Source organism: Nyctereutes procyonoides, unplaced genomic scaffold (assembly GCF_905146905.1).
Source record: "Nyctereutes procyonoides isolate TBG_1078 unplaced genomic scaffold, NYPRO_anot_genome, whole genome shotgun sequence".
NCBI lineage: Eukaryota > Metazoa > Chordata > Mammalia > Carnivora > Canidae > Nyctereutes > Nyctereutes procyonoides.
In genome coordinates this window covers 17,695,300-17,839,478 of record NW_026575141.1, presented here as the reverse complement: position 1 = coordinate 17,839,478, position 144,179 = coordinate 17,695,300, and the positions used below count along the sequence as shown (strand labels likewise).

General features: G+C 37.2%; 2 protein-coding genes and 1 non-coding gene across 6 annotated transcripts; 1 reads left to right on the top strand and 2 right to left on the bottom strand.

Annotated features, from left to right (window-relative positions):
- Window positions 1-28,454: 28,454 nt before the first annotated feature.
- LOC129498311 (U6 spliceosomal RNA) lies at window positions 28,455-28,559 on the bottom strand. The gene has a single exon (XR_008662101.1). It is a non-coding gene; the product is annotated as a U6 spliceosomal RNA (small nuclear RNA).
- A 24,421-nt stretch (window positions 28,560-52,980) lies between these two features.
- On the bottom strand, window positions 52,981-65,473 carry PEG10 (paternally expressed 10). The gene is given in 3 exon segments (XM_055307603.1): window positions 52,981-58,247; window positions 58,250-59,454; window positions 65,290-65,473. Coding segments are annotated over 3 exon segments (2,382 nt in total). The 5' UTR covers window positions 65,295-65,473; the 3' UTR covers window positions 52,981-57,075.
- A 310-nt stretch (window positions 65,474-65,783) lies between these two features.
- Window positions 65,784-140,608, top strand: SGCE (sarcoglycan epsilon). Of its 4 annotated transcripts, XM_055307632.1 has the most exons (13): window positions 65,784-65,919; window positions 81,481-81,588; window positions 93,456-93,578; window positions 101,362-101,519; window positions 107,548-107,620; window positions 112,462-112,660; window positions 122,582-122,744; window positions 125,357-125,568; window positions 126,494-126,520; window positions 127,250-127,438; window positions 137,452-137,495; window positions 138,371-138,405; window positions 140,322-140,608. In XM_055307632.1, the coding sequence occupies exons 1-13, from the start codon at window positions 65,811-65,813 to the stop codon at window positions 140,370-140,372; spliced, it is 1,491 nt and encodes a 496-aa protein (XP_055163607.1). In that variant the 5' UTR covers window positions 65,784-65,810; the 3' UTR covers window positions 140,373-140,608. The 4 variants fall into 4 exon arrangements, with proteins under 4 accessions (XP_055163607.1, XP_055163604.1, XP_055163605.1 ...); XM_055307629.1 differs by lacking the exon at window positions 81,481-81,588; XM_055307630.1 differs by lacking the exons at window positions 81,481-81,588; window positions 126,494-126,520.
- Window positions 140,609-144,179: the final 3,571 nt, after the last annotated feature.

Here is a 144,179-nt window from a genome sequence, read left to right as displayed (position 1 = left end):
AAGTGATCCAAACTAATGTCACGTGGCTCCTTCTATCACGCACTGACAATGACACAATATCACTTCTGTGACATTTCCTCAAAAATGTATAACCCGCATATCATCATGAGAAAAGATCAAAGTCACACTGAGACACATTTTGCAAAATAACTGCGCATACCTCTTCAAATTTTCAAGTCAAGAAAGATATAGAAAGACAGGAAATCTTTCAGACTAAAGAAAAACCAGAGATGTGATAACTAAAGCAATGCTATAAAGAACATTATTGAGGCATAGATAAATATGATAAGACTATGGTTCAACAACAGTGTATCAAAGTCTAACTTCCCAATTTTAACTACCCAGTGGTTACAAGAAAATATCCTGGTTCTTAGGAAATGCACATACATAATATTCTCTAATATTTGAGAAAATAAACATCTTTAACTTATTCCCAAGGTATTTCAGAAAAAAATAGTATAATGTAGAATAGCAGTAGAAAAACATATTTGATATACATTTCACATATCATATACTAATACAAAATAATACAGATAATGGGCAAAATGTCAACCGTTGGTGAATTTGGGTCATGGGTATATGGAAGTTTCCTGGCCAACTCATCAACTTTTGTACAAGTTTGAAATTAAGTATTTTTTTTAATTTAAATATGTTAAAATGAAATTCTACCAAAAAAGTTGTAAAAAGTGCTGATTAATGAAAAGAGAGATAAATACAATAACCTCTACATACTCTAAAAAAATAATAGAAGGTAAACACAAATAAACAAATTTAAGAATGAGAAAGTAGACATGGACATAAGAGTATACTAAAAGGTGAAAAGAAAATACTAGCACAACTCTATTGCTAACTTTGAAAACAATTCTCTGAAAATTATAGACAAAATACTAAGTAACAACAAAAATTGTACTCTTGAAGAATACTAAATGGCATGAGAAATATTTGTGATATATACATTTAAAAATACAGAACAGTTTGCAAATAGATTGACTCTGGCATTACAAAAATAGATATAAAATCAGAATTAGAATAATACATAAAAGACAATCTGACAAGAGATTATATAAATTGATTATGGGTATCTTCCTTTGGGGGACACTTTTGCATTTTCCAAAAGTTAGGAAATACTGTGTGTTACTTTTTCAAAAACTACAAAATTTTATGAAATATCTATGAAAACACACATTAGAAAAACATGTGCGATGGCTCTGGAAACTAAGGATTAGAATTTATCATATATCAGAATCTTGGAAGGATTTATACTAATTACAAGCAGATGTTAAAGTTTAAACAAGTCTAATCATAGCCAATGAATGCTTGACCTTTTGCCCTGGAACAATGCAATAGGGAATGGACCCAGTCCTCTGACAGGAAGAGGGTCAATAATACGGAAATTGGCTGGACACCATCTTCTCATTGCAGATATTTTCTAAGGGAGGAAATTCTCCCTGTACCTACCTCCTCATTAGCTCATTCTTTCTACATTTATTGAGAATATCTAAGAGACCTTGAAAATGATCAGAGTGGAAATTTTGCCTCCATAGCTCTGCTTTGTAACAAACTCTGTCAAAGACTAGCAATCCCAGCATCAGAAAAAGCAGAGTGACTTCAAGATGGGGACATAGGTTGCTCCTAACTTTGCTCCCTGTCACATTGAACAATTACTCAAGAACAAGATACCATTGAGAGAATCCTAGGACTTGGGGGTGAAGGTGAAGCACTCCTCTTGCATCTCAGAGACCAAGACAACCTGTATTAGAAGCGTAAGAAAAGTGACAAGACACTGACCACACTGTCCTTCCCCGAAACCAAAGCTGCGTTATGTAGAGAGGTCTCCCCTGAGCCTCCAGTTCCTCCAGTGTGAAAAGATAACCCAGGGGATAAATCAGCTTTCCAGCATTGTGGGATATTTTGTGGGAGCCTCCTCTCTGCTCTTGCACCATGGGATCAAAGGAGAATCAGCGGGGCTCAACCACAGGGAATCTGGCTATGACAAAGAAGAGGGGAAGAGCTTGGAACAATCAGCATATGTATCTTAACCGATTCATACCTGCAGTGCCCAAGTAGTAACCTTAACCAGCAGCTTGGTCATCCACAGAGCAAAGTCAGGAGCACACTCTGACCAGGGAACTTGGGTGGGTACAGATCTGCCAGATTCAGATCCTCAAAGAGGTTTACTGGTCTTAAAATCCAGTTTGGACACACCCAGGGAAGGAGCTGAATCATAGCCCCTCCTTCTGTAGAGAGTGTCTTCTGGTCCCATCTGAGGAAAAGGGCTGGTGACAACTCTGGAAGCTGTGTAGCCCAGTGGTGCTCAAGCCAATTAGTGGAGCACAACTGATTGCCCCCAAAGTAAAGTCCCCAGTACCAGGCATGGAATATTCTCGTGTCACGCAAAGGCTTGGTATTAATTCATTGCTGAAGACTGAAGATAGCTCCCAGTCCCTTCCAAGCAGACAGCCAGTTTGAGAGTAGCCTAGAGCAGCTCCTTTTCCTCCCACCCAGGCAAGGAGCTGAATCATAGCCCCACCCATGTGAAGCATATCTTCCAGCCCCATCTGACAAAGAGGGCTGGCAATAACTCCTGGAAGCTGTGTGGCCCAGGGGCACTCAAGCCAAGAAGTGGGTGGGCAAAGCCAGTAGTTTGCAGAACAATGCTGGTGGCCCTGTTTGGTCCAGGAACTTGGAGAGCAGGTTGGCTTCAGTTAAGACAACAAACAGAGAGCTTTACTGGTTTTAGACCTGCATCTCCCTCTGTACCCAGGCAGAAAATCTAATTCATAGCCCTACTCATACTGAATATAGCCTTCAGCCTGTCTGACCAGGGAAGCTAACCAGAGCACTGGAGCAGCTGCATAGCCCATTCAATAGTCTTATGTGTAGTTGCACTTTGACAGAGCACAACTTGTGGCTTCCCTTGTCTGTAGAGCAAGACTGGTGGCTTACCAGGGAATTCAGTGACTACTCTGGCCTGATTTGGACCCCTAAACAATAATTTGTACAGGCTTCTGGGTCCTGTCCTGCTGCCTACTAGGGCAGAGAAGCTAATCCATAGCTCCTTCTACTACTGAATATCATACGCAGTCCCAACTAATCCCACTAGTAAACCTGATGAGAGAATTCAGGCAATTGTGAGGCCCATCGTACAGCCTCACTTGGGTAGAAAACCAAGCTACTTGTCCTATCCAACTATTCTCAGCCAGTGGCACACACACTCTCCATCCTCAGAGCTTGAACAGCTACCTCACTCCAAAATAGGCCATAATAGAAGGGCCCATCTGCCCAAGGACATTACCAGTGGACATAACCAGAAACCCAAATTGAACTGAATGGTGAAGAACTATCTCTATCAAAGCAAACCTATAAAGTCTGGAAAAGGAGCCTGATTTCTCAAATGAGCATATACTAATGTAAGAAATCAATGATCACAAAAAATGAAGTAGATATGATATAACCAATGGAAACTAATAAAGCTCCAATAACTGGCCTTAAAGAAATGAAGACCTATGAATTGTCAGACAAAGAATTGAGAATAACTCTCTTATGGAAGTTTAATGAACTACAACCACCATCCCCTCACCCCCAACAAACAAACAAACAAACAAAACCCCCAAAACCCACAGAGAGATAACTAAACAAAATTAGGAAAACAATGCATGAACAAAATGAGAAGTTCAACAAGGAAAGAACAACCATTAAACAGAAACAAATCCTAGGGTTGAAAAGTGCAACTGACCTGCAGAATTCAATAGAGTTTCAGAAGCAGACTCAACCACGCAGAAGAAAGAATAAGTGACCCGGAAGATAAGACATTGGAAATTACCTGGTCAGAGGGGCAAAGTAAATAAATATACAAATAAAATAAACAAACACATAAATAATGAAAAAGAGTAAAGTAAGTCTATGGGAATTACGAAACACAGAGAAAAAAGCAATATGCACATTATGGGAATTCTAGACAGAGGAGAGAAAGAGAAATAAGCAGAAAATATTATTTAAAGCAGTAACAGCTTAAAACTTCCCAAACCTGAGAAGGGAAATGGACATGCAGATCAACAAGGCCCAATGAATTCCAAATATATTGAACATGAATAAGGCCACAATGAGACACATTATAATTGTCAAAAGTCAAAGACAAAAAAAGAATTTTCATAGCAGCTAGATTTCTCAACAGAAACCTTTCAGGCCAAGAGAGAATGGGATTACATATTCAAAATATTGAAAGAAAATAACTATCAACCAATATTTCTATAGCTGGAGAACCCATTCTTCAGAAATGATGTAGGGATAAGGACTTTCTTGGACAAACAAAAGCTAAGGGAGTTTATTACTACCAGGCCTGCCTTATAAAAAGTCCCAAAAGTAGTTCTTTGAGTGGTATTAGAAGAACATTAAGTGATATTGTAAAAGTATTAAAAGGTAGTATAAACCTCAAATCATGGTAAATATATAGTTAATTTCTGCAATTGGTGACAGTAGTGTATAATTCACTGACAACTATAGTTTGAAAGTTAAAAAGAAATGGTAAAGAGAGAAAAAGAGGTCATTATATAATGATAAAGGAGTCAATACATCAAAAAGATATATTTTAAATATTTATGTGCCCAACAATGGAGCACCTAAATATATAAAGTAAGACCAGAGCTAAAACAGAGCTAGGTAAGAACAGAGCCAAAACAAGAAATAAATAATATAAGTAATACAATAATAACTAGAGAATTTAGTATCCCACCTTCAATAATGAATAAATCATCCAGGCAGAGAATCAGTAAAGAAACAGTGGGTTTGAATAACACTATAGACTAAACGGACAAAGACGTATACAGAACACTCTATCCAACAAAAATAGTATACACCTTCTCCTCAAGCACACATGGAAGATTTTCTAGGATAGAGCATATATGTTAGGCCACAAAATAAGTGTAAGCAAATTCAAGAAGATTGACACCGGGGCAGCCCCGGTGGCCCAGCGGTTTAGCGCCCCCTTCGGCCCGGGCTGTGGTCCTGGAGACCCAGGATCGAGTCCCACACGGGGCTCCCTGCATGGAGCCTGCTTCTTCCTCTGCCTGTGTCTCTGCCTCTCTCTATATATCTATCTGTGTCTGTAATGAATAAATAAAAATCTTAAAAAAAAAAGATTGACATCATATCTGCCCATAATGGCTTAAAACTAGAAATGAGAATAGAATAAGAATAGAATAAGAAAAGAACTAGAAAATTCACAAACACATAGAAATTAAACATTTCCTTGAACAACTAATGGAGGGTAGTCAAAGGTACAAATTTCTGGGTATAAGATAAATAAATACTATGGATAGAGTGTACAACATGATAGCTATCATTATCATCGCTGTGTAATATATAGAAAAGTTCCTAAAAGAGTAAATCCTAAGAATTCTTATCATGAGGAGAAAATAGTTTTCCTATTTTCTTTTTTTCCTTTTTCCTTTTTTATTTCTTTTCATTTTATCTGAATGAGAAGATGGATGTTAGTTGAATCCATAGTGGTAATAATTTCACAATATATGTGAATCAAACCATCATGCTGTATATACCTTAAATTTGTACAGTGATATATGTCAATTATTTCTCAATAAAACTGGAAAAGAAATTAAAGTTAGAGAAATTAGTCAAAAGCTAAAAAAGTACAGAGAATGATAGGAGAGTCAAGGCAGAACAATACAGTAATTATTTCATTTTGGCAGATCAATAGAGAAACTTAGAGGTTTAAATATGATTGACTAAAACATTAAAATGAGCTATGTAATAGAATAATTTACCAAGGAAAAGAACTTTTAAAAAGATTAGTGTAAGAAACACATGGGAAGGGAAAACAAGTCTATAACATAATAAACTAAGGAGTAAATATAAAATAAGTTGAATAAAACAAAATCAACCTGAATGATTTGGTTAAATTCCTCCATTAAAAGATATACTTTCAGATTTTTTTTTTTAAGATTTTATTTACTTATTCGTGAGAGACACACAGAGATGCAGACACATAGGCAGAGGGAGAAGCAGGCTCCCTGTGGGGAGCCCTATGTAGAACTCGATCCCAGGACTCCCGGGTCACCACCTGAGGCGAAGGCAGACGCTCAACCACTGAGCCACCCAGGTGCCCCTTAGATTGGTTTAACAAAGAAAATCTAGCTATATACTGACTACCAGAAACAAAAAAAAAATGATGAAAATAGAGACAGAGAAAGATCCATTAGGCAAAGATGAATAAAAAAATCAGACGGTAGGGGGAGCCTAGCTGGCTCAGTCAGTGGAGCTTGTGACTCTTGACCTCCAGGTCATGAGTTTGAGCCCCATGTTGGGTGTCAGCCTACTTAAAAAAAAATAAAATAAGATAAAAAAATTTTTAAAAATTAGATGATTATATTAATATCAGATGTAGTAAAAGTAAAAGGTACTGACAGCCCGGGTGGCTCAGCGGTTTAGTGCAGTCTTTGGCCCAGGGCCTAATCGAAGATTGAGTTCCACATCGGGCTCCCTGAATGGAGCCTGCTTCTCCCTCTGCTTGTGTCTCTGCCTCTCTCTCTGTGTGTGTTTCTCATGAATAAATAAATAAAATCTTAAAAAAAGGTACTTAACAAAAATGATATTTATAATGAAAAACAATATAATAGAAATTGATATGACATAACTAATATATTTACCAAATAAGTATATAGAAATTTGGAACAGAACAATCACCAACATATGTATATGGATATTTTTTATATTTATGATATTTTTTATCTAGCTATCTCTATCACTATACATATTTATTTCATTACATTCATAGACAATTGTAAAATATCATCTGAAATTGGGTAGATAAAAAGGTTAGAAAACTTTTAAAGGAAGGAAGTAATGTGCTTTTAATAAAATGTGAAAAAACCAAAATCAGTAACAAAGAAATAGTATAAACTTAATTGCTTTATAATTGAAAACAGGCTTTAATATAGTCTCGAGAAGAAATATAAACTTTAAAATGAAGTGTAAGATCTTTAAGAGATTCATGGCAAACATAACATAATAGATAAAAACCTAAAAGAACACACAGCTAAAATTCTACTTGAATAAGTGCCTCAAGGAAGTTCTTGAAATTCATCTTGAAAACAGAAAAGATCAAGAAAGAAAACTAAAGTAACAACCAAAGTCAGCAAACTCCAGCCTATGGATCAAATCTGGCTTGCTGCCTGTTTTGTAAATAGTTTCATTGGAACATAGCCACATTTATTTCTTTATGTATTCCCTCTGATTGCTTTATGCAACTGTGCCAGAACAGAGTAGTTGAAACAGAGGCCATAATGATCGCAAAATCTAAAATATCCACTACCTAGTCCTTGCTGTAAAAAAATCTGTTGATCCTAAAATAGACCATAAAAAAATAGCAAGATAATGATAGTTAAAAAAAAAAAAACCACGGATGTAAAGCAAATAAGCAATTAATTAAATGAATGATATCCTGGAAAAATCTGTTGATCCTAAAATAGACCATAAAGAAATAGCAAGATAATGATAGTTTAAAAAAGAAAAACTGACGTAAAGCAAATAAATCAATTAACGAAATGAATAATACTCAGTAGAGTCATCTTTAGATAGATTGGTCAGGGAAAGCTAGTCTGAGGAGATAAAGAGGTCTGTAGGAGGAGACTATGCTCAGCCATGTGAAGGACTAGGGAGACAGCATTATTTTTATTTTTTTATTTTTTTATTCATGAAAGAGAGAGAGTGAGAGAGGCAGAGACATAGGCAGAGAGAGAGAATCAGACTCCTCGCAGAGAGCCTGATGTGGGACTCGATCCCCAGACCTGGGATCACGCCCTGAGCCAAGGTAGATGCTCAACTGCTGATCCACCCAGGCATCCTGAGAGAGAGCATTATTGACAAAGATAACGTATGTAAGAAAGGCTAATGATCTCAGGAAATAGAAGGTAGGCTGGGGGGATGGAATACTGATAAGCAAGGGCCAAGGTAAGAACCAGATCTTGAAAAGCAGGGGAAGAAGATGGGATTTTACTCAGAGAGCAGTAGACCTTGTAGTGGAAAGACAATTATCATTAGGTGATCTATTAATGTAATGTTTATAAATGCAAAAAACCAAAAATATGTGGTGATATTAATTGATATATTTTTTAATTTGGTAAAATTCATCAGCCTTTCTTGCTTACAACTCTAACCAAAAGAAACAGAAAGTAATTCCTTAAAGACAGTCGTTCTCAGAAAACAACACCACCACAAATCATACAAAATAGAAAAATGCTGAAGACATTGCCACTGAAGCCAGAAAAAAGACAGGAGTATCTGCCATCACCACTATTCAGTTTTTTTTCTAAAGATTCTAGTTAATGCAAAAAGTACAAGGAATAAGGACCACTGTTGAAAGAAGAGAATTATTATTATTTATTTATAGTGATTATGAATCTATGCCTAGAAAATCTAAGAAACTCAACTTTGAAAACTATTTTAGCTAGTTTGAGAATTTAATAAATGGCTAACAATAAATATATACAAATTAATAGTTTTATACTAAAAATCACAGCTAGAAGTTAAAATAGAAAAATGTCCTGCATCCATGATAGTGAAAAATTCTGTAATATATAGAAATACATTTAACAAGAAACATAAGATTTTGTCAAAAAGAACTTCTGAGAAAATGGTAAATACCATAAAACAAATCTGATTAGATAGAAAGACATCATTTTCCAGGATGAGAAGACTTCACGTCCAGTTCCCAGAATAATATATACATTGAATGTAATGCCAATTGAAATCCCCAAAAAACTTAACTTTGGCGCTCAATAAAATCATTCTCAAGCTAGCGTAAAAGAATAAACACATGAAACTTGCCAAGAAGTTTGTGGAAATGAGTAGTGTTGCAGAAGTTGTACTACTAGATATGAAAGGTTTCCTGGAGCTGCTTGCTTAAGTGGTAGGATACTAGTATAGTAGATATAGATCCACAGATCAAATAGATGAAGAGAGTCTACAAACTTATCCATGTATATATTGAATCCTAAAGAGAGAGATTGTGGAGAGTGGGGAGAGAGATGTAGCATTAAAAGTTAGTGGAAGAAAGAATATATTACTCAATAATTATGTCAGTGCAGCCGGTTAAATGCATGGATGACGCAGACATGTACATATACACAAAAATGCTAGAAAAATAAGAAAATGAGCAAAAACCTACAGGCAGCTAGAAGAGAAAACAAAAGTGACTACTAAGAATATAAAAAGTTGCTCAGTCTGAGAGTTTATTGAGTCTCTTGGAGTATAGATTTGTGTCTTCCTTAAATTGGGAAAACTTCAGCCATTATTTCTTGAAATATTGAGTATTTTTTGAGTATTCTTCTTGCCTCCCCCTCTCCTCTTCTTCTAAGATACTCATTTTATGTTTGTTGATATGCTTGACGGTGACCCACAATTCTCTTAAACTCTGTTCCTTATTCTTCATCCTTTTTTTTCCTTCTGTTCGTGAGATGGCATAAATTCATTTGACTTATCTTCAAATTCTCTTGTTCTTTCTTTTCTCTACTCCAATCTGCTATTCAATCCCTCCTGAGATTTTTCGTTTCAGTTATTGTATTTTTTGGCTTCAAATATTCCACTTGGTCCCTTTTTATAATTTTATCTCTTTGCTGGCATTCTCAATTTAATGAAATATTATTTTCCTGCTATCCTTTCCTGCTTTGTCCATGGTTTCCTTTTGCCCTTTGAGCACGTGTAAGACCACCTATTGAGGTCTTTGTTAACTCAAGTAGGACATTTGTGCTTCCTCAGGGACAGCTTTTGTCCATTTTGGTTTTTCGTCCTGGGAAAGAGCCAGAGCCTTTTCTTTCTTTGTATGCCTCGTAATCTTTTCTGGAAAACTGGATATTTTGAATATGTTGATGTGATAACTCTGGAAATTAAATTCTCCTCTTTCTTCTGTTTTGCTCTTCTGGCTTGCTTGAGGTTCTAGCTGCTTTTGTGATTTTTCTGAACTGTTTTTGTAAGGACTGTATTCTTTGGTATGTCTGACTCCACAGTTTCTGTTCCTTCAGCTTAATTGTTTGCTAATTGCTTGACAGGAATTCCCCCAAACTTCTAGACCCAAAAAGAAGAGAAAAGAAAGAAAAGAGGCAAGAAAAAGAAGAAAACAGTACTCTCCAGGTCTGGAGGGTGGCATGGTGTTGGGGTACTCTGTTGCTTTAGCCAGTCTGTTCACAGCTCAATTAGCGTTCACTTCCTGCTTTCATTGAATGGAAAGATCAGCCACAGCTGAAAAGTCATGGTCTTTTTAGTTCTTTTCTGAGCAGGCATCCCACCCTGGGCATGTGAGTGGTTTTCTAGAATCCTCATTATAGGCAGAAGCTTTGCAAAGCCCTGAGTCCCCAAAGATTCTCACTCTCCAAGTTGTTATCCCCTCTTTCTGTGTGTCCATCCTTTGTCCCAATTACTCTTTGTTGGCCCAGCTGACAGAAGCTCATTCTTCTGACTTTCCTTTTTTTAAAAGAACATCCTCCATGTAGCTGCTTCTCCACCTAAAGAGTTCCAAGTCAGGTGAAACAAAGGCTAGCCCCTTGTATCTGTCCTTTGGGAAACCCACAGGCAGGTCAAAAAGAAAAACAGTTCCTAGAACAAGATCTGTTTGGTTCACTCTGGAACTGCATTCCCACATCTCCCTTGTGCTGGAGAGAGAGATAGGGCAAGGCTAAGTTAATGTCACAAAATTTTCTTACCCTGTATCTGTGGCCTTTCTCCTGTTTGCCACAAACCTTTGATTATCTTCCAGAGTTCCTATGAGGTTGATTCTGAAATTTCTTGCCAGGATTTTGTTGTTCTTTGGGAGACACAGGCACGTGGAGGTTAATACTTCACCATTCTCACTGACATCCATTTGTCTTAAATTTCTTCTTTAATGGAAGGGTTGAAGAAATATTTTTCCCCTTTACAATACCAAAGTGCAGTGAAGGTTGCATTAAAAGTCGTAATTACAGACCAAATTTACCATAAATTATGTCAAAAATTTTTGTCTGTTTCAATGGAAACTTAGTCATTTATATCATATCCTTCCAGGTTATGAGATCCTAGTTCTGATCACTGTCTTTGAGCTATTTTACATCTCTTTCTATGTTTAGGTAACAGATAAATACATGAGTAGTGGTTTGTCTGGTAATGACTTTAATTGATGTCTCCTACTTTCTGAAAAAAATAGTTCTGCCTCCATTGTGATTCTCTTCAATATTCCTTTACTCCATATAATTTTCCTATTATTTAGCTTTTTCTGTGAACTGCTTATAACATCTGTTTGGTTCTGTCATATGGAAGTAATAAAAAATTCTTTAACATGTGCTTATTTTTATATTTGTACAAGTGTCATGATTTTCCCTTTTGCTGAAAATTATTTAATAATTACAAATGCAAATATTTTAAACACAAACGTTTGCAGATAAGATTTGGTATCACAATATCATATTATTTTATCTCAGGAATGCAGGGTTGATTCAACTTTAGGATAGCTATTATTATAAATTATCATATAATATTTAAAGGAAAAATGTATCCTTCCTTTAAGAGCTTAATTTTTAATAAAGTCTATTATTCAAAAAGGTGAAATTATGTCTCATGAAAATATCAAATGAACTTATGCCAAAGATTTAATTCAACTCATAGTTAATGAGGGAATCAGTAAGATGTTAAAACTTGTTCAGAGAGCATTTAAGGAGCCAGGGATCTAGAGGTAATTTAATGAAAGAATATTAGTATTAGATTCCTGGTTTATATTTTATAGGACAATAAATGATACAGCAAGAAGTTATTTACATCTCTACTGGACTAAAGTCTACATGTTAATTTCTGTCCCTACAGAGTTACAATATACTGAGGCAATAGGATGTTAATTAGAGCTGCAAGCCAACACTGTGCTTAAAGAATACACTCTACTCACTTTTGCTTACTTCTGATTCTGGGATAATTTTCCATCATATTGGTGGAGATACGTTAAATTTCTTGCAGGCCTAGCTGGTGTTTAACTGAGTGTAATTTTGACATTTCTATAATACCATGTGACTGCAAAATGTGTTCCCCAAGCTTCTTTTCTTACCAGCAACCCTCTAAATAGACCAGCTAGTGGAGATACCTGGGAGGTCACTGGTAATTTACTATTCAGGATCCACATCCATGGTTATAGGGTTAGTTTTCAGAGGTGTTTTGGAGAGTGGGACAACCATTTCCTGGTTTTATTAAAGAGAGATAGGCAAGCATGAATGAGTTAGCTTGACTCCAAAAACCACTGAATTTGAGATCTCCATTTTTGGATAAACTCAGTCACATGCATCTTTGGGCACATATATATGGATTATGTGTCTATGTATATATATTAACATATATATATGCATTAACATATATTTTTTAGAATAAGACAAACTGGTATTTTTTTTAATTTTTTTTTATTTATTCATGATAGTCACACACACAGAGAGAGAGAGAGAGAGAGAGGCAGAGACACAGGCAGAGGGAGAAGCAGGCTCCATGCACTCGGAGCCCGATGTGGGACTCGATCCCAGGTCCCCAGGATCGCGCCCTGGGCCAAAGGCAGACGCCAAACCGCTGCGCCACCCAGGGATCCCCAAACTGGTATTTTTACTCAGATGTATTGTCTCTGGTGTTTGAGATCAAGTAGCATAACCGTTAAAATGGCTCTGGGTATGACAGATGGTGCTCATGAACTTTTCATAGCTAGAAACCAAAATTTTTCAAATGGGAAAATTCTGAATGTAGGGTATGGAATGAACAAAGACAACTCAAATAAGAATAGACAGGAGTTGCTTACTCACTTTGCTATATCAAGGCAGTCAGTCTCCATCACTTGTATTTGGCAGAGACTCAAAGGTAGACAGGAGAGTATAAAAGATTTATGGTGGAAAAAAGGGCTAACTAGAAATGGGGCATTTCATGTGATTGGTTTGAGGGAAATTATTTAGCTTTCTCTAGTTGACTTAGAACTTAGGGCAAAAATCAGGGAAGCCGGCAGTCATTGACTGAGTTCTGATCCTTCTGGGCTAATTGAGGCAGATGTCGCGGGTCAGAGTTGGATTACACTTACAGTTTGGCCATTGTCAGTTGGATATTTGGCCTCCCAGCCTCCCTTCCTGTCAACCTTTGGTAATTTTCTCACTTGTGAGAGGTTGACCAATTGAGGGATGGCTAGAGATCTAGATCTTCACCAACTAGGGATTGTTCAGTCACCTCTATGGTCAACTGTACCAAAAGATCTTCAATTCATGAAGAGATATTAGACTTCTCAGAAAGATTTGGCACCAAATGTCTGCAATATCCAGTTAAACTTACAAATCCCCTCCATTGTCTTTTTAAATGGGTATAGGATGTGTTTGGAATGTCTTTTGTCTATTAGGAGAGAGTGTTTTTCCTTTTTTAATTAGACCATACTCTGAATAATGAGGTGTTTTTTTTTTATAATTGTAACATCTTTTGAAAGTTTATGCCTCTTTTTTGTTATGCCTGAGAGCAAGTGAGCTTTTCCACAGGCTTCCTTTTTCTCTGAATAAAGTATGACATCATCTATATTTTGTAGCATAACTTAATTGCAAAGGAAATTTACATCTTATAAACCTTGAGCAAGGACCTGTTCCTATAGTTTCAGGGTTTCTCTGTTTCCATAATTCAATTATGGATATACACACATACTGCTTTTTTTAAATGCAGGCTGAAACTTTGTCATTCAACACCAGGGACCCCATCCTGCCTGCCCTTCTGGGATGTTTCAGGAGAGAAGATGTTCCTGGACTCCAGCTGCAGGTCTCTGCCCACCTCTAAGAGGCACAGGCTGGGACTGGTAGAGGAGTGGGTAGTACTTGGAGTCGCCGACCATAGCCTTGAACCCTTCTTCAGTGGCGATGAGGAACACTTCCAAGGGCTGTCCGTGCTAGAAGGAAATGCCTAAGCCACACTCCTCTCAGCCCCAGGTGCCCTGCTCCAGGGTATTGAACAACCACCATGAATTGGTCCAGGTGGAGACTAAAATGCAGGGCAGCCTCAACATTCTGCTCCTCACGCAGAATAGGTTCACATGGAACCCACCAAGCTTTGTTCAGGACAACATGACAAACTCTCATCACAATGCCCACTAGGATGCCCTTGGGCAGCGAGGTCTTGTTGGGCACATTAGAGCTCCCTGCTTTGGCTGGACAGTGAGATAGACAATGGTGGTGTCCATTCAATTTTTTTTAATATTTTATTTATTTATTCATGAGAGACACAGAGAGAAAGGCAGAGACATAGGCAGAGAAAGAAGCAGGATCCCTGCAAGGAGCCTGATGTGGGACTCGATCCCAAACCCTGGGATCAGGTACTGAGCCAAAGGCAGATGCTCAACCACTGAGCCTCCCATGCGTCCCCGTCCATTCAATTTTTTAAAAGAAACACTTCAGGCTTGGCTTTAGGAGAACTTAACCTCGTTTTGGAGCCTTTTTCTGACTCTTAGGTTTATTGTCAAAAAAGAGATTTTGTAAGTTTCTTTCTGAGTTGATCCAACCAACGTTTGCTATCCAGAATTTAGTGTCTAAGGTACTGTTCAACATGTAGGTGTACATATAAGCCAGGTAACCCTGGGTTCAATGTGCCCGAAAGCCATCAGTCTTGTTGGGGTTTAGGGAAATCTTGGACTCTGGGAAGAAGGGGAAAAAGTCCATAGAGGGCAGAACCAGAATCAGAGGATAAGAGGAAAAGAAAGAGCTGGCTATAAGCAGGCAACTGGAGGACAAAGAGGGAGAGGATTTACTAGGGAAATGGGTCCAGTTTGTTTTTGCTTAAATTTGTTACATTGCTCCTTGCTTTTGGTCAAGGACTCTTCCAGTAAAATTTTTATTCAGAATTTCATTTAGGTCTGTGCATACCAATCAAAACATGCTGCTTGTTAGACCTGAGAAACCATACTCCGTCTCTTTTCTCCGGTGCCTTTCAAATGGTGTTGTTCACATCAGATGTTCCCCAGCATAGCCAATGAAGGCCCATTATGCCGTTTTGAAAGATATATGCAAGAGTTAGGGCTGCAATGAGAGAATATGTAATAAGATATTCCCGAAAGGAGGTTTTGGCTTAGAGGACTCCATAAGAGCTGGCAGTGGTCAATAGAGACGTGATGTTCCTGCATGAAACATTTCAGGTCTCTAACCTGAAGGTTGACCTTTAACTGTAGAGCCACTAACCTGTACCCCCAATCCTCTGCCCTATCCCCAACCCTGCAGGATAAAACCAGAGGAAACACTCTGGATCAAAGGCAAGCTTATAAGACCAAAAGTCAAGACAGAAGGGGAAATTCCTGGGTTTTGGTGACCCTCTACAAACTTTGTCCAAATGGACACTTGTCCAGTAAGAACAGGAAATTCATGATTCTGTGAGGTCAGCTGGAGCAATAGGCTTATAGGGTCTGGGCCTATATTTTCCCCTGTGATTCTCCTTCTTACAACAAACACTTCTGAGCAGTACAACCCAAAGCAGAAGCATAAAACACAGCAAAATGGATGCAAAAAAGTGATCTGATTCCACTAAGAATGCTCAACAAATGGAAACCAATAACAAAGTCTATCAAGGAGAGGATAAATAGCCAGGGAACTCAATACAAAGACAGCTGATTTCAGAACCAGTGCTGACTTACCATGTGGGTCAATTCTTCACGGGCCAAGAGCAGCAAGTTAGCAGGGGCTTCCATGAATAATGCAACTGGTGAAAGGCTGGGGTCCATGGCAATAGGCAGTGCATATCACACCTAGCTGGGGCTCCCAGTAAAACTATGGAAATAAATGATACCGCCCAAATAAGAATTTTGAAAGACTATACTTATTCAGAGCTTGCTGTGGGTGGGGTTGGGAGGTGGGGGTCAGCCACCATTGCTTGCTTTTGGCAGAGACTCCAAAGCAAGGAAGCTTATAACTGAAGGGGGGAAAAGGGAGGCGGTAGGCCTCAGCTAGACTCTGATGAGAGGTTGTTGGCATGGGAAAGTGAGAAGGACTAGTTAGAAGTGGGGCATCAGACATGATTGATTTGGGAAATGTACCTGGCTTTCTCTGGATGGTCTTGAGTTGGAAGCTGGGCAATCATTTAGAGGAAGCTGGCAATCCCTGACCAAGTCCTCATCATTTGGGGCTAATTGCCGCGGAGGTTGTGAGCAGAGTTGTATTGTCATATATGGTCTGACATTGACCATTTGTATGTTCAGTCTCTCAAGGAGAGCAGTGATTTTTTTTTATTTAATCTGAAACATCTTCATTGAACTGATTAGTTGGAGTAGGTCTTACGCTTCATCAGAGGTAAAACTTCGGATGGATTTCTCTAGTCCCTGTTCAACATGTTCCATGGGACCATTGGTCTGGGGATTTCTTTGGAGACACTTTCATTTTTATAGCCTATTTCTGGTTCTCATTTCCTTTCCTCTCATCCTGCTGTGTGACCTAGTGCCCTGAAGCCAACATATGGCTACAGCATGTTGCCCTCGTCTTGCCCGCCCAGAAGTGCTCCATTATTCCAAAAAGGCTGTTAGAAAGTCTTTGAAGTCCAAGGCTTTTCCTTTTGTTATTCTTTTAAATTGTCAATAATACGAACACAGTCATCTACACACAGAGGGTGATCAATAAGTGATTCTGAGTCATTTAAAAATGTGCCTCTGATTCACCAAAGCCCAGAGCTCAGAGAGAAACTGGCTCATTAAAATGGTATCACACCAGGTCATCCTTATTATCTTCCCCCCAAATTATTAAATGTACATGTTACTGAGCAGGGTGCTTTGCAGATTACTTAAAAAGCAAAGGAAATCTATTTTTGACTGTGAGAAAATCTTTGAGAACCGGAGACGTAGTCAGTTTCAAACTGCTTTTGCACCTGAGCAGAATTCTAAGTTACTCTGTCCCGGGGAGGAAGAGAGAATTAGCTTGCTCATTATCAAGGCTCCTGGTAGTCTTGGCCCTACAGGTTTAGGTTGACCCTGTAACTCACAAATTGCCTGCTGGTGAGGCAGTTAATGAATAAAGAACTGAGTAAAGGCTCTGAGGTTAAAAATTATCGAGAAGAGTTCGATATGGTTCAAATAGGAAGACAAATACTCCACATCTACATTTTTAGCCGTGGTTCTCTGCAATTGTTGAATGCAGTTCTATTTCTATTCTATAGGATATCTGACTTGCTCACACTTTGTCGGTGGCAGTTAACGACTAGTTGCTACCCAGCTCTGTTCTTTACAGTAAATATTATATCAGCATGAAAGTGAGCTTTTTTTTTCTGAATGAATTTTCGGTGCCCTCAAGAACAGCTTTTCTGTGTGGAAAAGGCCATTGAGAGGTTTACTTAGGTTTCTTTTTAAATGACTATTTTATTCACTTGATTCTTTCTTAAGCTTTTAATTTACCTGGTACCCTGAATTCTTTTTTAAAGTTTAGCAAATTAAAAGAAAAAGTTTAGTAAATTTTTATAATTGCTTTTAAGGGGGATTTTATTTATTTTTTATTTTTTAAAGATTTTTTTTTATTGGAGTTCAATTTGCCAACATATAGTATAACACCCAGTGCTCATCCCATCAAGTGCCCCCTCCTCAGTGCCCGTCACCCAGTCATCCCCACCCCCCACCCACCTCCCTTTCCACCACCTCAAGGGGGATTTTAGAAATTTGTTAAATTCCCTTAAACATCTCAACTTGTTAACTTTCCTTTTATGTTTATTTATTTATTTTATATGTATATTTTTATTGGAATTCGATTTGCCAACATATAGTATATAACACCCAGTGCTCATCCCGTCAAGTGCCCCCCTCAGTGCCTGTCACCCAGTCACCCCCTCTCCCCACCCACCTCCCCTTCCACTATCCCTTGTTCATTTCCCAGAGTTAAGAGTCTCTTATGTTTTGTCACCCTCTGATATTTCCCACTCATTTTCTCTCCTTTCGCCTTTAATCCCTTTCACTATTTTTTATATTCCCCGTATGAGTGAAACCATATAATGATTGTCCTTCTCTGATTGACTTACTTTACTCAGCATAATACCCTCCAGTTCCATCCACGTCGAAGCAAATGGTGGGTATTTGTCATTTCTGACAGCTGAGTAATATTCCATTGTATATATAGACCACATCTTCTTTATCCTTTTATGTTTAATATTTCACATTAAAATGTTTAATTTTCTTTTTGACAATACAATCATCTAACTTAAACAATCTTCTTGACTACTTAACTCTGATGGTCTCATAAACTAAACTTATAAATACATTATCATAAAATTTTCAAGAATGTACATAAATTTAGTAAGAATTGAATTTAACATCACAAACCTAAATCGACTACCCAGATATATTTTAGGAAATGGAATCACAAGGCTGATAAGCAAACATTATGATAAACTATAGCTTATCATAGTAGCAAATATGCAGGATTACTTAACACAAAATATTAACACCATGGATTTTAGTTTCTTAAGATTTTTATACATACTTCTTATTCTTCCTGGGTGAAAAGATGCTTCATCAGTGAAGAGATACTTATGTCATACCAAAAAATTTTTGGAAATGCTTTCTGAATAAGATGAAGTTCTAGAATGATTCTTTCTCAACCTCTTTTGTTCTTTTTTATTGCAGTAGAAAACGTATGACATAAAATTTACCATCTTCACCATTTCCACACGTACATTACAGAAGTGTTAAGTTTACTCACATTGTCATGCAACCAATCTCTGCACCTTTTTCATTTTGAAAAAGTTAAAACACTGTGTCCATTAAACAATTCCCCATTCCTCCTCTTCCCCAACCACTGCCAACCACAATTCTATTTTCTCTTGCAATGGATTTGACTGCTTTAGATGCTTCATATAAGCAGCATAGTATACAGTGTTTGTCTTTGTGTGACTGGCTTATTTCACTTAGCATAATGTCCTCAGGGTTCATCCATAGTGTAATGTGTGTCAGCATTTCCTTCCTTTTTCAGACAGAATTATTCTAAAATAATTCTTAATGACAACAGTGACAGACTTAGTCTTAGTTATAACCACTATATCTTTAAAGGAGGATGGAGAAGAGTTTCACAGGGTTCATGTCCATGAATTTAAGTCACAAATAAGTCACAGATTTCCTAATATAGATGTAAGTTGCTGATTCTGTCCTCAGTTAAGATCTTTCCACTTGGATGCTTCTTGGATTTTAATACCCTGAACTTTCTCTCTCAAAATAATATTTTAGGCTGGTTTTTATGTGGGGGAAAATATATATGTATGTCCCCAAATCTCAGTGCAATATATTTATATTTTTATTAAAATGATGAGGGGGAAAAAGCCTTGCGTTGAGATCCAAATACAATTGACAGAATGACAGGGTCCACGTAAAAGCCTTGACAAGTGTAACATAATGCCAATAAAAGAGATGTGACTCTCAGGATGTCCATGGTGTAAAGAGAGGCATTGCGGGCATTACTGAATATGATACCACATTTAATTATAATAACTACAATCCTAATAATAGAATCTGTTACTCATATGCATTCTTTCCTGTATTTTAAGAAATTGATTGGAGGCATTGAGTTGATGGCTAACATATTAAAGGTTTTCAATTTAAATAATTGGGCATAGGTTTCTGTTAACAATTGCGTATTTAAGTGCTGATTGTCAGGGACAGTTTACTGACATGGCTCAGGATGTGCCTGAGCTTGTCTTCTAAAAGTGTGCAGACCTGCTAGGATGGTTGTCCCTCGCTTTATAATATCAGTTGGATTTTCATTTCTTTGTCTGCTAAGGTATTTAAATATCTTCCTGTCCACCTTTGAAAATTTTTGACCTGACCATATCTTGCGTTCTTTTCATGTTCTATCTTCTAGGACTATAGTTTTCATAAATATTAAAGGATTTTTATAAAATAAACTTTGAAAGCCAGGCATCCCCACAGCTTTGTCTGGTTTCTGTACTTTTGACTTTTAAGATCTTTCTACTGACACTTAAGACATGCAGTATGATCATTTTCTATATAGATCTGTATTGCACACCTATGTCTGCCTCTTAATCTGGTTTATTAAACTAAAAAGTTCTTTTTGGATGGGTTATAGAAAAGTTTTAATATTTACTGAGTCATGTTTTAATAAATGTAAGTAGTGAAATGTGTATATAAGGTTCCAATTCAAACTGCTTCACTGAATTACAATTGATAAACACATTTTTGCTTTAGTCCAAAACTATGGAATAGGTCCTATTATGAAGTAACTGGACTGATTGTGTCATCTGTAATCTTATTTTTTAATTTACCAGGCATGTTACAAGCAAAATGTCCAAACTGTTTGCTTTACAAAAGGGTCCTAAGGGCAAGCTGCTAATTTTTCTAAGCCTTAATTTTTATGGAAATAACTGCAAAATATTAAAGTCAGAAGAAATTGTTACTAGCCTTAGAAGTTTGGTGAATTTTTGCTGGTTACAAATGGGAGCAGGTTAAGGAAGGATAGGCCAGTGTACTCAGGAAGCCTGAAAAAATCTGAGATCCAAACCCTGGTGAAACTTCTTTTGACTTTAATGTATTAACAACCAGTATCACTTTTGCCAGAAAATTGAAACAGAAATATTACCAGATCAATGAAAGATAACACTATTCTAAATAAAGGATATGTTCTAAGGAAACAGAAGAAAATTATTCTTCTGAAAAATATTAACTGATTTTTATGTGGGAAATTATCTTAAGGCAGTGATGCCTAGCGGAATACCCCTGGGCAAGCTATAGCAGAGGTCACAGAACAGAAAGGTTCGGAGAACTCTGACTCCTGTGCCATCGTGACACAACTGTTTGTTCCAGAGAACTCTGGTCCAAGGAGATAAGACTATAAATCAGTAAATTTTACTATTTGTTCGGGGAATTTATGCAAACCAATTTTGTCTAGGCAAATACTTGTCTTATACTTGGATAAACAACTCTCCTATTAGAACAGTAGGTAGCTGGCTTGGGCAAACAGCTTGCTTACCCTTCAACAGTTTACTCATTAAAACACCTTGCCGTGTCCACCAATACTAAATTATTGTGTCAAAACTGTCACAATCAGTTACCTGCCATGAAAGAATTGCTTTAAATCTCATATACCCAGCCACCTAAACCCTGCATATCCTGTTTGTTGAAATCTCCCTTCTGAGACACTGCTGAGACTTTGAAGGTGGTACTCTCCCTTATTACAGCAAGTCTAATAAACTTAGCTTTGCTTGTTCAACATGCTTTTCTGATGTTCTTTTGGGGAATTGATATTCACATTCCTGGAGACAATGAGAAGATCTGATGGAGAGTCCTGACATGACCCATGGCCCTCAGCTCTAAAATGACATATACCCTTGAGACTTGAATTTCACGTTCAGGGTTCTCTCCCGCTGTAGTGGTCAGGTAGGTCCTGCAATGGTGCTCTAGTCCAACGGATTTATGTGTAGTCCTCTCTAAAATGGTTTGTGTCCTGGGAATGAGGATTCCTCTTAGGAATCCTTTGGTTATCTGGTCAGATTTGAAAACTCTTATATCTGGAGGGAAAGCTGGTTTGTTATCAATAACACAATGTCTTAGTTCTTCTTTTATTTCTTTTTTTGTCCTTGACACTTTTTGTTGTGAGTCCATACGAGAAGGTTTGGATGGGAAAAGATGAACATAGCTTCAATAGTCTATCTCTCGATCCACCCCAGAGGGCTGACAGGTTCAGAAGGTCCCCAAAAAACCAGCATCCTTATTGGACCCATTTTGCTGTGGGCCACTTATTTAAGCCTAGTAAGACCTTTCTTCAGTCTTGCCTTATTTCTCTGATAATTACTTAATTTAGTTTCTTTTGCTTGGAGCCTGAAGTCTCACAGCTGTGAGACTGGCTCATCAGCCAGATTCTTACAAGTGATGCAAGAATCTTGGGGTCTTCCTTCTTTCACACCCTGGGCCACACCTGTGCTGCTTTCACACTTCACTTTAGGTGCATATTTCTCTAACTGGCCTAATTTCACCAAGGAGAATTTAGAGATGCTCTGGCCACTTTGGGATATTTCTGACATGGACCAGATAAGTCATTTAAGGGACAATTTAGAACAAATAAGAAGAAAACCTTGGGAGGAGATTCTCTGACTTGTTTGTTTAAATGAGAAATCACCTTTCATCTTAAGAGATTACCTTCTCTGAATTTCCTATTTTGGTTATTAGTAAGTATAAAATTTTTAATAGTATGGTTTGATGGACTCACTAGAGACCCTAGTTATTGTTTCAATAAGCTGTAATGCTTTTTCTCTGGTGTGTAAATGCATAAAAATAGGGTTTCTTTCATCCAACTCTTCTCTTTCTGTGTAGAGTTTAGGTCATTAGTCTTTTACAATGAAATTTTATAACTGCTTTAAGCTGGCTTCCTCTTGCTTCTTTCCCTCTTCCTTTCCTTTTATTTTTTTTTACCTTTGGAAATAAACGTGTTCATGCACATGCTTTGTCATTATGTATAAATTCTAGGAATAAGTAGAGTCGATATAAAGTGAAGACTTTCCCAAAAGGGGGAGGGTAGGGGAAATATTAGATTGTTTGTCCTTCTTTTGTATTTTTTCTCTTGCCAAGAGTGAAACTCAGAAAAAAAGTAAACTGTGAATTCAAGTTATAGACATGGTTCCTGGCTAGAAAGGAAAATTCAACACTGGAAACTTTTGGCAAAACTCCAGTCTTTAAATTTTTTGATACTTTAGTACAGAGATTTATTTATATTTGAAAAATCAGGAAAAGATATTCTTTTTAAATAGACAGTTCTTTGGACAAACTAGAGTAATTGTAGTTTAAAATCAACATTGTCTTCTTACTAATTTTATCAACATGTAAAAATCTTTAGCAAAATATTTTAGTTAGTACAAGATGAGTTTAATTTTCATCATTTAAATATTTAAGGTTTCTTACATTACTTCCATGGATCCAGTAAGTACTCTTTGTCTCCACACATTTTTTTAGGATTAAAAAAATAAATAAAACTATGTTTAAATGAAAAGGTAGTGATAGATATCTTTTTTTTTTTGATAGATATCTTTTGAAAGAGCTTAATCTTTTAAATTGTTATTTTCTGGCTCAAAATGTCAATAGTGCCAAAGTGGAGAAATGATGAATCTAGACTTATTTGTCTAAGATTTTACCTTGATAATGTGGATTTGGATTCTTCTATAAAAGTACTTCTGAACCAAGTTCCTCTTGAAAGAATTTTTTTAAGACTGACATATAAAATATTAAAATTTAATTTCTTTAATTTCTAGAAATTCTGGGACTATTAGATATATTGTATTATTGTAACTTATTAACTTGTATAAACCAATCAGGACGGAGCTCTTTTCTTCTGTAAGACTTTACAATCTAATTTAATACCCTCTAGACATGAAAAAACTTGAAATAACCCGCAAAAAAGCTAAAGACTTTCTTCAATCTCAAAAACACAGAAAGAGCTTGTAGCTTTAGGTCTATAATCTCAGGTAAAAGTAAACACAGAACATGAAAACTCCACAGTTCAGATATCAAAAGGCTAGTCTCCTTTCCAATGAACAGAAAAATGTTTTCTTAGTTGATGAGTTCACAAACAGTCAAACAGAAAAACAAGTCAGATTCTCTGTTGTCTCTTACCTGACAAAGAATAGATCTCCCTTGCAGGTTGTTAAATGGCAAGACCATACAGATTACCAGTCATTGTTGCAATCAACTAGGAAACATTTATTGGCTACACACAAATTAAATTCATGTACACACAAGGTGCTCAACTGACTGCACAGTCAAGACAGCCTACTACACCATTCCTCCTTGCTCTTGGTTCCAGAAAGCAACCAACAGACTTGACCAAGCACCAAAAATATAATAAAACTCAAGAAGGGGAGAAAAGAAAGAAGAAAGAAGAAAGAAAGAAAAAGAAGAAAGAAAGAAAGAAAGAAAGAAAGAAAGAAAGAAAGAAAGAAAGAAAGAAAAAACAACTTGTAGAAACTGTAAGTCAAGTCAACAAAGATAAGTTTCCACAGTTGATTGGGAAACCCAACAGGAGTCAAGAAAAAACATGCCTGGGCTTAACAGCTCATTGAGTTAACTTCTTGGACAATGCCATTCTATTGAATCTAGCAGATATGTCCCTTTGGTATTTCAGTGGATGACCTACCAACGTGTTAAAATACAATGTTCAAAGAATTGAAACACAGTTCTCATATGAATATAGAATGAACACAAGTCAAATATTTTATTCATTTTTAAATTTTATTCTGTTTTTTTGAAGTAATCTCCACACTCAACGTGGAGTTCGAACTCATGACCCTGTGATTAAGAGTCATGTGGTTTACCCACTGAGCCAGCCAAGTACCCCTTTTATCCAATTTTTTAAATTATAAAGTACCTGACAAGAACTATGAGAGTTTTGATATTTTACTCTATTTGAAAGCAAAAAAGTTACCTGCAGTGGATTCAGGGATGCTAGAAGAAGACATAAGACACCTGGGTAAAAACCAAACAGAAATTTATTACTTACGGCTTCGCAAGCAGCATGAGCATAAGCATATTTGATGCCAGTTCTTCAAACCACAATTTCTGTACAGTGATATGAAAAAGGACAGATAATACCTGCACATGTAGTGGGATTGGATTCTAGGAGAGAAACTCTGAGCTTAGGTAATATGCATTAAGCATGCCTGACCCCCCGGCTCAGGAGGGAGACCTATCTCTACCTTCTGAGACTGTAAGTAAAATTGTGCTTTTGCCTAGAAGCAAATAGATGTATCTTCCAAGGCTGTTTGCTGTATAAACATTCTTGGAAAGATAATTCACAGCAAAGGCAGTTAGTTACCTCTACACAGATATGTAAGAGACCCAGAGAATTGTCTCCTAACATTAGCAATTAGCAATTGTTGAAGCTAATTCAAAAAACATTTTGAGAAACAATCTATTTATAGGCACTTGAGTAAAGTAGTGTTAGAATAAAATTGCGAGGCTAGATTTAAACAGGTTAATTCACAGTAAGAAACAAAAAATACAATACAGTTTTGGAAGTCAAGTTTTCTATCATGCAGATATCTTCGTGATAAGATAAGATAATATGAATTTCACAGTGTCAGGGCTCTAATCATATAGTAAAAAAGAATAATTAAACACAGATAAGAGTGCCAGGTTAATTTTATTAAGGAATTAAATAATCCTCATTTTTAAATTAAATAATCATCCAGTAGAACATTGAAAATATATCTGTACTCTCTTGGCTTTATTTCCAAATTTTGGATAATTTTTCATAAACTATGAACATAATATAATTTGATGTCTTTGCATGGATACTGAGAATATACTTACTTTCATACTATATTGTATATACTTTATATATACTATATATACTATACTTCTTTGCACAGTAAACATCTTTGCATCCTTCAAAATCTTACCTAAAGCTGTTAGCAAAGACTAATGTCCATAGCTGTCATGGTAATAATATTCAGAGTAAAATAGAAGATTATCTAGAACTTCAAGATACCCAATTTTCTTTGGTAGGTTTGCTCATATCCCAGAAGACAAACAGCATGTCTCCTATCCAGGGATTTATCAACTGTATGAATATTTTCACTTTCTAAATTTTTTTTGCTTTATAAATTTTCTCTATTGTTGGTCATTTTCAATTTCATTTATTTCTGTTCTCACCTTTCCTGTTTCTTTTGTTTGATTTGCTTTGGATTTAATTTTTGTTTTAAGGCTTCTGAGGTAGAAACTTAGATCAATATTGTCAGATGTTTCTGCATGTCTAATATAAACATTTAGAATGATAAATTCCCCTCTACACATTGCTCTCATTGTATCTTACATATTTTGTTACTTTCGTTTTTTTCTTTTTTTTTAGAGTAGGCTACGTGCCCAGAGTGGAGCCCAACACAGGGTTGAACTCAAGCTCTGAGACCAAGACCTGAGCTGAGATCAAGAGTTGGACACGTAACTGACTGAGCCACCCAAGTGCCCCATACATCTTGCATATTTTGATATGAAGTCTTTTCATTATGATTTAGTGCAAAATATTTTAGGTTTTTATTGTGATTTCTTCTCTGATCCAGGGTTTATTTGGAAGTAGAATTTCCAAATACTCAGAGAGTTCCTAGATATTTCTTATTAGTATATCCTGCCTTTAATCAACCTTGTTGAGGTGAAATTTTTGTACCAAAAACTGCACTCAATTAAAGTATACAATTTGATGAGTTTTAACAGATATACAACTCTCATGATATCACTGCGAATCAAGATACTGAATTTTTCAACCAACCCTCAAATTTCCTCATGCTCCTTTGCAATTTATTACCTCCCTGCAATAGATGGGTAAAATGATTTAAAAGGTCTATTACGTAGACAACAATTAAAAAAAAACTTAGTGTAGCATATTAATATCATATCACGTAGACCTCAAAACAAGGAAATATTACCCAGGATAAAGAAAGATAAATGGTGATCATCCAAATTAAACATGGAAACATCTAACAGACCATACTATGGGTCATACAAGAAACCTCAAAAATTTAAGAAAAAATGAAATCATACAAAATGGAAGAGAAATACAATCTCTGACAATCAGAAGAAGTAGCCTAGCATGTTTTCTGAGGAAAAACAGATTTGTTGTAAAGCTCAGTTTGTTCCAGAATAGTAAAGAACATAATGAAGGATAAAACTAGAATGTGTATAGCAAGTTATAGTAAGATTTGAGGAAAGTGAATTTACTTTGCCATGCTTTGTAATATCTGAGACTTAAAGAAAACAGACAAAATATGTTAAAATTTTGACAAAATTTACTTTATTTTCATGTGTTTATTTATAAAGATATGTTATATTTTTTACTAAATTAATGCAATACTAGAATTTTATTTTCTTCCTGTGAAAATACAAATTGACCTTGGAATATTTGGTCTGCTTTTAACAAGAGTAATAAAAGATTATTCTTTACCTTTTGTGTAATCTGAAAATTTAGCAAAAATTCTGTATGTCACTCGAATAATTTCTTAATTTGTATTCTCCTTATTATATTCTTGAGAACTTCAAAAAAGAACATTTTTTTCAGAACAGCTAAAGTTCCTGACAATTTTGTGACCTTCTTCTGTTTTTATTATATATTCTTGTCACTTTGATTTATGTGTAAAAAGCTTTAACTTGTCATTGCTCGCAGGTAATTGTGCTCCTGTCTCAATCAAATGACCAAATCTTTTCTTATAATTCTTTATTTTGCTTCCTTGAGATCAGGTCCTAAATTCAAGAATATAAAATCTTTAGGATGCCTTTTTAATTTTTTTTTATTGTGGTGAAATATACAAAACATAAAATGTACCATCATAACCATTTTTAAGTGTGCAGTTCTGTAGCATTAAGCACAGTAAGTACTTTGACATTGTGCAGCCATCACCACCATCCATCTCTGGAACTTTTTCATCTTCCCCACCTGAAACTGTATATTCATCAAACAATATCTCCTCATTCCTCCCTCCCCTGCAGCTCCTGACAACCAACCACAATTCTATTCTCTGTCTTAATGAATTTGACTACCTTAAATAGTTCATGTAAGTGGAATTATGTAGCAGTTGTCATATTGTGACTGGTTTATCTCACAATGTCTTCAAGGTTCATCCATGTGGAGCATGTGTCAGAATTTTCTTGCTTTTTAAGACTAAATAATATTCCACCTTATATACATTCCATGTTTTGTTTATCCTTCTCATCCTTCAATAGACACATGTGGATTGCTTTCACTAATGCTATGAACATCAGTATACAAATACCTTTTCAAGACCATGCTTTGAAGTCTTTAGGGTGTATACTGAGAAGTGGAATTGCTGGATCATATGGTATTTCTATGTTTATTTATTTATTTAGGAATCACCATACCACTCTTCATAGTGGCTGCATCATTTTATATTTGCTCTAGGAACATCAAGTGTTCCACTTTCTCCACATCCTTGCCAATACTTGTTACTTTCTGTTTTTTGAAAACAACTATACTAATAGTTGTGAAATGATATCTCATTGTAGTTTTAATTTGCCTTTTTCTCCAATGATTAGTGATTAGTGTCTTGTGCTTTTTGGACATTTGTATATTTTCTTTAGAGAATTGTCAATCCAATTCCTTTGCCCACTTTTAAATCTGGATGTTTTCTCTGTTGAATAGGAGTTCTTTACGTATTTCCATGTATTAAGCCCTAATTAGATATATGATCTACAAATATTTCCTCCCATTTCATGGGTTTCCTTTTCACTCTGCTGACAGTGTGTTTTGATGCACAAAAGTTTTAAATTTTGAATAGTCCAATTTAGTTTTTATTTTGTTGTCCACACTTTTGTTATCATATCCAAGAAACCATTGTGCCAAACCCAGTGCCATGAAGCTTTTTCCATATGTTTTCTTTTAAGAGTTTTGGTTCACTTTAACTTAATCTCTTGTATATGGTATAATGTTAGACTCCAACTTCATTCTTTGTATGTGAATATTTGCTGAAAAAATATGGAACACTTTACAAAATTGTATGCTTTACTTGTGCAGAAGCCATGCTTTCTTCTCTTATCATTCCAAATTTGGTACACGTGCTGCCAAAACAACCACTAGATGTCTTTTTAAACTAAAATTAAAATTATCTTTGGAATTTCTTGGAAAGCCCCTGGAAAATCACAATGATTTATACATTTACTTTATAAAAAGAGAGTTGCCAGAAAGATTTTAGGCTTCCCTGATATAATCTATATTTCTGAATTAGCTTGTCACTATTATAAGAAATTCATGGGGGAAATTGTCAAATGATAGGATAATTTTATACGATAAAATGTTATTCACATAAAATTTTCTGAGATTGTGCATTATATGAAACAAATTGATAGGCCCAATAGATTTGTTAATGCTTTCATTGTCCATGATATAGTCTTATCTGTGAAAAAAATTTTGATAAAATCCTTATGAAAGAATTATATATTATAGTGTAATGGAAAAGTTTACTGTCTTCAATTTTGATATTGTTCATTACTATAATAATCTTATCATTTAGTTATACCAAGAAGCAGGCAGTTCTGATTCTTTGATGGTTATAATTAAAAACTATTCTTCACCAGATCCAGGAGCTATATATATTCTTAAATAGTTCTTCAAGAGAAAGACTTCAAAAACTTAATTTGTAATCCATGTAATGAGAAAACAACTTGTAATCCATATATTGTGATATAATTACTATACCCCAAAGAAATTACTTTATTTGTGGAAAGATCTTCAGAAATAACCTGAAGACACCATTTTGCCTCATCAATGGAAAAAATAATTTTTAAACAAACCAGTTCAGTTCTTAAAGAATATGTTAAAATTGCAAGCTCATGAGAGGTGTTTTTGCTCTTTTTGATATATAATATGTAGTTACACACTAATAAATAATTTAACATATGTAATATATGTTAAAGAACATATATTCAGTTCCAAAATAAACATATTTCATTTTAAATATTATTCTTGACAAAGTAGGCTTTGTCTTGTATAATTCAAAGAAAATTAAACACTTCTGTTTTCTTACTGAATAAGGAGTCTAAAGTTATCTGTATATATTTTAAAAATTATTAGATATTAAAATTTAAAATATTTTAACATTTAAATTTTATTCTTTGCTGATATGCTAATATAAAATGTTTTCACTTAAGTTCACTTTATTGTATATCATACAAAAACGGGCAAAACAAATTTTTAAAATGTGGAGAGTTCATAAGTAAAAGATTAGAAAATGTTGGGCTGTGTAATTATGTACTAGTTTATAGATAAGTTTCTTAATGAAAACTAATAATAGGTCTATGTTAGTTAAAACATATTTTGCAATAACTTGATAAAAAGGGAAAAAATTTTAATAGATATATACATAAATTCTAATTGTGTTTAGGCATTCATAAGAATCATCTGTGTTAAAGCACCATTTAAAAATATTGAAGCTGCTCAATTTAAAATTTTTACTGAATTTTTTAATTTGGTTTTTACTAAATTTTAAAACTGTTTTGAGAGAATACTTTGCCATTTTATCCATTTTATAAGGTGGCTAGATAAAATGGACATTTTATTTATTTTTTTAAAAATGGACATTTTAAACAATGCTTACATAGTAACAATTTAACAGTTAAAAATGGAAACATATATAGCCTTTGTAGTTTCAACTTAAATAGGGAGGGGATAAATCCTCTTTCCTTTTCTCTAGTCTGGTTCTCGCAAATTCAAATATTTTGCTAATGGCAAATTTAATACTCCTGAGGCTTTCAAGAATCCTAAACCCTCCTATTCTTTATGACACTTATGCAAGTACTAGGAAGGCTTCTGAACCTTTCAAAGATTATTATCTTTAATCATTTTGTGTGCAAAGAAACCTCAGGAAACAGAGTAGTTTGAGAATACTTTCAATACCACCTTAGGTAATTGTTGGGTATACCTTCACCTTCAGAACTTATTTGTGGAAATCTCTTTATTACTTGTCCCTGCATGTGACTTCTAAATTCCATACAGTAGTCTGAGGTGTCATCCTGAATTTTAAGGATTTACATAAGGCATTTTTTTCCTCTTAAATTCATATATTCAGATTATGTGTGGGATTTCTGGCCTACAGTTTATGCAGCTTATGGTGCCACAAGAATATACAAGAGTGGACACTAAAGTTGGTACCTACCAGAGGAAATACTTAAAAAATAAGAACAACAACAAAACAACTTTTGGACAAAAGACATTTTTGAGAAGTATTCTTTGGAGGAAGAGGAATTTAAGGCATTTTTTTTTTTAAATTTGTGTTTAAATTCCAGTTTGTTAACGTGCAGTGTAATATTAGTTTCAGGTGTACAATATAGTGATCCCACACTTCCATACAATATCCGCTACTCATCACAAGTGCACACCTTAATCCCCATCACCTGTTTCAGGCTCTGAATAGCAAAGAACATTTTGCATATTGATGATGTCCCCTTCTCCATCCCCTACTACCACCAGGCAAACCTAACCTGTTATTGAGCCTAAGATATAAGAAACAACTGAATTGATTACTGTTGATTCTAATACCCCAATAGTATAAGCTCTAGATGATGAACAACAACTTGGTGTTACCTAGCCATGCCTAATGAAATGGAAGAGAAGGAAAAAGAAATATAATTAGGCATCAAACCACTACAAAGCCAGCTGCATTTTGAGTGCAAGAACAATTATATTATTGTGCATATTATACTAAAATATCTTATCAGAAAAAGAATTATCAATGAAACCATATTTCAGAAGCATTTTTGAAATCAGCCTTTTTGTAGTGCTAGTATCTCCTGCTATTTCCAGTGCAACTGTTCCCATCATTGACAACAACTATTATAATCCTGATCCCAAATCTGGGTGTTCACGCATTTATTCAGCAAACATTTATGTATCAGTTAGACTGCTGCTAGAGTGCACTGATGAGATGATAAGGGTCCTGATCAGCAAAAGAAATAGAAACGACAGGTTTAAAATATAATTGAGGTAGAATGTATAGTATATGGAGACTGACTGGAAGAAATATGAAATGGGAATTTGAGATTTTCAAAGAGCATATAATCATGATTCTCATACAAGAGTAAATTAGATTTTATTTTAGAAAGATTTTATTTCATTTATTAATTAATGAGGAAGTCGATGTTACAATTTGATTCAAATGAACTTTAAAGAATCACACATATATAAAGATTAAGTATGTTAAAATTAATTTGCAAATAGTTGCAAAACTGGCTTATTCCATGGGAGGCAGAGAGAAATAAGTTACATTTACCCCAGATGAAACCCATATGCATGATTTTGGACAGCAATCATTTGCATAGCTATTAGTCATCTATACCTTATAAGAATTGTAAAAGAGCTGAAAGACAATGAGAAGTACAGAGAACCTATAGAATCAGATACAAGTAATGGTATGCTTAGGCAACTATTTAATTTTCCATTGAAGATATCCAGTAATCCTTTTGGCCCATTTCAAAAGACAAAAGGTAAGGAGTTTAATTTTTAAATTTTCAAGTTTATGTTTTTTTCTCAGAGACTTAAAAATAAATACCGACAAGTGCTCTCTATTTCTGGCATCTGGTAATTGGTGTTACTTTTTCAGGGAACCGATAACAAGGCTCATGGAGTCTTGAGAAGGTTTATTGATCTGAATCTATCAGAAAGAACACGGTAAAACATTGTTGAGAAAATGGGCTCTCAAGTTAGATTGCCAAAGTTCACTTTCTGACTTCATTAATGGCTAGCTACTGACTTTGGGCAAGTTATTCACTTTCTCTATAACTCTGTTTCTTCATGCTAAAATGAGAAGAATAACAAGATTTAACTTATAGGACTGTTAAGAGGATTTCATGAGATGGTAAATGTCATGTACCTGACATCTGGTAAGCACTCAGTAAATGCTCTCTACGAGTATCCTGAGTAAAAGGCTCTTAATAGTGCCAGTCTTATAAAGAGTATGTTTGGATGGAAGCTTAAATAAGTTCACAAGCCTTTCCCTGATGACAGCATTTCCCAGTTTGCTGTAATTTCCATTCGCACGCCCTTAGTCCTATCACTTTCAGAGCCAACCCCATAAGAGCATTATCACGAGAGCGGGAAAGAAGAACTACTGCCCCACTGCTTCTGTGGAAGTCTCATTCTATCATCACGTATGCTCTCTTGACATCATACATCCCATGGCACTCACCAGTCTACAGTGAGTATGTTCCAGATAAATCCAAACTCTGACACTATGGCACTGTGGCTTGGTATCTTCTCTGCAGCAACTATTTATCAATGAAATAAGTTAGTTTGAAAAAGGTAAGAATTTTCAAAATTGCATCAACCCTACATGTCAACTAGGGAAGATAAATATTCTAAAACAAAAGTAAGACATACTATTGGGAAATGCTGAATGACAGACAGCTTGGATAAATCCTATTGCTAAAAAATGAAGGTAAAGGAACACGGAACAAAACAGTTTTATACATGCACCCCAGCCACTGAAACAATGAATCTGCAATTCCTTTTATAATTGCAATGAAAGCCTTCAATAATCACAGCTATGTTTAAAAAAAAAAAACGCTTAAGAGAAAATACTGGAAGAACATGCATCATATTATTAACTAAAAAATTGGCCAGGATGAAGAGTTGATGGCTTATTTTCATTTTCTTTACATTTTACTCTGCTCTCTGAATTTTATTTATTTATATATATTTTTTATTTACAAGGTTTTGTTTATTTATTTGACAGAGAGAGCACAAGCAGGGGGAGCTGCAGAGAGAGAGGGAGAAGCAGACTCCTTGACTGAGCAGGGAGCCTGATGTGGGGCTCGATCCCAGGACCCGGGATCATGACTTGAGCTGAAGGCAGACACTTAACCAACTGAGCCACCCAGGTGCCCCTGCTCTCCAAATTTTATATAATGAATCACTTCAATGTTTAATTAAAAATAAAGGAAACCCCCCCAAAAGAATAAAAAAATAAAGGAAACCCAAACCCACAAAACCCTCAACGATGCCCTTTAAAAGCTTCAGACAGAAGAGAAGGGAAAAATGTAGACATAAAAGATAATAAAAATTGTCTTAATTATTTAATTTTTTTCACTAAACATCATACTTCTATGTCAATAACAAACACTTCCCTAAATCATTAATACAGTGGGAATAGTCTTGAAGAGTTATGGAGCACCTGGCAAAGAAAAGTAGCCAACTTTATGATAGAAACTTTTCTATTCCCCTGGTAAATGCACAGTTGTTATTCCAGCTGAAGCAATAGCAAATGAACACTTCTGTTAAAGTTACCAAGTTTTACTTACTCCCCCAGTTTCCATAGTAACGATCTTTTATATATATATATATATATATATATATATGGTATATGCGTAAGAATCACAAAATTAAGAATGGAATTTTTTTTCCAGAAGTAAGATCCAGAGCACAAGGCTAAGAGGCAGGTGGTCTGTGTTTGAATGGACCTTGAAATAGATCAGCACTTCTGCTCACTTTGTAGGGATCATAATATAATGTTCCTCAGTCAAAGTGAAAGAAGATGGGGAAATGAGAAGAATCAATCCATTAGGGATTTAACTTCAAAAACAGGAAAAATACTGCTTACCACAGCATGCTCATGGCCTGGAGGTGGAGGGCTGGGAAAGTGATTCTCTCAGTGTTTCTTCTGCTGGTCCCTAGAAAGGAATGCATAGGTTACATATAGAAAATTCCTTTTTTTATGGTAACAGCAACTTCCCCCAGGGCAACAGGAAACAGGGAGGAAAGACTTTTTGCAGGTCTGAGGTGGAGTTAGGTGAACTTTTTGGCAAACAATCAGACTTCATCAGGCTCCAACTCTGTCACCAAGAACCCTAAGCCATCTTGCTCTTTTTTCCCCTTTACCATATCAAAGCTTACTCAACAATCTGGATAAATGTTCTCAAAATGTAAATAGTTGATTACATGTCATTGTGTTAGATATTTGCTCACAATCAGGAATATGCTTGTAACCTAAAGGAATGATGCTCTAAGGATGGCATTTAAGACATAAAGACATGTTAGAGAGAAAAGAATCCTTTGGGGACCTAAATTACACACCTATAGCTGCATTCTTATAAAGTTATAAAGATATCCGGAAAGATTTATATATTTCTTCCATTTTTAATTGCAGTGAAAAACATAAAATTTATCATCCCAATCTTTTTTAAGTGTACAGTGCATAGGGTTAAGTATATCATTGTGCAATGCATCTTCTGAACTTTTTCATGTTGCAAAACAGATTCTATACTCATTACACAACAACTCCCCATTTTTCCCGGCCCCACCCCTTGGCAACCACTATTTTACTGTTTTATGAATTTGACTACTTTAGATATTTCATATAAATGGAAGCAGACAGTGTTTGTCTTTCTGTGACTGGCTAGTTTCACTCAGCATGTCTTCAAATTTCATCCATGTTGTACCATGTGACATGACTTCCATCCTTTTTAGAGCCAAACCATATTCCATTGTTATGTATACACCCCCTCTTGGCTATTGTGAATAATGCTACTATGAACGTGGGTGGACAAATTCTGCAAGATCCTCTTTCAATTCTTCTGGATATGTGCCCCAAAGTGGGAATGCTGGATCATCTGTTAAGCCTATTTTTAATATTTTGAGGCACCTATGTACTTTTTTCTACAGCAAATGCAACATTTTGCATTTTCAAGAACAGTATACAAGGATTCCAGCGTTCTTGCCAATACTTGTTATCTTCTGTTTTTTTTTTAATAGTAGCCATCCTAATAAATGTGAAATAATAATATCTCATGGTAGTTTTGAAGATTTATAATTTTTTGGTCTTAAATTGGTGCATTTATTTTTTTGTTTACTCTTGAAATTTTATTTAAATTAAATTAATTAACATATGATGTATTATTGGTTTCAGAGGTAGAGGTCAGGGATTTATCAGTCTTATATAACACCCAGTGCTCATGACACCATGTGCCCTCCTTAATGTTCTTTTTGAAACTACTTTTTCCCCCAATTTATAAATGTTGCCTATAACTTCACTCAATTGTAATATTGTACACCTGCAAATATTACAATACTTGACAAATAATGATACACAGGAATTTAAAAGCGTAGTGATTTTCCAGTGCTCACAAGAAATTGGTGATACCTTGAAGGCTGAATTTGAAGCTATGAACCCCCAGTTATTTACTTACATCTGAATGTATACATAAACTCCTGGCTTCCATGTTCTGTTATTATTTCTCTATGCTAAAATATGTATTTTTTACATGGATATCGATGCCTCCAAATTTTTATGAAGAACATACATAAAGCCATGTATTTTTCCACATGTTAACATAAAAGGGACTCTTTACAATAAGTTACTTAAATGAAAATGAAGAGAAAATTATTTCTGATTAATAATAAGCATCATAAAGCACAACTTTTTTTTAAAGCACAACTTTTTGATACTGCTTTAAGAAAATGTAAAAGCCATAAATCTGAGGCAACAAAAGGAAGTCTGTCAAAATAACACAAGAAATTACAGAGTAATTTAATGTTTCAGAAAATATGTAATTTTCAATTTAAAAGATGTTATCTTGATGGTTTGTGTGAAATGCTTATTTAAAATTATGTAATAAAGTCCAGTAGAGCACCAAAATGCAGTCAAAATTGATTCATTTATATGTATTAAACTATAATTTTACAGACCTTTGGATGATTTTGACACACGTTAAAGTTTGAGAACCTTTTCCCTAGATAATGCTTTGGTGGTTTTCACCTCAGTATGACATTGAAGGACATTGTACCCAACTTATCACTCACTTTCAAATTTTGCCCATTTTTTAATAGCAAATAAAAATGTTAATACTTTGTACTCTTTATTTTCTGAGGTCTTGAAAATGCCTCCCAATGTCACTTCCACATTTAGGGTCATCTTCTGTCTCTTACTCCTCAGGCATTTTTTATAGGACGAGTCCCAAATATTAAATAAAGCGAAGTGTTAATGTTATATTTAAATAAAATAATCTTTATGCATATAATTTCATATAATTTATGGGAAAATCTGAGAGATGTGGTTATTAGCCAAATTATAATGGAGACTACCAAAGCTCTATATTTGCCATGGTAGACTTTACAAAAGATCTCATGTTATCATGCTGGTAATGTATTATTTCTTCTGCATAATAAATGTTATTGTTAAATGAATAGTTAACATTGATTCTTTTGTTGCACATTCCTAGCGAAATTATAGTTCTTTCTAGGTGTGCTGACAGGACTAATTTCCAATCTCAGTTTTTTAGAACTTTGTTCTTCCTTAATACAATACTCTGAAACAGTTCTAAGCAGTCTAGGAGGAAGAAACTTTCAGCGGTAACATGTTCTATTTCACACTGATTCTCATGAGTCATCTCAATAATATGTTGTTTTGAAGATCAGCAGCTGGAGGAAAAGCAGAAATAATGCATGAAGTTTTAAACTTCACAGTACACCCAGAAATCTCTATGCAACTGGTACATGTAAGGCTGTTTATGCTTTTTGACTTTTCTGTACCTTAAATCTACTGCTCAAAAATGTGATCACATCCATATGTAGCCACAAGCATGGTATAACATTTGTCTAGCAAACTGAAGGAAAACAAAAGAAATATATTTATTTCTAAATGTCCCCTTTTAATTATATACATGTTTATTGTAGACAATTTGAGAAACACAATCTAAAAGCAAAGATAGCATCACTTGAAATTCCACCTTCCAGAATAACTATAATAAATATTTTCATCTTCATAAGAAAAATGTATTTATGTTATATTTATGTTAAGACATATATATAGTTCAGAAAAAAGCTATAAAAATTTCTCCAAAATGTTGAAATGAATTGTACAAATATCAAATAATACCTTGCATTTTTATAGTAATATAGTACAGATGCCCATGTCCAAGAATCTTGGCACAAGCACAAATTCCAAATATCCTGATGAAAAAGCTGAATTTTTAATCAGATCAAGGCATAGTTAGTCTAAGCTAATCTGTTCATTCTGATTTTGTCCATTGATATATTCACCCATGTAAAGTGGGAGAAAAATGCCACCACCACACTGAGATGACATTGTATTTTTTTTTCTTCTGTAAAATCACCTTGAAAAATAAGAGTTATACAAGAAAAGGAACAAATCTAACAGCCTTGGAGACAAAGCAGGGTGTCATTATCATACAGAAAATTTGAGGAATTTCTTGAAAATACACAATAGATAGTGGGATGAGTGCTAGAAACCTCAGAGGAATGCAAACCACTGAGCCAGCAGGGTTGATAATGTGAGCAGGCCATAGGCCAATTAATGAGCCAGTTCATTAAAGAATTGTGCAATAGTTGGGACAGATCCAGTTTGAATGATCTTTAGCTCACAGGCTAAATCCCGTTAGAAGAGTTAAATAAGCTGGAAATTCTGTCTTATGGGAAATAGAGATCCACTGTGAGCCTCTGTGCTAAAATAAGGTTAAAAAAAAAAGTAAAATCTGACCCTCAGGTGGGCATGAATGGACATGAAGAAAACACCAAGGACATGTAACTATAGGTTAAAAGGAGTTGAATCACTCTGATCCTTTCCTTCCTTTCCTTATCTCACCATCTCAGGCAGCTCAGTAGGTTGACTGTTTATCTATGGGCCCTTCAGAAAAGTTGCCTTTTATCTTCTGGCAAGAAGCATTCCTTAAGCTCTCCTCCACTACACTTAGGAACCTAAAGTTACTTCTTGTGGAACAGTTCTCAACAGGATAGAAAACTTGAGAATGGCCAAAGCTTGAAAATGACCAAAGTTCATGACCTTTATACTGATGATCCAAATCCTTCATTTATAAATGTGAATACAAAACAGTGAGTTATAAGGCATTTTTAGGAAAATGAAGAGCAAGAGAGATACCAAAATCAATACACAAATATGGAGAAAAAAAGATGGTCTTCTAAAAGTTTATAATTCATACCTTCAAATAGGTTTGAAAAGTGATTTCACCAAAAAAAAAAAAAAAATGAAAGTATCAGAATAAGAGGATTTTTCAAAATTAAAAGCATGGCACTATGGTATTAAAAAAAAAGAGAAAAAACTCCATTGTAGAACTGACAGGCAATAAAACACTTGTTGAATAACCTAATGACTGAAAGATAAAGTAGGAAGAAGTTCACTTTTTAGGTGCTAAGCAAAGAGGTGGAAAATACGAGAAAATTAGTTAAGAAACTATATAGTAGCATTTGTCATTCTTTCTAGCTACTCAGCAATTTTGAACATCTTTCCAATATTGGAGGAATTTCCCATCTTATGAACATCACCAGGATAGAAGCCACTTTCTTTCTCAGCCTCTCTTGTTTGAAGGTAAAATTTGATTAGTTAAAAATAAATATTGTAAACTCCAGGGCAATCTCTATTAAATTATTTTTTAAAAAGAAGCAAAATTAATATAATAAAAATAAGTGGAATCACAAAATGCTCAGTTGACACACAGAAAACAGAAAAAGGGAATAAAAAGGAGCAAAAAAAGTTCAATGAATAGAAATTATTCACAAACAAGGTAGATATTTGTCAAACTATCAATAATCACCTTAAATGTGAATGGCCTAAATACATCAATTAAAAGACATAAATATCAGAATGGATAAAAAATTCAAACAAAACTATATGTTGTTTACAGAAAAGCTACTTTAAATATAAAGACATAGATTAAAGGAAAAGGCATATAGAGATATACAGTACTAACAGTAATAAAAATGAAATCTAGAGTAGCTATATTAATTAAAAAAAGCATAGTCCAGAAAAGAAAATTATTAGGAAGAAAGACATATATTGCATAGTGATAAAGATATCAATTCTCCAAGAAGATCTAACTATTGATGTATACATACCTAACAACAGGCCTTCAAAATACATGAAGCAAAACTGATAGAACCATTAGGAGAAACAAAGAAATACACTATTACATGTAGAGACTTACACCCCTCTGTAGGCAATGCATAGATCAAGCAGGCAGAAAATCAATTAGAATATAATTGACTAGAACAGTACTATCAATCAACTTGATCTAATTGATATTTATAGAATACTCTATGTGATAGAAGCTGAATACACATTCTTTTCAAGTCCATCTGGAGCATTCATGAAGGTAGACTATACTCTGGGACATAAAAGTAGTCACCTTTAAAATTTCTAAAGAATAGAAATCATACAAAGTATAGCCTCAGATCACACTGGAATTAAACTGGATCAATAAAATTCTAGATTTGAAAAATTCCCAAATATTTGGAGATTAAACAATATACATTTTTTGATACATGAATCACTATAGAAGCCTCAAAAGAATAGAAAAATTTTGAACTAAAGAAAATGAAAATACAACTTACCAAATTTGTGGAATGCAGATAAAACAGTGCTTAGCAGGAAATTTTTCTATATTAGAAAAGAGGAAAATCTAAAATTAATTATCTTAGGAAACTAGGGAAGGAAAAGCAATTTATATCTAGAACAAGCAGAAGAAAAGAAATAATAAAAATTAAAGCAGAAATTAATCTTGAGTCAGATATTGAAAGGAGGAAAACAGTAGGAAAAATTAGCAAAACCAAAAGTTGCCATAAAAAAATGATTAGTAAAATTGATAAAGCTGTGGCCAGGCTAGCCAGAAGAAAGAGAAGACACAAATTATTAACATCAGATATAGAAGAGGGGTCATCACTACAGATCCTATGGACATTAAAAAGATAATAAAGGAATACTATGAATAACTCCATGCCCACAAATTTGATAATTCAGATGAAACAGACCAATTCCTTGAATGACACAATTTGCCAAAACTTACAGAAGGACAGACATTATTTCTATCTATTAAAGAAATTTAATAAACAATTAGTAATTTTCTATCCAAAACAGAATGCACCAGGCACAGATGGGTCTACCGGTGAATTATACCAAACATTTAAAGAAATTGTACCAATTCTTTAATTCTCTTTCAGAGGATAGAAGGAGAGAGAATAATTCCTAATTCATTGTACATTAGCATTACTCTAATATCAAAACCAGACAAAGACATTACAAAAAAAAGAAACCACAATTGAATTTCTCTCACAGACATAGGTGCAAAAAGCCTCAACAAAGTCTATAAAAAGAATTAAACATCATGACCAAGCAGGATTTATCCAATAATGCAAAGCTGGTTTAACAATAAAAAATCAGTTAATGTGGGGTTCCTGGGGAGCTTAGTTGGTCAAATATCCAACTCTTGATTTTGGCTCAGGTCATGATCTCAGGGTTGTGGGATTAAGCCCTGAGTCAAGTTCCATGCTCACCAAGGAGTCTGCTTGAGATTCTCTCTCTTCTTCTCTCTCTACTCCTCCCCCTGCACACACACACTCCATCTCTCAAATAAATAAAATCTTTAAAAAAATATCGATTACTGCAATCCATCATATCAACAGGTTAAAAAAGAAAAGTCATAGTATCATATCAATAGATGTAGAAAAAAGTATTTGATATAATCCAACAGGCATTCATGACCAAAACTTTCAGTAAGCTAAGATTAAAGGAGAACTTTCTTGATAAAGAATACCTACAAAAATCCTGCAGTTAACATCTTATTTAATGGTGAGAAACTTGAAGCTTTTCTACTAAGATCAGGCACAAGGCAAGGATGTTCCCTCTAACAACTCTTTATTGAACACCGTGCTGGAACTCCCGGTTAATGCAATAAGATGTGAAAAGGAAATACAATGTATATAGATTTGGAAGGAAGAAATAAAACTGTCTTTGTTAGCAGATGACATGGTCATCTATGTGGAAAATTAGAAAGAATTGACAAAAGGACCCTTACCACTAATAAGCAATTATAGCAAGGTTTAAAGGTACAAGGTTAATGTACAAAAGGTAACAGCTTTCTTTTTACCAGCAATGAACAGGTGGAATTCTACTATTATACTTTGAAAATTGAGTCAATTATACGAAGTGGTTGTATAAGATTTGAACATATTTGAGACAACACCAGCATAAAAATACATTTCAAAGTATCAAAGTTAAGATCATATGAGTTTTAAGGTGACAGAATTATTGTCAATGCAGGGCATGAATGACATGTAAAAGTCAGGACTCTGAAGAGAAAACACAGGGGAGATAAGGAATATCATAAATAAATTGGGCAACAATAGTTTGAGTTTACTCCTGGGCTATATGATGGGAAGATGTTTCCTTTGTGAAATTATTCTTCTTGAGTTGATGAGGGCAGACAAAATTTGTTTGAGTAATAGATGCTTTCTGAAGACCTAGAATCTTTGGCTTCATGTCTCCCACAGTGGGTCTGCTGCTATGTGTCCCCACCAAGAAAATCTAAATACATATATTAGAAGAGAAATGTCAAACTTTCCCCATCCGTGCTAGGTTTCCTCTTGATGTAAAAGAAAATGGAGCAACCTTGGAAGCAGGTAAAACAAAAACAAAAACAAAAACAAAAACACCTCAACTGGAGCAGTCAAAAAGAAAGAGTAAATGACAGGGAAAACAAAATGGACCCCAGAAAGTGTATCCCACCTGCTGCAGCAAAGGGATGTTAAAAAGGTGTATCTCTGATGCGATTAAAGCAGCAATAGAGACTCTAGGTCTATAAAGGTAAGGGACAGAAGAATGCATAGAGGAGAAAAGATCAGATTGATCCTTCTTAGATCCCTGAGGATAGGTTTTGGAGGCATTACCAGCAACTACGGTTCAGAATTCTGCTGAGTTGGAGTCTCCAGTTGACTATATGTGAGGCAAGTAAGAAACTGCACCAGAAGACCAGATTCAAAGGCCTAAGAATTTCCAGGGCAATAAGAAAAGAATGAAAAGTGCTTTGGGAACTTTGTAGGAAATGAAGAAACACAGACAGTAAGAGATTTGGAGAACAGAGAAAGCAATGAAATGAATTATACTTAAATTATTCCTTGATACAGATGTGGAGGGATATGTTCAAAATGGCATGGAGCATTGTCATGATTTAAAGCTCTGCTCAGTTCAGTCCTCGGTGCCAGCAGTGGAAGATACAAAAGGGGGGAAAAAGTGCTTTAACTATGCAGGATAGACCCACACCAACAAACCACACCGCAAATTTTTTTAATTTTTCAAAAACAAGAATAAATCAAATGAAATTTCTGGACAATAAAACTATGTGCATAGTTGGATATTATTGCGCAAATATGTTGAAAACATGGTGGCAGAATTGATTTCTTAATAGAGGACTACTTTTAATTGGGGTGAATTTCATAGGTTTGGGACTCAGAAGAGCTGGTTCTGAGTTAAATACTCCCTTATAGGCAAGGTTCAAACTAAACTGTTTTTTTTTTCTTTTGGTTCATAATTCTCTTTGCTCATCTTTCTTAATACAAGTAGATCAGAAGCAATGTGGATCTGGACTGTACTATGTGTCAGGAACCGAGTTGTCTACTTGAACTTCATCTGTTATTTTCTTTCCCCTTAGAAGCAGGTCCCAGAGTTTTAGCTGGATGTGACACATGTGAAGTGAAATATTACTTTTCTATCCTCCCACATCTCCTCCCCAACACATAACCATAACCAAGGTCAGACCAATGAAATATTAGTAAAAGCATGTGGGATTTTAGCTTAAAGGGAGCTGACTCAGAAGGACCCCTTTTTGTTTTTCAGCCTTTCCTCCTTCTTCTGGCCAGTGGCCATCTAAGACTGGAAGATGGTGGAACAGCAGCTGGAAGTCTAGGTCTCTATTGATACTATAGAGCCACTTCACCAACCCGGGACTGTCTTTCTTTCTTTCTTTCTTTCTTTCTTTCTTTCTTTCTTTCTTTCTTTCTTTCTTTCTTTCTTTTCTTCTTTCTTTCTTTCTTCTTTCTTCTTTCTTTCTTTTTCTCTTTTTTCTCTTTCTTTCTTTCTTTCTTTCTTCTTTCTTCTTTCTTTCTCTCTCTCTCTGTCTCTTTCTTTCTTCTTTCTTTCTTTTCTTTCTTTCTTTCTTTCTTTCTTTCTTTCTTTCTTTCTTTCTTTCTTTCTTTTTTCCTTTCCTTTCCTTTCCTTTCCTTTCCTTTTCTCTTTTCTTTCAAAGATTTATTTATTTATTTGAGACAGAGAGAGAGAGAGAGAGAGAGAGGAGGGGCAGAGGGAGTGGGAGAGAGTAGTTTTCAGCAGACTTCTTACTGAGCCCAGAGCCTGACTGATGCAGGGCTCCATCTCAGGATCCCCGAGATCAGGACCCGAGCCAAAACCAAGATTTGGATGCTTAACCAATTGTGCCACTCAGGGGTCCCAACCCCTGGACTATTTCTTTTTGGTCTTTCATTTGAGAGAGAAATAATCTCTATCTTGCTTTAGCTACTGTTACTTTGGAGTTTTCTTTTACATGCAGCTAAAACTAAAACTGACTGATGCATACTACACATTTAGGCTTAAGAACATCATTTTGCTTGGTTAAAATCTTTAAGGGGTGTGGAGCATAGTGGTTGTGTGTGTATAACTGTAATACAGGCATACTTGGGAGATACTGAGGGCTCAGTTCCAGACCACCACAATAAAATAAGTCAAATACATTTTTTGGTTCCCCAGTGCATTAAAAAGTTATGTTTGCATTATACTGCAGTCTATTGAGTGCACAATAACATTATGCTAAAAATGCTGTACATACCTTAATTTAAAATTACTATATTGCTAAAAAAAATGCTAAGCATCATCTGAGCTTTCAGTGAGTCATAGTCTTTTTGCTGGGAGATTGTCTTGCTTCAATGCGGACGACTGCTGACTGATCAGGGTGGTAGTCACTGAAGGCTGGATAAAGCCACTGCTTTATCAACGAAGTTCATGTAATATTCTGAATTCTTTATTGTCATTTCAACAATCCTTCAACTATCCTCAATAGTAGATTCCATCTCAAGAAACACTTCCTTGGGCTCAGTCAGTTAAGGGTCCAGCTCAGTCAGTTAAAGGTCATGATCTCATGATCTCAGGGTTGTGGGATAGAGCCCCGCCTAGAGCTCTCTGCTCACTGAGGAGTCTGCTGGAGATTCTCTCTCTCCCTTTCCCTCTGCCTCATACCCTTCTCAAGCTCTAAGTAAATAAAATCTTTAACAAAAAAAAAAAGGAAGAAACTCTTTGTTCATCCATAAAAATCATCTTTTCATCTACTAAAGTTTTATCATGAAATTGCGGGAATTCACTCACATCTTCAGGCTCTTATAAAAACATCAAAGATCACTGATCACAGGTCACCATAGCAAATAAAATAATAGTGAAAAAATGTGAAATATTGCAAGAATTACCAAAATGTGGCACAGAGACACAGTGAGCAGGTGATGTTGGGAAAATGCTGCCAATAGACTTGCTTGATGGAGGGTGGCCACGAACCTGCAATTTAAAAAAACACAGTATCTGTGAAGTACAATAAAGTGAAGTAGAATGGAATGAAGTTTGCCTGTCTTATGTGTTCTATTGATTTTTTTTTAAAGGGACACTGGGATTGAATTTGAGGGATGCCAAAGAAAGTACCAGCATCCCTTTAGGACCAGACAGCCCAAACGTAAGGGACCCTACTCCACCCAGAGTGCAATAACACCCCACTGATTAGACTGAATGAAATAAGAAACCAAACAGGACAAATTGTGAACTCCGACCTAATTCAGAAGGACATTTCTTTTCACTTTAATTTCTCCTAGAGAGAGCAGGGGGGTTGATACATTCTAACTTGGCTTCAGCATCATATGGTTTTCTAAATTGTCTATACAGTCTAATGTGTGTTTTGCTGAGCATAATTTGAGATTAAAATAATAAATGGGATGAAATTTTGGCCTAGGCTATGGAATGTTTTATTTTTATTTATTTATTTTTTTATAGAATGTTTTAGAATTAATTAACATCCTATTATGACAGATTTCAGAGATTTCTGGGAATAAAACTAAACTGTCCATCACTGGACATAGATGAATAAAGTAGCAGTATCTGTTACTAGGGAGATGCCCAAGAATAGGTATTGGCTTACCTTGTCAAGCTACTGGTGGCTCCTTCTCCAAATGTGACAGCCATCTCATAGTGTGGGTTGTTAAACCTAACCAGATAATAGAATGAGGAACTCGGGAGGGTAGAAGGAAAGCATTTTCTATCTTACCTTACTTCATACAGTAGCTCATCTAACAAGAGCTTGTCCTTCTGGGGGCATTCTGGTGAGGAAACTCTCCCCTGTAGTATTAGAAAGATGAAGGTGACAGTCATTGTTTCTTCATGGCCCAACACAAGGCATTTGTTCTTCCTTGCTGAGAGCTTCTGGCAACAGAATGCTATCCATTTCTTTGCTCTAGCTCTTGAATTCCAGAAGGCCATGTGCATTGAGGTGAAGAGCAAGGTTATAAAGCTATGGGGGGTTGTATGACCTCTGGTGAACTGTACTATGAATACTCCACTGTTTTTTTTTAAGATTTTATTTATTTATTCATGAGACACACACACACACACACACAGTGAGAGAGAGAGAGAGAGAGAGAGAGAGAGAGGCAGAGACACAGGCAGAGGGAGAAGCAGGCTCCATGCAGGGAGCCCGATGTGGGACTCGATCCTCGGTCCCGAGGATCACACCCTGGGCTGAAGGCGGCACTAAACCGCTGGGCCACCCAGGCTGCCCACTCCACTGGTTTTGATATAGAAATGCAAGCATCAACCAGAGAGAGAATATGTTCGTATTATATTTATTTTAGTATAATTAACACTAAGTATATGAATATATTTATACTTGTTATACCTATATTTATTATATTATATATATTATTTTATTATTCTACATTATACCATAATGTAGAGCACATAAAATAATGATCGAATACAACACATAATATATCCTATTTAAGACACTATATTATGCTTACATTTATTTACTATACTACTCTACAATTACAATAAATATAAAATTTATGGAACATAACATACAATATTGTATTGGTCTTCTAGGGCTGCCATAACAAAATACCACTAGCTGGGTAACCTGAACACAGAAATTATTTTTTTCACAGTTCTGGAGGTTGGAAATCCAAGATGAGGTGCCCCATAGATTTGGTTGCAGATGACCTTCTTTCTGACTTCACATGGTCTTTCCTGTATGTGTATGTGCTACCTCCAAGTTGAGAGTTAGGGCTTCAACGTATGGATTTTGGGAGAACAAAATTCAGCCCATAACAAATATTTTATATAGATGATATGGATTAGCTATTTATGGAATACATAAGTGTGGGATTAATCAACATTTGAAAATCCAATATAAAATTATTTAATCCATCTAAACTACATTTTTAAATTAATAAGCATCACATACACACACAATCTTTGTAGTATAGTAGGTATAGACCTTTTAATCTCTAGGTATGTGTCTGTGATAGTCCATTAAATATTTTGTGGTAGGGATGCTATCTCTTCAAAGTGGCCCTCTAGGCCATCACTTTGGATTGGAATCACTATGCAGGTCTTTGTCACATTGACTTTCAGAGTTTCTGCCCAGAGATTTGATCTTCCAAGACGAGAGGAACAAAGTGACAGCAGATATTATGCAGCAGAACTAGGTGTCATCAAGTTCTAAGTGATAAGGATTTTTATACTTAGTGAACCCTGACATGTTGGTTCTAGAATGGTTAGCTTTCCTGTTAGGAGTTGTTGTTGGAATGGAGACAACTCTTATACATTTGTATCAATATTATCCTGAGGACAAACTGGAGCTTATGTTCTATATTCTGTACACTTATGGAATCTACACAGGCTTGTCTTACAAAGGTAAGCTTCTGGGTATTATCTGTCTTTCTCTTGCTCCCCTATTAAGCTCTTGATGGATATGAAGCACACTTCTCACCTCATGTCCACAACTGAAATGGGAGAGAAGTAGGAGGACAACTTTAACCTAAGGCCCAAATTGCATTCTACAACTTAGCTTTACCATAATAAAGATGCATTTTATACCAACGAAACTAAGCTGGTTTTTGAAAAGATAAATAAAACACACAAACTTTTAGCTAGACTCAAGAAGAAAAAAAGAGAAAGGACAAAAATAAAATCAGAAATGAAAGAGGAGATATTTCAGCTGATACCACAAAAATACAAAGGATCATTGAAGACATCATGATTAATTACATACAAAAAAATTAGACAACCTAGAAGCAATGGATAAATTTGTAGAAACATATAGTGTACCAAGGCTAATTCATGGAGAAACAGACTCTTAACAAACCAATTGCTAGTAAGGAGATTGAATCAGTAATTTAAAAAATCTCACCAACAAACAAAAGTCCAGGATCAGATGACTCTGCTGGTGAACTCTATCAAATACTTAAAAAGGAAGTAATAGCAATTCTTCTCAAACTCTTTCAAAAAATAAATATACATATTGAATTTTATGTTGTACACCTGAAACTAATACATTATATACCAAATATATCTCAATTTAAAAATAATAAAGAAAAGAATGCTTTTTAATTCTTATTTAACTTCCTGTGTTCATTTTCAAGTAGGTTCAAGAGAGGAGAGAGGTAATTAGTGAATGTTCTCATAACCCCAAAATTGGGTTTTGATGAGGTTTAGCCCCTAGTAACAAAACTTAAGCCCAATTCTCAGAATTGGGCATTATTTCAGTGTTGGGCTGATGGGGAAATTTGATATGCCATGTGTGGTTCTAAAGCTAGTAAAATGCCATCACCCTACTGTGAGTAATCTTAAGAATTGCAGGTAGTGTTGAAACTCGGGGTGGTACTTCAATGACTCAAAGTTATAGAAATGAGCAAAACATAGTCTTAAAATAAATTTTGGCACAGATTGTAGGATGTTATGCTATTTTATTAGACTTTAACGTAAGGTTGATGTAAATAAGATTTAAATAAGGTTGAAACCTCTTAGAATAGAAAAATATTTTTATTAATTTTAAAGAACTTTTATCTATAATGAATTTTCATGAGGAGCTGTTTTTGAGTATAATGCCCACTCATTTCTTTCATGGTTTATGACATGCGCTTGCTTGAGAAGAACTAGCCAATGACACAAAGTTATGTAAGCGATAATTAATTTGGATTCTGTGATTTTCTTATCTAAGGTCTCTAAGGCCAGATCATTAATGATCTTCCAGAGGTTCTCTTGCTTTCTCTTTGGCATTTTTGTCATGGGTCAAATTGGTATTCTGGAAATTATACTGATTTGCTGGAAAGTAGGAATCTAGACGTACCTGTGTCACCTATCTGTAGGGATTATCCAGGAATAGAATTAGGAAACTTTACTGTGTGCAAAGAGTTCCTTGGGAGGAAAGAGCCAGGTAGCCACCTTTTTTAAATTGATCCTTTCTAATTCTCAAATAAGTACTAATCAAAATTTTAAAAGTTTAACAGATTTGGTATATTCTACAAAAATAATGCAGGTGCCAAAAATTAATAAAGATTCTTTTTTTGCAGCAAATGATGATGACATAATGCCTGTTCACAAATGGCTTGGGCAACTATGCTAAGAACAATTGGGATCTTCTGGCTGGAGAATCCTTGGGTGCTCATCCTTCAACTGCACTAGTCCAAGGTCTGTGCCCAGCACTGTGTCCCCCAAACCCTAGTGTCTGGCACAATGAAAGAAATCAATAAATATTCGGGCTCACAGACACACTCATTCATTCACTTCCATCGATTCCAGATTCTTTCCTATATTATACTTAAAAAAGCCAGTAATCAATAAACACACACACACACACACACACATATACTCACTGTTTATTTATTTCCATCCAGATTATTTTCTACATGTATTCAAAGAACTCAGAAATCAATACATACATTTATTTATATCTAGCTTTTCTATATATATTTAAAGAAGATAGAAATCAATAACTATACAGATATATATATAGACAGTGCATTTAATTTATGCATGCATAAATTAATGCATAAATTCATTGATTTTCATTGAGATTCTTTTCTACATATATTCAAAGAGCCCATTAATCAATTAACATACAGATACAGTGGTGTCTGGGTGGCGCAGTCAGTAAGGTAACCAACTCTGTTTTGGACCAGGTTGTGATCTCGGGGTGGTGAGGTTAAGCCCCTTGTTGGGCTCTGTGCTCAGTACCCAGCCAGCTTAAAAAACTCTCTCCTTCTCCTTGTTCCCGTCCCACTCCTCTCTCTTTTAAATAATAAAATTTTGGGGATCCCTGGGTGGCTCAGCGGTTTTGCACCTGCCTTTGGCCCAGGGAGGATCCTGGAGTCCCGGCATCGAGTCCCGCATCGGGCTCCCGGCATGGAGCCTGCTTTTCTCTCTGCCTGTGTCTCTGCCTCTCTCTCTCTCTATCATAAATAAATAAAAATAAATCTTTAAAAAAAGAAAGAAAGACATTTTTAAAAAATATATATACAGACACAGACACGGGCACACAAACACATACACACTTTATTTGCATCCACATTCTTTTTTATATATATTTCAAGAAGCCAGAGATCAATAAATATACAGAGGCACAAACACTAAATAATTTATAATCATATTTTTTTACTGTATATATTTAAAGCCAGAAATCAATAAATATACAGACACACAGAAACACACAGATGAGTACGTGTGCAGGCACATACATAAACACACGTTTATTTGATCTCTAGGTACTTTTCTATATATATTTAAAGAAGCCAGAAATCAATAAATTTACAGATACACACACACACACACACACACACACACACACACACAGATACACACATTTATTTACTTCCACTCTGGGATCCCAGGGTGGTGCAGCGGTTTAGTGCCTGCCTTTGGCCCAGGGCGCGATCCTGGAGACCCAGGATCGAATCCCACGTCGGGCTCCCGGTGCATGGAGCCTGCTTCTCCCTCTGCCTCTCTCTTTCTCTCTGTGTGACTATCATAAATAAATAAAAATTAAAAAAAAATAAAAATATTTACTTCCACTCCAATTCTTTTTTTACATATATTTAAAGAAGGTGGAAATCAATAAATATATGGACAGAGACACACACACAGACATACACATACTTATTTATTTCTGTCCAGATTCTTTCCTATGTATATTCAAAGAATATGGAAAAGGAGTTAAGCGTGGGGGCTGCGTACAGGTATTTATTTCTTCAAGAAAATATTAGGTGCTTCAGTAATATTACATATTTTACAGATATGTACCAAATATTTTCTTGTGTCATGCATGTTATTTATGAATTCAAAATCATTCATCTTAGTTTTGATTATTATTCCATGAAATATTTTATCTTTCCCCACTACTAAACTCTTCTCCCTTTTTGTATTCTTGATTTATCTGGAATTTGTTAGTGTACTTTTTGATGTATGGTTTAGAAGAAGTGATTCTTCTCCACAGTCATGTTTGATTATTTTTATGTGTTTTTAAAAGTTGTATGATTTCTCATGGTTGTGTAACTTATTTTGTATTACTAATATAATTTAAGAAAGGTAAGAGGGGCAGCCTGGGTAGCTCAGTGGTTTAGCGCCCCTTTGGCCTGGGGTGTGATTCTGGAGACCTGGGATCGAATCCCACATCAGGCTCCCTGTATAGAGCCTCCTTCTCTCTCTGCCTGTGTCTCTGCCTCTCTGTCTCTGCCTCTCTCTGTGTCTCTCATGAATAAATAAATTAAAAAAAAAAAAAGAAAGGTAAGCGCTCCAATCAGTGAAACATAGGTTTCTATCAAGATTGACAGGATCCCTGGGTGGCTTAGTCTGTTAAGTGTCTGCCTCCTTATTTTGGCTCAGGTCATGACCTATGGGTCATGACATCAGGGTCATTAGATTGAGCCCCCGCTTATGATTTTCTCTCTCTGCCCTCCCTACCCCCTGCTTATATTCTCTCTCAAAAAAAATTGATCAATGAAAGTATGTTTATGAAAATAGTATATTTGTGTTTTAAGTAGTGTGGTCCTCATTTTAAACAATTTTTTAAATTAATTATTTAAAATATAAAAATAATTAATTATTGTTGAATAAAAGGGATTCTTTATGTAATTCCTATAGCTACCAAACAAACCTTGTTGATATCTTTCTGGAAGCCACTTTTTTTTGTAAATCTGTTAATGGATTTTAACAAATATTGCCATTGTTGTACAAAATAAGGTTAATGTTCCAGACTAGCCTTGTGATCAAGTTGCGTAATCTAATAAAATCTTGAGGCTCAGCACCTTTTTGTATGTTTCCTTTAAGTTTTCTTTAATCACATGGTTTATGGAGAGAGGTGAGGGTCAGGAGGGGGAGGGGCCTTGGTGTCGCAAAAAGGGGATGAATAGGATATTTTCATTTTCTTTCAAAGTGATGTGGTTGATAGCTTTTCACCATATTGATTAAATTTTAAGTACTTCCCCACGCAGGCACTTGATAGGCATTCGCTTGTGCTCCCTCTCCCAATTTCCCCAATTCCACCCACCACTCTGCACACCTGTGGAAATCTGTGTACTCTGGGCTGGATGGATAACTATCTAGGGTAGCCCCTTCCAAGGGGAGACAGTTTTTAATTGTGTGTTTTCATCATTAGTTCCAGCTCTTTCTATTTAATCACCATCTTCATGTATCCTTCCCATAAACCATGTTTATATGACCACTATGTCATATGAACCCAGCAACTTTTTGAAACTGGTACGTTAAAGTCCCTTTTTAAAGTTTTCTATATGCAACTTATTACAACTCTGTCATTATGTTTTGAAATATAATAGGATGAATTCCTCATGGACTTCATCTGTCACTTTTCTTAACCTTCATGATCACTCTTTTAGTGTTAATTGGTATTTTAAAAATCTGATGCTCATTTCCTGCACATCACCATTTTACTTTATTAGTATGTCTTCCTTTCAGTCCTAATAGTTTGATAATTTTTAAAAAATATTTATTTATTCATGAGAGACACAGAAAGAGAGAGGCAGAGAGGCACAGGCAGAGGGAGAAGCAGGCTCCATGCAGGGAGCCCGACGTGGGACTCGATCTTGGGTCTCTAGGATCATGCTCTGGGCTGAAGGCGGTGCTAAAACGCTGAGCTACCTGGGCTGCCCCAGGTAACTTTTCTATTAATAAATATTAAGTCTTCCATGAAGAACTTATATTAAAAATAAATTTTTTATAGGTCAAGAGAATCACTATATGTGGCTTTATATGTTAAAGCTTTGCATCTTAAAGATTTTATATTGTATCAGCAGTGCATTGTGTTTTTATTTTATATATAAAATTTTGAAGCCAGGAGTGATTTAGTTGATTTCCTGGGGTATCCTGGATAATGGACATTGGGTTGTTTGATTTACGTGTTCTTTATACCACCCCCCACTTCTGAACTTATTCCCACCCTCCCTCTAGACTCCTAGACCCCCCACCTTGCTCCACCCTCCTCTCTTCCTTCCCCCACCCTCCTCATTATCCCTCCATTGCTTCCCACTCCCTTCCACCCCCACCCTCCCCACCACCCCACCCTCACTGCTGCAACCTCCCCTCTCCGTTCCTCCCCCCTCCATCCCCCCACATTCCTTTGATGTTGGTGGACAACGCTGAAATGATCAGGACACAGTTTGCACTTAACCACTAAATCTTTATTAATTGAATTTTTATTATAACATCAATACAATATTAGTAAATAGAAATACAGCAATAAAATGGGGAAGGGTAGGGAGGTGGTTGGGGTAGGGAGAAGAGGCAGGGGTTAAGTAGGAGGCCCACAGACAGGGTTCTTCTTCATCACTTTTCTGTAACTTCTATGAATATTTACCATCCATCATTACCAATTTTATTCCGGCAAGAATTTCTCAAAGAGTATCTACTTGTCCTGACTCTCCAAAGGCTTTGCTCACAATCTGGATCCCTGGAGTTAACACCCAGGGCAAAGAGCCTCTTTTAAACTATTCATCCAATCACTTTTGAACTTTTTCCCACTAGAGTTTTATCCATGTCCAATTTGCTCTAAATAGGTTCATCTCCCTGTAGTTCCCTCTGAGTTTATTTGCAAGCTTTAAGGGTAACAATCATAGGGTAAAGGATCACAAGTAAGTACACATGTCCACTTAGAGTTATCTAATACATAATATCATGCTAACTTTTAAACTAACCCCACCCACCTAAGATTACTTAGTCCCTCCCACCCTAAAATAATTATATATATCCCCTATTACTTAAAATGATTACATAAAGAAATAAAAACAATGCAGTGTCCACAGACTAATTCCATCAATCGCATTCTACAATCTGAAACAACAAAGAACTTTCAAGTCCCACTAGATGCTCATTCTTCAGATGAAAACGTAGCATGGTTCCCACCCAGCGCTTCATCTCAGCAGGTGGTCCTTCATGTTTGCCCAGGTCTTTCCAGCAGAATGTTCTCTGTTGCCAATCTTGGAATCGTAGCTGACCTTCGATGTCTGTGGTGGATGACAACCGGATCAATTCAGGAGCCCAAGAGGTACCTGCGAACTTAAACAGAAATCCAGACTGCACTATGTAGACGTGCCCCTCTTTGTTTTGTGCACAAGTTCCTTATGTCACCTCTCATGATTGAATCAAACGAATTCTCCATTTTGTAGCATCTAATACAAATACCTCATTGCTCAGACTAAACTGACCCTTCAGAAATGCATGTAAACTTCCTCCATCTCAATATCTTAGCATGATGACCTTCATTAGTTCTCTCCGGGTGTGTCTAACAATGGGAGCTCATATCTTCTTCCTTGATTTAATTAAGACCGAATATTTGGGTGAAAAGTTAACCAAATTTGCCAGTTTGTTTCGAAAAGTTGAATGGCAGCTTTGCTTAATAATTCTGATGTTTTGATTTATGTTCTTTAGGCTTTATTTTGCTCCCTTTCTAACTCCCTTAGAGATTTAATTTCTTTGCTCTTTCCTTCCTTATGAATAAAGACATTTTGTGGGGAAAATGCCAAAAAAGGTATTCAATTAACATAATTAACAGCAACAAAATAATTTCAGTGAGTGAAAGGAAACTTATTAAATTCTGATACTATAGAATAAATTTGAAATTGCTTATCCTTAACACCTACATTTATAGATATTATATATAGCAATAAGGCATAGAACACACTGCCAACAGTTTTTCACGAGCTTTACTGAAACAGCCAAATGTGGGTCAGGGTCTTCATCCATGAGTCGTTGACCCACACCACCATGCTCTGCCTGACATCGCTGATGTTGGTCAACCCCTCCGGACTTGCTTGCAGGGATGGCAAATGTCCGTGTGCTCATGCCAGGGCTGCAGACAATGACCTATTTCTAGGCCCTCTGCAGCTTGAAAATCAATTGACAACTGTAAATTTGACACAAAACAACTTGAATTCAAATGTATGGATGATGGATTGATCTGAGGTAAACTGAAGTGATGCTTCAAAAGAGTCCAGAAGCACAAACGCACCATTTTCAAAGTAATTACTCGATAACACATGAGTGATTGACAAGCTTTCGGATTCCATTGAAGAGAAAGTAGCCAATTGGGTATCTTCTTTGAATTTGTATCTCTTTTCGTGTTATTTTTTTTTAAAAGGCCCAATTGATAAAATTGAAGTCCTATACGACGTTAAGCTAGAAGATTGAAGATGAACAGGATGAACTATTTTACAAATACTCCCGTTCTGAGGAGCCTCTCATTCACAGTGTTGTAAGAGGAGTTCACAGTCAAGAAATATTTTACACTATGTTACTTATCAATTTTAATTAGTTCAACAATAAAAATTTGATAGTAGTTTGTAATTCAATGGAAATAACTTCTGAAAGCAGTCATCACTTTAAAACACTGTTAAAAGACACTAGTAACCTACGGCTAAAACTTTTAAGTATTTAAACATGCAAGAATAAGGGTGGAGGGTAATGAATGTGTGAAAGATGATGTTGATGAAAAATGAAACTTCACCGTTAGACTCCTCTTCATGATTAGCAACTTGAAATATATACCATGTTGTCTACTGCTCAAACTGTGTTTTGGCAATTGGAGGTTGCGTACTGAAACACAAGCCCCTTGAAGCCTGCCTCTTTCTTCTCCGTGCGTGGCAGCATAATGGAGTCTCAGCAACCAGGCAGGAAAGATGACACAAATCCTGCAGCAGGGTTAGTGGCAGTAGTAAAGAATTAAACAGAAAGAGAGAGGTTAGACAAACAGTTCAAGGTAGTAGCAAAAGACCAGGTAAAGAAGTCAGGCAGTCCCAGGTTAGCACAAAGCATCCAGGAGACTAGATGTCATCACTGGACTGAAGACAACGCTTGTGTTGTCTGTTGCTTTGAGTCGCTTGAGGCCTTTCATTTCGTTGGCAGCTTAGTTTTGTCTCCATCCTCTAAAGGGGACCCCTTTCCACTGTGTGAACTCTGATCCTTTAAGGTGGTTACCCATCAGGTCACCCTCTGGATGTAAAGCTCACTGAAGAAGTCCGTATCTTCAAGACAGTGTCCAGCGCCCCAATTCTTCAAAGATATCCCTCGCAGGCATAGGAGTGTGGGTCTGGGTGCTAAGTTCATGTCCCCTCTCTAAGCATCCTAATGCTACAGTCTAGTGAGGGGACTGGTGATGAAATGCCCAGATGCATATGGAGGCAGACATATGGAGAGATGCTTCCAAGACTTCAGGTGACCCTCTTCCAGCCAATAACGACAACGCTCCAAAATTCCTTCTGAAGTACCAGGACAAGTTGGTAACGTTAACTCAGAGTCTCTTAAGAGTTGAGTACTGGTTAGGCGTCCTTTTGATTTGCTACTCATTAGCTCTCCTACATGATGGAAAGGTAGTGATGCTTCATAAACATCTGACACACGAGCCACCAACAGTCTCTGGTTACCAGGTTTAACATTTTGTGGAAGCCATTACTGGCATGATGATGGTAAGGTGTTGTGAGAAAGCCAGAGTTCTTGGGTACGTGTGATTTGCACCAGGGTGTGAAGGCACACTCTAAACATGCAAGAGTCCCATCTGAGAGAGCACTTCCCTTCTGAGGCCTGAGGTGTTTCTGTTGCAGGGGCTTTGCCTGCTCCTGGGAGAACCGGTCGAGTTGCTGCTCCTTGAGATTTAACGGAACCATGAAAGTGGAGTTTGAAGATGGTGAAGTTTCTAAAGGTGCAGCAAAACAGATCGTGGAAGCCACCTTACACTGCACCAACAAACTTGGCTTCCTTAATAAGGCGTCGGTCCTCCAGGGATGTTAAAGAGTACCGAAACTGCAAGAAAAGTCATGTCCTCCTCCTCCTCCTCCTCCTCCTCCGTCTCCCCCTCCAAAAAGCAATCGGCATTTCCCGTGTTCGCATCAGCTTCTCTGTAAATGTCAATCATGGAATCTGGCAGCCCATTAATCTAGATGGTGACAGAGTGAGTTTCAGCAGGCAAAAACCCAGGCTTCCAGGATTCGCTGGGAAGTAAACTTACGACGAATTTTAGTTAGGTTGGCAGTTAAGGTGGAAAACTGAGAGATAATTCGTTGGTAAATATTCTGTCGCTCTCGGAGAGCTTGCTTTTTAGGATGTGTGCCAGTCCAGGGTGGCTCTGACCTTCCTATAGCCATTGCAGAGAGGGCTGTGCCTCAGGCTGGCCCGAAGATGCAGTAGCCTACTTACGCACACAGTCACCGATTGAGAAGCTGAACAGGAGTGCAGTGTGAGGGCAGAGATCCTGAAGGACACGACAGGTGTTTACATGGTGCTGTAGGACGGCGGCGGCGGCGGCGGCGGAGGCGGCGGCGGCGGCTGCGGCGGCGGATACTGGGGCACCGGGGGCTGGCGGTACCAATGCGGGTTCCAAGTGATCATCACGGGGACATAGAGCGATCGTCCATGTCCATCTCGCCCCACTGGGTACCAGGCGAATCCTACTGGGTAGGTCGGGTACGTGGCGTACGTGGGGTACGTCTGGTATCCAGGTATTTGAGGTACATACTCCGTGTACGTCGCCAGGTGAGCCTGGTCATCCAAATTCGGAATAGAGAGTCGAGGATACTGGTTCTGGATGGTGAAGCTGTTGGGAGCTCGGCAGTCGTAGGAAACTTGCAGTTTCCACCCCCTTTTCACCTGGAGAACTTGGGCTCCGTTGGGGGCGATGGTTGGAGTGATGAGCCCATCCTTGACGTTTCGGGCCACGAAATCTCGCAGGGCTGCCATCTCGGGTTCGGACAGGGAGTACACGTGTCCGCTGGGGATACTGTGTGCTCCAGGGATCATTTCTATGGTCGGGTCGACCAGGCGGTGGTCTGGGTAGACGTTTTCATCCACCGGAGTGTACACATTCTGGACGTAGTAATACCGCACCGGTTGGTAAACTCGGTATCCATCCACCGGGTAGTAAAACGACGGCTGTGCTGGTGGTGGGAGCGACGGAGGTATTGGGGAATACATCCGGCAGTGGTATCGGCAATATTCGGAATCAAAGACGATGGATCGGGTGCTCCACGTGATGTTGGGATCGTGTGTGCTGAGCCAGCGCACCCCCAGGACGACGGGGAAGAAGGGAGACTGAGTCACGTCGAATGACAGCACCTCACGGTGATCTCCCAGGTCGACTATCAGGTCGTGCGTTTCGTGGACAACGGGGCCCGATGCTATGGGACGCCCGTCGATGGCTTCCACGAGTATCGGCCAGTCCTTGACCCTCAGAGGAATTCCGTTTTGGGCGACGTATTCGTGATCGATGAAGTTGCCCGAAGCACCAGAATCGATCATGGCGCGGACGAACAGGGTGTGTCTGCCCGGGAGATGAATCTGGAGCATCACTTGCAAGTGTGGAGATGAAGCATCATCTTGTGGGGACCTTATTAGTTCTGGCCCGGTCGCTGAAGGTCCCTCTACAGCGGGGCCGGGGAGTTTCCCGCCGGCGAAGCCTTGGAGGCCTTGGCAGGACAGTTGTCGGCGTAGTGACCGCCGTTGCCGCAGTAGAGGCAGAGGTTCAGCTTTCTGCGCCTCTCCTTTTCTTCCTGGGTCAGGCGCATGCGGGCGCCGCCCACAGGCTCGGTGGGATCCACCTGGTGGTGGCTGGGGACGTGCGGCAGGACGAGCGCGCGCGGCGGGGAGCGCGGCTTGCGAGCCGCGGCCGCTCGGGCCAGCCGCCTCTCGATGTGGATGCACTGGCCGATCAGGGCGGACAGCGACTTGGCCACCTCGAGGCGCGACAGCTCGGCCTGGATGTGGTCGCTGAGGCCCTCGTGGTACTGGTCGATCAGCGCGGGCTCGTTCCAGTCCAGGTCCTGGGCAATCATCTGGAAGGCGTTGGAGTAGTCGATGACGGACCCCATGCCTTGGCGCAGACGCCTGATCTTGCGCTTGGCAGCCTCCCGCCTCTGCGGGTCTTCGAAGACGTGCTTCATTTCGGTCATGAAGGCTGGGTAGTTGTGCATCAGGTAGTGGGATCGCTCCAGCTTGGCGGAGGCCCAGCGGGCGGCCCGGCCGGTCATCATGCTGGTCACGAAGCAGACGCGGACGCGGTCGACGGAGAAATCTCTGGTGCTCTTCTCCATGAAGAGCTGGCACTGGGCCATGAACGGGACCAGCATGTCGGGGTTGCCGTCGAACTTCTCAGGAAGGTCATCCGGGCACTCCTCCTCTAGCGGAGCGGGTGGGGCAGCGGCGGCTGCAGCACCTCGGAGCTCGAGGTCATCCTCCTCGTCCTGAGCGGCGGGCTCCACTTGCTCACGCAGGGAGGTGTTCTCCTCTGTGAGCTTCTGCACCTGGTTCTGCAGGTTGTTGTTCTCCTCGGACTGCTTCATGACCTTCTCTCGGAGGTTGTTGATCTCTTCAGAGAGATCGTCTCGCCTTCGTTCGGCCAGGTTGGGGATGTACTGGCCCCTTGGGGCGCTGCGTGAGGATGAAGAAGACGAAGAGGAGGAGGAGCAGGAGGAAGAGGAGGAGGAGGGGCCGTTGGGGGGAGGAGGAGGAGGAGGAGGTGGGCAGTCGGGCCCCAGGGTGAGGGTTGGCGTGGGAGGAGACCTCCCAGGTGTAGCTTCGCTCCTGTGGGGATGGAGGCCCTGATCCTGGCCTCCTCTTCCACCCTTTCTTCGTTTTGTTTTCAAAAGCTTTTTGTTTCTGTAAAGGAAGATAAAAGCAGAAGTTTATCATACACGTTCAAAGCAGCACACTACAAAAAAATTTTAGCATTTAAAGCAGCCGCTAAAGTACCTTAAATACACGAGTATTTAAAGTAGCCACTAAAATACTTTAAATACATGAGTATTTAAAGTATCGCTTTGCTCTACTTGCTTACATTGACATTTAATAAACAAACACAGATCTTGCAAAAGGGAGAAACAAGTTAATCAATTAAGACAATAGGTAGTAACAAAAAGCACCCTACTTTTTAATGTCCAAATGACCTTTTTCCTCATCAAATGTCACCTATTATGATTCAACAACAATGCATAACGGTATCAACAGCAAGTTTACCTTCACTGACCATAAAAGAATGCGGAGACATTCTAAAATACCAGTTTGGATCAAGAGGGCACAGCAAGAAACTTTCAAGTCAAAGATGGAGACCAAATTAAAAACACAAAGCCAAAATGGTAATTGTTATTAGACAGGTTACCTGAAAAAGAGCTGATAATCCAGCCAATAGGGAACCAAAAAAAAAAAAAAGGGTGGGGGATTAAAATCATCAGCTGGGAGGGAGGAGGGCACTACCTCCATGGTGAAGGTTACTAACTGATTATCAAAACAAACAACAACAACAACAGTCACAAAACCCACAAGATTGTCTAAATCCAACATAATCTGATTTCCCAGAGAGAATTCCCTTCGGGACAGAAGTGGCACTGAGCAGCAACGTGTGTATCAGCCTCCCTCCTTATTATGCAGTTCATCAACAAATGTTAATTGACGCCTCCTAGGAAGAGCTAGGCTATTAAATGGGACAGTCAAAAAAGCCCAAAAAGAGAATACCTCAAATTTACAGTATGGATTTAATTAGGTAATGCAGGTAAAACAGTGAATACTTAACAACTGTTAGCTGATATTAGTAAGAAAGGTAACTTTCTGTGTAAAGAGGCTAAAGATTAAAACAGGGAGGGCCTGCAACTACGGCAACCCAGGCAGGCATTTCCCACCTAAAGACATTACTTTTTTTTTTTTTTTGGGGGGGGTGGAATACGCTGTTGGCCAAACAAATCCAGGGCCTCATTTGATTTCCAGGTCACCAGTTTCCAACTTCTGGTTTTTAAACAAGATTTGTCAGCACAGTCCCACCCAAAAGTTTATATTTTAGAGCAGGATAGGGCTGTATTCCTAGGCGGTGAGTAGCAATATGGGGGCATTGGGGGTTTGGGGGATTAAGGTCTTAATTATGGGTATGGTGACAATAAATCACACGTACAATAAATCCAGCAGTGTTTATGTACTTCCTAAAATGAGGGTTAAATGCATTTATAGTAACTTAATTTTAACTTTTTATAATTTTTAAATGAGCATTAAGTTCTCATAATTGGAAAACTTTAGGAAAGTGCTCAAAAGTTTAAAAACATAATTTGTAAAGCAGGCAGACTGCCCATTCACTAAATTTTAACTTGGCATTCCTGGTCACCTGTTCTTCTCTGACCCATCAAGGCAATAATGGACACTAAATTAATTATATTAATTAAAGCCCACAAAGATAAATGTGTTATTCAAAGAAGTTATGTGAAAAATAGCTAATATTTCAATCAATAGGGTACAAGAAAAAAAAATGAGGCCCTGGATTAGTCACAAAATAGTGTGATTTTGATTTATTAAATTAAAATCTTTACTTTTTTAAATTAAAAGCTTTAATGTCCCATTAAAAAACAATAAACACAAGTCAGGTGACTCAAGTGCCACTTCTGTATCTAGACATTAATACTTTGAAAACTTAGAAAACTTCTGGAAAGGCCTTGATAGCACGGCCTGGCGTTGCCTGACCCAGGTCAGGAAGGTTAACAACCCACATGTCAATCACAGTCACTGGGGGAGCTTTACTGAGGTCCCAGTTCTCATGGTTTTAATATCTGCAAAACATAATAATAGGATAGATATAACAACACATTCAGAAATCAGCAAACAATCATTGTATATTGTTTAAGGAATCAAAAGATCAATAAGGGCTTCAAATGCAAATGATTTTAGTAGACAGGAAGGTAACATAAAAGTGAGAAGAAACTGGAGTTAAGACAATAAGGAGTGGGCTGGTGACTATGTAATTTAGGGATGCATGTCCCTTCCCCAGAAACATTCAATTCTTAAAATATTTTTAATCCAGTGCTGGTCAAATAAATTAAGGGCCTTATTTGACTTGCAAGGTCACCAGTGTGAGACCCCTGACCTTTACCAAGATCAGGCATCAGGTACCCACCCCTGGGATTTTTAATTTTGGTGTGGGATTCTAAGTCCTAAAGGAGATAACTGCCCAGAGAAGAGTAGTGTAACCTTTAAAAATCATAGGATAGTGGGCAGGCAGGTTAACATTCAATGTAAATAAAGCTTAAAAATATTTAAATAGCAACTAGACCACCAGTTAATTTGGGAACAGGAGCACTGTGACTCCATTTGCACCTCCCACCCCTTACTGGATTGTGGAGGTCAGGTCCAAAGGCCCCATTGGGCCTGAAATGACACACAGTACTGAGCCAAGTCACATGGGATAGATGTCACCTTTACACATGAAAAAGAATCCAGTGTTAGTCTATATAGGAATTAAACACATTTGATTGACCTTTGACTCTTCCTGAAGACTTCTAAAAACTTGTTCCCCAAACACACCAAAAAGTAACAGTAGCCAAAAAACACTGCACATTAAACATCTCATTAGAAAATGACACTTCATTAAGCAACTCTTAATTGCTTTACATTTTCAAAGGTCCCAATTTCTTTTTTTAGTACCATGTGTACTATTTGTGAAATGCAAATTATATTAATATGCATATTTTTACCATTGTTTTGAACTTTAAAAAACATAGAATTTCGAAAGGAGGTGGGGGTAGGGTGACAGGGGGGCTGGGGATTAACTGAAAGCTGTAATTACCACAAGTATAAATACATAAAGATATATAAATTGCATATTTATTGGGGGGTGGGTGACAGATATTTGGGAGTCAGAGTCCTGGCTTATGGCTTACAATATATGAAACCAGGTTTTAAAATTTCTTCATTTTATTAGAAACATAAACACGGTACATCTGACTGGAGGTAAGGCATCAATTTGTTTTACGTGTATGTTTTATAATGCCAGCTAAAACCCTCCAATCTATTTTTTAATGTAACCACTTTATGTTACATTATACAAAATGTAAATATGACAATTATGTACCATGAAGTAGTCCACTCACCCTGAATTTAAATAGACAATTAGCTTGTTTTTACTTTTAAAAAGCTATTTTGAATATCTTAAATATGTATAGTTTTGTATTATAATTACAGCTTACATTATTAGAGTTTAAAAATGTACTTTTTTTTTTTTTTTTAAAGGATCCAGTTAAGTGAGAGAAAAGGCAAGCAATGCCTTAGACAATCCTGGACAGCAAAGCACCAGGGGAAAAAAACCAGAAAACACCTGCAGACACCAAAGGCGGCACTGAATCAGCCAATTCACACTGGTCATTTAACATATGTTTAATGAATGCCTACCATGTGCCAGGCACAATAAATATGTAGGCAAGTTAGCCAGGGCTAATCCCCTAGAGTGCCCAGAAAAAAACCCCAGCTTCATAGGCACACAGATAAACACCTCATCCTTGCCCCAAGGCCAAGCCAACAGTACCAATAAGCCACTTAAAACTCCTATGAAACGCAGTTCAAGTTGTTCCTTATTTTGTATCCACCGAAGAATCTGATTCCAATAAGCCACCACAAATGGTCCACATTGTCTCAAAAAACCCCTAAATGTGAAAAGTATTTGAAATAGTTTATTCTTCATTTGTAGTGAAAACTTTTAGCTGGATTGCCCTTAGAGGCACCATCCAGATCTGAGCAGAAGTAGCTTTCATAAACCACTATCAAGGATTTAATTGTGGGATGATGTCATTTAATATATGCAAAGCACTTGTAAAAAGTGCTCGTAAATCCCAGGTATTATCACCATTGTTGCTAACTGTTCTTACTTATCATTCTTATATTTATTAGACACCAGTGGATAAAGAGCAAAACCCGCGCCGCCGAGAAACCGCAGGCGGGAGGGGCCGTGCAGCCAGGCTCAGGCAGTAAAAGCAGCGAAGGCGCGCAAGCGCAGAGGAGGTGGGCCTGTAGGGAGGGGCTGGGGGTTCCCACTGCGCAGGCGCAGGCGGGCTCCAGGAGGCGGGGCCGTAGGCCACCACGCAAGAGGCTAGCCCAGGGAGGGGCCAAGCTTTGGAGAGGCGGGGTCTGGGGGGGACCTCCTCAGAGGAGGCGGGGCTAGAGAGAGGCGGGGAGCGGGGGGAGCAGCCTCAGAGGAGGCGGGCTCAGGGAGAAGCGGGGCGTGGAGGAGCGGCCTCAGAAGAGGCGGGCCTAGGGAGAGGCCTCAAAGGAGGCGGGGCCTGGAGGAGCGGCCTCGAAGGAGGCGGGGTTTGGGGGAGCCCCCACAGAGGAGGGGGCTCGGGGAGAGGCGGGGCTGGGGAGAAAGGGTCTAGGAGGCGCGCTCTAGGAAGGCGCGCTGCAGAGGAGGCGCGCTCCGAGGAGGCGCTGGGAGGCGCTCGGCACGCTCTGAGCGGATACTGCAGAGAAGGCGCGCTAGAATGGGCGGGGCGGGTCTGAGACTGGCTGTTTGCCTCTCCCAGGATCGCCCCCCTTCCCCAAACCCCTCCCACCAGCCTCCACAGCCAGATTCATTTCATGCAACGAGAGCAATCACCCCCAGATCCAACCCCCGCCCCCCATACTAAGCAAACCCAACAGTTCCCACAAACTGTTGCTGGACGCCAGTTCGCGCCGCCTTTACAACTACACCGCCGCTTCAATCAGCGCAACTAGGCAAGGCAGCCCGCTCTGCCACCACCAAAAGGTTCCCTTTTACGCTCGAGTCAGTGCCCCTCCACTCCACTGCTATAGCAGGAACGGTGTGGGCAGAATGTTAAACACTAATTTTTGCCCGGGGCTCCATTTTGTCTAACAGCACCATCATGCAGGCAACCGTCCTGCAGAGAAACGTAGTGGGAGCCATTCCGAAAGGTGTGTTGGAGACAAAGGGTGGGGTCCCCCTCTAAGAAGGCAGTAGTCTTACTCCGCAGCTCTTGTCCCCTTCCAGCTGGTTTCTTTGTAGCGTAAAACAGTGCAGCTTATCTACCTCTGCAGCTGTTATTACTTTGTAGCGCATTTTAGGTGTAGATTCTCTGCAGTTCATGTACCTCTGCAGTTCCTGTGCCTCGTATCGTAGCACAACGAAGCGCTGTTGTAGTGCTAATGGCATCATTTCTGTAGCGCTAACCTTCGGCAGCTCAGATTTTGTGACGCGTTTAAAGCGTAAATCAGTCATCAGTCTGCAGCTCCTACACTGCTGCAGTTCATAATGGTTTGTAGCGCAGTGAAGCGCCCATCCATCGATAGCGCATCCGACGCGCTTACCAGTTTGCAGCGCACTGAAGCACCCATCAGCCTGTAGCGCATCTGAAGCGCTTATCCCCTCATAGCGCATCGAAGCGCCACTTAGTTTGTAGCGCCTATCACCACGTAGCGCATTTGAAGAGCGAATTGCACGTTGGTCTGTAGCTCATGTCCGTCTGCAGCTCATGTCTGTCCGCAGCTCATGCCCGTCTACAGCCCTTATCTGCACTTGAGTCCTGGAAACCAAAGCCCCGGAGGCTTGGTTTCTCCACTCTGTTTTGGGGGTTCGGCCGGTGAAGGCGTGACAAGATTTGCGTGGAGACGTTTAGGGGCACTACTGCATCTCCCGCAGCTCCCGAAAAGGGCAGGGAATGAATGTGATCTTAATAAAAGAAACATCCTCACCGCATACTCACCACGCGAGGACTCCTCTGCGAAGACAGGAGGACGGGGTCCCACACCTGTGCCAGGCGCGGGTTCCGCCGGGTGCTCCGCGGCCCGGAGTGGCTCCGGACGCGAGCCCGCTCAGCGGACCTCTGGCGAGGCTCGGTGGACCCTCTTCGCTGCTCTCCCCAGGTCGCAGTCAGGTTTCTTCGACACACACCAACCGAAGTTGAAGCGCGTGTACCGGGAGCGCCGACAGGGAGCCTTATATAGGCTGAACAGAGGAGGGGGGCGCCAAGTCCCAGCGTGCTCCGCGGGGTAGCGGGGCGGAGGGGAGCGGGGGCGGAGGGGGGATGGGGGTGGGGGCGGGGGTGGGGGCGGCGGCCACGCTACGCCGGCCCGCCGCTAGAGGGAGTACGGGATTAAGGAGGGGGTGCAGGATGCTGATGCTGAACCGGCCAAGCTGGGAGGAAAGAAGAAAGGGAGGGGAGGGGAGGGGAGGGGAGGGAGAATCGAGGACGGCCGGCCTAGCCAGGCCAAGAATGCAATTGCCCCGGTGGTGGGAGCTGGGAGACCCTTGTGCTTGGACGGGACAGGGTCGGGGGACACGCAGGATGAGCCCCGCGACCACTGGCACCTTCTTGCTGACAGGTTAGTGGCCCGCGCGCGACGGGAGGTCCTGGGGCCCACAGGCCGCCGCCTCCCCATCCCCCGCCCGGGTTTTGGGGTATCTGGGCGTATCTCCTGGGTGTCCGCCCCTCTTGCTGCCCCCGTTCCCACCGCACCCCGCACCCCAGTCCCCCGGGCCCAGGGAGTCCCTTCCCAGGCTTGACCCCTGGCCTTTTTTCTCTGCGCCCCCGCGGGCCCCTCCCTGCCCAGAGCTCGCAGAGATTCCCGCTCCAGTTTCCATTCCTACCACCCTCGCCCCCAGTTTCCCAGCCCTGGTGGCGGACCTTTCCTCATCCCCTGGCTGCAAAGACTTGGGGGTCGTGGCCCATTTTCCTGGGGGGTCGTTACCACACGAGTGGGGGCTGCGGCCCGGAGACCAGCCATAGGAAATGGGGGTCAGGCTGCGCCCCCTTCCACACAATCGCATCCTTTCCCTCTTTTCCTTGAGTTCGGTCCGGAGAGAGCACAAAAACGTGCCTCTGAAACACCTAATTCCCCCCCTTCTTCCTAAGAGCGTTTTCCGGGCGGCGGCGATGTCGTGTTTTCTTGGGTTTCCCGGAGCGGGGAAGCGGAATCGTGAACTCCCGGGAGCTAAGCAGGGCGCGTGCGGGTCAGGGGTGGCCCGGGCCGGCGGCCAGAGCCGCTGCGGACAACATTCGCCCCACCAAGTGCACTATTTTGAAAAGCAAAAACAATTAAAAGCAGCTGTGGATGCCTCCAGTGCGCCCGGAGGCTCCGGGGGCTCCCAGCTATGGCCTTTTGGCGGTGATTGCAGGGTTTACCCAGAGCCCTCGTTCTCCCTGCAACGCCCTGCAGCGTTACATTTCTCTGGATCTTGTAGAGAGAATGGACACGTTTAGTCACGGTAACCGCATGTTTAATCCTTTCCAGCGTGTTGCCGAGATTCTGCCGCTAATGTTTGTGTGCATTTATGCACAGAAACATACGTATTTTACGTTAGATGAAATTGCAGGGAGATACCAGCGTCTGAAATCCTGATGAAGAAGGATGCTTAGACGACAACAACAACAACAACAACAACAACAATAACAACAACGAGGATTTCCATTTAAGCGCCTCAAAAGGGTCAGGCTCCGAGCAGGATAATTTGTTGATGATCTTAGAAGTTGTTTAAGTCAAAAATGGAAAACCGATTGTCTACAGCTGAATGAGGTTTCTGAAATACGGACGAGACATTTGCAGTGGAAGGCTAAAATTGAGCACGTTTTAGTACCATTGCTCCAGATTATTTATACGTCTGGGATAAATAGGAATTTGGCCCATTGTAGAGGACGAGGTGTCAGGGATCGGACTTGAAGCGAGCTTTTCTAAGAATAAACAAAACCGGAGCACATTTACTGAGATATTACTTTCTATCAGAAATTAAATGTTGACCATATGAATGAATGAATGAATGAAGATTTCCAACAATGAAATAGATTTTCCTAGGAAGTTGGGGGTGAACACAATTATATTTTTTAGGAGTGCTTTTTAATCTTAAGATGTTCATCCTTTTCTGCAAGATAAAATAATTTTTGGATTCTTATGTATGCCAGAGTACCATTCTCTTGCCGGCCGAACTGTCAACTCTTTAGGATTTTTTTTTTTTTTCAATCTAGAAAAAGTTACTTCATCTAATTGTTAGCTGATAGGTATTCTTTTCCTAAAAAGTGAGGCTAAAAACCAAGATAGATGGTAGGGAAACTAAAAGTTTAAGAATCTATCCCAAGACACTTAAAGTTTGAACCACTTTGAACCAATTTAATTTTTTATTTCAAAATGTTAACCAGAATTTTTCTAATATAAAAACAGCTTTAGTATTATTTTTATCATACTAGATTCCTACTCACTGTACAAAATTCAGGAGAAAAAAACTCCAGAAAACTGGGGGGGGGGGGGATAAAAAAAAAAAAAACAAGAAAATCAAGATCACCTGTAACCTCTTCATCCTGAACTAACCCCCGTAAACATTATGGAGTTTACTTTTTTCAGACTTTTTTATGAGAAATATATATTTCTCTTAAAGCTTAAATATGTATTTCTCTTATTTCATATTTTATGAGAAATATGTATTTCTCTTAAAGCTGTATTTCTCATAAATCTTAAGATGTATGATTCTTAAAAATGAGATCAAGTTAATTTCCCTTCATTATTTTCTTTCCAAAGAGACCTGTCAGATAACATTAAATTTGCAGAGGTTTTTTTAAAAATGAGATAATATTAATTACTTTTTACAATTAAAATTTTAAATGAACAACAATAGGACGTAAATATTTAAAACTAGAGAACTGAGAATTTCCTCTGACCTGTGTGTTCTGACATACACATAGTTATCATTTTGGTGTATTTCTTTGTGTTTTTTATTTCTCAACATATGAAATAATTTTTACTTTGCTTAGAAATAGAATTTTCTAATAAAAAAATGACATACATTGGTAAGTAATTATGATAAATCTTAAAAAATATGAAACAACAAAACAATATTAAAAGTAAACACAAATATACATTGATAGACAAATACTTTAGATTACATTTATGTTATCTTACAAAACAACATTAACTGCCCCTCTGCCCCAATTAATAGACAGGAATTTTGAACACTTTTTTTGACATTTAGTATCCTAAGTGAATTTTTGATTTTCTTAGATATTTCCCACCATTGACTATTTCTTACCTATTTTCCACAAGATTACATGTAAAGCAAAAGAAAGTGTTGATGAGCATATTTATTTTATCAAATAATAACTGGTCATTGTGTTTGAACACTTTAATCCATTTTTAAGAGCATTTGCTCCGGATCTATGAAGCTGTTGTTTTACCACCTGCATTTAACTTCTTATGTAGTAGGAAAATTGCATTTCAAAACAAAGTAGAATTTTCCCTTGTCAGGTAATAACTGCACTTTCTACTTGGACATTTACCTATTTTATGACAATTTGCCATGTATCTGTGAAACTCTTGATTTACTTCGTATATTTAGCCTGATTTCTAGGGTGGTGGGAAAATTGTATTTCCAAACAAAGTGGAATTTTCACTTGTCAAATAATTAGACTTTCTAGTTGGACATTTTATCTCTTAAATGAAAATTTGCTTTGGACCTATGAACCTGCTGATTTACCACATGCATTTGGCTTAACTTTTGGTATGGTAGGGAAAATTTATTTCTAAGCAAAGTAAAATTTTCAGTTGTCAGTATAGCTGGACTTAGTATTTGGTCATATTAGACTTAGTATTTCGTCATCTTATCTCTTTATTATAAGAGTTGCCATCAATCTAAAAGCTGTTGGTTTACCTGATATATTTAGCTTAGCTTCTAGGACAATGGACAAATTGTATTTTTAAACAAAATGGAATTTTTACTTGTCTCTCTCTCTCAGACATGAAAAATAACTAGGGATAACACCAGAGAAAACTAGTGAGAGACCACCTCAAAGAGATAAAGAAAACATGTATTTCACATTCTAACACTGGTTTCCCACTGATGAAAACCACACTCTAAACTAAATGCTGAAGGAGTGAAGAAACCCTGACATGTTAAAAAATTCTTCATCAAAATTCAGATTGTTTGGGGATTCCAATAAGGGCAGGATTTATAGATCCTATTTTCTCCCAAATAACCAGCTACTTTGTTTCTTTTTCCTTTATGCTAACTGTAGCACACACTTACTCTTTCTGACTCCTTTTCTTAAACCCTACCCTTGCCTCAGCTCTAAACACCAAGGTGCAAATCCTATTGCTGATCTTATTTCCCGCTCTTAGTGTATAAAAGGATTTTAGGTGAATAGATGTTGTGAATTTACTTGTCTGCTAGAAATTCTTGGGATGGAGCTGTGTTTTAGTCCAGAGCTTCACAAAACTATTAACATGGTGACTCCCCCCACCCCCTTCATCCTTTTGAACTTCTCGAGCAGAGATAGATAGACAGACAGACAGTCATGAACAGACTGACTCTCTCTCACACACACAACAACATTCAGGCTTTTTCTAAACTTCAGAATACTGTTCTCCGGTCTGCTGTCTCTCTGATTTCCAGAAATGTTAGCCAACAACAGGAGTGCAAAATTCAAAAAAAGAAGCTGATGTTCCTAAGGATCAACAAGTCTTCTTAAATGAATATTTTTTGATTGGAGTTTTCAAGTTGGTAGGATCATATAAAGTCTCAGTGCTCTTAAAGCTGTTTTACATGAACTGCCTCCAAACAACATTCTAAGCAGAATTCCTAGTGTCTTCAATTTTTAAACAATGTAACTATAGTAAAGACAGTATTGAATAAAAAACAATCTCCACAATCTGAGGCAGGAACAGACATTTCCATTGATGCTCCTTTCCTTTTAGTCTTTGTTCTGTGTGTATATGTATTTTTCAAAGACTGTAATTTTAATATGTGTAGCTTTGTACACTTTGTTTTGAAACATAAGTGAATCTTGTTTTCAGCAAAGCATTTTAGGCTTTAGATGCTCTTGTGTGAGATGGTGTGTAGCCTAGCGAGATTGCTTTGTGAGCATGAGGCAGGCTAAACTAGCACCAGCCAGGTGTGTGGGTTACTGGGTTGGGGTCCGAGAGTTGTCCCTGGGGATAGATCCATGCCTTTGCCCTGGGTCTTCTCTTTTTCAACATTTTTATGAATGACTTTGATCAAGATCTAAGATGCTTGCTTTAATATCCAGGGATGACTTGCAAAGGGGTAACTGTTATAAGTAGATAACAGAATTCAGAGTTAATATGGTTAAAATAGGCTGCAATGCTAGCAAAAAGATATTTTATGGCAGTAAATGCATCATTATTCATTGGTATATAAGGAAAGAGATGACTTAATGTGGTGGCAATTTTTGAGGAAAAAGAAGGTTAATATGAGCCAGGGGCTTGATGTGTCTGCAAACAAGAAAAAGATCAAATTCAGATTCTGATAAGAGTATAGTGTCCATATGTCACAAAAATTAATAGTACCCCACTCTAATTAACCACATCTGTAGTATTGTGTCCATTTCTGGCTGTCACATTTAAAGAGAGACGTTGACAAATTAGACAACTTCCAGAACAGTCCGTGGGGATGGTGAGGGGTCTGGCAATCCTGTCATAGGAGGTATCCTCAAAGGGTCTGGAAATGTTTAGCTTGAAGACTAAAAGTAGACATAAACTCTCTTCTGTTTGCTCCGGAAAGCAGAACTAGCATCAGTGGGTAAAAGGTAGAGATGGATTTCAACTCGAGACCTTTCTAACAGTTAGTGCAGCTCAGCAAGGGAATCAACTTAACACCTTTACTTGGGCTGTTCTTTTAATATGTCAGAAATATTCACCTTTATTGCAATTCATGTTTAATCTGAAGGCCACGATAACATTTTCGTGTAGGACAGAAAAGATACTTGTGATGGAAACATTTTTTTTTCTGATAAACTGTCCAAGAAGAATAGCCCTATGTGTTGCAAGTTGATCTCTTACAACTTGAAAGTAGCTGCAACTGGGCAATTTAACACATTCCTTCCTACCCTCTTATTCTGTTTCAAACATGAATATCCGAGAAGAGAATTAAAGGGCTTTTGGCTTTGTTGGTTTTTTTCCTCCCCCACTGCAAAGTGTCCTGGCCTTAACTTGTCTTCTATCATTCCTCCTTTCCTGATGTTTCTTGCTGGCTGGGAGCAGGCTTCCCCGGGCAGAGTGGCCGCAGATGCTGGGGCACCCAGGGTTAAGGAGGAGCAGCCGCCGCGGCTGGGCAGGCCGCTGGGGCAGGACAGCTAAGCCCTTGACTGCTAGATCCTTTTACCCTGCGGGAAATGGGGGGCAGTTCTCCTTTCTGCAGTGTTCACCCCTCATATATCTTTGCAATACTTAGTTACAATTTTTAAGCTTTTCAGTTGAAGATAAAACCTTTCCATCAAAAGTAGCGTCCACCCATGTGCGGTTTTAACTTCTCTCCATTTCAGGTTAACCTGGATTCTGACCCTCTCAGGGGCACATTCTTAGCGTCTCATACATGTCTTGTGGCAGATATTCTTTCTCCTCCATCCACCTATTGATTGTCCAGTTTGATTACTGTACCTAACTTTGGAAACTTGATTGCTCAAAATTAATTTGTAGAGTACACCACAGAGGATCCCACTTCTGAGGAGTGATGTCTTGTATCACATCTGGCTCCACAGAAACTAATTTTATGTCCCGGGGCCTTGAAAACTAAGGGGGACTTGGATGAGAGATGTAAAGAAAGAAGAAAACATTCTTCAGATCTTTTTTTTTTTTTTTTTTAAACCAACTTTTTCCTTCCTCTTTTACTCCTGCCTCTTTCCCCCTTCTCCCCCACATGGCCACAATGTTCTCGCTCAAATTGTTAGGTCAGGAATATGGTCACTCTAACTCTGTGTGAAGTATATTTTTTTCATGTTGAACAAGTTTCTCCTTATTTTCTTTATCTTTTATAAAAGTGCCTTGCACTTCTGTGGGATTGTAATAATGCACAGGGCAACTTGTAATGGCTCGCTTCCCAGTTGTTGAAGATGCCACAGGCGTTCCTGCGCTGAGCTCATATTTCCGAGAGAGAAATGCTCAGAGATGAGCTTCTGGCTTGTCAGCGCTCGCTCACCTGATCCACAGGCAGCTAGTTGTGATTCCTTGAATGCAATGCTTGCTCCTGCTCCTGGGAAGTAAATAATCCTGTGTTAAATTTTGAAGCTTAAAAGAAGTTGTCTTCTTAGGAAATAAATAGGTGGTCTCAAAACTTAAGTTGCTTGACATGATTACTAACATTCTCTTCTTGAAAAAAAAATTAGTGTGGGTAAAGCTAAAGTGCTGTTTCTTCTAGAGTCACTTTGGTAGAATTCTTATTTTTGGATCTTCCTTCACTAAGAAATTTTATGCCATATTTATGCAATAGTGGTTTAAGTGTGTTTTATTACTTACAAAGCACTCATCTTTAGCATGTCTCACTTTCTACTTAATTGCCTTGGACTCATCAGATTTTTAGAATAGATCTTCGGCATTCTGTACCACGGGAATTGCCACGGCATCTGTTGTGACATGGAAGGCAGACTTTTTCTTTTCTGACAAACGAAGCTGCTCATTTCAAAAAATGCTTAGGAGTTAGACAGCTCTGGTGTAAATTCTTCCCTGTTCTTTAATGCTTCACTCATTCATCTGGTCACCACTTTGATTATTATGGAGATTTGGGGTTTATTGCAAATTTGAAAGAAGAGATCACAATTTTCCTATAGTAGTTAAAGTGAAATATTTTAGTTTCCTGTTTCTTCAGCAATAGGCATACATATAAAGTTATTCTTTTACCTTGGAATGCAGACGAAAAGAAAAAAACTCGCCCCAACGGTCTTTTTGTTGGTTTCTTTTCCTCCTTAGCAAATTGGTGTTTCTTGTTATGCAGTAAAATGACGCTAGTTTTTCTGTCCTGTGAAATAGTTAATCAATGTAGCACCTTTAACATTTTCCATTTTTTCTATAGCTATAGAGTTGATTCTAATCAAAGACCAGTACTGCAGAAGTGGAAACAGAACAGGTTGCTACATGTGCTTATCAGAATTTGAAATGTATGCTATGTTTTTGTGTAGCTGTTTTACTTCTAAGAGTTTAGCTTGCAGATAGACTTCTGAAAGTGCTCAAAAGTGTAAAGATGTTTATTGTAGTATTGATAGCAACAATGAAAAATTAGAAAAAGTACTGGTCATCTCTACTAATTATTCTTTTTTAAATTTATTTCCTGGGTGTCAACTGGTTTTGAGACTCGTGTTAGATGCTGGGGATTATATGGTCCCAGCTTTATGGAACTTTGACACTACTGGAGTTGATAAAGATTAATCAAATAATCACACACATATATGTGCCCTTAGAGCTATGATAGGTGCTACAAACACTACTAGGATTTCTAAGGAGAGGATTTGGCCAGGGGGATTAAGGGAGGCTTCTCTGAGGAAGTACTCAGATATGAAGGATGAGTAAATGTTAGTGAGGTGAAGAGGAAAGGTGTATTTGAGGTAAAAGGAAGAGCTCTGTAGAGGCCCTGGGGCAGATTGACTTGGCAAATAGAAGGTGCTGGAAGAAATCCAGGAAAACTGGAGTTGAGAGAGAAGAGGGAACCCAATGTGAGAGGAAGTGAGATAGGAGGTCGGGGAGCAAATTTTGCCCAACATGTTAGACCACCTTAAAGAGTGTAATCTTTATCCTAAAATCTATGGGGAGTCTCTGGAGGGGTTTGGGGAGGACCAGATCAGATTTGCATCTCAAAAAGAGCATTTTGGCTGCTTTGTGTAGAGGTTGGAGGGGTCAGAACAGCTTGCTGCTTACTAGTGCTAAGGCTACTTTTGTAATCCTCAATGGAGATGAAGACCTCCTGTGCTGGGACAGTACTGGGGAGAGGAGTCCAGGATGGACATTTGGGGGGAGTAAATAGCAACAGGAGTGGGCTGTGATTGAATTCGCCATAGATACCAGCAAGAGGAGAAGTCAAGGATGATTTCTAGATTTCTGTCATATTCAGGGGATGAGTGGAGGTGCCCTTCATGGCATGAGGAATGACAGAAGAGGCCCAGACTTCAAGGGGAAGATCAGGAGTCCTAGTCCAGACAGGCTGACTTCGAGGTGCTGATAAGGAAATTATGTTTGCGCCACACGGTGTGAAGCAGTGCAGCCTTCAAATGTGGTATCATGTAAACACGTCCGAGATATATGATAAGGAAAAAAAGTGTGGTCATATTATGTAAAAAAGATCTTGCAGTGTGTGTCTCTGTGTATGTGCACAAACACAGGTCTGCGTAGGCATACACGTAGAAAGATGCAGAGCCTATTGAGAGTGGCTCCCCTAGGCATTGGAGAGAGGCCACAGATAGATGAGAGGGGATTTTTACGTTTTGTATCCTCCTGGTTATACTATTTGAATACGTCGCAGTGAGGATATAGGGCTTCTGTAATCAAGAAAAGGAATGACAGTTCCGAGTAAACAACAAATATGAGAGTATTTCTCTTTCAGGGGTTTCTTAATTAGAAAAACCTCGTAAGGATTATTGTGTGTGTGTGTGTGTGTGTGTGTGTGTGTGTGTGTTATTTTGAACAGAGTTTTTCTGACAGTTTGACTTCCCTAACCCAGTAGTAGTTCTTACACTCTGTCTTTTAATCCTTTTCCACTAGATTGCACTATTACACTAGATTTCACATAGTCTGTGTACTATTTGCTATTCTTCCTTTTCTAAATTTTATTAGTTTCAAAATAGTCCAAACATTTTGCAGATCAGGACATAAATTATAATAGTGTGTATAACTACCACATCTATCAGGCATCCCTTTTGTTAAGGGTCCCACTGGTGCTCCCTATTCATCTAATGTTTCTGAAATGGAACACAGTACTGTTTCCAGGCTGTGGAATCACAGTATATGTTTTGGTCAGGCTCTTTGAGCAAAGGAGCAAAACTACCAAGAGAAGAGGATAACCGTCCCTTCTCTATTAACTATTCTATCAAATCAACACTTTTTCTTTTATTGGACATTTAATCTCCCCCCACCACCAATTTTGATATGTACGATGCAAAGTTGAATCTTGTGTCCATGCAATTTTTGCTTCTGTTGCTTTATTTCCTCAGGAAAAATTCCTAAGAGTTTATGAGAGTCAGAGATAGCACGTATCAATATGACTTGCTTCTTATTACATCTGGCTTTCCTCAAAAGGATTAAGCTGTAGCTTTCACCCAGCATGCCGTGGCCAGTGCCATCTTCTCAATCCTCCAGGAGGCCGCATGGACTTGGGGGTGGTTGGAGCCCCTGGGCTATTGCCTCTGCTCATTAGCAGCCTCCAGCATTTACTCCACTCAGCTATGAAGTATTATCATTTCTCATGTGTCTCCTGACTGTGAAAACAAAGAGTGCTAAAGTCTATAATGCCAACTGGATTCACAACAATTTTTTTCATTTAAACGTTTACTTTTTAAGAAATTACATTTAAAGGAATCTCAAATTTTCCTCATATTGCAGATTAAATGCAATAATAGCTCACATTTTTTGAGAACATCATTTTGCGCGAAGCACTTTTCTGAAGATTTTAAATGTATTATCTTGTTTAATATCTCATAAAATGTTTCTATGAACCAGCACTAGACTGTCACTGGCAGAGAAGGAAACTGAGGTACGGAGACAGTATATAACTTGTCCAGTGGACAAAAACTAGGATTTTAACCCAGACACTCTGTCTTCAGAAACTCTGATAGAAAACACTGTATTTCTGTATTCCAACTTAATTTCACTCTAATGTCTAATATCTTACCTAACTTGCACTAAAATTATGAAATTCAAATAATTTTCAAATGTGTTTAATAATGACTTATGTTTTCTCTGCTGGAACTCTAATGTTTTAACAAAGTTTGAATGCTTCTTATTTCAACATTCTTAGGTTTAAAATCCTGCTGTTAATTTTTCTCTTAGCAATATCTTTCCCTGAGGTTTGAATGGACAGGTCTTTCCAGCAAAGCTTTCTCCTTCCTTGGTTTCCAACTTTTTAGTTCTCCTATTTTAATGAATCGTCTGTGTGTGTGTGTGTGTGTGTGTGTGCACGCACACATAATGCATGGAATACATTTTTATGGGCATTGACTCATTCTTGATATTTCTAATTCAGGGGAAACAGTTTTTCTGGAAAGAAAAATAAGTTGAAGATGACTTACTAGTAATGACAGTATTTCAAATTGCATTTAAAAATATGTAGTTTACAAAATGCTTTCCCATTTAACCATTTGGGGTTAGTATTGATGGGTAGGTGACATGGACTTTGTGGTAAGCCAAGAAATGGGTTCAAAATTCAACTCTGCCACTTAGTAAATATATGACCTGAGTAAGTTACATGATTTCCCAAGACTTCTGGTCCTCACTGCAATATGGAACAAGTAATGCCTACTTCACATAGGTGATAATGTAAGGATTAAATCACTTAATAGATATAAAACTCAGTGTCGTGCCTCACACTTAGCGTTCAAAACATGGTAGTCAAAGAACATTTTTGGAAAAATATGAAACCATCTTAATATGAGATTCAATGTAAAAAGTATTAAGGATGGTTGCATAAAGGAAGGGAAGAGATGTAGGGGTAAGGGGGCAACATAGTGATGTGGGGAATGGTGAGAGAAGCAGAGAGATGTCGGGGACGTGAACTGTATATCCACTTTATGAAAACAAAGTCTGTGTCCCCTTCCAGTGAAATATGAAAAGAGACAGATGAGACAGTAGACAGAGAAAGACATGACAGTTTGGTTCTAAAGTGAGTGTGTTAATCAGATTAAATTTCATTTGGCATTTCCTGCTGTTTACTTGGACAACAATGTCGGAGTAAGTTATTATTTCTTTCCCTGGACATTCTGATTAGCTCATCAGCAATCAGTCACCATTCACAGCTCTTCAATTGCTTTTATTAAATAACAAACCCCTCCTTCCCAAGTCTGCAAATTATTCAGGTTTGGGAAAGAGTAATGTCTCTTCAGAGAGTGTTTGCCCCAGGCCAGATGAAATGTCGTCAGTCATGCTGCTACAAGACTCAGAATAAATCATGGAATATTAAGACAAACTTTAAGTACTGTATGGTTTCTAGGGAATTTCAGAGCATGCCAGCCACCTTTGGGTTAATTCAGGCTTTGATGATTTTTGAGAGGAGGTGTTGAGGAATTGGTTAAATTGTCTATGCCAGTTTATTGTCTGAATGTCTCTTTAGTTTGGGCTGTGTAAATGCAGTATGTATGTTATTCTTTGCTTTTGTGTTTATGAATTACAGCAAAACTCACAACCAGGTACAATTGTAGCAGAGATTATCACGAACCTGATGAGCACAGTGGAATTTCTTTCAAGATTTCTGAAGATGGTCTGTTATCTTTGGAAGGAGTCCAAGAACCAGTCTATACACATTGAAATTTTTTTGCACGTTAGATTTAATCTTGAAAAGTTATGTATAGAGCAAATATTTTTTAAATTAAGTTATATTTTCCCATGCTAACTAAGGAAATTTGTTCTCACAGAAAAAGAAATGCTTTGGTCTTTTTATAACAAAAATCAAACTTTAAAATCAGAGCGTTTTTCAGTGAGTATCTGCATTTGTCATTGCATGGATTATAGTAATTTTCTATACAAGAAGCTAGTCGAGTAGATCCATTATCTTGGACACACAATTAAAAACAAATAGTTATTTCCATGTTATTGAGATTCCTCTCCCGAGGTGTGGGACCTGAATGATTAAGCAGACCTACCATCTGTGGTGTTGTGTCTTGCCTTTAGTGACATTGTATGGTGGGTGGCATCATAAAAAAATTGTCTTTTTTTTTTAATTAGATGTATTGGTCTTGTAGTCTTCTGTGGTCAGAGGAGAACTTTAGGTGGATCACTATGAAGTTTTTTAAAAATGAATATGCTTAAAGCAGTGCTGCCCTTAAAATAGAGTAATATCACTGGGATGTCTTACGCCGCTTCCATTTTTTAATGATTGAGAAACCAATCAAGTTTGTCTTTTGAATCTTGTAAAAGCCAACTGGATGACCTTTATATAGGACCTGGAAATTATGAGCAATGATATGCTGGCTCACCTGGCAAGGACGTGACAGAGTGGAAGACAAAAATATCTTATAAGACTTGTCATCTTGGTAAATTCTTAAAATCACTCATAAAGTACAATATGTGTAGTTTTGTGTGTATAACTCTGAACACCGATTCTTATGCATATATAGTCTGAGAACTGCTGTGCTAAAACAAAGGAGGGAACAAAAGGGATGCTGTCTGGATACTTAGACCATTCTCTCTTTATGGTAATTCCTCAATCCATTGAGAAATGGAGGTGGGAGTCCAGAAGGTTTTCAGTTCTAAAGTCAGCCTATGTTTGGTACATATGCGACTCAGTTGAATATCCTATATACCCTTGAATTCTGTAGTTCTTCTATCAGCCTTCTAGAGTTCATATTTGTCTATGAGTATTACCTGATGAAATTGTGTAACCCACCTTCCTAAACTCTCCATGGTGGAGTCATGAATATGTGTTTTTAAATTTTTTTGTTACAAAATATTTTGGGGTGTGAATATGTATTTTTAGAGAGCTGCCCAAGTGATTCTTATATGAGCAGTGTGTTGCCTTTGGAACCCAGTGATCAGGAGAACTCAACGGGTGGGATATTTTGCCACAAGAGACTGTTATGAACATTTCTGATCCTATTTTAGATTACATTATTTAGGAAGTGACTACTGTAATTCTTATCTAGATTTAAAAGGACATAATTTCAATTGTTAAGCAAATTAACCATCTATTAGGTGAACCATCCAGGAAATAGATCTTTTGGCAGATATAACGTGAGTATACTTAATTTTACATATTTTAAATATTACATACAACCAAGTCATTCATTTGCTTGGGATGCTGAGGCATTTGATTCCCACTCACAGGTATCACTGAAATGATCACCTAAGGTTTTGTTTGCTTGTTGGTTTTTAATAACTTGGGTTTTGAATTGTATTCTTTTTTATATTTGGAAGGGAACTTGGTATTTCTCATAATCTTATTTAAGCTCAGAATTTTCTTCAAAATTCAGTTTAAAAAAGAAAATACAGTTCATTTCTGATCTACTAAGGTGAGGAGCCCTTTCAACACAAAGTTTTCTGTGCCCCCACCAATGTTTTTGTCTTTACTTCTCCTTCCTTTCCGAATCATGAGGTATTTTCTTTACTTGTATGTGCTGGTCTTACCCACTCTGGTTTCTCCTGCACTGCGTCTGGTGAGTTTTGTTCCTTTTCTTTCTCCTGGGTCTCTTTTTCTCACCATTTGTCTTTTCCTCAGCTTCTGAACGAAATCTGTTCCCCTGCACCCACATAACCAGCCCTCTCTGCACTTGGCTGTGTCTCAGTTTATCCATCGTATCATTTCATCTCTTTGCTCCCCTATCCTGGCCAATGTTCTTGAAAGATTAACTGTATTTGTTGCATCTACATCTTGACCTTTTGCAGTTTGGCTTCTATTCTTATCACTTTGTTGGAACTTGACTTTCAAGGAGTCACCAGTAACGTCTCACTTTACACACCTAGCAGTCTTTTCTAAACTCTCATTCTCTTTGACCTTTTTGCGGTATGTGAGAGTGTGTATTCCACTCTCCTTGATACCTCTTCCGTGACATATGTGACACTTCAGGTTCAGTTGTCCAACCTCTTTGACTGCCCTGTCTCTTATTTCTTTGCTGAATCATCCTCTGTGCTTGCAATATAAATGTATTTATTAACATGTTCTTTTCTCTTTGCTGTCCCTCCCACTTTTTTGTGCATTACTTCTTGGTATATTTCAGCTCCAGAAGCTAGGACCAAACTATGGGGTATATCCTGGGGGGGGGGGGGGCAGGGTTCTTGGACTGAGCTGAACCCAGAGGGAACATAACTGAGATGGTTAGAGGAAAGGAGAATGAGAGCGAGACCCATTGTTATAGTTAGGAAAATGGTACCCAAATCCCATGTCTGAAAGGTAAGGATGAAAAATGGAGTAACATTAAGAGTGGTAGATTGGTTGATGGGAAATAAGGTAGATGAATGGCTCAAGAACACGAAGGTTTATCTTCTCCAGATCACTTTGTATATGAGGGTACCCAATACATATTACCTGGAGCATGGTCTACTTAAAGAATTGTACTGGGGTTTCGCTTCAAACATCATTCCACTGGGGATGAACATCCAAATGTATCTGAAGCCCCATTAAGTTCTCTTATGTACCAGAGTTCTATTTCCATCTTCCTCTTAGATGGTTTTACCTGATAACCAAGTGGCACCCTGAATTTAATATGGCTCAAATTTATCATCTTTCTCCTGAAACTGACTTATTTTGGGGGGATTCATAATTTATTACTATTCTGTGTCACTCTGGATCAAATATTCAAAGTCATCTTTGATTCCCATTTTAACTAACCCCACATGCAGCAATTTGAAAACTTTTTCTCAGTATTATCTCTATGATGTCGTGTAACTGGTCCCACCTTTATTTTCCTTTTGCTTTGGCCACTGATTTATGGGCTGACTGCAGCCCTACACTCCAGAGATAGCCCCTACTAATTATCCCTTGACCCCAATTATGTTAATTTCTGCCAATGTGATGTTTCCAAAACTCAACTGTGAAATTTAAAAAACAGTTTAAACTTCTCACAACATCTCTCACCAGGGATAATGTCCCTCCTAGGGTTTTGTAGTATTTATGCTTTCTGTCATTGTATATATGTGTAATTACTGTGTGTGAGTGTGTATGTATATATTTCATATACGTATATATTTCATATATGTATGTATTTTGGGTATACAAATACGTATGAAATACATATTTGTGTACCTGAATTATCAATCCTTATAGATTATAAACTTATTGGGGTGCAAGACCTGTGCCTTGTTTACCTTGTATCCTCATATATTCCTTGTACTGACATGCAACAAATATTTATTAAATGGAATTAAACAGCTAGCTGGGCTGGAAGGAGTCTAATCTCAGTTAATATTAGGTGACCTGGGATGGTCATTTTAATTTGACATTAATTTCATTTTTTGTGCATTTGTTTTATTCTGAAAAAGCTTTTTTATTAAGCTGTGCTGATGGCATAAATGGAACAGTTAACTGGAAGACCAAACAGGCCAACAGTTTTATTATCAGCAGAAAAATGACTGGTGGGAAGAAAGATGGTGAGTTTAGGTGGTAAATCTAAATCCCCTTTGGGGAGTCAATTAAATGTCTCCTTCCAGTATTCCTTTTGCTTTTTTAGTCATGTGTGGATTCTTTTTTTTGATAAGTCAGTCTGAAAAAATCCAGTTTTGTTTTCCTAATCTTCTAAAACTTCTGATCCTTTATGTTCTTAATCCATTGTTCTCTAAGTTTTTTTCTTTTGCTCTACTTTTGCCTTTTTTTTTTTAACGAAAAATAATTCTTGTTTTTAACCTATTGTGACCCTTATCCAGTCACTAGCTTGCCACTTATAAAAATTATTCCGGTGTGGTCATTATAACAATTTATTTATAACATTGAAAAACATTAAGAAGCACATTTAATATAAGTCATTTTAAAAACAATATACAACCTTAGAAAAATGGTCATAAAATATTTTGGCTAATTGTGGATGATTTTTTGACTGTTTTGTTGCAAAAACCAAATTGTATTAAATAATTAGATGGCACTTCTTCTCTTTTCTTTTCTTTTTTTTTTTTTTTTTTTTTAGATGGCACTTACTTTCTATTGGAAAGATGACCTGACCCTTGGATGATTGATTATTTTTTCTAAATTTTTTCTTCCCTATCATAAATGTGTCCATTAGCAATATGCCAGGACCTTTGAAATAATGCATTTCATCAGGGATAAAAGACTTACTTAATAACCAAAAGATTAGTTGTTTTCAAAATGTCAATTATCATCATAAGCTTTTACTTAATATATTTTGATTATTTGCCCTTAAGAGCTCTCTGCCCATAAACTCCTGTCCCAACCCCCTCCCCCTCACAATTTTGGCTATATGTGGTCATGCATGTAGATGTGTAGCCTGGTTTCCATAACTTTGGGGCACCCAAAATATTAAAAAATAACAATTTAAAAATGTTTTTTTTAAAAAAGTCATTTTATGTGATTCAAATGGCTTTACTGCCATATAACGAATCTTGGGTACCTTGTAGGAGTGATTCCTGACTTACCTTGTTTTCTTTTTTTTTTTAATTTTTATTTATTTATGATAGTCACACACACACACACAGAGAGAGAGGGAGAGAGGCAGAGACATAGGCAGAGGGAGAAGCAGGCTCCATGCACCGGGAGCCCGACGTGGGATTTGATCCCGGGTCTCCAGGATCGTGCCCTGGGCCAAAGGCAGGTGCTAAACTGCTGTACCACCCAGGGGTCCCCCTTGTTTTCTTCATATAGCCCTGAAGTTGGGGATCACTAGCTTTTCTCCAGCTATCACCAAATTAATTCCTTAGCTGGAATCATTCACTCTCAGCTCTGTTTCACAATAGGACAGAGGCTTCCAATTCTCTTCTACACAGCTGTTTTTGAAACAAATCCATAAATACCTTTGCATTTCTAAGGAATTTTAATTGCTAATATCTTTAAGAAAACATAGAGTTTTATAACCATAACTTCCCATGAGAAGATGACAGAAATTTATTTTAAAAAGCACTAAATGCATTTCTTCTAGGACTAAGCCCATCATCTCATAGTCCTTTCTCCAAACCCTCCTTATATATTCTCAAGGGATTTCTCCCTGGTTCCTTCAAGGAAGTTACCCCTGATGACTACCTGTGTCTGGCTGGTTCCTTAATCAAGCTGAGCACCCTCACCTTCTTAGGCATGCACACTCTGCCTGTGTTCTAATCTTCCTAGTTTAGGACCCACATGGCACTCAAGGTTGCTATCTGCTATGTACTGATAGCTCTGTCATCTCCCAAGGACTTAGGACATGCCCTGATTTTCTGGTACCTCACAAAAGATCACCAAAACCTCTCCTTTTGAACTTCACATCATTCTGCACTAAATTTACATTCTTTCTCTTTTCTTCAGTTTCTTCTCTTTAACTTTGATCTCTAGAACTCCTGTCATCTTGGAGCATGTCCCTCTGTTTCCTATTTGATTTTCCAGAAAGGTGTTCCGTAACAAACCTGTTAAGCTCTGTTGAGTCATCTACTATGTGCTTTCTTGGTGAAATGCAAGTCCTTTGCATATTCCAAGTCCTTTGCATAGAGCTTTCTCCAGAATTTTCAGATACTTGTCTTTTCCTCTTTTAAACTTCATGCTCCTGTTGGACCCTAAATTGATTTTCTCCTTGGAACCTGAGTGATAACTCAGTGATCAAAATAGAAGTGACTACTACATCTTGAATCTACTGAGGTATTGCATCCTCAGTTTCTTTGAAATCATCCTTTAGCGTCTTCCTTTCTGGTCTCCTCCAATTTAAATCCTATAATGATAGGATAGGATTCAATGTACATGGAATATATGGAGAATAATGTATTTCATCAACTATATGAAGAGAATTGTTCCTAGTTGCTCATGTAGCAAGGCCATTTTAAGTGCTACCCCAGATATCAAATGTTCTTTGAGGTGTTCTTGGCCATGAGTCCCAATCATATCTTTTTGACAATTTCAAGAGAGCACAAAAATTTATAAGAGCATTTATATAGTAAAATAAGTTTAGTGATTGTATTTTTTGTATAACTTTCTTTTAAAATAATGTTTAGTTCTAAACTTTAACACTGGGAAGGTGTCTCTTCTATAAATAGGATTTTGAGGAATTTGGAGTCTCAGAGCAACACATTTGACATCATTCTACCTTGGCACAGATTAAATAGTTCAAAAAATCGTAAAGAGCACTCTAAATATGGGTGGAGGTAGACAAACTTAAAATTTACCCTAGAATAATTTAAATAAAAAAGGAATAAGCCTTCATATTACTAGTTTATATACTTTACTTAGATAAATATTCTCAAATTCTCCTTTCTTAAGACAGCTCACTTTCCAAAATGGGTGAGCCTTAGGTTTACTAACTTTTATTGCTTTTTTTTCTTAAGAAACAAGAAACAAACTTTATCCTAAGAAAAAGTCAAAATAATCATGTACTGATTTACTGTTTATTTGCAACTTAAACTTTAATTTGACCTTCTTGGAAATAAAGTGATATGTACTCTGAATAATTTGTTAGAATTCTGACACCTTAAAGGAGCTCCTCCTTAGCTTACTGACAGTCAAGGAACTGGCATGGTTTGAAGATAGAAATATCTCTCTAGGTGACTTCTTTTCCTATGTGGTTGGAGAGGAACAGGAAGTGAGTGCTCTTAGGACTGAAAATACATCTCCTTTGCCTCTGAAAGGTGGCAATGTTAGGAAGAAGAATCACAAAGTTCCAGGACTTCAAAGGACAATGTATCAGGCATATGAGTTTCTCCCTCTAGGCTCTGGTTATGATGGCTGAAATGTCTCCTTTTAAACTTCAGGTTTGTTTCTTTAAACAAAAGAATCTTTAAGTTTGTTTCCTTTTTGAAATTGTGATTATCAATGCACTTCTTCCAATTGTGCAGTGTTATTACAATAGCTTCACAAAATAAAGAATGAACTTGGATTATCTGGTCAAATTCTGGTTTGTTATCAAACCAGAGAGATAATTACAAAAGTGAAGGTGTATGCAGCATAATTAGTTTGCTGTAGCAGGTCATAATAATATAATGTACAGCCACCATAATAATATAATGTACAGCCACTTATGTTTTCAAATCAACAAAATACGTGACTTCCTGGGTTCAAGTCCCCGGCTTTTCCTCTTACTATACCTGTAGGCTTGAGCCTGTCATTTAGTCTCTTTGGATTCAATTTTGTTATCTATAAAATGAAAGACTGAACTCTCCAGGAGAGCAAGTGCATGCCAGCTCTAATCGGTAGTATCTGTGGGGAATTCTGAGTTAAGTAGAATGCTGAGGCCATATCTAAGTAAGAAGTAATGCTATGATCTGTCTTTAGTAGAGAAATATATTTGGCATGCTCAGACAGGATGACATCTAAAGCCCTTTTCAACTGCAACGTTCATGAGACTAAGTTTATTGATCACCAATTAACAATGGTTTGCAACCACTTTCCAACTGACATTTAAGAAAAAAACAACAGGACAAAACAAAAACATGTGATCATTACGTGGAAAATCAAGACATTTAACTCCAGTTTAGAAAAATAGTTTTGGTAAGTGGCTTTAGTTGGGAGAGAGAGAGAGAGAGAGAGAGAAAACCCTTTTGCTTTTTGTAGAAAAAGATGCAAATCGTGGTTTGTCTTCTATCTCATATAGAGAATAGTAGCCTTATCTCTTAGAGAAATAAAATTTAAAAAGACATTGTCATGCCTCCCCTGTGATGAATTCTACAGCCTAGACATGGTCTGCGAAATAGAAATGGTCACTGGCCACTGCCAAATGAATGGCCTACATCACTTTGATGTTGAGTAAACTCAAAGGTGGAGGGACAGATTGCTGAGAAGAAGCTTCTGATTCAAAACCAAGATTTTTAAAGCGGGATTGGTAAAACACTAGGTAAATCTTAGTGAGGAAAAATCACCACACAAGTTGTATACCTGGCTGGGTACTGATGTCCCTCAAAATATTTTTTTACAGCAATTATCCAGTTTGGTAATTAAATTTTGATTTGACTATAGAAATAACACGTTAAAAAATAGGTTGGAAAAGAAAATAGGTTGGGAAGGAAACCATAAATATATTAGACTCTGAAAACTCAGAAATGAATTCTCTCAACGTAGAGATAGCAAATGAAATTCATCTCTTATAATCAATTCTGATTAATTTGTAGCAGCTTCTCGGAGTGCTGTGTATACCGGGGCTCCAAGCCTCAGAAAGAGCTTTTAGCTGTTAAAGCTATAAAATATAAGACGAGTCTTATTTTTTTCTGGCAGAACTTATAATTTTTAAATTATCAGAGATGGTCATATAGTAAAACAAGTTTAGCAATTATGTTTTTATGTAACTTTCTTTTAAAATAATATTCCAATTCTTAACATTAGTATTAACATGTAAAGAGGATTTTGAGGAATTGAAATGTCTTGGTGCTTAGGCAAAAGTTTATTTTCAAAGCTGTACCAGATATATGACTGTTCAGTATTATCTTTCATCTTAAATGTATTTAAAAATCTTCATCATTATTACCCCCAATTTTTTTCTGGGTAATACTTAACTATCAAGGCAGTAGAATGAACAGTTGAGAAATATGCATCTTCTTCTTTAAGTAATTTGTACTCTGTTAAAGCACACTTGTCATGTTTCCCATGGAATAGCTTATCTCTTAAAACTCTCCGAACACGAGAGGCAAATTAACAAAATTGAAGTGCTTTTAGAAATAGACTTTAATTTCTTATTAATAAATTACTTATTAATTAGAGTGCATTACAATATTCTTAGGCTGATTTAGCTACGGCTAAGGGTAATAGATCACTTAATCAATAGATCTCTTTGTTTATATTACACAGTATATTTCCCACACAGCAAATATGTAAGAAATTATTTTATACAACACGTTAAATCCATTCATTTTGATTTGACAGTTCACGTTTACATAATGTATGGCTTGAATTAAAGCTTTCTATGGTACACTTATTTATTTCTGAATGCATTTAATACATGGAGTTTACGCTGCCATCTCAAGTAATGGCTGTGTCCCAATTATAGTAAGATCATCTATTCAGAAGTATACCGCATCAAGTAAGGACCAGGAAATACACCACAAAAGGGTCTTCAGGTGGCCAAAATCGATGCGGCAAACACAGGCTCCTGTTTTTCACATTTAGCAGAGCCCTGCGTGCGTTAAGACAGAACAAATTTGTTCTTACTTTAACACGCAACGCCACCTCATTTGGTAGTCTGGTTTCTAAACCTGCAGCAGATTAATAGCAGCAAATTAGAAGGGATAGAGAAGCTGCTATAGGAAACATACTGATAGCGATGAGAAATGACAGCTGACAAGTTGTCTACAGATGAGAAAACAGAAAATCTATAAAACACACGACCTTAAAAAGCATTAGCAGACTGGGACCTGCTAGCAGTGGTGTGTGATCAGTAAATGACAAGGCAACCAAACGGTCCATAAGGGCGTTGTTGTATAATAGAGCAGAGTGCAATAATTGATGTGCCAAATGATGATCCTCTACCATCATGAAAAAGCATTGATTCAGTACTTGAGAAAACTCAGCTCTCTGAAATGTTTCCTTCTTTGCAGTGTGTGGTAAAGTGAGAGCTTACTATATTAAACCATAAAAATTAGCAAAGGTTAATATAAATGGACCTTTTAGAAGGATTAATTTGTGAGAAAGCATCTATGAGAGAGATTGACACATAACAGATACCTAACAAAGGCCACCCAGGTGTAATACTGACAATATTTTATGAGTTTCTTCTCTAAGAGTTCGCTGGAGAGACAACTTTAAGATTTAAATCTAGCTGGGACTTGCAGGGTCTCACACTCAGCAGCTAGTTTATTCTATATCCATGTACTTGTTCTTGGTGATGCAGGAAAAAGTCTGGTGAGTGTTCTCTGGACTTTTTTGTAGGGAAGGGACTTTGCACGTGCCTGAGCGTGTGCATATGCCATTAAAAATAATCGTGATAATTGTGAAGTTATATGCTATAAATTCATTAGCAATGCACCACCATAATCCTTTCAAAATTTAATGTTTACTAAATACATCCAAATTTGCTTTTGTTTTTAAGTAATTGTAAATAAGCACTCAAATGCACATGCTCATCACAATGTTGCTCCCTTAGGGAGAAAATTTCAAATGGACTATTAATAAAGGAAGACAGGATGCTATTTAGCTAGCATGAGGTCCCACTTTATTGCTACTGCCATCACCGTCTGTTACTTGATTCTTGGCTCTCTGCTGTCACATAATTGTTGAAATGGACTGTAGTTTTCTGTACCTTATGACTAAAACGTACAGTGAACAGTTTTGTGAAGTTTTTGGTAGCATGGTAATGAAGGACATTGAACTATGTTTAGGGAGGGTGACATAATTACCCTGACCGCTTGCCCATATACTCTTTTGCTCTTCTGAGATATGTAATTTTTCCTTAAAAAGATCTGTTATTTATGACTACCTATCTTCAGTTTTTAATCTTTGCGAATCTAGCTACCCTCACTGCTTGAAGATGATGTTTATGACCCCCTGTGGGTTGGACTTTTGGGTTAATTGTTTTTCCCATTAATGGTGATGGATTTGCACGGGATTTAGCCGCACACTGGTTTCCAGTTTCATTTGTATCCAGTGGCATGTGTTTGCAGAGGTAATGGATTTGCAGCCGTAGACAATTGCAAAGCCATGCGATACACAGAGACCAGACCCTGTGACCTCAGCTTGATTAGCATGACACTGTACACATGTATATTTCAGACATTATTAGATTTTAGTACTGTGCATTTTTAGAGTTTAAATTTGATTTTCAGGGTTTGAGTTTAAGGAAGACAATATGCTTCAGGCTTTCTGTTTGTGACTACCGCTTAGGTACATGTGAGCGCAACATGTGTTAGCTGAGTAACAGCGGTTGTTGGTGTTGGTACAGAACATATCAGCATTATTTATATAGTTCGTGCTTAGAACAAGAGCCTGTACCTTTGAATACTGTGTCATTTGTTGTTTCCAAAAGGAAGCTAGGTCTAAGTACTGCCCAAATAGCCTCTGTTGAAGAGCGATTTGTTTTGCAAGTAACAAATGGGGAAGGTAAAGGTAAAGGGCACTTCTCTAAAATGTTGTGTGGGTGCCCATAATTTAAACTGATGCTACAAAAAGGAAGTATTATTTTCACAAACAAAACATAGTGGCTTAGTCATTTTCCATTTCTAGATGATTGTGCCATACATCCATATCATGTTTTTCTCAAAGTGAATGGCATACTATACTTATAGTGAAGCAGGCTTTACTGTGGAGTTGCCAAGGTAACTGACCAGCAAGTATGCAGTTCAGCAGATTGCAAAAAGGCAACTGAGTACATGTGAATAAAGAAATGTGGATGTCACCCATGAGGGCCATGGTAGATTGTGGTTTGGCTCTGTAGATCACAGAAATGTTTTTCGTGAAAGCAGAAACTGAGATGTTCTATATTAGTCCTTGAAGTGAGGTGATAGGCAGTGGCAGGTACCCTTTAATGGTTCTACTTCAGGCCTTGCCAAGGGCTATATAGAAAACAGAATCATTTCAATACTGTTTAATATGAACAACCTTTCTTTTGGTTGTAGAAGCTAGCTTTTACTACCTTGTAGCAGCAAAAACTAAGGGATACTGTTGGTAGTTTATAATGTAAATGGAGGATGATAACTCATAAACTGCTACACACGTGTGAGAATTCAAATTATAAAACTGAAATTTAAGCTAAGTATTATATATAATATATATATTAAGTATATATGTATATATATATATATGTATATATATATAGTCCATGAACATAACACTTGTGTTCACCTCCATGGTGCTTTTTAACTAGAAGGTATTCTTCCATTCAATAGGCATTGATAAAATTGTTCAGCTACATCAGACACTGTCTAGGTGCCAAGAAAATAACAAAGGTCTATAAAATTCAGTGCTGGACTTCAAGGTGTTTTAATCTCTAGAAAGAATAAGTTAGTTAAACTCTGGAGAGATTCCTTTAGATTATTCAGAATACTCCTGTACTTTGAATGTAGGGTTGTGATCTGGAATTTAAACACCTCTATACATGGAATAAAGTGACTTCTCTGTAGGGGTTCACAAATCTCCATAATTTGACTCTGCTTACCAGTTTTTCTCCTTTTACCTTAATTATACCCCAGGACTATTGGCTTATTTTTTTTTCCTTGAAAGACTCCCCCCAGTAACCCACAATTGTATCTTACACAAGTTTTCACCACTGAAATGCCCAAATCCCCATCTGTGAGTTTCAGAATCTTGCTAGTATTTTATAAGTCATGTCAAATTCCACTTCTTAGATAAATCTTTTCCAGCTTCCATTGCTCCTTACCGTCTTTCCAGATATTGCCAGAGGAGTTTACACCTCAGAAGTCATACATAGTTAGGTGGTCCTTAGTCTCCCAAGCCAGATGGTGAACTCATGGAAGGCAGGGACTGGGTCTCCTTCATCTTCACATTCTCCACAGCACCTAGCACTTGGGGGACGTTGTGGAATCCAATGGGTGAAAAAGCTCAAATTCTCATCCTCACTGTTTTTCTGTGATTTGTTCTTTCTTGTTTTTTGGAATGGGATCATTTCCACAGGTGAGTAAACTGTTCTTTTTTTTTATTTTTTATTTCTTTTATTGGAGTTCAATTTGCCAACATATAGCATATCACCCAGTGTGCATCCCGTCAAGTGCCCCGCTCAGTGCCTGTCACCCAGTCACCCCAACCCTCCACCCACCTCCCTTTCCACCACCCCTTGGTTGTTTCCCAGAGTTAGGTGTCTCTCATGTTCTGTCACCCTCTCTGATATTTCCCACTCATTTTCTCTCCTTTCCCCTTTATTCTTTTTCACTATTTTTTATATTCCCCAAATTAATGAGACCATATATGTTTGTCCTTCTTCGATTGACTTATTTCACTCAGCCTAATACCCTCCAGTTCCATCAATGTCGAAGCAAATGGTGGGTATTTATCGTTTCTAATGGCTAAGTAATATTCCATTGTATACATATACCACAGCTTCTTTATCCATTCATCTTTCGATGGACACCGAGGCTCCTTCCACAGTTTGGCTATTGTGGATATTGCTGCTATAAACATTGGCGTGTAGGTGTTTCGGTGTTTCACTGCATCTGTATCTTTGGGGTAAATCCCCAGCAGTGGAATTGCTGGGTCATAGGGTAGCTCTATTTTTAACTCTTTGAGGAACCTCCACACAGTTTTCCAGAGGGGCTATACCAGTTCACATTCCCACCAACAGTGCAAGAGGGTTCCCCTTCTCCACATCCTCTCCAACATTTATTGTTTCCTGCCTTGTTAATTTTCCCCATTCTCACTGGTGTGAGGTGGTATCTCATTGTGGTTTTGATTTGTATTTCCCTGAAGGCCAGTGATGCGGAGCATTTTCTCATGTGCTTGTTGGCTATGTCTATGTCTTCCTCTGAAATTTCTGTTCAAGACACAAAAGTCCAGGGCCAGATGGCTTCCCAGGGGAATTCTATCAAACATTTAAAGAAGAAACAATACCTATTCTACTAAAGCTGTTCCAAAAGATAGAAAGAGATTGAATACTTTGAAACTCGTTCTATGAGGCCACCAGCATCACCTTAATTCCAAAACCAGACAAAGACCCCACCAAGAAGGAGACTTATAGACCAATATTCCTGATGAACACAGATGCAAAAATTCTCAACAAGATACTAGCCAATAGGATCCAACAGCACATTAAGAAGATTATTCACCATGACCAAGTGAGATTTATCCCCGGTATGCAAGGCTGGTTCAACACTCGTAAAGCAATCAGTGTAATAGATCATATCAACAAGAGAGAAAAACAAGAACCATAGGATCCTCTCAATAGATGCAGAGAAAGCATTTCACAAAATACAGCATCCATTCCTGATCAAAACTCTTCAGGGTGTAGGGATAGAGGGAACATTCCTCAGCATCTTAAAAGCCATCTCCGAAAAGCCCACAGCAAATATCATTCTCAATGGAGTAAACTGTTCTTGAGGAGAAAACGCTAGGTCCTCTAAATACCAAGACTACTTAAGAAAACTAGCAAAGTAAATCAGGAAAGGAGGAGTTACCTTTACATACCTAGTTTAAACGTAACTTGAGCTTCCTTCCATCTGTTCCATAGCCTTTGAAGTTGTGTTTTTAGTAGCAAAGCTATGGATACGTGAAGGTACAAGCCAAATATTTTAGTCCAATTCTCCAAATTTGGCAGCCATCCACAGAACTGCAGGGACAAGTTTTCACAGATAAAGAAACATTTTGTGGGAGTTCTTATTTTTATGCCGAAAATTTTACTGTCAATGATCTTGTATCTAGGGCTTTTAGTTAGTTGTGAGCCTAGAGTGAGCAACCTTGAGGTTCTCAAGGTTAGTTACTACATTTACAAATCCATCAGTGACTAAGAAAAAAAGAACTGGCCTGATAGGATTTATATGTTTAAAAATTGCAGCCATGCTAACCAATCAGGAAGATAGAAAACTGAAGGAGATTGTAGAGGTGACAGATTTAATGACAATAATGTGTTGGTGGAGATGATGATACCACAGGAAAAACGATAGGTGGGAACTAACCAAACCAATTTAGCCATTTTAATGTATTTATGAATACATAAATACATACTTACATATCATAAGTAATCATGATATCTTCCCCTATGTCATTTAAAGAAATTATTTGCACTGAATTTTATTATGTGATTTTTTTTGGTATTTTTTAGGATATAGCATAGCAGAAGAGATTATATTGTGTGAATTATTAAATGTCAAGATCAAGTAAAATGGAATAAAGAAGAGATACAAGGGGAGAAATACAAGAAATAATACAGAGAAAGTATCCAGTGCACTTTTATAAGTATATATGAAAGTAACCTTACATATACTGATGATATTATATAGTATGATATGCTATGTCTAGCAAATAGTTAATACAGTTTAGATTCTTAGCATTTAAAAATTACTCTTTATACTTTGCTTTGAAAGAAGGAAAAAAGATAAACTGTAGTAATTATGCACTTGGTCAGTTTTCATGATATATTTCGTTGGCAATTATTTCCATAAAAAATTACTGAAAAAATATTATGAATGTCTTCATTATTTAATAACAATTTAAATTATTAAATGTGCCTAATTTCGTTGACATAATATTTGAAAGTCTCTAAACACACACATTGAAAGAGTTGTTCTGTGTTTTGTCTTGAAATAATTTCCCTTTAAAACAAACTTCTTAACAACGTTGTGCATGTTGCTTCAGCTTTCCCAGAAATTTATAAAAAAGTGAAACCTTTCTTTACAGTGTAAGTGAATTATTGAAAGTATATCTCATTATTTTTCTATCTCTTATCTTCTCTCTTTGTTTTCAGTGTACACTATTTTCTCGAAGGTGCATTCTGATCGGAATGTATACCCATCTGCAGGTGTCCTCTTTGTTCATGTTTTGGAAAGAGAGTATTTTAAGGGAGAATTTCCACCTTACCCCAAGCCTGGTATGTTCTCAGTGGGGAAAAAAGTGGTTAACTTACTAAATTTTTCTTTTTGTTTAGTGTGCATAATTAGATGATATATGATCAAATATTATTAACATTATTTGAAATGGTCTGCATATGTGATAAATTGGTTGTTGTAGGATAGTTCCCATTTTAAGATTAAAAATTTAATTACAGAAGGAAATAGTTCATTTTCGAATTTTTAAAAAACCTTTATTTCCAGTTTTCCAGTGTTGAGTTTTGTGCTTTTGACAAATGACTTACCTCTGTTTGCATAGAAATAATTATAGCTATACAATTATGATTTTCTGTATTAAGACTTAGATTCTTACATAGTACATTGATTTTTGGAAGACCAAACATATGTTGTAGAAGAGAATGAAATACGGTATTAAACAAGAATTATCAAGAAAGCTTTTATAATATGAGATAATTTTATATAACTTCTTAATAATATAATGGAGATTAATTTTTCCTTCAAAACAATACCAATTATGATGCTTTATTTAATTCACTATTGGTTTAAATTATCTTGTGTTGGACTGTCACCAATGCCATCAAATTAATGAAGATATAGAAAGAATAGCAAGAAAAAATAAGTTATTACAACTCTTAAGTAACAAAAAATTTCTTAAAATTAGAGCATTAAAATTAATATAAATATTATTTTTGTAGATGATATGATGAATAACATACCTAAAAACAGAAAATAGTTAACCATGTTCTCACCAACATTAAGAAAAAAGTAATCTTTTCATCAGTTATTTTATTTTTTTTTTATAAATTAATTTTTATTGGTGTTCAATTTACCAACATACAGAATAACACCCAGTGCTCATCCCGTCAAGTGTCCCCCTCCGTGCCCGTCACCCATTCACCCCCACCCCCCGCCCTCCTCCCCTTCCACCACCCCTAGTTCATTTCCCAGAGTTAGAAGTCTTTATGTTCTGTGTCCCTTTCTGATATCTCCCACACATTTCTTCTCCCTTCCCTTATATTCCCCTTCACTATTATTCATATTCCCCAAATGAGTGAGAACATACACTGTTTGTCCTTCTCCGATTGACTTACTTCACTCAGCATAATACCCTCCAGTTCCATCCACGTTGAAGCAAATGGTGGGTATTTGTTGTTTCTAATGGCTGAGTAATATTCCATTGTATACATAAACCACATCTTCTTTATCCATTCATCTTTCGATGGGCACCGAGGCTCCTTCCACAGTTTGGCTATTGTGGACATGGCTGCTAGAAACATCGGGGTGCAGGTGCCCCGGCGTTTCATTGCATCTGAATCTTCGGGGTAAATCCCTAACAGTGCAATTGCTGGGTCGTAGGGCAGGTCTATTTTTAATTCTTTGAGGAACCTCCACACAGTTTTCCAGAGTGGCTGCACCAGTTCACATTCCCACCAACAGTGTAAGAGGGTTCCCTTTTCTCCGCATCCTCTCCAACATTTGTTGTTTCCTGCCTTATTAATTTTCCCCATTCTCACTGGTGTGAGGTGGTATCTCATTGTGGTTTTGATTTGTATTTCCCTGATGGCAAGTGATGCAGAGCATTTTCTCATGTGCATGTTGGCCATGTCTATGTCTTCCTCTGTGAGATTTCTCTTCATGTCTTTTGCCCATTTCATGATTGGATTGTTTGTTTCTTTGGTGTTGAGTTTAATAAGTTCTTTATAGATTTTGGAAACTAGCCCTTTATCTGATATGTTATTTGCAAATATCTTCTCCCATTCTGTAGGTTGTCTTTGAGTTTTGTTGACTGTATCCTTTGCTGTGCAAAAGCTTCTTATCTTGATGAAGTCCCAATAGTTCATTTTTGCTTTTGTTTCTTTTGTTTTCGTGGATGTATCTTGCAAGAAGTTACTGTGGCCAAGTTCAAAAAGGGTGTTGCCTGTGTTCTCCTCTAGGATTTTGATGGAGTCTTGTCTCACATTTAAATCTTTCATCCATTTTGAGTTTATCTTTGTGTATGGTGCAAGAGAGTGGTCTAGTTTCATTCTTCTGCATGTGGATGACCAATTTTCCCAGCACCATTTATTGAAGAGACTGTCTTTCTTCCAGTGGATCGTCTTTCCTCCTTTGTCGAATATTAGTTGACCATAAAGTTCAGGGTCCATTTCTGGATTCTCTATTCTGTTCCATTGGTCTATGTGTCTGTTTTTGTGCCAGTACCACACTGTCTTGATGACCACAGCTTTGTAGTACAACCTGAAATCTGGCATTGTGATGCCCCCAGCTATGGTTTTCTTTTTTAAAATTCCCCTGGCTATTCGGGGTCTTTTCTGATTCCACACAAATCTTAAAATAATTTGTTCTAAGTCTCTGAAAAAAGTCCATGGTATTTTGATAGGGATTGCATTGAACGTGTAAATTGCCCTGGGTAGCATTGACATTTTCACAATATTAATTCTGCCAATCCATGAGCATGGAATATTTTTCCATCTCTTTGTGTCTTCCTCAATTTCTTTCAGAAGTGTTCTATAGTTTTTAGGGTATAGATCCTTTACCTCTTTGGTTAGGTTTATTCCTAGGTATCTTATGCTTTTGGGTGCAATTGTAAATGGGATTGACTCCTTAATTTCTCTTTCTTCAGTCTCATTGTTAGTGTATAGGAATGCCATTGATTTCTGGGCATTGATTTTGTATCCTGCCACGCTACCAAATTGCTGTATGAGTTCTAGCAATCTTGGGGTGGAGGCTTTTGGGTTTTCTATGTAGAGTATCATGTCATCAGCGAAGAGGGAGAGTTTGACTTCTTCTTTGCCAATTTGAATGCCTTTAATGTCTTTTTGTTGTCTGATTGCTGAGGCTAGGACTTCCAATACTATGTTGAATAGCAGTGGTGAGAGTGGACATCCCTGTCTGGTTCCTGATCTTAGGGGAAAGGCTCCCAGTGCTTCCCCATTGAGAATGATATTTGCTGTGGGCTTTTCGTAGATGGCTTTTAAGATATCGAGGAAAGTTCCCTCTATCCCTACACTCTGAAGGGTTTTGATCAGGAATGGATGCTGTATTTTGTCAAATGCTTTCTCTGCATCTAATGAGAGGATCATATGGTTCTTGGTTTTTCTCTTGCTGATATGATGAATCACATTGATTGTTTTACGAGTGTTGAACCAGCCTTGCATCCCGGGGATAAATCCTACTTGGTCATGGTGAATAATTTTCTTAATGTGTTGTTGGATCCTATTGGCTAGTATCTTGTTGAGAATTTTTGCATCCATGTTCATCAGGGATATTGGTCTGTAATTCTCCTTTTTGGTGGGGTCTTTGTCTGGTTTTGGAATTAAGGTGATGCTGGCCTCATAGAATGAGTTTGGAAGTACTCCATCTCTTTCTATCTTTCCAAACAGCTTTAGTAGAATAGGTATGATTTCTTCTTTAAACGTTTGATAGAATTCCCCTGGGAAGCCATCTGGCCCTGGACTCTTGTGTCTTGGGAGGTTTTTGATGACTGCTTCAATTTCCTCCCTGGTTATTGGCCTGTTCAGGTTTTCTATTTCTTCCTGCTCCAGTTTTGGTAGTTTGTGGCTTTCCAGGAATGCGTCCATTTCTTCTAGATTGCCTAATTTATTGGCGTAGAGCTGTTCATAATATGTTTTTAAAATCGTTTGTATTTCCTTGGTGTTGGTAGTGATCTCTCCTTTCTCATTCATGATTTTATTAATTTGAGTCTTCTCTCTCTTCTTTTTAATAAGGTTGGCTAATGGTTTATCTATCTTATTAATTCTTTCAAAGAACCAACTCCTGGTTCTATTGATCTGTTCCACAGTTCTTCTGGTCTCAATTTCGTTGAGTTCTGCTCGAATTTTAATTAACTCTCTTCTTCTGCTGGGCGTCGGGTCGATTTGCTGCTTCTTCTCTAGCTCCTTTATGTGTAAGGTTAGCTTTTGTATTTGAGTTCTTTCCAGTTTTTGAATGGATGCTTGTATTGCGATGTATTTCCCCCTCAGGACTGCTTTTGCTGCATCCCAAAGATTTTGAACAGTTGTATCTTCATTCTCATTAGTTTCCATGAATCTTTTTAATTCTTCCTTAATTTCCTGGTTGACCCTTTTATCTTTTAGCAGGATGGTCCTTAACCTCCATGTGTTTGAGGTCCTTCCAAACTTCTTCTTGTGATTGAGTTCTAATTTCAAGGCGTTATGGTCTGAGAATATGCAGGGGACGATCCCAATCTTTTGGTATCGGTTCAGACCCGATTTGTGACCCAGTATGTGGTCTATTCTGGAAAAAGTTCCATGTGCACTTGAGAAGAATGTGTATTCAGTTGAGTTTGGATGTAAAGTTCTGTAGATATCTGTGAAATCTATCTGGTCCAGTGTATCATTTAAAGCTCTCGTTTCTTTGGAGATGTTGTGTTTAGAAGACCTATCAAGGGTAGAGAGAGCTAGATTGAAGTCACCAAGTATAAGTGTATTATTATCTAAGTATTTCTTTACTTTGGTTAATAATTCGTTTAAGTATTTGGCAGCTCCCACATTCGGGGCATATATATTGAGGATTGTTAAGTCCTCTTGTTGGATAGATCCTTTAAGTATGATATAGTGTCCCTCTTCGTCTCTCACTACTGTCTTCGGAGTGAATTTTAGTTTATCTGATACAAGGATGGCTACCCCTGCTTTCTTTTGAGAACCATTTGAATGGTAAATGGTTCTCCAACCTTTTATTTTCAGGTTGTAGGTGTCCTTCTGTCTAAAATGAGTCTCTTGTAGACAGCAAATAGATGGGTCCTGCTTTTTTATCCAGTCTGAAACCCTGCGCCTTTTGATGGGGTCATTAAGCCCGTTCACGTTCAGAGTTACTATTGACAGATATGAGTTTAGTGTCATCATGATATCTATTTAGTCCTTGTTTTTGTGGATTGTTCCACTGAACTTCTTCTTAAAGGGGAATTTTAAGAGTCCCCCTTAAAATTTCTTGCAGAGCTGGTTTGGAGGTCACATATTCTTTCAGTTCCTGCCTGTCTTGGAAGCTCTTTATCTCTCCTTCCATTTTGAATGAGAGCCTTGCTGGATAAAGTATTCTTGGTTGCATGTTCTTCTCATTTAGGACCCTGAATATATCCTGCCAGCCCTTTCTGGCCTGCCAGGTCTCTGTGGAGAGGTCTGCTGTTACCCTAATATTCCTCCCCATGAAAGTCAGGGACTTCTTGTCTCTTGCTGCTTTAAGGATCTTCTCTTTATCTTTGGAATTTGCAAGCTTCACTATTAGATGTCGAGGTGTTGAACGGTTTTTATTGATTTTAGGGGGGGATCTCTCTATTTCCTGGATCTGAATGCCTGTTTCCCTTCCCAGATTGGGAAAGTTTTCAGCTAGGATTTGTTCAAATACATATTCTGGCCCTCTGTCCCTTTCGGCGCCCTCGGGAACCCCAATTAAACGTAGATTTTTCTTCCTTAGAGTGTCATTTATTTCCCTTAATCTGTCTTCATGGTTCTTTAATTGTTTATCTCTTTTTTCCTCAGTTTCCCTCTTTGCCATTAACTTGTCTTCTATGTCACTCACTCGTTCTTCCACCTCGTTAACCCTCGTCGTTAGGACTTCTAGTTTGGATTGCATCTCATTCAGTTGATTTTTAATTTCTGCCTGATTGGATCTAAATTCTGCAGTCATGAAGTCTCGTGAGTCCTTAATGCTTTTTTCTAGAGCCACCAGTAGCTGTATAATAGTGCTTCTGAATTGGCTTTCTGACATTGAATTGTAATCCAGATTTTGTAGCTCTGTGGGAGAGAGGGCTGTTTCTGATTCTTTCTTTTGAGGTGAGGTTTTCCTTCTAGTCATTTTGCTCAGTGCGGAGTGGCCAAAAACAAGTTGTATTGGGAAAATGAGAGAAAAGAGAGAGAAGGAAAGAAAAGAGAAAAAGAAAAAAGAAAAGAAAAGAAAAAGGAAAGAAGAGAAGAAAAAGGGAAAGAAAAAGAAAGAAAGGTGAAAAAAAAAAGGGGGGTGGGGGAAGCAATCAGAAATCAAAAAGAAAAGAAAAAAGAAAAGAAAAAAAAAAACACGGGGGAGTATTTCTGTAGAGTTTAAGTCCCTTGACTTCCCCTGGAACTGGTCCGTCCAGCTGGTCTTCTGGGGGAGGGGCCTGCTGTGCTGATTTTCAGGTGTTAGCACTTGGGGGAGCTGCTCTGCCCCGGCCTGCTGCAGGGCTCAGCGGGGGTTGTTTACCCCGTGAGGTCTCAGGAGGATCAGCCGCAGTTGCTATGGCAACTCTGGAAGCCTGGATTCAGCCTCCGCAGGAACTACGGGGCTCGGGGCTCTCGGCAGGGCCTGGAGGCTCCGGGGCGGGGCCGCTGATCTGCTCAGCTCGGGGCAGGAGCGTCCTTGCTGTCCTGGGCCCTCCCGGCCTCTGCCTGTCCCGGGGGGAGGCCGGATCCTGGGCTGTGTCCCGGCGCCCTGTGCTCCCGGGCCTGTGTTGTTGGATTTGCGCTCCCGCCCCGCAGCTCCCTCCCTGGAGCCGCTCCCGCTCCCGAGCTCCTCCGAACTGCTCCGGTGCGTGCTGCAGCCCTTAGGGAGCTCGGCGCACTCTCCTGCGCTCGCAGGTGTCTGTTAGTGTCCCCGGGAGCCCGAGGGCATCCCTGCCCTCCTGGGTCCTGCTCCAACTCCCTGCGAGCCCCTTGCCGCCCGCCCGGGAAGGTTGGTGCAGCTCCTGCTCCTCCGGGACGGGGCTTTCCTGTCCTGGGGACACTCGCCCCGGCCTCAGCCCGGCTCCTCGCGGGGCCCCTCCCCCTCGGAGGCCTTTTGTTTCTTTATTTCTTTTTCCCCGTCTTCCTACCTTGATAGAAGCGTGAACTCCTCTCACTGTAGCATTCCAGCTGGTCTCTCTTTAAATCTCAGGCCGAATTCGTAGATTTTCAGGATGGTTTGAAGGTTATCTAGGTAATTTGTTGGGGACAGGTGATTTGGGGACCCTACTCCTCCGCCATCTTGCCCCTCCTCTTCATCAGTTATTTTAAAAATGTTCTTTTGTGTGGCATTCTGTGTTTGCAGAATTGTATAGCTGAACCTTTTGAACAGTAGCTCCAACATTTGGGAAGAAAATATGTAATTTAAAATATGTATTAAAATTCCATAGTTTCTGGAATCCAGCTGAAATTAAATTCTAATTTCACCATTTGAGAAGTTGCTTGACTAGGAAAATTACATATCCTATCAGTAAAATTAGGGCTAATAGTAGTACCACTTTATAGGTGTGTTTGAAAAATCAGGTGAAATTGTGCCTGTAAAGGCCAGGCACATCCTAACAAATGATGCTTTTATTATTGTTTCTTAGTTACATTTCTTTTGGATTTATAACATCTTTAGCAACTCATTCTCCAAGATTTTAAAATTACATTATTTTTGTTTTGATGACACTTAAAATTTTGAGATATTCTTTGAGACTAGTTCAAGAGTGTCCAGAGTTTTATGAAAGGCTTCTCAAGAGAATGAATACATCAGCACCATTAAGGGATTTTCCTGAAAGATAGTTGTCTCATTGGCAGAACTTTCACACTCCTCTGTGATCAAAGAAAAGGAAAGAAAACAAAATTTCCAAAGACATTGTATGACTGCTTTCTTCATTGCATGAGATTTCTAGGCAAACTAAACAACCAAAAAGATTTTTTTCTTTACTTGAGGCTCTAATCTAAATTACCAGATGGATTTTTTTTTTGGTGTGTATTTAGTTTGCTACAAATGTAAGAAAAAGATTTTAGAAATATTTTGATTGAAATTATGAAAGCAACATGTGTGAAAATAACTGTTTTATATCTTAATTCTGTGCTTCTTATCTAGGTGAGATTAGTAATGATCCTATAACATTTAACACAAATTTAATGGGTTACCCAGACCGACCTGGATGGCTTCGATATATCCAAAGGACTCCGTATAGCGATGGAGTCCTATATGGGTCTCCAACAGCTGAAAATGTGGGGAAACCAACAATAATTGAGGTAATTTAATTATAACAAAGTTGTATTATGGAATTTTTTTGTATTTTGAGTTTCAAATGTTGAAATTAAAATTTATGACAGTGGTTTTCAGTATTTTATACATAGAAACACATTAGATAGCATTTGGAAATGAACCATTCCTTTTTGCTCATTTACAAAGGTCTTTATTTCTGTTTTTATATATAAAAAGGAGCAGTCTAAGTTAGTGTAAAAAAATTAAAAGACATTTAAAAGAAGTAGATTACTATAGTATGAATTCTATTTAAGAAAATAAATATAAACTGGAAACACTTATTTGCTTTATATATTAATTTCAAATTTTCATGTTCTTTGAAATATAGTCTTTAAACAGATACCTGATGAGCCCCTACCATGTGCTAAGTATTATGATAACTGCTTGTGGTAGAAAAATGAATAAGAGGTGAGTCCTGTTGTGTCTTCTGGTCCAGGCATTGAAGCACTGGAATGGAAATCCATTGTTAGTCAACATCATCATAACAATTCTAATCAGAAGGTACTGTTAATACAGAGTTGTAAAAGGGTAAATAGGAATTCACTTCACAAGTAGAAGGAAGGCTATCTTAGAAGAAATACCACATTAGAATCTTGGAGGTATAAAAAAACCCAAAACACATGATGTTAGAGAACTCTAATTGGGGCTAGAAGGCAGGACATACCCCAGAGGGCAAATGATGGAAACAGAGGTGTTGATGTTGGTAGGGGTAGATCTTTGAGGGCTCCATAAACCATGCTGATAGGTTTAGCTTTTATTCTGAAAGACATAGGTGGTATTCGAATTCATCAGATTTTCAGCAGTATCTAACATCATACCTGGAAGGTATTAGAAATTAAAACAATAGCAATAACAATACTGACATTGAAACTTTAATGGGAATTAATACGTTTTAAAAAAATAAATGGATATAAAATCTAGAAGTGTTTCCCAGTCCATTATACCCAACAAAATCAGAATTATGATGGCGATTAATGGCAAGACAGTCCTATTACGGTTTTATGCCTTGATTCCTATAGGATTCTAGATTTTAGACTCTAATTTAACTTACCAATTCCACAAAGTTTAGTAGTAGTGACCAGGACAACAGCATAGGAACTACTAATGGAATTTCCAGGAGCTTATATAGGTCCTGAGTGGTATATTTTCTATGTGGTATAAACTCTGTGGGGGTTACATGCTTTGAATTTTTCTCCAAAGTTTTAATCAGCCATAGACTTTTATATGAGCTTCCAGTGTTGGTCAAGAGAAGGTGTTTTTTCTTTTGAATTGAAGTTTAAGTTCAATTTCTTTTAATTGAAGTTTAAGTTATTAACATTACTTTTCAATGATTTCTATCAATAAATCTGCTTTCTTAAGACAATGTAGATAAAAGATATGGAAATATATAGATATAGAAATAGAATATATAGATATGTATATCTACATAGATATAGAAATATGTATACATATAAGAAGAAATAAGGTTATTTTGTCTTATCAAAATAATTTTAAAAACTATTCAGTAAAGTTATATAGGTTATTTACCCAAAATAATAGCAAATGTCATTTTTTTTAAATAAGTATTTTTTTTTAGTTTATTTATTCAGAGAGAGAGAGAGAGAGACTGAGAGGCAGAGACACAGGCAGAGGGAGAAGCGGGCTCCATCCAGGGAGCCTGCCGCGGGACTCAATCCTGGGTCTCCAGGATCAGACCCCGGGCTGCAGGCGGCGCTAAACCACTGCGCCACCGGGGGTGCCCGCAAATGTCATTTTTTAACTGGAAAAACATTAGAGGAATTCTGTTTAAATTGAAGAACAGGGACGCCTGTGGCTGAGCGATTGAGCGTCTGCCTTTGGCTCCGGGTGTGATCCCGGAGTCCCAGGATCGAGTCCCATATTGGGCTTCTTGCATGGAGCCTGCTTCTCCCTCTGCCTATGTCTCTGCCTCTCTCTCTCTGTGTGTCTCTCATGGATAAATAAATAAAATCTTTTAAAAAATTGAAGAACAAAGCAGGAATGAACCCTCTACCCCATCTATTACAGAATATATTAGAAATCTTAGCTAGTGCAATAAAGAAAAAAAAAACCATAATCTGTAAGTATTTAAGGGAAGAAATAGAATTGTCAATGCTATAAAGAGTCTTTAGACTATTAAAATTTTAGGAAAGCCTAGCAGGAAGCTATAGGATCAATATGAAAAACTTGGTTTTATTTCTATACATGAAAAATAAGTATTGAGAAAATAAATGTTTTAAAAAGATACCATTTTTAATAACAACAAAATTTATAAGGTACTTAGAATAGATCTATCAGAAGGTATGCAAAGTTTGTATGGAGAAAGTTATAAAACTTAATACTAAGATTATATAAATGGAAAGGTAGTCCATTCAGGGATAGGAATACTTGTATTCATGAAGGCATCACTTTCCCCCAATTAATCTATAGCTTCAATGCAATTCCAGTAAAAATTACAGTTGGTTTTTTCATGAAACCAGTGTCAACTAATTCTAAAATCTGTGAAGATGGTAAATGGGAAAAAAAAAGATGATAAATGGCAAGAACAATCAAGATACTCCTAAAGAAGAAAAAGAGGAGGGAAAGGTTTCTTTCCTTTCCAGACATCAAAATTTATTATAAGCCTATAGTAATTTCACAAAGATGTATAGATACAGAGATAGACAAATTAACCAATTAATAGAATAGAGAGCCCAGAAACAGATCCATCTGGAACAATGATGTATGTCAGAAGAGATGGTGCCGCAAATGATCGGGGAAAAGGATGTCTATTGAATGGTGCTCAGAGAATTGGTTAGCCATATGACAAACACAAAATTAGATTCTTACTTCATAGGAAATATAAAACTCAAGTCTAGATAGTTTAAGGATTTAAATGTGAAAAGCAAAATATTAAACTATTATATGAAAATGTTGAAGAATATTTTTCTGAGTTTGGAGTAGGGAAGCTTTTCCTACATATTTTTTACTTAAGAAAAGATTGAGAAATTTTACTACGCTAAACTTGTCACCTAAACTTGTCAAAATAAACCATTAAAAAATAGACAACCCACAAACTGGTAGAAGGTATTTTAAAAATATATAGCTTACTATTGATATGTATCTAAAATATAAGAGTGGACTCCTATAATAAGACATGAAAATAAGAAATAAGACATGAATAGACATCTCACTAAAGAGAAGATATAAATGACAATTATGTAAAAAAAAAAAACTTACTCTCATCAGTATTGAAAAATGTTCAGATTAAGACCACAACGAGAAGTCTACTCTTGGTAAAAGTCATTGAGGATGGATATGGGGATTGGATAAGTCCTTTGGAAAACAGTATTGAATATTTCACATAGCTGAGTGCCACTACCCTATGATCCAGCAGTCCCACTTCTAGGCATTTACCCAAAAGAAACACTTGCAAATGTCCACTGGAGGCATGGATAATCATGCTTATTGAACGATGTTTGTATAGCAAAACACTGGAAATCCACAGAGCAATGGAGACCCACAAGTATATCAGGAAGAGAATATATACAAAAGTTCATCAGCAGAATACATAAATAAATTTTGGAGTTTTTACATAATGAATTACAAAAAATATTTAGTAGACTTGACACACAATGTTGCATAGTTTCAGGTGTACAACACAGTGATTTGACAACTCTAGTTATGCTATACTCACCACAAGTGAAGTACCATCTGCCACCCTACCACTCTTTTACAGTATCACCGAATGTTTACAGCAACAATGAACATCAGCTTGCTCAGCAACATAGATAAATGTTTTAAGCATAATGTTGAATTAAAAAAACAAATCCCAAAAGGCTACATGGAGTTCAACATTTTTATAGAGCTCAAAAACAGGCAAACTAAATAACATATTTTAAGCATACATGCATTTATAATAAGACTATGTTTAAAATAAAAGGGATGATAAAATTCAAAATGTCTACTTCTGGTTGGAGAGAGGGATAGGAGAGAAATACGTGTGTCAAGCTAAGATTCTCAGGTTCCTTATGTTCTGATACTATACTACTAACATAATGTTATGAATATGTCAAATAGTATGCTAAAAAGGTAATGGTGAAAATTTGGCATACTTTTCATTTAACACAAGTAGTGATTTATCTATAAATAACTTCTTTATTCACATATAGTAACATTTACAGTATGTAAAAATATTCTATTAATATAGTCAGAGTTTTGCATATTTTCAACTCATATTTAATCATATAAACCCATGGATTAATTTATTTAGCAGATATTTATTAAGCATCTAAAATAGATCAGCCACTTTTCTAGAAATAGGGGATCAAAAAAGTATACACACATGATACCTCTCTGCTGTAAAGGGTCTCACATTCTCATAAGTAAAATTGAATTGAGAATGTTACTGTATTTAAATATCTCCTTAGAAGTGATAGAAGGACTGCGTTCTGTTGTAGCTGTTAAAATTAAACATTAAATATAAATTCAGATAATAAAATTCTCTTCTCATTTATGAAACCTACTTCACTCTTTTTGGTAGCCTGTGACTTTAAAAGATATTAGAATTTATGAAATTTATAGTAAGGAAATTTGTGATAATTATGAGAAGGCTAGCCATAAAAATCTTGTCACTGACTTGAAAATGTCTAACATTTCTGAGTTTTAGCTGTGAGATATTCTAACAAATAGTAGAAAATTGATACTTTTTTCTTTCCAGTGAGAATATGATTAAGTTTTTTGCAGGGCAAACCTTTGAAATCATGAAGATTCTCAAGTCTTTTTTGCATCTTTTCAGTTACTTCCTTGTGAACAATAGTTCCTAATTTATTTTAATGACTAGTCTTAATTTTAGTGTCCTGCATGAACCTCGTTGATTATGTGTCCCAACAGATAGCAACAAGGAAGTCATTAAATCCAACAGAAATTCAACAGATTGGGGACAGAGAAATCTTTTTAACTTTGTGCAGTAGTATGCTTTTCAGAATATGTACTTTGAAATATTTAAAGGGTTGGACTTAGGTATTCCAAAATTCTGGTGTTTTCTTTCACTCTCAAATACTATTTCTGATAAGTGTGATTTCTTTCATTTCAAGCTCATATACGATGCTGTAAAAATCCTTGGTATTTATTTTTACATAGGCACAATTATTATTTTTAGTTTGAGTCAGTTTGGTCCTGCTCTCTTTTATCTCGCTGCCCACTCCAGCTGCAGTCACTACCAGGAGGCTGGTGCTGGGATGCTAAGACTATTACACAATCATTTGTTGTTTTTAAGGTACTGTAGACCTGTCTGAGTGATTTAATATCTGTTATAAAGTTAATTATTCCTTAATTTTTGAAGCCATAGCCTGTTGTTGGCCTTTGCTTTGTTTGTTGTTTGCAGTGGCTGTTTCTGAGTTGACTTTGATGTAAGTTCTTTGGCTCTGCAAATGTTTACTAATATTTGACTCTACAAAGGGATTGATATGTGTTTTTGGGCATGTGCCATGAGCCTTATAGACTATGATCCTTACTGCTCTACTCCCATCGTGAGATATGATTTCTAAGAGGTTATTCATGCATATTTTGACTGGTTGGAGTGCAGTTTAGTACTGAATACAAGCAACACAAAAGACGTGCTTTTTTTTTAAGTGTACTTTTTAGTGTAATCCTCAAGCTCCATTTAAAAGTACAAAAATATATTGTTTTTGTGGGGTTTTTTGAAATCTTAGAATGGCAGTGGTAAGTAATTTCTAATGGTTAATCCATTTACTAATGATGCATCTGCATTGCTGCTAGCACTTAACGGTCTTCTGTAAAAGGGCCTTTCTGATTTTAACTTTTTGTTTTAGCATGTTAAATAGACTTGCCTAATTATTTATTTTCCCATAACATTGCTAAAAGCTCTGAGTTGTTCTTGCCCGGAGAAGGCACATTTTGTAAGTACATAAATAATGAAAATGGAAAGAACGACAATTTGTTTTCATTTTGTCCTTAATGAATTTTGTTTCCCAAATAACATTTCACTTCTTTAATATGATTTTCTTTTTCTAATAGATAACTGCCTACAATAGGCGTACCTTTGAGACTGCAAGGCATAATTTGGTAATTAATATAATGTCAGCAGAAGGTACGTATGGAAGATATGTTGCTGATTCTTTTCTTATATACAAAAGTATTTCATTATGGTTTATGTATCTATGCAAAATATAGTCGAGGATTTTCAGGGACCACATACCTAATATAACTAACAAAATGGTAAAGTATAGAAAAGAAAGCTAAACAACCTTTAATTGGTTATAAAATATCATGATGGGTGATGGTGCTGAAAAGCTCAGAATAGAGACCCAAGCACATAGGCCACTTATCTCTGCAGGCCTTGGTTTCATCATCTATAAAATGAGACCAAGACTAGCATTTCTCTCCCAAGTCTGGGGTAAGGAAGGAATCCATGAGTTAAGAATTGAAATGTGCTTAACACAGGGCTGAGTGCAGGATACAAGATCAGTAATTAGTAGCTAGTTTTATTATTTTACTTTAAAACTGATCACATGTGAAGACAGAGTTGTTGATGGAAATAAACTGGAATTTGGGTCACAGACTCCTTCCTAAATAGCTAATTATTCATTTCTAGAGTCTATTAGTAATTTGGATTTACATATACTCAAATTGTAAGTGATTCTCAAGGATTTGGAAGTTTAGGGATAGGGGAATATTCCAAGAATTGTTATTTCAAATATTCTGTCCTATTTTGGAGTTTTATTGGGAAAAGTACATACTGCTAAAAACTTTGTAGTTAAAATTTATGTATCATGGGATACCCCCCTCTATACTAGATATCATTATGAGGGTAACAGAAGAACGGACACAGCATTTTTATCCCAAAATTATTAAAACAATTATGTGTCCTAAATAGAGAATTTATAGTTCTATTTGTGAGTACAATTAAATGAGCAAATGCAAAGCATTTTTTAGGACCTACTAATTTGGAATTCATGGTAATTCAGTAAAGGTTGAGTTAAAAAATTGCCTTTATATTTTATGGAAGGAAGTAATTTATATAGAATTGATACTGCAGAACATAAATTGGGAGATTGCATAGAGATTTGAATCCCTTTACATAAGTTTTTTCCCCCGGTTTCGGCAGTATCAGATGCAGACAACAAATGTGCTAGTTTAAAATTTAAAGTGACTTTCATATATGGAAAGCAAGTCCAAATGCTAGTTCTGTGGGCCTGGGCAGAAGATTCCCTGTCCTTTTCTCCTTCCCATGGTCTTTAGATAGGTATTCCTGCTTGGAACAGGAAGACTTTTATCCCCAACTTCACTTGTTACTGGATGCTTGCACCCAGTCTAAAGTTACTCCTGTAAAATTGGAATGCGATTAATGATCAGAATAATCACAAAATTCCCTTTCTCCTCAGGAATTCACCAGTGTAGTAGTATGGTTACATTATACTGTGCTTGGACCACTAACCTTACCATAATGCCCTCAGGGGGGCTCCCCATTCTTAGGTACAGGAGTCCTTACAGACTGAGAGACAGCCTCAAGTCTGGTCTCAGTACTGGTAGATACAGAATATACTGACATCCTAATAGGTGTTTGATGCGCAGGCACCAATGTTCAAGCAGATACAAATGGAAGACTATTAGACATCTATAGGATTGAAAGTTGGCTTTACGGGCTATTTATCTAAATCAGGGATTTTGAAGATGTATTGGTGAGGTAGGAACACTGGACAGGTTTTGGAAGCCTCCATTTTTATTTCAGGCAGAGCTGCCCTGCTGCCTTTTACATATGAAAACCAGTGAACCAGAGAGCATGCATTTATCCTTGCTGGTCTAGACAGCATAAATATGGGCAGTAGGATGGACATCTTTGAGCAGGGCCTACACATGCGCCATTTCTCCCAGATGAGATTAGGAAAAGAAATAGCAGAAGTTGCATATCAGGATAATCATGCTCAATCTGACTCCCTGCCCAACTGTCTCCTGCTCTGAGAGACCTAATGGGAAATTAGTCATGTAGAATCACAGAGCATGGAGCTCAAGGAGAGTACATAGAGTGATTCTCTAAATTGGGTTTCGTGTCTCAGAGGCCTGCCACCAATCTGTTGGCCTACTGTTCCCTTGGCCTCTGTGATGTCCAAATATAGCAGGCATGGGATTTCCCCAAAGTTAGAAAGCTCCTATGACTCATCTTTGGAAGGTCTGGCAGTAGCGCTTGGCTCTGTAGACAGCAGGCAGCTGCATGGCCCAGAGCCTCTAAGGGTGTGGCGGCAGCGGGTCTCAGAAAGGAGCCACGAAGCAGGGTCACATGGATTAGGAAAAACCAAGTAACAGTTCTCCAAAAAGGAGCACTGAAAACAAGAAAAATGTTTTGCATGCTTTTTTAGAAAAGTGGATATAAAAACACTGAGTGAAATTAATGGATGATAGACTTCTAGCACACTCATAACTATATTTGGTATTATTTGTAAATATTATTTATTGCCAAGAAACTGTTCTTCATGGCATATTTATGCATGGCTGTTTTTCAGTATGGAGAAAAATGTGGCATGATTAAGCTACTGTTTAGCTATATAAAACAGGAAATGTATCTGCATAAAACAGGAAACTTATCTACATAAAATAGAATAAATATATCATATTTTAGAAGACTGCAGATGAGCTATACATCAAACAAATCTAACAAAATCACAAGCAGAATAAATGGCAGTGTAGAAGATGAATGAAGAACCTTCTGTGATTAGAGCCATGAAAAACTCAATCTTTAGGAAGAGATACCACACTGTAGAAAATTCTAAAGCCTGAACATCTTCCCTGACTTCACCTCTGGCATCAAGTGTCCTTTAGTATTAAAGAACCTTCATAAGAAATGAGATCATCAAGATTTCAGTTACTTATTGTGTAGTTTTTAGTTTTTACTTAATTGTTGAATAACAATATAATACTTTACAGATATATGAGTTTTAATGAAATAAATCAGAGGATAAATGAAGTATAATTACTGCTGAGGGCTTTAAATGTGTGTATAGTCAGAAACAATTTCTTTTCCTCTTAAAGGAAGAATTTCAGTACACAACTTATTTATATTATTTATAGTAATTGCTTAAATTTTCATATTATTTATAGTAATTGCTTAAGTTTACTATTTTATAAGTTCTTATTCTAGGCTGGCAGCTCCACTGAGCACTTTATACACAGCTTCTATTAGGATAAAAAAAATCATCTGAGGCAAGTTCAAAGATGGTAAAATCCTGAGTTCCTCTAAAGATCAGTTTTCCCCCTCTGAATACACAGGGCAAGTACCTACTCACCCTCTGGTTTTAAGTGTTAAATGGGATAATTCACCACAATCCCTTTAGCTTGGTAAGGGATAATAAGTATTCCAAACAAGGTATCTTTTATTATTATAGAAATTTGATTAAACAAATAAAAGCTATTCTTTATCTTAATAGAACAATCAGAACGTAGGGAATGATTTTTTAAGTTCAAGAGTAACATTTGAGAAACTGAAATACAGTTGATCTTTGAACAATATAGGGGTTTGGGATGCTGACCCTTGAGCAGTTGAAAAAAAAAATATATATATATAACTTTTGGCTCCCAAAAAACTTAACTACTAATAGCTTACTGTTGACCAGAAATCTTACCAATGATAACATAAATGAGTCAATTAATACATATTTTGTATATGTGTTGTATACTGTATTCTTACAATAAAGTGAGCTAGAGAAAAGAAAATATTATTAAGAAAATCCTAAGGCAGTCCAGGTGGCTCAGCTGTTTAGCGCCACCTTGGCCCAGGGTATGATCCTGGAGACCTGGGATCGAGTCCCACGTCAGGCTCCCTGCATGAAGCCTGCTTCTCCCTCTGCCTGTGTCTCTGTGTCTCTGCCTCTCTCTCTCTCTCTCTCTCTCTGTGTGTGTCTCTCATGAATAAATAAAATCTTAAAAAAAAAAGAAAATCCTAAGATACATTTGCAGTACTGAACTAAAAAAAAAAAAAAAAACAAACCCCACCTGTAAGTGGGACCACATAGATCAAACTCGTGTTGCTCAAGGGTCAACTGCAAATTCTATTTATGTCTATTCTACTTAGTTATACTGAGAGTCTGAGTTGGATTGGTTACTTTAAAATAAATGCTAATATTAAAATTTTTGGAGGGAAATTTGATGAGTTATTGAAGAGGAAAAAAGGTAAATCTCTAACAATGTGAGATCTGGAATTTTGTGGGAAATTTAAAATCTAATTCTCTAGAATATTTAATTATGAAGTTATCAAAAGAGTAAAATTACTATGATTTTAGATTTTTTAAAAATATAATCAATATTTTAGTAGAAGTAATATTTTAACATACTCTGAAGAGATCAGTAATACCACAAATTAAAAATATGGTATTTCAAATTATACATAAACAACTCATAAGCAATTATGGATATTTTGTAATGTCTTCTCTATTTGGAAAGGTTGTTGCTCTGACTTACTTCTATGTTCAAATGGGCATAGAACTACCTAGGGGCATAGTGATTAAATAAGAGAATGTACGCGAAAAAGATCTGTCAATTTTAAAACACTATAAATACACAATATTACTCCTACCTATGTAGGGTTCTGGAAATGCTCCTTCTACCGGGTACCTTGGTAGACGAAGAGACTGGCAGGTCACTGGCAAATTGGAAGTGGATTTAGCAGGGGTTTTTTTTTTCTTTTTTGGCCAAATCGTATAATTATAAATAGCTCTGCTATCCCTTGGTTAATTACATTGTAGGTAAAATTCTGTGTCCAATGTAAGTTATGTGTTTAGATATTTCCTCCGTTATACAGAAAGCCTTTAAAGTCAATATTAGTAGTGTTCCCCAAAGCCAGGATTATGACAGAAATAAGCAATATTGAAATGTTCTTTTGTTTCTCTTTCAAAAGACTTCTTCATTAATGATATGCATACCCTTTTTCACCAAAATTAGACTTCCCGTTACCATATCAAGCAGAATTCTTCATTAAAAATATGAATGTAGAAGAAATGTTGGCCAGCGAGGTTCTTGGAGACTTTCTTGGGGCGGTGAAAAATGTGTGGCAGCCAGAGCGTCTGAACGCCATAAACATCACATCGGCCCTAGACAGGGGCGGCAGGGTTCCTCTTCCCATTAATGACATGAAGGAGGGGTAAGCAAACCTTTATCTCGTTGCCTTAAATATGCATTTTTAAATATGGTGATCTTATCAAATGTATTATAGTTGGAAGATGGCCTATTGCATTTTTTTAAATAAGAAGTAGGTGTTGTAAAGATATGAAAACCCTAGCAATTTTCTATATTGACAAAGAGGTTACGTTACTCGTTCTTTATATCTGATGTTCCAGGTCCTGTGAATTCTAATTGTAGATCAGGATCACCATCATAAATTATAGCACTAAGTCTCTTGTACCTTCCATAGAGAGGCTGATTATTTAGAGCCCTGCATTTCAAAGAAAAATTGATGCTCCAGTTATCAGCTGCAGGACACTCAGATTGCTGTAACTTTATTCTAGGAAACTATTTCTTCGCCTTTAACATTCTTTCCACCATGTGTCGGTGACGGATGGCCAGAGTGGATTTGAAACCTATTTCTAAAGCCTGGCCTTGTCACTCATCAGCTGGGTGACATCAGGCAAATACTGCACTCTCTTTTGCCTCGATTTCCTCATTTGCTCCAAGGGGAATTGTACTCTTTCTTCCCTCAGACTTGATGTAGCGTCTAAATGAGACAGTGCAATTGAGAGGGATTTGCCCACTCTCATGCCTTACAAAGTGTGACTTAGACCCTTGTAGAATTTAAGAGACACTTTTTATGCCTGGGTGAATTGAGAGGATTGAATGTCGAATCACGCTTTGATCTTTAATTTTTAACCTATAGGTTGAAGCAGATCTGCCTTAAAAAAAAAAAACCCATTCTATAAACATATGAGATAATGGAATAAATCACAGTTTATATAGCATATCCCTTTCCAATTCCTCCTTTATCCATGTACATGATAACATTTTTATATAGATGCTATCTAGAATTAACTAGAGTACCCGGATTAATAAGAATTATACTTAAGGGCAGTTTTAAAGGAGAACTTTGTTAGAAATAAGGGAAGAGATCACAAATAGACATAGATGAAGTATGAGCGTAGGCAGAAGGGGGTTAAGGGATAAGCAGTGAGCTGTGAAGTCCAACTTACAAATTTCAGAATTAAATTGTAGCTTGTATGTTACAGTAATGGGTTTTGAAGTCAGTCAAGCACACATAGAAGTGCCTTGAGAAAAAATAGTTGCTTTATCACTGGTCTATCTGTTGGTTGGTTTTCTATATGAAACCATAATTTTAGAGCTTACATTTTTTTACTTGAGAGTTTCAACATGATTCTCTTTCCCACTGGGTAATTAAAGAAGAACCATGGAAAAAGATGAACGGCGGGGGGGGGGGTCTCCCCTGAAAACATTCTCCAAGCATAAAGTCTTTTCAGTAGTTTCTTAAAGTAATATGTTCTTCAGTGATAAAACAATGACCAAAAGATGGTGGAGGAAGCAACTCAAACACCAGGCCCTGGTAGAGTTTTCCCTAGCTGGGCTTTCTTCTGGGCTCACTCTTCCCTCATCAGTAATATAGGCTCTACCCACAGAGGCCCTTTTAGAAACAACTAAATTGAACTAAACAACTCTCTAAAGCAGACTCTGACCTGAAACAGTGCTTTCCAACCATGTCTTGGCTAAGAATTGCCAGTTGAGTTTTAATAAAAAAAAAATACAGAGGGGGCGCCTGGGTGGCTCAGTCGGTTAAGCATCTGACCATTCATCTCAGCTCAGGTCTTGATCTCAGGGTAGTGATTCAAGCCCACACTGAACTCCATGCACAGCAGTTAAAAAAATTGGATGGATGGATGGACAGATAGGTTCCTGGCTTCTGCGTCCCCCTAGAGAGTCTGAATCTTTGAGGCTAGGGCTGGGCCTGAGCATGTGACTCTAAATTAAGAACAGAATTTTTGTCCTACAAGTACTTGTTAGAGAATTCAGTCATTAGCTGATCCCCCAGCACCTGCTAGAGGGTGGCATGTACTGTCAGCTATTTGAGAGAGTCAGTCCCGTGGCATTTATTTGGACCCTGTTGTCTCAGATCCCTTCCCAACTTGAAATGCTTTCCATGAGTTTTAATTTAATGTTAAGCCATAACCTTTACAAAGTATTCGTATGATAAGTCTTTTAAAATAGCATTTCTATAAATTGTAACCAATTCCAACTCCACTGCTCCAGTGTCCTATATGAGAACCAATGGAACAAGGGCATACTTGAGTATAATTCCAGAAGAAAGAATTGTCCCTGGGAATGATTTTGTATACTTTCTTTAGTTGTTATCTAATGCCATAGTAACAAAAATAATTTTTTTTTTTTACCTGTTGCCTTAAACTTAGAAATAAAATCCTGTGCTTGACTTTTGTGCCATACTTCCTTTTTGTTGATTTAGTCCTAACACTTAATTTAGTTAATAAACTTTCTGCCTCTGTACTTTCTTTTGAAAATAACAGCTAGGAATCCCTTTTTAAAAGGAAATATTAAAGAAAAGTAAAAAGGAAAAAAAAGCCAAAATAACAAAAAACAACCTAGGGTCGGACACAGCAAAGGAATTCCACCCCTTTCTTTTCTAAGATTTTCCTTAAAAATGTAGTCATGCACTCCCACCATATTAACTAAGCACCTGACAAAAGTGTTCTGCTTATTCCGCAGTAACAAAAGTCCCAGTCTGTGATAAAAAAAAAAAAAAAAAAAAAAGAGTAAAACCTCCATGAAATTATTTCCTATTGTACTCACGGTGGGCACAATCTGCTAAATGCAGATTTTTCCCTACTTGATGTATGTATGTAGATAAATACAGAGCGGATGACTAAGAGAAGCTCTCGGTAGTAGACCATCAGAGTTAATCCATGGCCCTTCCACACAGCCCAAAGCACTGTTCAATGCCAATCATCAGGAACCTACTCTGCAGCATCCCAGCCCCTCATCCCTCCTGATGCACATTTGTTCACCTCTTCAGACTCACTGACAGCTTTCAGACTTCTCCTAAATCTAACAGAAAACAATTATAAAGATTTACTTCAAAGTAAATAAGCTGCTGCAAAGGAAGCCTGAGCCTCCTGCAAAGATTTTCTTTCCTTTGCCAGACCCATAACCCCGGGCAACTGTGCTCTCTCTGGGTGTGGTCTCTGTGCTGCTTTTGCTCCTAATACTGTGCCAGAGGCTAAGGACTTATGGATGCATTTAGCCTGGGATGAAGCTAGTGGAAAGAGGAGCAGGTTCGTATTTCACTCTAGGCATGGCATAGCTGCCAACCCAGGGTAAGTGATGTGGTGTAAATGGCATCTATGAAGGGAATGATAGGGTGTGAGGATTAAGGAATATACTCACTTTTCATAAAGAGATTGTCAAACCTCCCACTATTTCCTCTGGTTACCAAAGCATGTGGATCTAGCCTCAATCAGCAACAGAGAATCTTAGTTTATTCGTTAGACAGTCTCACAAAGTGTTCCCTCTAATTAATTGTTTGCTTTCTGCCCTATAAAGGCGTCTGTGAGAAATTACACTTGAGGAAGAGAATGTGAGTCAGTGGCTGCCAAATACTGCTCTGATGCAAGGTCATGATCCTGGACCAGTCCGTAGTGTTCTGTTGAATTTGTCCCCATGTTTGGTGATTTATAAGATTGTCCTTTATTCTTAATAACATGCCTCCTACATTTTTGGTGCAAATACTCTCTTTTGTTTTTTTTTTATATTTTTTTAATTGGAGTTCAATTTACCAACATATAGCATAACACCCAGTGCTCATCCCGTCAGCACTCAGTGCCTGTCCCCCAGTCACCCAACCCCCCACCCACCTCCCCTTACACTACCTCTTGTTTGTTTCCCGGAGTTAGGAGTCTCTCATGTTCTGTCACCTTCTCTGACATTTCCCACTCATTTTCTCACAAATACCCTTTTGGAATGATGGTGATATATGGTAATATGATAGGAACTTCTCAAAAGAGCCTTTAATAATGTAAAAATTGGAAGCCCATCTAAGTCCATTTTTATAAGTATAAAAATAAACCAATACATGAAATCAATGTAACTATATGTCTAAAATCTATCCTACGTGCTACACATAGATTGACTTATTAAGTACTTTTATTGGGGAATAGTATACTAACCTTTGTGCTCTAGCGATTAAAAAAAAATATCTGTGCTCACAGTCTATTAGGGACCAGGCAAGTAGGTAGTCACAGAGAGTGTTCCTCCTTTGCTTCAGGTCCATGCCTGGAAAGGGTTCATAGAGGACGTGAAGCCTGATCTGAGTTTAGACTATGAGTACAAATTAACCTGCTCAAAAAATAACAAAAGGAGGAATTCTAGATAGAGGGGTCAGTCAGCTTGGGCAGAAGCCCTGAGGTAGGAGAAAGCCTAGTGGATTCAATAACCTACTTCATGTGGATTTAGAGAACAGGGATCCAGAAGTGATAGTTACCAAGGAGGTAAAAAACCAGACCATGTAAAGGCCTCGTATACCAGGAAAAATTGTTTAGATTTTATTCCAAAGCATTAGGGACATTTGCAGAAAATAACACATGGTTGAAAGAGTAGACTGAACCCAAATGCCTCTTTTCTGCAAGTATGAACTCAGGGTGTGAGTTCATACTTGCATTGACATGGTTTTGAATTTTTGTGCTGCACTTTCATTTTATTGTGAAAATAACAGCTTTATTGAGATGTAATTCACACACAAAACTAGAAGAGTCTGACCCTTATATGCCAGTTCCCTCTTCTGATCATTTATTCCTTCTCCAATGAAGAGGGGCAAGCAAGTAGTAGAACCAGAGTCTGGAAGTGTCCTTTGTTTTCTTTTTTATTCTGCATTAGACCTTTTATTTAGTTTAACTTATTCTTTATTTTTCATCTCACTTTTTGGCCGATTGATTGCAGATATGCACAAAACAAAGAAGTGGTGTGGGGGACAGAGGGCAGGAATCATATTGTATTTTCTAAGGGCTCAGGAGTTCCCAGGCAACATGTAACATGTGAACACATTCTTTTCTAAACTGTCTTTTATTTCCTATATACACAAAATTAAGAATAAAACACATTTGTTACTTGGACAGTTAGGTCAAATATGCAATCATTGGATCCATTTATCTGGCAGATATCTGGCTAAAAAAGGCAGAGTTTGGACTTATTTTTCTTTTTAACCTGTTACTTGGTTTTCAACATTGTATGTGTAAAGGCCACAGTGAATATGTTCTCCCTCAAGGCAAATTGAGTTGTTCAAATTGGAAGAAAAGACTCCTTCATAAGGAACAGAATCTGCCTGTGTAGATCAATTCTTAAGAGTTTGAGGTACCATGTTTTGTTAACATTGGTTGAGAGCCTTGTAGTTGGCAACACATTCCTATCTCATCTGTTTACACCTTTGAAAGTTTGAAAACATGTGGCTAAGGTCATAAAGGTAACGATCATTTTCATTTCGCTTCATAAAAATTTTAAGTTTCTTCGTGTCAGAAAGCTAACTGAAAGGAAAAGAGATTATGAAAAATGTAATTTTAGTGTGTATAACATAGAGTTGTTATTCACGGCCTCATACAAAATTATTTTTTTCTTTTGAAAGCCAACACATTGAAACTTACTGGCTCTACAAGAGAAACAATGAGTTTACATTTTTTTTTTTTTACTTACAAGACAAATCTAATATCTCCTTCTCTCACTCAAGCATGACATTTGTAGTCTCTTTACATTTTATATATTAACTCATTGATTTCCCAGTATTCTTGAAATATAGTTGACATATGGCATTGTACAAATTTAAGGTGATTTCACATATGTATATATTGCAAAACGATTACCAGAATAAGTTTAACATCTATCACCTCGTGTAGTTACAGATATTTTTATTGTTATAAAAACTCTAAGATCTACTCTTTTAGCAACTTTCGAATATATAATGGATTGTGTTTTAAAACTGGTATAATGCTTTTTATTCATTCACTTGTTCTGCACATAGGCTCCCTGAAGACAGTGAGAAAGACTGCTTCAAGAAGGACCTTTAAAAGGGGCTGTTGGCTTCACATTGGAAAGCAATGGTGATCAGAACTAGGATGTAACAGGGAGATGGAACATAGTGGACAGGTGCATGTGAGAGTTCTTTCAGGGTAAATGTCAGAGACTGCTGATAGATTGAATATGTGGAAAGAAGGACAGGAGTCAAAGATGATGGTACTTGAGCATCTGGCCATGCCAATCATTGGGAGAGAAGAACATGGAAAAGGAGAAACAGGTGGAGGTGGGGTGGGGTGACAATGAGCTCAGTTCGGAACATATTAAGTTTGTGAAGCCTATGGATCATCCAAGTAGAGATGAAAGTAATTTGGCAGTATGTGTCAACTGTCATAAAAATGTTTCTACTTCTAGGCATCTCTTTAAAGATAGTAACATTAAAAAATATGCAGAGAGATAGTCTTTGCAATATTATTTATAACATCAAAAAAAATGGAAGCAACTTACATGTCCGACTCTGAAGTAATTGTTGAATAAATCATGTGCACTTAAAAAATTATATTGCCATAAATCTATAATTATGAAGACTGCACAGTATGGAAAATGCTTATGACGCATTAAGGGAAAAGGCAGGGTATAAAATTATATTTTAGAGATGATTGCAATTAGGTTAAAAATATATGCATTTGAAAAACATTTTACAAGGTACATTGGAAAATGGAAATAGTTCTGTTAGTAATATAAATTAATTCTTGTTTCTATATCCCAGGTTTAATGTAATGTTTTTATATTGCTTTTATAATTTGAGGGAAAAAAATAAAAACTGTTCAAAGCACCAAAAACTCTTATGCCCATTTACCTTAACTTGAAGTGAATTAATTTAAAATCTTACTAATTATAAATGCAAATCAATGTCACATTAAAGCAAGTTAGCAGTTGTAAAAAATACTCATTTCTATATTTATATGTCACAATTATTAAGGAGATATATGGTCTTGGTTAGGCAGTAATAAGGAAGTAGAAATTGGCTTTATGTGAAGCTTACAAGTAAGAACTTGTTTTAAATGGAATATATTTATATTCGCTGATCATCTAAATACCAATAGTTTCTCATACATACTTTTGTTCAGAATTTTTATTTTTATTTTCATCTTTAGTTTTAGCCTATTACATATTATTTGTCTCCCAAAAGCATCCTGGTTTTTGAAAAAAAAATTTCCTTCAAATGAATCTTAAGTCCAAATATATATTTGACATAAAGAACAACCAAATGAGTTTGTGTAATTAAACTCTGGCACATAGTTGTCAACTCAGAGTGTGAGTTCATACTTACATTGACATGGCTTTTAATTTTTGTGCTGCACTTTCATTTTATTTTTGAAAATAACAGCTTTATTGAGATGTAATTCATACTATACAATTCACCTACTTAAAATATATAACTCAATGGATTTTAGCTTTTTCATAAAATGGTGCAATCGTTACCACCATCAATTTTAGAACATTTTCATCATCCCAGCACCTTCGTCCCATACCCATTGGCAGCCATGTACCGTCACCACCCCCAGCCCTAGGCAACCACTGTTTACCTGCTATCTTTATAAATTTGCCTACTCTGGGCATTTCATATGAATGGAATCACACAGTATGTGGTCTTTTGTGACTGGCTTCTTCCACTTTTCCACAATATTGTTTTCAGGATTCATTCACATTGTAGCATGTATTAGTAGTTCGTTTCTTTTTATGGTTGAGTGATATTCGATTTTATGGATATTCCACCTTTTATTCACTCATCAGTGAGCATTTAGACTGTGTCTACTTTTTGACTACTGTGAATAATGTTGCTATGAACATTCACGGATAAGTCTTCATACAGACATGTTTTCATTTCTCTTAGGGTATGTACTTAGGAATGGCACTGCTGGTTCATATGGTAACTCTGTATTCAACCTTTTGAGGAACTTCTAGACTGCTTTCCAAAGCAGTTGTACCATTTTGCATTGTCACCAGCAGAGTAGGAAAGTTCCAATTTCTCCACATTCTCACTGGCACTTCTTATTGTCTGTATTTTTTATTACAGCCATCCTATGGAGGTGAAACAATGGTTTTGATGGTAGTTTCGATTTCTCTTGTGCTGAGGGCTAATGATCTTGGACATTTCAAGGCATTTCATGCACTTATTGGATGTTTGTATACTTCTTTGGAGAAATGTCTATTCAGAGCCCTTTCCGTTTTTAAATTGGATTATTTGTCTTTTCATTTTTGAGTTTAAGAGTCCCTTATATATTGTAGATACAATTCTCTTATTAGATACATGATTTGCAGCTAATTTCTCTCATTTCATGGGTTGCCTTTTCACTTTCTTGATGGTGACCTTTGGAGCACACTATTTTTAATTTTGATAAAGTCCAACTTATCTAGTTTGTTCTGTTCTTGCTGGAACTTTTGGTGTCATATCTAAGAAACCACTGCCTAATACAAGGTAATGCAAATGTATTCCTTTTTTTCCTCAGAGTTTAATAGTTTTAGGTCTTCCATTTAAGTCACTGCTCTATTTTAAGTGAATTTTCTTATATGATATGGGGTAGGGAATCCAGCTTTATTCTTTTGCACGTGGATACCTGACTGTGCCAGTACCATTTGTTATAAAAACTGTTCTTTCCTCCATTGAATTATCTTGGCACTTGTTTACCAAATGTAAGAGTTTATTCCTAGACTTTGAATTTTATTCATTGGTCTATATGTCTGTCCTTATGCTGGATTACTATTGCTGATTGATTTGATTACTGTTGCTTTGTAAGTTTTAAAACCAGCAATTGTGAGTCTTCCAACCTTTTCTTTTTCAAGAATTTTTTGCAGTTATTTTAGGATCCTTGAATTTCCATAAATTTTAGGATAAGCTTGTCAGTTTCTACAAAGAGAGAGCTGGAATTTTGATGGGTTTATTTCATTTTATAAGTAGCTATAACATTGTCATTAGGAAAAGAAATATTTATTTAGAGTAATTCCTAGTTTTCTCTCTTTTGAAAAACCTATGAGATTCCCTTTTCTTGAGCTGCTTCAAGATTATTTAAATGCTATTATCACTATCTTCTCTTTTTTTTGTGTGTGTGTGTGAAACTCTTATGGACTAATTAAGTAGCGTTCTTTCCCCCTAATTACTAAGGTATACACCAAGAAAATAAATTTTGCTAGCCTAATTTGTGCTTACCAAGTAATAGTTTTTCTCTTGGATTAACTTCTTGAATAAAAGAGTGAGAGACCTTGTATAGTAGGAGACCTAACAGTAGGGATCTGTGCAGTAGAAACTTGGGTAAAATAGCTAAGTGCCTAAAGCTCCATACCTCCAGAGATGTAATTTCACAATCTTATTAAAATGAGATCAAGTGAGATTTATTACCTGCAATTATTTATTAGTTTGGTGATAGTGTTATTTCTAAATAATTTACTTTAAGAGTAATTTTTAAATGTAAACAATCTACCAAACATAGTAATCACGGTATGTCAGACACATGCTTACTTTGAAATATATATATATATATATATATATATATATATATATATATATATATATATATATATTTTAATTTTATTTATTTATGATAGTCACAGAGAGAGAGAAAGAGAGAGGCAGAGACACAGGCAGAGGGAGAAGCAAGCTCCATGCACCGGGAGCCCGACATGGGATTTGATCCCGGGTCTCCAGGATTGCGCCCTGGGCTAAAGGCAGGCGCCAAACCGCTGCGCCACCCAGGGATCCCGCTTACTTTGAATTAAAATAAATTGAGTGAAAAAAAATTTTTTAGAAATTAACATAGAATCAAGAGAGTGTCTGGAACACCAAAGCACTCAGTAAATATTGGTTAAATAAAGGAAAGAATGGAAGGCAGCTCCTCCATGAATCACTGCTTTTAAAGCCCAGGCCCCTACCTTAGGGATGATTCTAGATAATCCCTCAATTCAAAAGGATAAATCCTGCTTTCAGGGTAGATTGTTTTTCAGTGTTTCCAATTTTCTCAAAGGATAACCTGAGAGTTTCACATTTTTGCAGCGTTTATGTCATGGTTGGTGCCGATGTACCGTTTTCTTCTTGTTTACGAGAAGTTGAAAATCCACAGAATCAATTGAGATGCAGTCAAGAAATGGAGCCTGTGATAACATGTGATAAAAAATTTCGTACTCAATTTTACATTGACTGGTGCAAAATCTCATTGGTGAGTTTTTATTTTACTGTGTTTTTGTAAATGTACTTAGAAGTGATGTGGCTGGAGAGAACATTTGACTAAAACCTGAATTGCTTTTAGGAACAAATCCTGGGTTTACTTTGTTAACGCTGTGGACTTCCCTTGACTTTAAGGATTTGGCAAGCTTGTTGACAGTGCATCCATTTAGAAAAGAGTATCTCCACTTTTGTCCTCAGTCTACCCTTGATCAGTTGCTGGGGCTGCCTTAGCTTGGCAGGTGGTCCAGATGACCCCCACCACCACCCCCGGACATCCAGGTGGCTGCTAAGCCAAGATAGATTATGGAATAAGTGTGACATATGGAGAAAGTCTCAGATATGCTGCCATCACCCACTTTGGAAGGAGAGACTGGGGTACAATAATAAATCTGAAAATAAAGCAATATGGTGCTACGGGTCAGTGTCCTAAAAATTCAAATTGTAGGGAAAGTTCAAGGAATAAAAAAAAATTCCAGTGAGCGAAATTAGAATCTTACCCAGGGCCCCATAAATATTAAATATTTCTTTCTAAATATCCTTTGTAATTAGGATGCTAAAAGACTTAAGAAAATGTAGGTAAGGCTTCATCTATAAAATTTATATTATTTTTTGATCTTGCTTTCTGGAAGATCGGTAAGTTGTTTTACTTTTTAGTGACCTTTAGATTTAGCTTCTGTCACCTCTTGATGATTGGTGGTGAGTGAATTAGATCTAAGTTTAAAGTTGACATTTGAACAAAGTTATTGACACATAAACACAACTGTCATTTCATGTCTTAGAGAACCGACTGCAGGCAACTTTCCCGGATGCAGTACAGAAGAACATAGTATTCACGTTGCAGCACTCAGCACCTGTGACCCTTGGCCCTAGACTCTCCTTTTTATGGGACTGTGTCTTAGGAAAATAATTTTCTTTCTTTGTCTTCTTAAATCAAGTAAAATTATTAAGCTGCTATGGTTTACGTGTGTTATACATAAATGTTGAATTTGCAAGGCTTAATCTTTCAGTCATGGTGGTAATCGTACAAGGATGCCAAAGACTGAGTGGCTGCAATCATAACTTGAGTAGGTACCTGTAACCAGAGGCAGTAGACAGTGGGCCCTAACAACGCCATTTTACTTGTGTTTGTGCTAAAAGTTGTTGATGTTTAGGAATATTACCGCATTTCTAAAGTTTTTTTTTTTTTTTTTTTTTTTTTTTTTTAATTTTCATTCATTTATGATAGTCACAGAGGGAGAGAGAGAAAGAGGCGCAGAGACATAGGCAGAGGGAGAAGCAGGCTCCATGCACCGGGAGCCCGATGTGGGATTCGATCCCGGGTCTCCAGGATCGCGCCCTGGGCCAAAGGCAGGCGCCAAACCGCTGCGCCACTCAGGGATCCCCGCATTTCTAAAGTTTTAAAAATTGACGTATGTTTTGAAGTTTTTAGTTTCTGTGGTGAGATTTTATAAATGGAAAGATGGGGATTTTCATTTTTTATTTTATGTGTATTTACTTATGTGTCACATCTTACCACAGAAGATATCAGGGGGCTTAAATGAAATAGTCAAAACAATAAATGTAATAAATAAAATACAAAAGAAATAGAAGATCAGGACCTGAACTTAAAAAAAAAAAAAAAAATAGGCCCAAGGTCAAGTTTGACAACAAGCTTCCTGATAGGTCCATGATCAAGAGAGGAAATTCATCAGTTACTCAATTCTCCCTTTTAAAGGAAGCAGACCTTCAATTCCTTGGCAGAAAGTAAAGATTTTACTAGCACTGTAGTCTTGACAAAATTCTTGAAGTGTTTTGTTTTGTTTTGTTTTCTGGAGAATATATTGAGAAATGCCACAAATCATTCTCCCCAGTGTATTTTGGCGGGAGGGTAAGTGGGGGGCGGCAAATGTAGTGAGAAGTTTCACATGGCTATTTTTATACCATCCTTCAATAAAAACTGCAACATAATTAAATGCAACTCAGTGAAAGCAGTTCAATGAATGTGGAGGTAAATGGATATAGTGCAAATGCACATTTTTTTGATTCTGGAATAGAATTTAGTAAAACTCTAGTGTTGGATGAGTTACATGTTCCTTAGGCTGTCTTTCCTCAAAATTCTGTCAGCTTGATCAAAGAAAGATCAAGGTTATAATCATTTAGAAATTATCTCTCATTTTATTTTTCTCTTCTCTTTCACTAACCTTAGAAACCACACCCACATACCTGGTTGTCAGCCAGTTCATGGTTTGTTAGCATCTGCACTAGAAGTTGGTCCCTAGGAAACAAGAAAGGTACATAGTAGTATGAAAGTCTTCTGCTTCAAAGAAGGAACTGCGAAGAGCCCCCACAGACACATACCTTTATTATGTATGAATTCATGTACATATGTCTGTATGTTGTGGAAAGGGCATAGAAAGTAGGCCAACATAAACCCTTTAATCTGTTATTTTTGTTCTTTACTTCTTCCTAGCTCCCATAAACAATTGCAAGTTCAAGATGATAACGTAATTAGAAAAGATTCCTTGTTAAAAATGTGTCAAAGAAAGTTTTGGTATGCCTGGGTCTTAAACTCTAGTAATGTTTGCAGCTATTAATTTGATGTATAATTGTCTTCTTTTGTATCAGGTCGATAAAACAAAGCAAGTGTCCACCTATCAGGAAGTGATTCGAGGAGAGGGGATCTTACCTGATGGTGGAGAGTACAAACCCCCTTCTGATTCTTTGAAAAGCAGAGACTATTACACGGATTTCCTAATTACACTGGCTGTGCCCTCGGCAGTAGCACTGGTCCTTTTTCTAATACTTGCTTATATCATGTGCTGCCGACGGGAAGGAGTGTGAGTACTTTAAAACACTAATAAAAAATTATCAAGCCTACTAGGATAACAACATATAAGATTCCATTAAAAGCCAAGTTTCATTTGGTTCATAAAATACTTTATAAATTAATTGAAATTGTGTTCAAGTCAAACTACAGTACTTTATTCCTTTAAAATGAATTAAAATAGTTTTGAGTCTAGTAAATCAAATTAGAGATATAATTACTTTATTCAACAATTATTAAGGCTAGATGTAAATTCATGCTGGCAAAACAGCCCCAAGAATAACAGAGGCTAGCTCTCTTGGTTATATAAGCCATTTTGTGCAGAGGTTATGGAATCTATTGATATGGTAATTGCACTTTAAATAAATAAATAGTCTTTGATCAGAAGTGGTGGTCAGAATTCTTCTCAAAGTTGTTCTGTCAAACGGGTGACATAATCTAAATGTTTAAAAGATATGTATATATACATATAAACCTAGGAGTAAATTAATGACAGGAGTATAATTTGAGTAATGAGCGTTCACTTCAGGAATAGTTAGCACTTTCAGGACATCTATGTCAATTAAAATAATCTCCCAAGATTATCTGGAAGTCAGAGCAACAAAGCAAAGGATAAAAAATTAATAAAGCAGCAAGTAACAAATTCTTTCATTTTTACATGTAGCTTGATTTCATTATGTCATAGAATTTATTTCCAAGAGCTTGATTCTTAATCTCCATTTTTTTTCCATTTTTCTGTGTGTTTCTCATCAGTATTCCATCTCTGTATGTGTACTCATCCAAGTAATGTCATAAACCTGGTGGCAAATGCTGCCTGGTTGCATTTAATAGTAACAATGTCAGCATTTCCACATCATGCAAGATCCCATGAGCATATAGTCTTAATGTTTCAAATATCAATGCTATTATTTAATTCATAAATTTTGTTTTGTTTCTAGGGAAAAGAGAAACATGCAAACACCAGAGTAAGTGTCTTCTTTCCTGTTATTTTCTTTATCATGTTTTTTCACTTCTCAGTTGCTTATCATGCTGCATACATGTGTGTCATGCTTTTACTTTGTCATTCATCATCTTTCATAGTTTATTTCATAAATGTGAAAGCTGCTTTCTAAATAGATATTTAGGAGGGATAGAGACTAAAAATAAAAAGGGTTTGAAAATAAGATTACATAGATAAAAATTAAACCTAAAATTTCAGATTCAGAATATTAACTTGCCATTTATATGATGTGATTTCCCAATCTGCATTTCTATAAACCAGAGAACAGATGAAAAGACCTTTCATACACGTTTTCCTGAATCTACAGTAATAACCTACCATAAAATGAAACTTCTGTGAGTATTTATAAATGCCCCATCAGAAGCAACAATGTAAAATCTACGGTAGTTTAATCTTAATCGTAGAAATTAAATAGAATACTAGTTTGTTTCTTAGGGCTGAAATATTAACACAATGCTTTATAGCTTAGTTTCATGCAAGACACACTTATTTAAAAATTGGTTTACGATGTTCAGTTTTGCTGTGTTAAAAGCATGTGAAATATATCTTTTTCAGAGATAACTTGTAGAGTGCCCAAAGTGGAATGAAGTCTTATTTTAAAAAGGAAAAAAAATTATAACTTTTTCAAATTTGATGACCCACTGGGCTAATATTTGATTTTAAATATATGTTGTTTTATTTCTTTTCCATCTAGCATCCAGCTGGTTCATCATAGTGCTATTCAGAAATCTACCAAAGAACTCCGTGACATGTCCAAGAATAGAGAGATAGCATGGCCTCTGTCAACGCTCCCTGTGTTTCACCCCGTAACTGGGGAGATCATACCTCCTCTGCACACGGACAGTTATGAGAGCACGAATATGCCACTGATGCAAACACAGCAGTAAGTTTCCATGTGGTCCTGTCATTATTAATATGCATGAATATATCTACTTAATTTCCATAAAGACTAGACCTTTTCATTATTGCTTTTGTTTGTTTACAACCCTAAGAGAAAATACCAAAAGGACATTGACAGGGTAGATCTCAACCTGGTGGTGCTGACCCAAACATAAAGGATTACTTTCAGGAAATGCATTTTTTTCTTCACTAATTGAAACAAGATGACATTCACCTTAATAGTTAAGATATTGACACTGCTAATAAACTAACATGTGTTCTCAAAGATGAGTTAATTGTGAAAGAGAGAAGCATATCCTAAACCATAACAAATTGATTCTTTTTTAGAGCTATTATTAGAATTATTTGGTTCTTTTAACCTATTTTTTTTAATGTTATTACCACACATCTATTTAATCTAATTTTTGTGCCTCAGGATACAAGGTTTTTATGTTATTTTTTGTGATCTGCTAATATATCAAAATGAGTAGTTCCAATTTTGACTATAAATACAATTTATTAGTGCCAACCTTTGTAGTATTGGAAGGACTATGATCAGAAAGTCTGGAAGAAGCCTACCTATGGGGGGCAAAGGGTTGAGGAATTTGCCCAGTTGCTCTTTGAGAACCCACATTATATGCCTAGAAGCTCAATTTTGATATAAAAGAATTGTAGGTAAAATTGTCATTTATTTTTTAGAACATGGCTCTTTATTTTTTCTTCTTTTAATCAAATGTTATGTTAAAATGGGTTAAATTTAGTTTCCCAAGGAAGTCACAGATTTGTTTTTGAGATCCTCCTCTTTTTCACTTTACTTTTGTAAATATGATGGATATAGGGAAAAATCTACCTCACCCCACCTTCACCACATAAAGGGTATAATATAATAACCTCTTACTGATTAAAGATTTCTCTGGGAACCATACTGGATGCAAAATTTTCCCATTGCAAATGCTTATTTTGTAACCATGCAAAATGTATGTGGTAATTTGGAGATTAAACAGTAATTAATATGAATAGTATAGATAGACTCAATAAATTTGTTCAAAATACTTCAGAAATCTAAAAATATTGTATTAAACTTTTCTAACATTATTTGCTTACTGTTGAATAGGCTAAGATATGTGTTTATGTGGGCATGTATGTATAAGTAATTGAAGTCTGATTGACAGTGGAGAAAATTGCATACATTTAAAATTTTGAGTTTTGGAAACATTTGATCAAGGATGTGAATTTTTTTTAAGATTTTATTTATTTATTCATGAGAAACACACAGAGAGAGGCAGAGACATAGGCAGGGGGAGAGGCAGGCACCCCTCGGTGAACCTGAAACAGGACTCGATCCCAAGACCCCAGGATCACAACCTGTGCCAAAGGCAACTGCTCAACCACTGACCCACCCAGGCAGCCCAGGGATGTGAATATTGAAGTCACACAAAATTTAGTTTTATGCAATGGAAAGGATAGATTTCTTTGTTCTCTGATGGTTAGTGGGACATCCTAAAAAACTCACTTCACCAGTATTAGACACAGATGAAAAAAATTAGTATATTTCAAGAATATTATAGTAGCTCGTGATTTAACAATCTCTCATGCTTTTTTTAGATGAAAATATGAACAGCCTTATCATTCATTTCCAAATGGAAAGAATTTTTAAATCTTTTAAGGCTACTTAAGAGTGCTAGTGAAATATGGGTATATATCCTTCAAATGTTGATATATATTCTCAAAAGCGAAATTGTCAAATACACTTGAGAAACAGTTTTTTTTTTGTTTGTTTTAAAACTACAAGAGTTCTCAGAGGCCTTGAGTGTATTGATATGCTTCATGAATCTATGGAAATAGGCCAGAAGAGGTAACCCTTCAAAGAACACAGTCCAAGAAATGCTTCTGTTGACAAAATAACAATGCTATCAAATTTTGGAATAGAGAAATAGTCATTATAATGAGTAGGGGAGCTTAAATATCTTTGTAAATCCATAGACCTCTGTTGCTAGGGAAGTTGAAGGAAGAGAGAAAAGCTATGTCATTTAGAGATGCTTTCTGACCATATCATGTTGAGAATAAGTAGCTCCTTAAAAATTATTTTGATTTTCTGTGGTTAGAGTTTTGCAGTGTTTCTACCCCTATTATAAACACAACAAAATTTTCTATCTAGTTTACAATGAAATACGTCTTCCTGGTCCTTCCATCACCCCATCAACTGTCATTATGTTGATCAGATCTCTCTATTTGCGAATGCAATAGGTTATTCTATTGAACTTGTGACAATTTGACCATATATGTATTTTTAAGTCCAGAAAACCTTCACATTATTCAGATTTCTGCTAATGGAAAAACTCCATTAACTAGCACTTCTATATAAATAGGGTAGATAGATAATTGATGATGTGCACAATGATTATTCTGAGGCACTGCGAGTTCGTCAAGTACGTCTGACTCATCAGAGGGAAATTAAATTACATTCGGTGTAGTTTCAGTGTTGAGTGTATATTATCTTTCTTTTATTCTTGGAAATGGATAATATGTGCACTGTCTCTATGGTAACTCCCTATAAGCCAGAATATGTGATTAACCTCATTTTCCAACATGCCAGATAATAGGGAGATTCATTGTATCAGGTTCGTCACAGCTGTCCTTTACGCAAATTCATCTTTTACTCTTACCTTAAAAGCATGGCCCTATTTTTTAAAGTTTTATTTCAGCACCAAGTGCATGCATATGTATTTTGGTCATTTGGATTGAATTGAATTCTCTACATTAAAATGAGATACTCTATTTGATGAGGCATTATAGTACTTGATAACCAAGTCCATGCTTGGCGAATGCTGCCTGGTGTTTGTTAATTAACCCTTCCTAAAAGGGCACGCATTTCATCTTCCCATTTTCATCCTAACCCTACCGATTTTGTCATTCATATATAATTTGGCTAGCTATAGGATTTCATGTTTATTCTTCAGACTTGACACTGGAAATATTCAGGCATAAGGACATGGCTGAAAGTGGACTTTGGCTTCTAAGTGAGACTCAAGAACATTCAAAGCTTTCCTTAAGAGCTGTGTGGAAATTTGCCTGGGTCTTTTAAAGAAGTCAGTCTAGAAGGTCTAGAGAAACTTCTAACAACGCCAGGTAGAGAACTCATAACAGTTCTATGACAAGGGGCTGCCACCATTATTTGTCAGTTTCACAGTAATATTTTCTTTTTTGGTACAGTGCTTCACAGGACTACACACTGGTACCATGCAGTAGACAGTAAAAGAAATGTCTGATCATTTGCAGATGATAAAATTGAGACATGGATAAGAGATAAAGCTAAATTAGGTTAAAGCTGAGATTAGATTATTTGCCAATCTTGATTTAAGTCAAAGATAATGTAGCCATTGAACTCAGAAGGATCTCTGATCCAGGTTACAGGCAAGGGATGGAGCAGGTAGTGGCAAGGGAAGCTGGAGAGAGAGTAGGAGTTGGAGCAAGCTCAGAAAGGATGATTTCATTTTGTATTTCATTTCTACATTCCAGGGTAAAGAGACAATATCAAAGGCTGTTAAAACAATCACATAATATAGAAATGTAGGGTCAGTTTAGCTTGATCTTTGCTAATGTATTTGTTAGTAACTATTTTATTTTGGAATGATTTTCAAGGTTCAGAACGTTGTAAAGATAACACAGAGAGTTTCCAGAGATCCCTCACCCAGTTTCCCCATAGTACATTTGTCACAACTAAGAAAAAGCATTGGTGCTTTACTATTAAGCAGACTTCAGATTTTTTTAATTTAATTTAATAATTTGAGATTTCATTAGTTTTATTTTTAAAGATTTTATTTGTTTGAGAGAGAGGGAGGGAGAGACAGCATGAGTGGGAGGGGCAGAGAATGAGAGAGAGAGGGAGAGAGACTCTCAAGCAGACTCCATGCAGAATGTGGAGCCTGATGCAGGCTTGATCCCAGGACCTGAGATCATAACCTGAGCCAAAACCAAGAGTCAGATGTTTAGCTGACTGTGCCACATAGGTGCCCCAGATTTTATAGTTTTTTTTTCCCCTAATGTCCTTCTTCTCTTCCAGGACTCTGTCAGGGACACTCTGTCGAGGCATGTCTCTTTCCTCTGATCTGGGCAGATTTTTAGACCTTCCTCAGTTCCCATGACCTTGACAGTCTTGAAGAGTAGTAGTCACACATTCTGTAGAATGTTCCCTGCCCCCTAATACAGTCAGGCTTTTTGCATCTGTACTTAATCAGTGATCTTTGCAGTTCAGTGAATACATGTCACCATTAACAGTAAGAAAAACTTGTCTCTTTAGGTCCTGTCCCCTTATTACCATTTATTTATTTATTTATTTATTTATTTATTTATTTATTTATTTATTTACAGTACACACAATTGGTGGGGGTGTGGGGGAGGGAGAGGCAGAGGAAGAGGGAAAGAGAATTTTAAGCAGATTCCACACCCAGCAGGGCTCCATCTCACAACCTACTCAGATCATGACCTGAGTAGAAATCGAGTTGGATGCTTAACCGACTGAGCTACCAAGGTGCCCCATAAAGTAATTCTTACAAGTAAATTTGCTTTGTCCAAAGAGTCATCGTTGTGGTTAGGGTTATGTTTTTGACCAAAGATTTAACTTAAAATATATTGCAGATTGACTGATGTACCTTGAAAACAAACCTTTGATATGATTTACATGCAGAAAATCAAACTCCAAGTTATAGCATTTTAGGTCCTAAAAGGTATGTTGAGAGAGAGAGGCTAGCCTGGTTCTGTCCAAACAAAGTTGCAGATCACAGTCACCTGAGTAGCTTCTACAATGCAGATCCCAGAGCTATCATTCTGTGGATTTGGAATCTGCTGGACATTGTGAGTTAGGTGGATCAGGAAAAAGGATTGAGAATTCCTGAATAAAATAATTAAAGGAACTAGGTTTCAGGATTTGGAAGAGCCACCTTGGTATTTCTTTTGGGGGTAGAGGTGGGGACGATGTTGTTATTTACACCCTTCCACCTAGAGTTCTAAAAGGGGGAACAGTTTCTCCTTATTCCTCCCTAAGAGGTATGTACAAAAGAAAAGTGTGAAAGGGGAGCAGTCCAGGTGCTTGATCTAGAGTGTTGGGACTATTTGTGGGTTTATACTTATCAGCTTCAAGACTTTTCACACCTCCTTCAGCTGCCTGAGAAAAATGGTATAGAGAAGTGAGAGATGAGTACTGATTAGTCCTAAATGGGCTAGAGAAATGCTGAACCTCAAAAAACTAAAAACCACTGGGAAACTTTAATTTTGCACTTTTATGGGAGACATTGCTGGAGGACTTCAGATATTCAGTTCTCTAAAATAGAATTTATTCTAAAATTTGTAATGTATTATGTGTTTCTTTTGGGGGTAGATCTGCCTCCTTATTACTCTTTTCTCATACCAACATCAGTATCAATCGATTTTCCCAGAGTGAGAGGCATCTTAATAGAAAATTTTATGTAATGAATAATAGGGGAAACTACCCAAACATTTTTAGAATGATTTTAATTATCTATATGAAAATTTTCCTTATTCATTATACTAAACATAATATCTAATCCAGAGTAATTGAGTCTCCCTCAAAACAGGAGGTAGGTCGTGCTTAATCTTTTATAAATTAACGAATATAAAACTAGAATTCAGTCTTCTAATTAAAGATATACGAACTAATCATTGTAGCTTTTGTCTAAAGTATTTTTCCATTTGTCTTCCCTTGGTAATAATGAGAACTAACTATGGTATAATTTCATAAATAAAAAATTAGGTTTCAATGAAAGTTAATATCAGTTGAAGAGAATGTTTTAGGGGACCAAGGTAATGGTTTCCTGTTGACTAGAAGTGTCAAGCAGCCAAGGATATTTCGAAGCCAAATCTTTTTTTTTTTTTTTTTTTAATTCAGCAAGGATGCAGTATCTCTGTGTTGGACTTTGGTTCTATACGTTTGTACTGCTTCAGTTTAAAGCTGTGGTAGATTTGCTTTTGGCTTTATGCAAACAGGAGAAAAATGCCTAAAAGACATAAATGAGTATCTCCTTTCTCATTTATGTTCCATGCATTTTCTACACTGATTTGGGTTAAAATTAGGCTTTGAAATGAAAAGTTACAGTGACATTTCCAATTTCTTTGTGTCCTTCCTTCCTTAATCCAAATAACGGCCTGGTTCTTTAGTAAAAGTGGGGGTTCAAATCAGCATTTTTGATGGAAAAAAATTATAGAAAATTCAAGGGTTAGGCAACATCAATTTTGCTGAAGTAATTGGGAAATTCCAAACATATACTACTATTGTTAAATATATTACTTATTGTTAAATGGCTCCATACTAATCTTAAAGAGAAGTGTTTTGGGGCCAAACTATAAGGCCCCAAAACTAATGTCATTTATTCTATATAGCCAAACTAATGTCATTTATTTTCAAATGTGGCACAGATTCGGTGTCTTAATGCACATCATTTAACCTTTCTTTGCTTTTGAGTCTTCAAGCAAGTAGGAATATAATGCATTGATAATCATCAACCTAACTCATAGATTTATTCTATAGGATATCCAAGAATGTCAAATTACCTTAAAATGGTTGTACAAATAATAAATAATCGTGTCCTCCCCCCAAATCACTTATTTATTAATTTGCACATTATTACCTTTGCTTCCTTAAAGAATAAAGTTTGTGCAATGGCTAATTTACATAATTTTCTATTTAAATGCATGTAATTAATGGTAGTAAAATGAGGAAATAATTAATGCTAATAATTTAGGGAACTCCAGTTTTTTTAAATCTTTTTTCTATGTAATGCAGTTTACACATAATAATCTTTCCATTAGTACATTAATAACATAATTATTCTAAATAGTTTTATGACTTTATAGAGGTCCTTTCTTTGAAGGATTATTGGACTTCTATTTGAAGTCAGCCCCACTCCCTTGTGTAATTGCCCTCAGTGGTGTGCTTTCACCAAAGATGGAAATGCTTCTATTTCCTCACTGTCTGGTCTGCTTGACTATAGTAGAGTTGGTTACTCATAGCAATTTCTCCAGTATGCCTGAAGCAGTGCTCTTATGAGGTACCTCCCTTCAACTCTTAAATGGAATTCACACTTCAAGTATGCCCATCAGGGATATTTGAACACTCTGACATTCATAGGCTCACATGCAGTCACAGGTTTGGGCACCCACTAGAGTCAGGTGTGCCCACCCTGGAGATGCGGGGGATGCTCTATCTCCACAGATTTCTTGTTGAGTACCTGTTTGCACATATAAGCACTCTTATGTAACTCATCTATATTTCAGTTGAGATTGCGTGTAGTGGATGTACATCGTTCAAACCGAACCAATTGGGACATGCACTGCAGGTATTTTTAAATCCATAAACCAAAGTAACACCATTGCTTTCTCAGAGATCTCTGGATTTCTTGCTACCTTCTGCTTATGGCACTTTCTCAACTAACCATTTCTCCTCAAACCTAGCCAAGCCCATTACTATTTACACAGTTCAGCAGCGTAAGAGGAAAAAATCAGGACTTAGAGAAGAAATGACAGGGTGGAGATGGACTTTGATCAATGGTTTTCAAACTTTGTTCCACCAAAGGGTAAGTTGGACTGGCTAACAGGAATAAGGGAGTTCCAACTACTTCAGCCAAATATTGATTTTGAATTTGGGGCATCCTTGATTTAGGGCTTTTGAAAGGCTTTTCTTGTCATCTTCAGTATTTTTGTTTTGTCAAAGCATATTGATTTAATTCATTAATAGGCTAGGTAGAGCTAGAGGTGATAGGAAATGAAGTGTGTATGTGTATAAGGTGTGCTCGAATAGCTTCTGATGTAGAACATATAGGCCCAATTAGTTGTACCTGAGAAGTTAAGACTCATATCTCCCTCCCAAAGGCACATGAAATTGCTTTTTGACTTCTATAGTAAAGATGTTTGTTTTCCCATCCTTAAATCTAGAACTTATTTTCTCTGTGGTTTATAAATTTATCTTTTTACTTCTATGATCAAAACCAGTATAAATACATTGTGTGAGATACTGAAAGAATAAACAAGCAAATAAAATACTCCATGAGGCCACACAAGGATAAGTAGAGTTGATAGGTAATAGCAAACAAGAATATAATTATTGGATGAATTATTAAGTAACATTCTCGAATTGAATTAGAATTGATTTTATTTCCCTAACAATATATTTAAAATGGAGCTGAAAATTTTAAAGAATTACTCAAAGTCATTAACATTTCTATAGATTAATTTAGGAGTTTAAGTAGTATTTAGCATATATAGCTTTCCACTTAAGATCGTTTTATTTGGAACATATTTGCCTGGCTGAAATGATTCAGATCAATGATTTTCAAACTCTGTTTTTTGGAAGTTTCTTAGAAATGCCTTAGGGGCCAGCATGTGGGGCAAAAGAAACAAAGCAGGCGGAATTCCTGGCTCCCTTGTTTCAACCCAGGCAACCTCACATTTATCTCTTTTGTACATCAAAAGTTCTGCTTAGGATTTCAATTAAAAGGAATTCCATTGCTGAAGAGAAACAAACAAACAAAAAAAAAAAAACTGAAAACTCCTGGTTTGGATCTAGCTCTACTCTGCGACAAGGGAATTTCTTCCACACAGAATCTAAATTGTACATTTTTGCAAATTTTAATATCAAAATATGAAAATAAATGAATATGAATGTTAATAAATATGTGTATTTTATGTGAATCTTTCTAAGTATCCTTCTGCACATATTCATTCAAAAATTATTTATTGCATGCTTAGTGTTGGGGGTACTAAACAAAATAAGAGGTTCTTGCTGGTAGGGCATTTGGGACCAATAAACGTTATGTGATGAGAAATATGACAACAATCAGCATGTGTATGAAACCATACTAAATGGTAACCTAATGGAGAAGCAATGCTTGGAGAGTGAGGAGGCGTAGAACATGTGGTACTTGAGATATTTTTTAATTAAAACAAGTAATGGGTTAAAATTTATGACCCATTGCTTGTGGGATAGTTTTAGATTATAAGAGTAACTTGTGTCCATTGTAACAAATTTTAAGTTCAGTTTGCAAGGACAAACGGGAACTGGTTGGGTCAAAAGATGGCTGTGGCCATGGTGGCAGTGGCTCTATTTCAGGCAGTCAGGGGATGCTCCATGTCGGGACCAGATATATTGATGGTCTTCTGGGCCCACACTAAGAAACTTGAAACTTAATTTGCAAGTAGGCATAAGGAAATAATGATGTGTGTTTAAATGACTTAATCAGAACTGTGTCTTAGAAGATCATCTGACAGCAATGTGTGCAATGGATTGTGAGGGAACAAGAGTGGGACTAAGGAAACAATTCAGCTTAGTTGCAAAGTTCCAAGTGAGAAATAGTGATGGCTTCAACCAAGTTAGCAACACAGGTCAAAAAGAAGACAGATTCAAAGAGAGATTGAGGAAAATTGTCAAGAGTTCCCAAGATTGGGATGTGGGAACTGAAGGAGGGGAGAGGTCATTGCTGACTTCTATATTGTGACTAGTACAGTTGAGTGGATGGCCAGTGTCATTTCCTGCGCAGGGATAGAAGAGCATAGCTTTGGCATAATAAATAAAGATGGGTATGTATGTTGTTCTGTGAGAGCGTGTGAGCATGTACAGATGTTCTAGACCTGGGTCTGAAAGTGTACAGGTGACAAGTGCAAGCCTTGGAGTCCCTGGGTTCACATCTTTATCCACCACTTCTTAGCTATGTAGCTCAGACTTCTAAGGGTATTTCCTAATCTGTAAGTTGGGAAAAATAATACTTACCTCGTAGGTTGTTATGAGGTAGAACACAGCATTTAGTGGAGCTTTATGAATGTTATCAAATATTATATAATTCCTCTTCGTCAGACCTCAGGTTTCCCATCCATAAACTCATGGGAGTTTGCTAGCTTAGATGATTTCTGGGGATCTATTTAGCTATAAAATTTTTCATCCTAGTATGTCTACTGTCTGTTTGTATGTGTGTAAACAAAGTTTTACTCAAAAATGTCAATCATTTCTAGGAACTTGCCACATCAGACTCAGATTCCCCAACAGCAGTCTACAGGTAAGTCCTAAAAGTAATGTTGATATATTGATGTATGAAGCTAACAGACTGAACGATAATTGTAGTACCATATAATTGATGAAACTTTAACTTCATCAAGTAAGGCAAAACAGTTGTGTCATTCCTTAATCAGAGTTAGAACCTCAGAATAATAGCTTAGATTATTGGATAGATTGGCATCAGAGTGATAAACATAGGGTAAAGGATCTTAGAGCAAAAGCATCCATGGAGGTCCTGTCTAATTAAGGAAGACTGAATAATTCATTCCTTTAATGAAGCTCCCTGTTTTTCCCCTTGGTATGAAAGATTCTTAGCTTGGACCCATCCAGGATTTGTCTCAGTAAGTGAGCAGCTTGAAACTGACTCTTACAAAAGGAAACCATTGTGACTAATCACTGAGGCTTCGGGGGGATAAATGAGAAATGGTTCGCCTGGTTTTAATGCCACTTTAAAAAGCTGTTATAATATGGCCAGTGACAACAAGATGGCGGATGATTCTCCCTTGACTATTCTATTTCCCTAAGACTTGCTTTCTTCAAGTTTATTTCTTTCAAGTGTCCCTAAAAAATTTCCACAGCCAATTATTTCATTCATCTCGGTACCAAGTAGATAACTTATTCATGATTGTCTTCTAATTAGTGGTTGATTCCTAGTTCTAATTGCCAGGCAACCAGTAATGCCTTTTGTGGCTCTCTTGGAAAAGCAAGAGAAGTTTTAAAAATGTAAGTTGGATGTGGAATTCTGAGTATGAATAGTGGTATTGTAGTAGGGAAGCTATTAAGTAAGTCTCTTAAAAACCTTGCGCACATATAGAAATTTATTGGATGTTTCCATTCAAAAATTATTTTCTCTATTACTGCTTTCGGGAATTTAAGGAGATTTTCGTTTGACAACTTTTCAAAGATTTGAGGCAAGTATAATGAAGTTGTTCATCAGATTTTAATTATGCAATAATGTTTATCAGAATTTTCCCCCCATAGTTTTGATCACTTGTTTTAATTAAATGCTAACGTGTTTCAACAAGGGTGTTCAATATATTGATGTGGTGGTGCTACTGTGTAAGCATTCAGGAGATTGATGAAGGAACAAACTTTGTTATAAATATCTGTTACCTAAAGAGCAAAGACAAAAACAAATCCCTGTTAACCACTAATTGCATGGCTTTTTTCTTTTTTTAAGAGGAAAAATTTTAAAGGAATATTTCTGCATTTCCCTCATTAAATTCATAAAGTTATAATTCTTCTAATATGCCTTTCCTCTGATTCTTAACTATTTCATGGAGTGAGTAGGAGATGACAGTTTCTAGCAAAACAGTGGATAATTTGTGTTTTCAAAATCCAGATTTTATTTATCCCCCCATTAGAGGAAATAAGCCTGAGTAGATGATATTAGAGAGACATATTTGATAGTGGTATAGATTTTCAGCAAGTAGACTTGTTAGTGTGCTAGTTTTTAGTAATAGGCAGCATTTTCAACTACGAGGACAATTTATGCCTGAGCAAATGGGATAAGAGCCAAAGAATTTCCCTAGGGGAATTTTAGGTTGTTCAACTCAATTTTCTAGATTATTTTTCTAAAACAGATTTTGGGGAGCAGGCATTTTGCTTGAGTCAAGGAAGCTTTGATCTCCTTTTTTAGTTAATACGATAGCCTATTACCTCCTTGTTTTCTTATATTTTTCTGTAATTTGGAGCACATTATTGACTAAAGTGCACTATCTCCTCTTGGTTGTATTCTTCTTGTCACTGTTGTTTTCGATGAGTTCCCGAAGTATCTAAGTGCTAAAGGGAGAGAGACCACCCTAGCATTTTTATAATTATGATAGATTTTCGTGTTTCTGCCTCTGATAAATGTACAACCAAATAGAGTTATGCCTCCTGGAGAGAAGAGCTGAATGGGCAGGTTACATTCCTAATTCCCATTCTGTTTGAATGAAAAAAGTAGTTTGTTTCTCAGTTTCTCGATTATTTTGCTATGTATGTGCATCCATGGATTTAGTGCTATTTATGTATTTTCACGGCTACAACAGCTTTTCGGTCACTCCTTCCTGGTCTTCCCAGGACCACAAAGAGGCAACCACACTTGTGCATGATTATCATGAAATAATAATTTGCCTTTTCCAAGCACCTCAAGCCACTGTGCAAGGTCACAGTTGTTTTTTTTTTTTTTTTATGAAGATAATTTTAGCACAAGGTTTGTCTCTTGGATACCAAGTAATTTTATTTGTAGCTACTTATATGGAATTTGTCAGGGAAGAGTATATTTTGAAGTTTGTTCTATTGAGTTAGTGATTTTATTTTATTTTATTTTTTAATGATCACCAAAAGTTTAAGAAACGAACTAGCTGCCAGTGTTGTAATCCTGGACTTAAGCGCTAGCTGAGATAATAGAGCAGTTACAAGCTGACAATAGCACTGGCTTTTGGACAAGGCCCAAGCCATTCGGTTTGATGCCCCTTCAGGTTTTCTCATTTTCTTTGCCTTTCCAACCTACACGGTATTTTCTAAAAAGCCACGATTAAAAGGTACAGTCATACATCCCGCAGTCAACCTCATTCTTTTTGTTTATTGTGGGAGGAATTTTTAGACCATTCCTTCTGAGAAGTACAAACCATTACGGCTTTGGCCCAAGAAGGAGAGGACCAATTTAGAATTTTTCCTTTTTAAAAAAACAAAAAAAAAAAGTGCAGAGAAATAATGTCAACATAATTATTTTTAGAGTACAATAAGAAGATAGAAAATTGCTCCTTGTCATTCTTTGTTTTGCTCAAAATCTAAAAGTGTCCATGCCCTAAGTCATGCCTATGTTCATTCTTCCACACTGCAGGTAAATGGTATCCCTGAAGAAAGGAAATTGACCGAAGCAATGAATTTGTAATCAGACAGCATAGGTGTTGTATCTAATTTCTTCTCTTTTCCAATAATGCATGAGCTTCTCTGGCATATGGTGTGCATGTTGACAGTATTAAGTATGTAGCAAATAACACTGTGTAACTTTCATTTTACTAATGTATTTTTTTTGTACTTAAAGCATTTTTGACAATTTGTAAAACATTGATGACTTTATATTTGTTACAATAAAAAGGGACCTTTAAAATAAATATTATTAATGAAGCTTAATATCGGGTGAAATTTATTTCAGAAAATATTTGATTGCTTTCTCTATAGTAGGAATCTTCTGTTGCTAGGAACAGGCTCATGTGGTCATTCTTTATTCAGTAAGATTTCAGTAAGCCCGCTCTATAAATATGGAAAATGTCTACTCTCCGTGTTGGAGGTGAATAATCCATTTAAATAATACTGTGATCCTTATGGCATGTTTTAATCTGTTCTTTTATATACTACTTCTTGGAGTGTTTTATGGCTTATGGATCTGATGATACCTAGTTTATGAAGGATGGCTCAGGCTGCATAATTACTTGTTTTAAAGATTTTATTTATTCATGATAGACAGAGAGAGAGAGAGAGAGGCAGAAACACAGGCAGAGGGAGAAGCAGGCTCCATGCTGGGAGCCCGACGTGGGACTCGATCCCGGGACTCCAGGATCACACCCTGGACCAAAAGCAGGCACTGAACCGCTGAGCCACCCAGGGATCCCCTAATTACTTGTTTCTGTAATCAGATACTTGGTTTTAGAAGCAAGCTGGGAGCTATTACTCAAAAAAGAGGATAGTTACCCACTGTTGGTGACATGAATTAGCTCCAATACCTTGAGTTCCCCTGTAATAACACTACTCTCAAGGCTTTCCTCATACCATAGTGGTCTGCCTCATACATATTGGGTACTATTGGTTAAAATGTGGTTGGTTATCAGACCAGCTCGCAGGGCCACTTTTGTAGACTAGACCAGCTAGAAAACCTCTCTTCTCTGGGCAGATATCTGTGTTACTTGTCAATTGGTCAGAGGACACACAAATGTTATGTAAACCTGATTCGAAATCTAAAAAAAATCCCTTTTAGCATTGTATGCAACAATGTGTCTTTCACTTAGGCATTCTATCATGTCCTTGACATGGGAAACACCCCTACCCCCCCAACCCCCACTGTCTCCTTTTTGGGACTTAACAGAGGGTATAGGTTCTTTGATTTCTTAAAGGGTGCAGGTTCTTTGATATCTTATATTTTTATTCCTTCCCAAAACACTTAGAGGGTTGCCACTTGCTATTCTTCAGGAGTTACCAGCTTGACGTTATAAATATACTGGGTGAGTTCAAGTCCTAGGAGGAAAGGTTGCCATGACTCCAGATGACTAGATTGTGACACAGTGGCAGAGAATTAACAAACATTGCTCCGTCCAGTGAAATAAAACTGTTAGTCCAAGTGAGCAGGAGCTTGGTAGTCCAAGTGAGAGGGAATAATAATATGTGATCCACAAATGAGGAACTACAGATCAAGGGTTAGGAACTTGATTCATCTGTTCTAGGAAAGAGGCCACTGTGAGGGTTGGAAAATGCAGATGGAGTTAGCACTGGTTTTTGCACTGACCATATTAAGGAATTGAATGGGATAAAAATTATCAGTCAGCATCTCACAAATTGGTGATAATTGCCTTAATCTCTGCCTCTGAAAAAGTGATCTTGCCTCTGATTTGATATTTTGATGGCAAGGAAGAGTTCAAAGAGTTTCCTAATGGTCATTGCTATCTTAGTAGTCCTTACTTTATGGGTCAAAAAGGGGGCATTCTGCTCCATGCTGAAGATTTCTATCCCAAGTAAACACCCTCAGAGTGGGCAAAAGAGTATATGGTAAGTTTGGGATCCCAAAGACGAACTTAAATTAGAACACCTTTTCTCAGTTGGCCACAGTAAGGTTTTACCCTAAAAAAATCAACTGCAATTGTTGTCAGCACCTTCAGAAATCCCAAAAAACTCAGATCTGGATTCCAAATACCCCCTAAAAGTCCGCAAATTTTCCTTCCTCCAAGGGGCAGTCACCCAATAAATTATGACCTCTCTTTATAAAAGTTCACATCTTTGTAAGTCTACAATGATGATAGAAAAGAATGTTAGGTGCAAATGTTAAGGTTAAATTTGAGGCTAAGAGACTTATTCAGAAAATAATTAAAAAACAGCATTAAGGCCAGAGCCTCCAAGTACAGATATAGCAAGTAGGTGGGGTGTGTGGCTTCTGGGATCAATGAATGGTGCAGGACTAGAGCTATCACTTCCTATGTCCTGACTATACCCAATTGAGTGGATGGATAAAAACTTTCTAGCAAGTCACTATCTGATGGAACAACTGCAGAAATATGCAATTTGGATATCCTGTAGAGCCCTTACTAGCTGCTTATTTATTGCATACCCAGTGTCTTAATGTGAGTCAAGTCATGCTCTGAGGATATGGTGGTAAGCCAAACAAAGCACAGGCTCTGCCCATGTGGAATTTGCATTGTAGTGGGAAAGACAGACATTAATCAAGTAGTCATACCAATAAATGTCAAAATGCAGTCGTAATAAATGCTATGAGGGAAAATAATTGGTGATATAAAAACATATCACAGAGTACTTGCCCTAGTCTGCAAGGTCAGAGAAGATTTCCCAAGGAAGCTTGTGCTATCAAAAGGAGGAATGAAAACTCATTAGAAGTGGTGTGAAAAAGAGTATTTGAGGTGGAGAAAAGAGAATATCTATCTAAATTCTATTGGGAGAAGAGATCGTAGTAAATACAGAGTTCTATCAGAAAGTCCAGTGCAGCTGGAGTGTGGACAATAGGAAGAAGATGTTGGGAAAGTGTGGAGGAGGGTGAGAACCAAGAGTTAGGCAGGACCAAGCCATTGCATGACTTGAAAGGCAGACAAGTAAAGTCTGAAGGGTTTTAAGAAGGAGGGCTGTGATGTCATCTCTTGCATTTTTATACAATCCAGCTCTTCCATAGAGTAGGTGAGTGGAGTGAGTATGGCTAGATCAGCTAGTAGGCTGTTAAAGGCAATCAGAGAAATAATAGCTTTGATTAGGCTAAAGATGCAAAAGGTGGTGAGAAATGGACAGATTCAAGAGCTATTTAGGCGATAAAAAATCAGTAGTTGTTGGTACGTCGATACTTTAGAAGTGGTGTTCAGTAAAAGAAAGGGGCTAATTCTGATGTTTTGTGGTTTTCAGGGGATTTTTTTTTGTTTTTGTCAAATGACAGTGTTGCCCATTGTGATAGAAGTTACTGGATAGAACTAAAATTGAAGAAAACAATATAAGTTCAGTTTTAGGCAAAGTACCTTTCAGAAAGCCAAGCAAGGTCGGTGAATTTGAAGCTCAAAGTAGAGGTCTGGACTGATGATATAATTAGTAAGTCATCTGGGTTAGGTACTCAGTGTAGTCATGAAGTTGATGAGAAATCTGGCCTTTAGTATCACCCAAACGTTCAGAGGTCAGCCAAAATTTGTGTTACAGTTATTCCTCCAATAGCTAGCAAAAAGATAAAGTATATAAAGTTGGGTATTTGCCAGAATCTAATGGTCAGAGAAAGGCAGGGATGGTATTTTATTCACATTTCACAGAATTAAAATGTAATAGTATGATTTTTGTAGACATTTTACTACTTTATTAATAAATCTCACATTTTTAAATGGTGTAGATGTACTACACAGATTTCTTTGGTCAGATCATCTCACTTTACATTCAATAATAGACTGTAGTTCATCTTAGGTAATTTACCATGTAGTTTTGGAACTGATGTTTATATTTGTAAAAC

What these genes read in the sequence shown, in the direction of transcription:
- SGCE (XM_055307632.1), top strand. Translation starts at nt 65,811, where the DNA reads ATGCAATTGCCCCGGTGGTGGGAGCTGGGAGACCCTTGTGCTTGGACG. An exon ending in CCACTGATGCAAACACAGCA is followed by an intron (nt 127,439 to 137,451) that starts GTAAGTTTCCAT and finishes AATCATTTCTAG; the next exon opens with GAACTTGCCACATCAGACTC. An exon ending in TCCCCAACAGCAGTCTACAG is followed by an intron (nt 137,496 to 138,370) that starts GTAAGTCCTAAA and finishes CGGGAATTTAAG; the next exon opens with GAGATTTTCGTTTGACAACT.